The 144,179-nt window shown below is 33.4% G+C and overlaps 6 protein-coding genes, 1 long non-coding RNA gene, 9 other non-coding genes and 3 pseudogenes across 20 annotated transcripts; 3 read left to right on the forward strand and 16 right to left on the reverse strand.

The window, feature by feature from the left end:
* Positions 1-7,106: 7,106 nt before the first annotated feature.
* Positions 7,107-19,417, reverse strand: LOC116123465. 3 transcript variants are annotated; one of them, XM_031409244.1, is made up of 24 exons: positions 19,269-19,417; positions 18,543-18,612; positions 17,915-18,427; positions 16,360-16,589; positions 16,184-16,255; positions 15,872-16,009; positions 15,089-15,207; positions 14,920-14,987; positions 14,682-14,844; positions 14,135-14,222; positions 13,940-14,045; positions 13,734-13,847; positions 13,398-13,561; positions 13,183-13,297; positions 12,609-12,833; positions 12,336-12,526; positions 11,740-11,907; positions 11,546-11,651; positions 10,068-10,205; positions 9,553-9,714; positions 9,267-9,467; positions 8,162-8,356; positions 7,999-8,070; positions 7,107-7,564 (listed from the first exon to the last, which is right to left on the reverse strand). In XM_031409244.1, exons 2-24 carry the CDS (start codon positions 18,588-18,590, stop codon positions 7,412-7,414), a joined length of 3,549 nt encoding a protein of 1,182 aa, XP_031265104.1. In that variant the 5' UTR covers positions 18,591-18,612; positions 19,269-19,417; the 3' UTR covers positions 7,107-7,411. The 3 variants fall into 3 exon arrangements, with proteins under 3 accessions (XP_031265104.1, XP_031265103.1, XP_031265105.1); XM_031409243.1 differs by having other exon boundaries at positions 14,682-14,987; XM_031409245.1 differs by lacking the exon at positions 15,872-16,009 and having other exon boundaries at positions 14,682-14,987.
* A 2,586-nt stretch (positions 19,418-22,003) lies between these two features.
* On the forward strand, positions 22,004-23,024 carry LOC116123441. The gene is made up of 2 exons (XR_004127025.1): positions 22,004-22,536; positions 22,626-23,024. It is a non-coding gene; the product is annotated as an uncharacterized LOC116123441 (long non-coding RNA).
* A 715-nt stretch (positions 23,025-23,739) lies between these two features.
* LOC116123378 lies at positions 23,740-24,331 on the reverse strand (annotated as a pseudogene).
* A 28,835-nt stretch (positions 24,332-53,166) lies between these two features.
* LOC116123379 lies at positions 53,167-53,883 on the reverse strand (annotated as a pseudogene).
* A 17,945-nt stretch (positions 53,884-71,828) lies between these two features.
* On the reverse strand, positions 71,829-75,829 carry LOC116123435 (protein CURVATURE THYLAKOID 1D, chloroplastic). Its single transcript, XM_031409208.1, has 5 exons — positions 75,524-75,829; positions 74,782-75,008; positions 72,400-72,504; positions 72,211-72,282; positions 71,829-72,121 (listed from the first exon to the last, which is right to left on the reverse strand). The coding sequence occupies exons 1-5, from the start codon at positions 75,708-75,710 to the stop codon at positions 72,050-72,052; spliced, it is 663 nt and encodes a 220-aa protein (XP_031265068.1). The 5' UTR covers positions 75,711-75,829; the 3' UTR covers positions 71,829-72,049.
* LOC116123477 lies at positions 73,085-73,167 on the reverse strand. The gene has a single exon (XR_004127035.1). It is a non-coding gene; the product is annotated as a small nucleolar RNA snoR128 (small nucleolar RNA).
* LOC116123470 lies at positions 73,778-73,870 on the reverse strand. Its single transcript, XR_004127028.1, has one exon. It is a non-coding gene; the product is annotated as a small nucleolar RNA snoR128 (small nucleolar RNA).
* Positions 74,501-74,594, reverse strand: LOC116123472. The gene has a single exon (XR_004127030.1). It is a non-coding gene; the product is annotated as a small nucleolar RNA snoR128 (small nucleolar RNA).
* Positions 75,830-78,555: 2,726 nt separating the features above from the next.
* Positions 78,556-78,638, reverse strand: LOC116123471. The gene has a single exon (XR_004127029.1). It is a non-coding gene; the product is annotated as a small nucleolar RNA snoR128 (small nucleolar RNA).
* Positions 78,639-79,244: 606 nt separating this feature from the next.
* LOC116123476 lies at positions 79,245-79,334 on the reverse strand. Its single transcript, XR_004127034.1, has one exon. It is a non-coding gene; the product is annotated as a small nucleolar RNA snoR128 (small nucleolar RNA).
* A 620-nt stretch (positions 79,335-79,954) lies between these two features.
* Positions 79,955-80,046, reverse strand: LOC116123474. The gene has a single exon (XR_004127032.1). It is a non-coding gene; the product is annotated as a small nucleolar RNA snoR128 (small nucleolar RNA).
* A 2,726-nt stretch (positions 80,047-82,772) lies between these two features.
* On the reverse strand, positions 82,773-86,775 carry LOC116123434 (protein CURVATURE THYLAKOID 1D, chloroplastic-like). The gene is made up of 5 exons (XM_031409207.1): positions 86,468-86,775; positions 85,726-85,952; positions 83,344-83,448; positions 83,155-83,226; positions 82,773-83,065 (listed from the first exon to the last, which is right to left on the reverse strand). The coding sequence occupies exons 1-5, from the start codon at positions 86,652-86,654 to the stop codon at positions 82,994-82,996; spliced, it is 663 nt and encodes a 220-aa protein (XP_031265067.1). The 5' UTR covers positions 86,655-86,775; the 3' UTR covers positions 82,773-82,993.
* On the reverse strand, positions 84,029-84,111 carry LOC116123478. Its single transcript, XR_004127036.1, has one exon. It is a non-coding gene; the product is annotated as a small nucleolar RNA snoR128 (small nucleolar RNA).
* On the reverse strand, positions 84,722-84,814 carry LOC116123475. Its single transcript, XR_004127033.1, has one exon. It is a non-coding gene; the product is annotated as a small nucleolar RNA snoR128 (small nucleolar RNA).
* LOC116123473 lies at positions 85,445-85,538 on the reverse strand. Its single transcript, XR_004127031.1, has one exon. It is a non-coding gene; the product is annotated as a small nucleolar RNA snoR128 (small nucleolar RNA).
* A 952-nt stretch (positions 86,776-87,727) lies between the features above and the next one.
* On the forward strand, positions 87,728-89,384 carry LOC116123380 (14-3-3 protein homolog). Its single transcript, XM_031409156.1, has 3 exons — positions 87,728-88,006; positions 88,392-88,417; positions 89,228-89,384. Exons 1-3 carry the CDS (start codon positions 87,728-87,730, stop codon positions 89,382-89,384), a joined length of 462 nt encoding a protein of 153 aa, XP_031265016.1.
* Positions 89,385-113,824: 24,440 nt separating this feature from the next.
* Positions 113,825-116,656, forward strand: LOC116123415 (14-3-3-like protein GF14 kappa). 3 transcript variants are annotated; one of them, XM_031409186.1, is made up of 4 exons: positions 113,825-114,372; positions 114,621-114,743; positions 115,514-115,630; positions 116,412-116,656. In XM_031409186.1, the coding sequence occupies exons 1-4, from the start codon at positions 113,890-113,892 to the stop codon at positions 116,424-116,426; spliced, it is 738 nt and encodes a 245-aa protein (XP_031265046.1). In that variant the 5' UTR covers positions 113,825-113,889; the 3' UTR covers positions 116,427-116,656. The 3 variants fall into 3 exon arrangements, 2 of the variants coding, with proteins under 2 accessions (XP_031265046.1, XP_031265045.1); XM_031409185.1 differs by having other exon boundaries at positions 116,406-116,654; XR_004127024.1 differs by lacking the exon at positions 116,412-116,656 and having other exon boundaries at positions 114,494-114,743.
* Positions 116,657-124,349: 7,693 nt separating this feature from the next.
* LOC116123381 lies at positions 124,350-127,119 on the reverse strand (annotated as a pseudogene).
* A 9,752-nt stretch (positions 127,120-136,871) lies between these two features.
* LOC116123440 (trafficking protein particle complex subunit 3) lies at positions 136,872-139,825 on the reverse strand. Its single transcript, XM_031409214.1, has 6 exons — positions 139,746-139,825; positions 139,583-139,646; positions 139,390-139,487; positions 138,825-138,924; positions 137,892-138,074; positions 136,872-137,194 (listed from the first exon to the last, which is right to left on the reverse strand). Exons 2-6 carry the CDS (start codon positions 139,637-139,639, stop codon positions 137,072-137,074), a joined length of 561 nt encoding a protein of 186 aa, XP_031265074.1. The 5' UTR covers positions 139,640-139,646; positions 139,746-139,825; the 3' UTR covers positions 136,872-137,071.
* Between the last annotated feature and the right edge of the window lie 4,354 nt (positions 139,826-144,179).

The raw sequence follows: 144,179 nt of genomic DNA on the forward strand, positions 1-144,179 counted from the left end.
TGGTTTAGTATTTTGGATAGATTTTAGGGATAGTATTGGGTTATTGGATATGGGAGTATTACGAGGTAAATTTTAAAAATTTATAAAAAGCCCTTAGGTACTAATTTACATAAAGACCTAACTGTAAAATGACAAAAACACCCCCACCATCTGCAGTGTCAGATTCCGGCCACCACCGCCGGAACTGGCCGAAAAATTTCGTTACGGCACGACTTGTCGGATCTGTGCCGTACACCGTCGTTATGGCCTTTTCCGGCTAGATCCATGGTGGATCTGGCCGGAAAAGGCCAGATCTACCGTTTGTTTTGGCCGTCGACGGCCGGAAAATGCCAAACGACGGCCATCTTTGGCCGCAGCGACGGCCAAAGATGTGGCCGTCGTTTTCGGTCAACGACGGCCAAGATTTGGCCTCGTTGACCGTCAACGACGGCCATTTCTTTGGCCGTCGCTGACGCCAGATCTGGCCTTTTCCGGCCAGATCCGTGTTGGATCTGGCCGAAAAGGCCACAGCGGTGAACTTCCGGCCATTTCTGGTCGGAATTTGGCCGTTGACAGATTCGCTATCACCGACGGTGGTGGCCGGAATCTGACAAGTTGGGTTGATGGGGGTGTTTTTGTTAATTTTTAAAACTTTTTTTTAGGGGTATTTAGTGAAATAAACTTTATGGGGTTAAAATGTAATTAAAAAAAATAGGGTAATATTTTAGAATATGTACCAAACGCTATTGAAAAATAGGATCCAGAATAGGATAAAATTACACCAAACGCACCGATGTCTTTAACCTGAAAACTATTACGTGTCGAATACTAACCGTTATGATTAAATTGTTGTATAAATATATGTTTAATAACAGTCAAGCTACATTATAACTGGATTAATGCACATTCATGTATCTAATCCCAATACATAAAGTCAAGTGTGTTTATGTAACATTGACATCTAGCAAAAGTAAAAATTATTAAAAAGAATTTTTATTCATTAATTCAAATCACACTAGGTAAGAAAATGATACAATTCAACTATAAATGAATTGAATTAATTTAAACATTAAAGTCATTTAACCTTATTATTTATCTTAATCATATATATAGAATAAATAATGTGATATCCAAGACGTTGATGATGTTTCGAAGGTAATAGTGGTGGGCACATGAGATGTTTAAGGAGCGTGGGTTTGGAATTGGAACATTTAGAGACTTGACCACAGGCGTTTCTTCTATATATATATAATATTCCAATACCTCTATCATTTGTTTCTTTGTTTGGCAATGGGGGAGATTGCTCCGAGAAAGGTGGCTTTATTCTTATTTATTAAATTGGATGCGCATGTGGATGCCCATTTTCTATTAGTGTTACGATTGGACGGAAGAGGAAGATGACTATGAACCCTCTATTTTATTATCCATCCATCTCTTTTACTTTAAGGATCTGTTTATGAATTATTGAGATAATGTCATCTCATATTACTTTATTATGACGTTTAATTATCATGTAATATAAAATTCTAGTAATCTTTCAATACCAATAAGTTACTGTTGGTAATATATGAATTAATCTGATTATCTTAATTTCTTAAATATTATAAGTTATTTGGTAATCTTTTTTGTTAAGTTTTACTCTTTACTATTAATTTTTTTTTTGCAAATGCCCTTATTTTGAAATTAATTTACATAACTCTACCATTACAATTTTTACCCCTAATAATTAAGTTATGGACAGTAAGCCCATATTTCTAAAACAATTTATAAGCCACCAAGGGATTGCTACAGCCGGCCCACCCCCCACTAGTGGTTGCCACCGTTGGCCACGTCGCCGGAATGGTGCACGACTAGCCATTTGGCTGGTCTATGCCGACATGGCCTTTTCCGACCATATCGATGGCCGTAAACGTAATATGGTTGTGATCCGAGATTTTTTAGGTCGGCAGTCGTCAGTATAAGCCCGATTGGGCTGATTCCGGCATCATCGACACCCCAACATCTTACTCCTCTCGTTTCCCTCTCAAATCCACCAAACCCCATCACCAGACTGCCCCCAATTACCGGTGAAGCCTACTGTTTTTCCATAATTTCCCTTTTTCTTGATGCTTTTCCAGTCGCCTTTTCTACCGGAAATCATCCCCACTTGCACCGATCGGCTCCCTTTCACCTCCTCTTCAAAACCCATCAAAAAACATCTTTGTGCACTTCCCATTGACGCCTAGCGTGGTTCAGGCGGGCGGTAGTGGCTTGGGTGGGTGGGTGGGTGTTTTTGTTAAAATTAAATTCTCAGTATCATATCAATATAACATATCCACCAATTTATTCCTCCAGCCAAACATATCAATATAACATACCAACCAATTTATTCTATCCACCAAACATATTTCCTAAACATTCTCAATAATCTTCAAGGTAATCTATCTTTCCATTAATATAACATTCCATATAATACAATATTATCTAAATCAAATGCACCCTAAGATTCCAAGTGATTTACTACAACAATATAGAATATTACCATTTTTTTTAACCCATTGATTTATATTCTAAATCAATATATCTCATGTTTTTCATTGATATGTAAAGTTAGGATGGAGCTATAAACCACACAATAATACTCTTTGGAGAACTCATTTTTTCAGAATTGAGAGAGCAGAGAGACAACTGAAAGGTTGGAGTACCCTAAGAGATATCTTATATGATTTAATTGTATGGTATTGAATTATTTTGAATTGTGATATCACCTATTTATACAAAAGTTTAGCTATGTAATAAGGAAAAAAAATGTAATTACACTAAATCATGAATTGATTGATTGAGTGATTTTGGTGATGTCAATCACAATAATGTAATTACACTCATCAGGAATAATTGATTGAATGATTTTGGGTGATTGACGTAATCTTAGTAATTAGCCATACCATAACATTCATATTCCCAATTTTCCCACCTAAGGTTTGGCGAACCAACACTTTTCCACCCGTCAAGTTTCAAAACGAATTTTCCCACACACGTTATGTTTAGTTAGGAAAATTCATTCTCTAACATGGTATAAACTCTGTTTAAAACCTGACCCAGTCGGTTTAACTAATTGGACCAGTAGTCGAGCCTTCTCTAGCCGGGTTACCCATTTTAATTGTTCTTCAAAACCCTAAATTATGGACGTGATCGACGAGCAGATAGTAGCAGGGATATTGAGGCTTTTGGAGAAGAGGTGCTGTGGGTCGAAAGGTCAAGGGTGTTGATTTTCAGTGAGTGAAACGACCCAAAAAGGCAAAAAACGCGTGCAATTACAACAACGGCTGTGTCGATGATTAGCAGAGCAACGGGGATGGGTGAGATGAATTTTGCACAGGAGCTGAGGGAATGTTTTGGTGGTACGAGTATGATTATCGACGTCAGAAACATACCTACTTGGTTTGGGTTGGCAATCAGCGATGGTTTTTTGGGGGAAATTTGTGTGATTTCGGCTAGATCTTGGGCAGATTTTTCGGTGATGGCTCAAAGGATGAGTGGGACTACATTTAGTGTGTTTCCGTTGCCAACCAGTTGACGTTGATTTGCATTTGCCCGATCACAGGGTGCTTTTGTTAGATTTTAAACCTATAAGGATTGATAAGTATTTATCAAAGGTGTTTTTGTTAGATATCAAACATGTTGGATTAACGGTTAAACTGATAGTCAAACGGTCAACCTGGGACTCGTCGCGTTGCTTTTTCTCCCGGGCCAGTTATTAAAAACTGGGTATAAACAGTGTAAAGACAAAAATACCTTTCTCTTGTCTTCTTTCTCCTTCGCTGAAATTGCACCTGGCCAGCCTTCTCACTACAATCTTCTCACACTAATCAACATACCACATCATCAGCCTTACCAAATCAACACACATCATCCAATAAAATAAAATAAGAAAACTAAAAATATAGTTGGCCAAATCGCACCCAACTTTCCGACTGAATCGTACTTGGCCGAAATTGAAACAATACACCAGTTGGCATGAATTGATTGGCTAACCTAACAACCTCCACATAAACTAACTGTACTGAACCGCAATTTTGAAACATCAGCCACCTCCGAAACTCTAAACATTCAAACTCAAAGAGACAATATTAAAAGTACTATATAACCTCTATAGATTAATACTCGATAAATTACTAACATTTATTATATGATAATTTCTTACGGTTCCGACTTGGGTTAGTAGGTTAAATTAATTAATAATTTCAATAAATTAATAAAATAATACTTTTCTGGAAAACTTTACATAACTCTGTAGTCTCATTCATATCATAAATAAATAATTTGCTAATTGACTAATGATATTTTATTAAAATATGACTATTATTACTTGTTTTTTCTTGAAATTTAAGGCTCTGTTTGGTTGGTAGTATTCCCAAAAAAGTTAAACAGTAAAATGCCAAAAAACTCACAATATTATCCAATATTATTCACTTTTTTTAAACCCCCTAAATTTGTTAATTTAATTAAATACTCCTAAATATTTTTTTTCGAAATTGCAAAAACACCCCTAAACCCACATTATACCAAATTCCGGTTACCACTGCCAGAAGTTGGCCGGAATCTGATATAATGGCACACTACCGGTTGAATCTGGCCGGTAGTGTGCCGATCTAGCCTTTTTCGGCCAGATCCAAAGGCAAGATCTAAGGCCAAAGATCTGGTCGTTGACGGCTAGATCTTTGGCCGTAACCAGACGTCAACGACGGCCGTATCTTTGGCCGTCGTTGAAGAGCAAATACGGCCAGATTTGGCCGTCAATGGCTAGATCTAACCGTAGATCTGGCCGGCAAAGGCCATATCAGCGCACGACCGGCAAGATCCAGCCGGTCATGCGTCGATACAGTGACTCCGGCCACCCTCTAGTGGTGGTGGCCGGCTGTGATTATTCAATGGATGGGTTGGGGGTGTTTTTGTTAACTTTTAAAGTTTTATTATAGGGGTGTTTAGTAAATAAACAAACATATGGGGTATTTTTATTAATTTCTAAATCCTACATCGTAATACCCGCCCAATTCAATTTTTTTTAACTTTTTTTAAAAAATTTTCTAAAAAATACAAAAAAGTGAACCAAACGGAGCCTAAATCTTGTTGAATCTCATCTTTAATTTTTTCTCATTGCATCTAGAACTTCTAGGGTTGAATTCTCAAATTGCAATATAAAAATTATAAAATGTTGTTGAGGCTTTGAATTTTATTGGATCTCATCTCTAATTTAAGCATATATTGAATCATAAATACACTCTATAAATTAATAATTTATTGATTTATTGATTAATTAGTACCTCTTTTAATTAATAAAATTGATATGGTCTAAGGCTATTAATTTATACTGTACGCTCCAAAATAATTTGCTTCATCACTTGGCTCTTTTCTTTAATGGTAAACAACTTTTTTTTTTTTTTTTATTAAAAAAAAAAAAATCTCAAAACTCCCTTACTTCTTGCTCTTTAATTCTACCAAAGATTGTTATCTAAAAGAACTCTGGGTTTGAATTTGGTCGGATGTGCTTCAGATGGATGCAATTAAGCCAGAATCGCAAGCGGGCGCGAATCCAGCTGAATCGCACCAGGCCAATTGCGATTCTGGCCAATTGGTGGGGGTGGGGGATTTTGGAGCGATGGGGTTGGGAAGAAAGTGTTTGAATTCAAGGTTTTCTGAATTTATATATTGACAGATAAAATGACATAATTATCCTTTGACTGTTTTTTGAATTTATCATTTTATCATTCTTCAATTAAAATTAACGAACGGCAGGTGGGAAAGTGTCAGTTTTGCCAAACCTTGTTCTCCCGTACTCTTCACATTTATTTTCTTTAAGTATGAAACTTAAAAGAGACGAGAGAGCAGAGCACATGGGGCAAATGGGTCTGATTTTCTTATATACCAAAATTTGGATACCATGAACATAAAGTAATGAAGTGGTGGTACCCATAAATTTCTCACCGAACAATTATTCAATTGTTTGATTTGATTTGATTTGATGCTTTGTATAGTGAAAAACCTAACTTATTCAATTCTAGAGATATTTATTCTTTGTTACATCATTTGGCACTTTGTATTACAAAGAAAGAGAAACAAGAGAGAAATTTAGAACCCCACATTGTTCTGTAAAAGTAAGGTGTAAGAGCTGGTGTAACCAAACATTGCTGGATCTCTATCAAAAATTAATTTTGATGGCGATTGAGCTTTAGCTGCTGTCTCAACTTAACAAGATGAGTAGTATGGAATTGCTTCATTATTTTTCTGACCTATTGTCGGAAAACAAGAGAAAATTTTTAACATATCCAGAGCATTGTAAACTCAAATAAACTACAGTAAATTTTTTCTTGAAATGTCCTACTGGTATCAAAATTTAATTCAATTTTATTCTATGTTACAATTTTTACAATTAATGTTAGACATCATGTGTTAGATAATATCAACTGTAACATTGTAACTCATAGTCATACATGATACATCTACTATAATATCATTGGTTTAGAATTTGTTGAGCTAACATAATACACATTAGAATTTCTTGACTTGACATAACGAGTAATTACTCTTAATTTCACTTTTACAATTATTGGATTGCGACAGAATAAAATCTAAAAATTTGTAAGTCATAAATCTAATTTCACCATTATTAGATGGAATTTCAGGCATGGGAGGAAGAAAACTCCATGGTTATGGCATGGATGATCTACTCAATGGAACCTGAAATTGGCCCTATTTCTTATTATCAACTGCGAAAGAGATGTGGGATGTTGCTGAAACCTACTGAAACATGGCAAATTCAGCTCTGATATTCGAAATTAAAACACGCATCTGGGAGATGAACCAAGAGAGCGAAAGTGTGACAGCATATCATAGCATGTTAAATGGTTTATGGCAAGAACTAGACCAGTGTTATTACCTGTTAAAGACACTGCTCGGTACAACAAGATGTTTAAAAAAGAAAGGGCAAAAGGTTTCTATGAAGACAGATGATGGGAGCCAAGTTTTTCAAAAGAGAGGTAACAACCCAATAGTATTAATTTATGTCTAATAGATTTATATATGCACAACACTCAATATCCTAACTGAGAATAACTTAAGAAAGATAGCTTACTGGAATTGAATGTCATAACTTTGAGATACAAGGAGAATAAGTATTATAAAATTGTGATACTATATTTTTCTTCAAGTTCTACATTTTTCCAACAAAGAATTACTATAACCACCACAAAGGGCATGGTGGGTAACCTATACAAACTTGGCAAAAGCTAAAACAAAATTAATAGAACTTTACCTCCAGAAAATCAGCTATGCAAAACTTCTATACCCGTATACTCCGTTTGAATTTAGCTATTTGTCATCGCATCTTTCGATGTGATAATGTCAAAATTGGCACCTCTTCATTCATAATCATATACACTGACAGATATAAAATTTAACAGTAGTAGTTACTATCCTCGTAATTTACAGAATCTTTACAGAGCATGGAACGTACTTCCATTATCGATCTTGGTGGCTCCAAGTCTTTCTCTTGCAGCGCATTGCCAAGCAATCGCTGCATTTGTGATGCGAATATGTCATCCAAAACCTGCAAATTTGATGACATCAATATTTAAGAAATAAAACTAACTAGGTATTTTGATAACATTATATAAGTTTTCATCAGTTTTCTATGTTGCAGGGAGATTCTGTACTGGATATGTTCTTGTCAGTTACAACTGCTACACAAGACCCCACCAATCACCCGAAATATCTTGTAACCAGATACCCACTTGAATCCATCCAGGAAATTATAATTTTTCCCGAGTTGTGTTATTTGAAAGACATTGTAACTTATAAAGGTCAGTAATGTCAAATTTATTTTTCCTTTCTCTAGATAAGAAGATTTAGAAAGTTCTCAAGATCAAAAAGTGCTGAAATGTCATATTACATTGTAACTTAGGTTTTTGTTGACACTGAAATAACCGTAAAAGAAAGTAATCTAATTTCGATACAGAAGTTCTGAGGCTAAAGGCAACTTACAGAAATTGCAATTCTTGAGCTCTTATACCAGGAGCTGTGCTCTTTCTTATTTTCCAGAAAATGCAGCACATCCTGTAAGCAAAAAGGAAAAGAACAGGATGTATATTCAAGTTCTATAATCAAGGGAAACTTTTGTGAAGACATGCTTCAGATGTCAATATACCTTTCCCATATGGTCCCATAAAAGTCGGCAAATCATTGTGAACACATGTGGCTCAACGACTGTGTACAGATGATCCATTGTCTTAATCAAGAGATCTTTCAAAGGTTGCATTCTACATTTTACGTCTGATTCTGGACAAGCTTCCTTTGAGTCTTGAATTATCTTCTTTAATTTAGTCATACTTTGCATCCTTGTCTAACATAAAAAAAGGAAACAAAAAGCTAACCAATATTAGAATCTGAATGGCTACAGTCTGAAAATCGGTTCAAATGGCAGCAAAGACATTTGCTGTTTGGAACTAGATGCTATATCACTGGAAAATCCAATACAAAAATACTAGAAAAAATATAAGGGAACTAGATGCTATATTATCAGAAAATCTAATAGAAAACTACATATAGAAAAAATATAAGGAAATAAGATGCAGCATTATCCAAGGAAATGTCAGTTTAGACATCCAACAGCAACAGTTGACTGGAAAATATCACTGTTATTAACCAAATTACTGAAAGAAATGAATTCCAGAATGGCTATAAGCTTAGAGTAGAACAACAGAAGCAAGGACAAACAGTGACAGGGGTAGTCAGAGTGTCTAAAGCGGAGCAATAACCAGATCAAAGTTGGCTATGAAAAATAAATCTTGATGCCAAAACTTTAACCTCATTTCAAAAACCATGAATAGTCCTTCAGGTGATTGTGATTCTGTCACAAGACAGGCTTTTTGGTCCAGCACATAAATAGACTGGCCAAACATAACACCTAATAAACTATATGTGAACCAAGTTAACATCTATTATTGGTGATCACACATAAAAGTTTGTTGACATCTAAGATGGGAAGCTCTGAAACCTCATGGTTCAGTATATTCTTTGGTTATACATTCGTTGTACACATATTTCTCTCATGAATCAGACTAAATATTTTCTGCTGCATAAGCTATCATATACTATAACTAATACCGGACTTTCACTATGCATGGGTATCTTTTATCAGATTCTTATCCTAGAAAACCATGCAGTTTCTAGTCAATCAACATGTTACCATTATTAAATAAATCCTCCATGAAAAATCTAAATATAGTTATTAGATTGTAAAGGGTACTCACATTATCTGCAAGTTTCTCCACAATTGCTAGCAAAAAATTTCGGAATTTGGCTCTCATCATAACTGCTATTTCAGTGAGATGCTCTCCTGTAACTCCATCTCTACCCTCGGCAATAGAAGAAGACCACAACTTAAACTGGCTTTCTATTTTGGGCCACAGCACGTCCAAAATCCTTTTCATGGAATTTAGGAGAATCCCTAGCTGAAAATAGTGCTGAAGCTATAATTTCCATAGGGAATTTAAATACCAATTCTGTGAAACATGCAAACTATGAACAGAAGTTCACCTCATCAGGGACAAAGTAGGCATTTACAGTTCGGTTGGCAATTTTCTGAACATATTTGAGGCCAAATTTCTTGGGTGTGAGGCAATCCTTCAATGGCGATAAAACATCAGCATATTGCTTACCAAGAGCTTCAATGATTGCCCTTTCAACATCTGCAACAGCCTTTACACAGATACACATGCCAAGGACACATAAGTTCTCGAAAATTCAAGTATAATGTGAACCAGAATTGAGAGAGACGCATAACTGCGGTGAGCTAAAAATGCAGGTTAGAAAGAATATTCTATCTTAATTACCTAGAAACCCAAATGGTAAAGAAAGATCTAAAAGATCACATGCAGTTGATTGTTTATCAAGTTCACTTAAATAATTCAACACACACAGTTGATCTTAAAATTATCAGTGCATATAATCCATCCCTTGCTTATCAAAACTTAAGTAGGACCAAAAAGATTATGATGAAGATAATAGCATAAACCATTTGTTAAAAAAGGAAGAAGTATAATTGAACATACATTTTCCAACACAATAGCATATTCGGGCCAGCGGTAAATGATGATTTCATATTCATTCAGCATCTCTTTCAGTTGATTATACATATCATCAATGAAAGGAGTTGTTGAGTTTCGCGTTCTCACACCAGACCACTTTACCTGAAAGCAATCAATTTCATATGAAGTGTAATCAAAAGATATAAAACTTATCAAACAAAAATTAGGCCCTTTTGCCAAACTCCTTCAGGTTGATGCTCAATGTTACCAGAGTAAATAATGTGTGTAGTAAATATTAATTGAGTTATTTAACTACCAATATCATTCATTTGATAAGACCATTAGCTACCTGACTGGTGCACATTGCAGTTAATATTAGATGATATCAATAAACAACAGCAACAAGTTATGAATATGTAACCAGCAATAAAAGCGACTTGGTCTTTTTCACCCTAATCAGCCTTGAAAGAGAGTGGTGCTATTTGCCATCATTAACTTCCTCAACAGAAACCATTTAACAAATTTTTTAAATTACAATTTAAACCTCCATCAAAATTATTCAAATAGAACAAAGACCCAAAAAAAAAAAAAAAAAAAAAATTCAAAATCTTGTCTTGATTGGTATATAACAAAAATAAATTCAACTGAAGAATGGCACAAAACTTTTTGCAAAGTGAAGTTTTAGGGATGACTTATGCATCAAATTAAAAGAGTTTCCCAAACTGTCATTTTTGGCCCCGGATTCCAGATTTCAGTGATAATTATTTTCGAAAGAGTTAATTAAAAAAAAAAAAAAAGGCCATCTTCTTCATCCCTGAATTATGAACAAAATTAACTAAAAAAACTTTGCTTCAACAGTATCGAGCAAATATGAAGCCTACTCAGTAACCTTGACATTTAACCAGAATTACGGATTCCACTTATAATAGTTATAGGTTCTCCAAGAGTTACTATATTCATCCCAATTTTAGAGCCCCACAACCTATAGCACAAAGGTGAACTTGAAAAACTTAATTTGGCAGGACTAGTTACTTGGCTAGGCTAAGGGTGGTGCATCTTCTAGGCAAAAAAGGATATGAAAGCAACAGGTGCATTTTGTTTTACAATAAAGTGGTGGTCACTTTCTCACAGCTATGTTTGAATTTATATCGTTGCTCTCCTTGTCCAAATGATTCAGTTAAAAATAGTAATTTTAAATCCAAAAACATGATCTCAATAGAAGATATCCAGAAAGAAATTGAGAAGGAGAAGTCTAAGAAAGGGGATAAGGTAATTTTGGATTTTCTAAAATTTCTAAATGGGGCATGTTAGAAATAAGGTTTGTTCAGAAAATTTTTGAGTGTTAGCCTCAATCAAAAAGAAATCCAAAGGTTTTAAGGGCAAAATCTGAATCATGGCAGACACCAAATGAACAGGAGTTAAAATATTATTCTACATGTGGAAACAGTTTGAAATATCAAGTGATTATATTGCTAAACAAATCCTTCTTCAGGAATTTATACCTTATCTAGTTTGCATGAATCAAGTAAAGCATGATGCTTGTCATGAATCCAGCGAGTTATATACACATGGAACAACTCTTTTGCATCTACTCCACCTTTGACATGACTGAAAATATCATCAATCAAGTGAGATCACAAAGTAATAAAATAAACGAGTCTAATCAATATGGAGTAAAATAAGAAAAACTTATTACTCAATCTTCCAGCAAGAGAGATCCCTCTGAAAGTCAGCTGTTGCAATAACAAGTTCTGAAACAGGAGGTGAGAGTCCAGGAGGAGGACATGCAACAAGGAATGCTCGCAATCTATTGCAAAGCTCCACACTATATATGGAAGCTGAAAGGTTTGGAAGGTCTATAAAACTGCATTAAAGTAAAAACAGAGTCAAAATTATTACACAAAGTAGAATTATAATTCTCCTACAACTGATGCTTATCCTTAACATGCTTTAACCAGTTTTACAATAATTTTTGTTATAATAATCAACCCAGAATCCTTTTGTTTTTTAAGATTTGCATATAATCAATGACAAACAGAACAACAGAGGACAATCATTTAGCAGCAAATATCTTTACAAATTAAGTAACCAAGCTAGGCTTCCAGTAGGCCAAACAAGTGCCTCATATTGTTTGAGTAGCTTTGCAACAAGATGATCATCAAATCTGTAGTGATCCAATATGGAGAAATAGAAAAAGAATAAAGAATGCGCTTCTATAATGAGTACCCAGCAACACCATATCTATTCATTGAGAAACATAACAAAGTTTAAGGAGAACAGGAAGTACATTACCTGGGGAGTACATCCTGACTGTGGATCTCTATGTCAGTGCAAATTTCATTTCTAAAATTTAAAATTAGAGATTTCATCCTCTGATAAGTAGTTGAAAGAGCCATGTGATCATTTGACATGCCCTCATTGTTGCTCAAAACAAACTCATCTGTCACTTTCAAGTGCCTTCTTGATCTCTTCTTCACAGCAGCCTGTTTTGCCATTTGCACTTTGTAAGAATAATTGTAAAGACTGATTGAAACAATAAAGCATAAAGAAATCGGCTTCCAATACCTGAAAATATCTGGTTAACTTCAACTGTGCCTCAAAACCTAATATATCATTCAGAAGAATATAGAGCTTGACAGCAGGTTCCAATGCGGGGGCTGCATGTCCAGTGGCAGGACCAAAAATATCTGTAAACCCTGATGGCGATAAATCATCCAAACTCTTGTAGTTCTCAAATACTAAAGCTAGAATCTGCTGAACTTGATCCTCAATCTCCCCAAGGATACGATTCTGGATGACATTCATAAACCGCTATCAGATTTAAGTTTAAAAGGTACACCTAATTATCTTCAGTATATGATGACATGTTAAAAACTTACAAACTGAACTTTATCAAGTTTCTTTGAAAAACATAATGATTCAAAGTACTAGCCTAATCTTGCACCTATAAAAATAATATCATAATAGTGAAAATATGTCAAAATAAAAGATCATCAATTGTGAAAAAAGAGGCAAATTAAGTAGTTATTTCCCAATAGTCAGAACAGCCCCCATTTAAACTAAAAATGCATAGTGCAAAAAGCATTTTGAAACTGTTCCAAACTTTTAAATAAAAACATCTCTGAAATTCGACTCATACCTCTTGATGACTTAGCACACTCTTACTTTTTCCCTTCACAGGTAAAAGCAAATCGTATACTAATGTAAGACAGTCATGCGTGGGTGTGGCTACATCCATGACATAAGATAGGTATCTGCAAATAGTGTACATGATTGTAAAATGTAATAGTAATTCAGAGTCCCCATATAAATAATTATAAATATGAAAATCCCCATTCTACCTCACCACAATACCTTAACTTGGCGTATGTATCTGATACTCCATAGTACGATGCAAAGTTATCCAGTAACCACTTCCATGGGCCATTTAGCAACAAATTTCTTTGCTGAAAATTTTGAGTTTTCATCGAAACTTCTAACAACAAGTCATATGCCACAGTTTCTGCCACACAACCACACTACAGACAAGAAGTAAATGAAGTTAATTTTATGACTAAATAACATAATTCTCACTACTGCTTCAATAACTTTATTCAAGGAAGAGAGTTGCAAGCAGACTGGTCATAAGAGGTAGCAGACTCATCATAAGAGGTAAGTTTCCAAAAATATCGAGAATAAGATTGCATCTACCTTAGGATTGTTATCCCCAACTTGACTGGTCGAATAGTTTATGTGTAGTTGTATTCTGCCAACAAGCTCATGCTCTGGCTCATGATATATAGGCCACCAACGAATCTTTTCACTCTGCATTCAACCAACCTTTAGATCTTCAGAAAGAACTATTTACTTTCCTACCTTAAAGATGAAACATGAAAGGACAATCCTGAAAATCTTACTGGGTCATCAGCAATAGCAGCAACTTGAGCTAAGACACGGCCACAACATTCTCCCTTAGAACCTTGAACTTCAATGATCAAGTCATCACCAATACTATCTGGAAAGCTGTGTTGCAGTATGCCTTATAAGTTAATGACCACCAAGAACAGACAAAGAAACAAGAAGAGGGAAGCAACCTAAAGAAAGAATCATACAATACACGGGTTTCACTAGTTCCAGGTTGCATTCGGACCACATCCTCTTCCGACATACTTTTCAATCTCAGCATGCAAGAATATGTTTCTAATAACAATAAACCATACTTTAGGTTAGATAGAACAAAAAAGAAAGAAATATAACTTCTCGTAACTTCAAGACAGTTATAAATCGGCAAATAACTCCTCATTATGTGGCTATGTGATCAATCTAGACTTATGGAGTTTTTCTTCAAGCCCAAAAACTGAAAATTAAAGAAAGTGCCAATCAGATCCGACTGAAATCAAGCTATATCTGGATTTAGTTCCTAACAGATTAAATTTACGACTGACATCCCAACATTGTCACACCAAATTATTCTTGAAGCCTAATGCTGATAATTCAAGCTTATCCTTATCCAATCATCTGATAGATGACCCATCAAAGTCAAGATGAATTTGAAAGGTACATAACAACTCATACAAAATAATTAATGATACTGTTTGAATGCTTAATAAGTAAAACATAATAACAGTAAGTTCCATAATATACATAAAATTTGCTTACCTTGCACTACTTCATATGATGTTGAATTTTTGCTCAGAGTAGCAACTCCATTTCTCAAGAGCTTGGAAACCTCCTTTACATATTGGGAGCTTGCATGGACATATGCCAAACTTTTTTGCGCAAGTGAACCGCTTTCAGGAACACTAGGCGTCACACGTACTTTCTGCATTGCTCCCCACCCCGAGTTCAGCATTGAATTTAGATGGGAGAAATGCTGACGAAATGATTCTACTTTTACCATTGATGGCTTTAAAGATGAAAAATTGCAGCCAGGAGGGGCGTCTAAACCCATTTTCACTTTACGAACTATGAAATGACCGCAATGTTAGACGTTTTTAGAACCATTAAATATCAAAAAGAAAAAAGAAAAAGTTACAATGAAAATACTAAGGAGAACATAAAAGTACCTTCAACCTTCATCTTCCCATAAGTCTTCTTAGGTTTCATAGCAGCTGCCTCGCTGACTAACTCAGGAGATTGTTTTTCCAATAATTCTTCTTCTGATTGTAATAATACTTTCTGTAAACTATGATGTCAAGGGGTAAAGAATCATATGATTAAAAACAGGCACTTCAAGATTAAACAAAAATTCATATTCAACATAAAATAAAAATACCACTAAACAATACCAGCATTTGCATGCAACAAAACAATTCAATTCAAGTGCAAATGAAAAGAACTATAAAGAAACTATAATTTTGTTTTAGCATATGTTTAATTCCTGTCATCTTGTCTTAGTACCACCACCTCCCGTATGCAATAGAGTACATATATATATTGGTCAACATTACTGACTAAACCATATTTCTACCATTTTACGATCAATTAAACTGCTCTCTAAGCCTCCTCAAGTAAGGAAATTGTAATAAAGACACTACCCCTTCATCTCTCTGTCCATAATCGGCTGGAAGACAAAGAACTCCTAGAGGTCCTATAAGATGGATAGTATAAGTGTGCCATTACATTCATGGCTCTACTTCTATCAATTATGGTTGCAATTGCATAAAGCAATATGCATGAAAGCTCCAAAAATTTTCCACCAAGAAAGCAATGACATTTTTAGAAGTTGAAAAAACTGCTTATTTTATTCACATGCACCCTAGTTAATATTTCTAAAGTTATAAAACTGGTGTAATTCATCTTGTAAACAAAAAATATCAAAGATCAAAACAAGGTAGAAGAGCACTCACCCAAATGCTCTTCGCAACAGTGTACACTCATTATTCAAGAAGTAGGGAGCTTCTTGCTCACAACCCTTTGCCCATGAGTTAAGGCACAAACGAACACACGCATCATAAGAAATGACAGCACACCAAGGACCTAGTCCACTGAGAACAATTCATAAAAAAAAAAGAAGAAAAAAGTGTAAATTCAAAAAATGATCAGAGAATACGATGGTATTTACAGCAGATTTGACAGTATTTGAGTTAAAGCTTTATCAAATGCATTAAAAATCATGAGTCAACAAATTTGCCTCTTACTAGTTCAGTTATCTAACCTACCTTGCATGAAAAGTGGGGAAGCGAGCACGTAAGGAACTTGTGGATAAATCTACTCCTATGCCAGCAGCAGTCCTGCATGCATAGCAGTTTAATCACAGCATTCAAGAAATTCTCCAAAAGAAAATAACACAAGTACGTAAACACACAACTCAATAGATACGTCAAGAAGCTCATACCGAGTACTATCCTGTGAGGGGTTAGCAGCATGAGTACTTCTTGATGTTTTTGGATAAAATGTGGTTTCAGATTCACTTGAATTAGCAGAGCAAGGTCTACTCTGTGCTCTAGCAGTTAAATTGTGCTCACCAACTTGTTCTATTTCTGAACCAGTGTCAACAAAGGGAGGTGCACTGGGGATATCAGCATAAGAATGCTTCAAGTGCTGTAATTGTCTGCCACCTAACTCCTGCAAGCACATTTTCATCTGAGAGGAGTACAACAACACACCAAACTTTATAGCAACAGTATGACAATACTCACTCAACAACACTTCTATCTGATGTACCAGAAAACAATTGTATAGATTAGTAGTTTTGCCAACAGAAGACAGAAAGCAGATAACTACCATATGGATCCAATTAACTAAAAAGGAGAAATTATTTCATACACTAAAAGCATGTTGACATAAGTTTAACAAAGTCTTATAAAAGCAGTCTTTAAGCGATAAAATATAGCCAATTCAGAACATCTTCAGTCTACTAACCATTCGATGCAGAGCCAGAACCAAAAACTTATTATATATGCCAAAAATATTTTATTTGGCCATATTTCTTAATTAACTCACATTATTACTTATTTGGCCAAAATTTGCTTCTCTTAAATTTGATTTCTTTTTCTATTTATGTAGTGTTCACTATTCAGGTTATTTACTAAATGTAGAAATTAATTTCCTTTTCTGATCACAAATTGAGACTAAAAACAGGTTAATCTATCAACAATTTAATAGTTAACATAATTATCAGAAAGCATTTTCACCAGTTCTGGGGTTAAAAAAGGTTCAGTATGATAATGTTTTGCTTGTGAGCCTACCATCAATGTACCCCCTGATTTACCCCACAGTGTATTTTACGTGTACAAGAAGTTCCAATGGTCCTAAAACAAAAACACATCTCCTGAAAATTCTTATCTTTATATCACCGTTGGAAGAGTAAAAAATGCACTGATAAGAATGCTCAGCGTCCCCAAAGCATGTGCTACATATGGTGACAAGAAAATTATTTAAAACAAATTAATAAGATTTTTGCTATAAGCATGTAGAGCACTTCAAACAACTACCCAACATGTAGCTGGCTTATTAATATGGCAGGGCAATTTAATATTTATATCAATGGAAATAACTTCAATTCAGCTCAATCATGCCTAGTTTCTATATTCATTTACAAATAAGTAAATTCATTTTTTCAACATGAACTGTCAAGGTAATGTCCAACAATTTATATATAACTGCCAGTCCACACTTTCATATACATGCTTACCATTTTACCCACATCTGTAACAACAAAAACTAAATGTAGTTCACATGGGACACTCTGAGTGGCATAAACATATGAATAGTGACTAACAACAAAAGAAAAATAGCAAAGAGAAAGATAAAATGAAAATGTGCTGTAGCGCTAAATTAGGTTCAAACTCAACTAAGAAGAAATTTTCACCAGGAAGCTTGACACTGTTACCACTCACGCATGAACAGAAACACAAGTACAATTTGTATCATATTTAAGAACATAATACCTGTTTAATTGTTCTTTCAGGTTTCGACAATGAAGTAACACTGGAAGAATAACCATCTGTGTATGTTCCTCTCAGTGAAGCATCACATTCATTGCGGAACTGTGTAAAAGAGACTTCAGTACTAGAAGCCGAATCTGAAAATCCAACTTCTGCAGTCCCATGCCTCCCACCACCATTTCCTTGTTTCTGTTGATTTCTATCATTGCCATGATTCACTTGTTTGTGAAGTGGCTTCGCATATTTAGGAGCTACACCATTGCTAATCTTGTCATCTTGTGGAGAACACTTGACTGAGTTTTGCCCGCCAAAGACCTCATCATCAGAATCAGGCGATATGTCCATATCGGACCCTGAGCCACTATCATTGCCACTCAAATGTATTGTATGTACAGGAACCACACCCGATGAAAAAGACATCCCAGTGTCTTGTCTACCATTACTTAGATTAGTTATTCCATCAGGTTTTGGCCTCTGAATCGGAATAGAACTGAATATATCTTTCTTGGCACCACCCTTCTAGTACAAAGTATTACAAAAATTATATCAAATTCACCCGGAAACTAAAACTACTTTTGAAAATCCAAAGACTTGAAAAAAAAAAAAAAAAAAAAAATCAATAACGACTGACCTGTCGAACCCATTTAAGGGCATTACCATCAAGCCCTTCAGCAAACATGATCCCAAAGTTTCTTCTTCACCTAAATCAACAATTAAGAGTTTCAATACCCAAATCGAAACTGATCAAAACCAAACACTACACTTTGTTTAATTGATTACTGAGACTAGATACTGAACGAAGAAAACTAAAACCTTGAATCTCACATTACGCAATTTAAACATTAACACCATTAAAATCGAAAGCTTTACCCATTCCAACAATGTTCAGAGTGAAAATTAGTATCACGAAAAGTACTTCTCAAGTTAAAAGCAATAACTAAAAATCTGTGTATTTTGGTATTGAGTCATCTTAGTATGGTAATATATGTTGTGTTAAAAGTGGCTAAAAATCTAAACTTCACTTTTTTTTTTCTTTTCCAGTTTTCTCAGGAACCAAACAGAAAATAAAACATCTAAGATTTTAACTCAGTTAAAAATCAGTGATGAACAACTGAAGTGCATTGGCAAAAAAAAAAACGCAAATCTTGCATTGAAAAGAGAGAAACAAGAAGAAAGTAGAGAGAAAACAATTAAAAAAAAGTAAAATCTCTTGATACAACACAAAATTCACTTGGCTAAAATCAATACAAACCAAGAAAATGTGAGTTGTTAAACAGAATTACAGCGACTCAAAAAAAGAAGAAGAAGAAGAAGAGAAAAAAAAAGAATCACCGAATGTATCAGAAAGTTCACTTGCCTATAATAAAACACACATCAACTCAACATCAATTCTGAAAAAGATTATTAATTTAGAGAGGAAAAGATGAACTTGAACTGCTTCACTGAGAAGTGAGAATGGCAATGAGAAATCAAAGTAACAGAAAGAGAGAAACTGGAACTGTAAGTTAAAAGAAGATTTTTTTCTTGTTTATTTTGTTTTGCCCTTTCTACTGTTTAGCATTCCCTCTGCTTTATATTATTTCAAAATTATGTTTTTTATTTTTTAAATATTTAGCAAATGAAAGAGGTTTGCCATGGGCATGCCACGTCACCTTTTTTATAAAAAAAATATTTATTTAAAAACACAAAATTTATATTATTGATGACATAGTGTAATATTCATGCTTTTTTGTGTAACACTATTTACTTTTTTTCAAATTTTAATTAAAAAATATATAAAACGAGTACAAAGTGTATTGAGATATCTGTCGAGATTTTCTCCGTTAAAATAGAATGTATTTTCCGAATTTTAAATGGAGGATCACAGAGGATTTAGGGAACTAACGGAGACGTGTGATTAACGAAAAAGTGACGTGGCAAGTGAAGACGCGCCCTTTTGTAACGGTCGAACGAGTTCTTTGTTAATGATTGGTTACACTTACACATACCATCCAGGGCCGTAGGGGGTTCCGCTGCTCCTGAGTGCACACAGGATTGGTGGTGCCTTGAGAGTGAGAATAAAATAATTTTTGTTCTCTGAGTGTGTGCTGTATCCGGCGTAAACTTTAATAGAATTTATAAAAAAAAAAAAAAGAAGACCAAGTTGGATCCTTGGTGATTAAGAAAGCAAAAAGTGTGGGTAATGTTTAGTTTAAAGGGCTTTGGTAAAAATAATCACTTTAGAGGAGTTTTAATTAAAATTTATTGTAAATAACGCTTTACTGTTTGAGGTTATCAGCACTAATTACTCAAGTTTAAGAAACTGCTTTTGTGAAATATTTTACCATGAGTTTTGCCAACATATATATTAGGGAGTGATATTTGAGATTTTACGCGTGCAATGTATTTTTATGGACTTGGATGGGAGAGTGGGGGCTAGGGTAGGGGTGGGGTAGGATACAATTCCATGACTTGAGCAGAAGAACTCCTTTCTCACCAAAGTAGTAACTTAGCTGGTTGGCACTGGACTGGGCTAATTGGCACCAAATCGGTGAAAAAGTATCTAGGAGTCAAAAGCTCAGCTTTACACGCACATTTTGTGGTATATTAAATTATTGATAATTATTCCTCTTTTTTTGTGTCTGGATCTTTAGGTGATAAGATAATGGACATTTTATTAACAAAATTCAGTAAAAATTAAAGAAGTCCCAAAATATAAGGACAAAAGCAGCTAAGCTGGCAAATAAAGATAGTCCAAAGAACATATACATATATCTTTAAACTTTGTTAATCCTGTTAATTAAAGAACATAATCATTGTCACTCAATCACAAATCCCAATCAGGGGAAATGCTTCCTTACTGGGTGATGGGTGGGGTGGCCCTTGTTTTTTATTGTAAAAATTAGCCTTTGGGTTTAGATTTCTCCTGTTTTGTATGGGGATTATAGTAGTCAAATTGTGGCCATGTGAATCATTGAATTCGGTCCCTATTTTGCTTTCTTGTATTCACATTAGCTGTTTCTGGATTTTATTTTTTTATTAATGAAATTTGAGAGTTTGGAAGATCACCGAATTCTTTGTAAGTCGTGCATGTGATGTGGGGTTAACAATAAGCATGAAATCTCATCAACCAAACATTAAAAATTATATATATAGAAAATGAGTAATATCACATTTACAACCTAATCTGCACATTATGATGGATTCTACTTACAGATTACATTGAACCATAACTCTCAAATAACTACTATATAAGAGCATTTTCAATGATACTCTTTATTATGAAGAACATATTTTATATAAATAAAAAACATCTTCATTAATTTTTAAATATAAAGAACACAATTTTTATTCAAATCCAATAGACTATTTAAATTTAATGAAGATGTTTTTTTTTTTTTTTAGAGAAAGAACTTAATGAAGAGATAATTAATAAACAAAATACATAGAAACTTGTAGTTTATTATTAAAATTAGGATAGAGAGTGAAATTTGACTCTCTAAATTTGGAGAGTCAACCCTCTCTCTAATTTATATTTTAAAAGATAAAGATCTGTTGGATTCATATAAAAGTCATTTGGAGATGCTGTAACCAATAAAAACAAAAAGAAAATGTTGAAAGTTGATAAAAAAAAAAAAAAAAAAATCAATCTAAAATTTCAATTGATAATTATGACAATACCCTGTATTTATTTATCCTTAAGTTGATAATGAATTTCTATACATAATTTTTACCATATTAAGTTTTATAATTGCAAAATTTTATGACTAATTCACAATTGATAAAATGGATTAGTGAATTCCTATGATAGTAGAGCTGTATCATGAAAAAACGAAGCAATCTATCAATATTACTTTGTGAGCAATATATGTAAACGTCTTGTAATCAATCTATAGAAGAACAAAAAAAACTAAATGGGCTCAACTTGGATTGGGCCAAAATCGTGGTAGAGCTGGCCTGAAAAAATAACAGGTTAAAATCTGTCCAGTCCATTCCATATGATATCTTTTAATCACTCTTTATAATAAGACATAATATAGGATAAATAAACACAAAAAAATACGTGGATTTTATGATAAATATGAAACCCTGAATTAATGATATAAATATATCGTATGATATCACAGTAGCCGGCCCTAGAAGGCTAGAGCCACTCGGGCGTCCTGTATAAAACCATTCATCCTCAAAATGCTTCTCTAAGTCCAAACTCACAAAAATCATTCAAAAACCTCATTCTAATGGGTTAAAATCCCATATAATTGTAGAGCAAAAGAGCATATTTCTTAGCAAGTGCTCCGAAAAAATATTGAATGATGATATTGGAGGAGTGGGTTGGATATGCATCATTTAATCAAAGAAGTCAAGTGCTTGGTTGAGAGTGAAGTTACCTGATCTACTGATTTCTTTCAGGGATTTATCAGGTGGGGGCTCTTGGATTGTGAATTAACATAGGAGTTTTGTTTTGGGATCGAAGTTGAGGGATCTTTTGACTGAGTGATCAAAATATTAGAATTTTACCTATTTTTGGCAACCAAAAGAAGCCCCAAAAAGGGTTCGATTCCTTTGGAGTAACTTGCTGCTGATTTGCACAGTAAAAGCTGCAGGAAGAAGCCGAAGCTGTGGGTGATTAGAGATCCACAATATTGGTAAAGTTATTACTTTCTTCATATTATCTTTTATGTAACTGCGTAATTTATGAATGAAAGTCTGAAGTTTGGGTATATAACATGTGCAGATTTGTAACAACTCCGGGCAGAAAATGAAAGTGGAAACCCCAGCTGATAAATTGTTGAAAGGAAGGGTAGATTAGGTTACTTCCTCTCAATCAAGCGCTTAGTCTCTTTGATTAAATAATTCATGTACAGGCCACTCCTCCTTATATCATTATTCAATAGTTTATTTGGTGTTCTTGGTAAGAATTAGGCAGAAAACTTTGAAATGTTGTTTTGCTTTACAGTATCTTGTGGTGGTGTTTGTTGCCGGATTTGATGGCGTCAACATTTTAATAAAAAGGGTTTTGAGCTTGTAGCTGTTACACTATTTTCAGTTTCAAGTCCTTATTAACTTTTTATAGGTTTGTACGTCAATTGTCTATGTATTAAAATATGCTTATCTATGGAATAACTTTTTTTTTTTTTTGGTATTTTGCCATGTTTAATTTCTCTAATGACTGGTGGTGTAATTTGCACAAATCAAAAGATGTCTGTACTCTCCATCACTGTAACTAGGGTTTGATTCAATTTCAAAACCTCGGACGAAACTGTGTTATCTATGACTATGAATTAAGTTAACTGGGTTTAGTTCAAAATGCTTTATTTTGTTAGCATAAAATTTGAATCAAGTTAACCTGCGGGGTGGAGAGTTTAGATTTTGGATAACAATAAAGTCAAATGGGTTGCAATTCTAGTAAAAAATTAATAGATCAATGCTTGATTGAATATTACGCACAATAAAAACAAAAAACAAAAATGTTGAAAATTGATAAAAAGAAATCATGTCTAAATTTCAATTGCTAATTATAAAAACAATAATGTTACGGACATCGATTACTGACACTGAATTTTTGTATTGACGTAAGTGGCATTCGAGTTAGACGCGATCACGTTGGACACTAACACGTCTTCTGTGAATGAACAACCGTCCAACAATCATGGACGCTCATCCATATTTGATGGATAGTTATTCATTACAAATGGACTCTCATCCATCAATCTGGTACGAAAATAACAATTGACTCCCGTCCATATAATATGGACGGGAGTTCATTTTCTATGGACCATATAATATGGACGGGAGTTCATTTTCTATGGACGGGCGTCCACCTAGAATGGATGCTCATCCATAAATTTTTAAAAGACCAAGCAAATTCCTAACAACTTCACTCCATTCAAGTCTTCAACGCTTGCTTGGATGGCCATGTCGTGCACCATGTTGCTTTCATTGCTATCCCCCAACTAGAAAAACTCGGTGAAAATTAGCGTAGTTGTTCAACCAAGCTTCAGGGCCTTTACCATTGCAATGAGAGGACCCCAACTTAAGTGCAGCCCATGAATCTTCGTAAGCTACGGGGAGAAAGTGTTTTGAGGCTAATCTATAATCTACGGAGACGGCGATGGCATTAGCCTTGGCAGCTAGAGACGATGCATAGTTGCTATAAACGGAGCAAAAGGGTGTGCCCATGAAGAAACCTCTGTCGTGATAGTAAACCACGAGAGGAAGCTTTTGGCCTGGTTTAGTTGCGTCTGCTGGGATAAAAATACGTGCGGAGAGCCTAGTTTCTGAAACAATAACAACATCTTTGGAGTAGACACCATTCTGAGAACCATCAATCAATCAAAGAACTCTATCAGAGCCAAAGAATCTCTCCACGTGTCCATCTTTGTAGGCACGAAAATGTGGAAGATACTCATGCGCTACTTCTTCGTTTGTACTCAAATCCATTGTTGCAGGTAATTGCAATTACACATGAACTAATAATGAATGATCCTGAAGAGGATCCGAACAATTTAAAGATGGTATAAGCTGTAGTGCTAGGATTGATTATGTTATTGAGAAGATAAAATATTTCCCTCCATTCCACATGTTTAACAGAAGATTATGCTAAGTCTTTTCTATTGTTTGGTAATGGGCATTGGGGTCCCTGTGAGTTTCACAAGACCTTCTTCCTACTAGATGTTTGCGTGGAACTTTTGACCATGGAGCCAACAGTTCTCTAACTTTACCTTTTTATTTTCAAAAGAGAGGAGGTTAATTGGATCAATTAGAAAGTGAGACCTATAGACGGGCGTCCATGCTTGGTCTTTTAGTAATTTATGGATGGGTGTCCATTCTAGGTAGATGCTCGTCCATAGAAAATGGACTCACGTCCATATTATATGGACAAGAGTCCATTGTTATTTTCATACCAGATTGATGAACGAGAGTCCATTTGTAATGAATGGTCGTCCAGCAAATATGGATGAGTGTCCATGATTGTTGGACGGCTGTTCATTCACGAAAAACATGTTAGTGTCCACCGCGGCTGCCTTTAACTCGGATGTCACATACGTCGGTACAAAAATTTGGTGTTAGCAATCGATGTCCGTAGCATTATTGGTTGTAATAATAACCTTCTCTTATATTATCTCAATTTGATGATGATTTTATAATTGTAAAAAAAATGTCATATCATAGTAGCCAGCCCTAGAACCAACCATTGGCGATGATAAACCCAGACAAGCGGCCTCCATTCAAGTCATTCATCAAAACCCTCTTCCAAATGCTTCTCAAAAGTCAAAACCCACCAAATCACTCAAAAACCTTACTCACCTTTTCTACAGATTGCTATCTTCTGGTCCACCATCTCGTATATACTGTAATCAAGTTAGACTAGTTGGTTGGTACATGACTTGCGCTAGACTGGTTGCTATTGTTTCCCACTTTGGGTTACGGGTAGTCCGTGCTATCTTTGTTATAAAATAATCAATTATTATATTAGTAACCGCAAATAATAAATCTATTGAATATAAAAACAATAAAATTAAATGTCAATAAAATAAAATGACAATACAATAAAATTAACAATACCAACAACGTGATCATGTATAGGAAATCCTTCAAAATGACAAGAAGAGATCCGGAGAATACAACCTTAGGATGAATGTCGAAGCCTTGTGTAACACACAGTTTCCTTAAAACAGATTCACCTCCTTCACTCGGGTGCATAAAGATTTAAGCAGCGTCTATTTCTCAGGATACAACGACATATGAATAGCAAGAGAAGCATCACTCTTTTATTCTAACGAACTAAATTAAGTCTTAACTCCAACAAAATAAAATCTTAAAACCTAGAGAGAAAATGAGAGATTGAAATTTTTGGTGTGTTTGAAATGAGAGGAAGAACACCTTTTATACTACTCAAGGTGGGACAAAACATTGAATTCTATCATTATTTTCCACCTTTTCACTTTCCAATTTTTAAAACCTCCTCCATTAATCCACTGACCTTTCATCTTTCAAATTTTCAACTTACACCACCACTTTCATTCCATATATTTCATTCAATTTATTAAAATATTAGACATGAGGTCCGTACGTTACGCGGGTATGTTTATTCAATGTTTTTGAAATAAATTGTAAACAAATTTATTCTAACAAAATAAACTAATTAGATTAAGACATAATAATTGTTAAATTATACCAATTTTAAAGTAAATATAAATTTTATATATATACAAAGTTGTGTTAAGATAAAATTAATAATTATACCTGTATAATTATTAATATCAATTATAGGTAGATATCATTAAATCATTCATCCAACTTGAGAAGATCACTTGAATATTATATGGTCTAATTGTATTTTTAGGATCATCACCTTATACAATTGATATTATTTTTGCAGACATGTCTTTGACGTTCGATGTCAATATTTTGTAGTGAATTGTGTATGATATTTAAGATCACTTGAATATTATCAAGATCAACTATTTAAACTTAAAAATTTATACCGATCTTCCACAATTTCTGTAACTTATATTCATTTTTAAGTTGCGTTGCGTGGGTATGTTTATTATATATTTTTTTACATTATTATTGGTTTTTTTGTGTTTTAAATATATATTTTCTATATTGAAGTTCAATTTATATTAAATTGATAATTAAAAAATCAATAAATAAAATATCCACAAATTGAACTCAAAGTTTATATCATCATGGTTCTTCTCAAATATATCGCCATTTGAAATCCGCAACCAAAGTTTACAACTTTGTCAAGAAAAACAAAAAAAAAAAAAAATTGTAGAATAACCCACTAGGTATTATTGATAAGTCTATAAATCAATCAGAGGGAGAGAAACATTATTGAAAAATGTGAATTTTTAAGCAAAAGACTTGCAGAGCTAAAGGAAAAAACTGATTTTGATTGTTGAGAAGAGAAAATGAATTATTATTTTAGGAATTAAAAAAAAATTATAAATGTTGAGAAGACTAGAGGTGGAAAAGCAACCCACTTGGCCCGACCCGACCCGGCCCACGGCGGATTGCTATTAATGGCTGGTCGGTTCTGACCCGCCCGGTGGCATTGGCTAGCCCAACCCGGACTGCCAACCCTAACCCGCCGGGTTAGGCGCGGGTTGGGCCGGGTTAACCCGCTTTTTGAATTTTGTTTTTTTTGAATTTTGTTTTGTTTTATTTTGTTTAAGTTTAAATGTTTAATTAACTTTTCAAATGAATAATTAAAAATTTATAAATGTAATTGTTTTTAGTTAATTATTAATTTCTTTTCAAATATCAATAATTAAATTAAATTAATTTTTTTTTTTTTTGTTAACATTCCAAATATTAATTCAATTTTAATACATTAAAATTGTAATGTAAGAATAATTAAATTTATTCATTTATTAAAAAATAAAATAAGAAATTACAATAAAGTATTGCCCGTTAAAAACCTCACCAAGAAAAAATCAATAGGACAAAACTTGGTAAGGAAAAAAGAGTGATAATTGACAATTAATTTGTCAGTTACATTTACAAAACAACTAATTTTGGGTTCACTAGGACCTCCCCTATTCTATCATATATTACAAATTGAAATGATTCTATTAAAGTATCGTCGACAACCTCGTATTGACATTGATGGCGCAACTGTTCCCAATCTCGAAGACATGTGAGGACTTCACAATCATTGTGGTGAAAGTTTAGGCCTCCTTTCATTTAAATTCTTCCACTTGCACTAAATGTTTGTTCGGATGAGAAGGTTGAGACAAGAACAGCGAAAACATCCAAGTCTTGATAATACTAGAAAAATACATTTTTGGCTCTCCAATAGTCTAAGAGATCAATGTTGGCTCTCTGTTGTGGATTTCTAGTAACATTTCAGGGGTTGCCAAATATGTTGAAGCTCATTACTCTGCGACTGCATAAGAGTACAATAGTTGTTGTTGTTGGTGAAGCTTTGAAGAGGAGGTTGTGTTCGGATTCGGGTCCTCTTGGCCTATTTAGTGCACCCCAAAAGTAGAAGTCTTCAGTTTCTTCTGATACAGCTTCCTAGATGTTGGCCCTTTGCAGGTTCCTATACCTGTTTTCATACTGGAAAATACTTCGAAAAGTATATTTTTACCTCTCCTATTTGATTGGTATATGCTTCGGTTTGTAAATTTTCACATAAATTGTCAAAACCATTTCTAAACCTGCTAATTTAATTCTATGACAAAATAGACACCTAACAATAAGAAAAGGAATGGGTTCCCAATATTTAAAAAAAAAAATTTCCATTGCCTTTATTGGTGCATTTAAAATTACATTGTCTTTGTTTTTTATAAAATAACTCGGAAATTTTATAATTGTATGTTTACCAATGGACTAGTGGTAATACACACCAGAAAGTTATAAGTGGATTGGTAAAAGTTTTAAGAAAAGAATGAAATACCTTAGCTATTTGCCAATCATTTCTACCAAATAATGGGACCTCTATATTTGCTACAAAATAACTAATTATATTAGCATAAGGTCAATGAATCAAGCATTAAATAATACTATCCATCTAACAGGCATGCTAATGCAAAAGTACTAGGAGACATATTTGATTTATAAGCGTCTTGAAATTCAGCATTTCTTTTATACTACTAGTAATCCAAACAAACAATCTCTAATTCTAAATATTTCTTTAATTGTTTTCATACCACTTTTCACAATAAATTAATAACATGGCATGCACAACGTTGGTGAAAAAAACTTCAAATGTTATTATAAGGATAATTACTTTGAAAATAATCTATAGCTTTACTATTAGAACTTGCATTATCTAAAGTAAACTTTCACTTTACTAACAAGTCATAATCTTCTAAACTTCAACAATTTTATATAAATTTGTTACCACTATGATCAACATCCATTACTAAATCCTAAAAGATTTATTTAATACATTCATTATCAAAATAGTGATAGTCATACAAATATAACTGTTTAACTCTACCACTCCAAATATCAGCAGTTAGAGCCACACTAACATGACAAGTATGTATTTTATTTTTTAATTCTAATTTCATTTTTTAAACAATTTTATTAATCATTTCTAGTTGCAGTTTTAGAAAACTTTTAGATCCTGGAAAAAATGAATTTTGAACAAATCTTTCAAAATATTTATCTTCAGCCATATTAATAGGTTGATCAGTTACAACAATAATAAAGCTAACTGTTCCCTATATACATCAGAATTATAACGCCAATTAGTACCCATATTAGTTATTTGAGTTTGATTGCTTTCTCTATTTCCATGTTGATTAATATGTTTATTAGCATGCCTTTTTAAAGTACTAGTACCATTACCTGAATCAGCTTTATAAATATTTCCACAGTATTTGCATCTCGCTTTCTTGACTTGAACGACATTTTATATCTAGTAAAACTTGTAGAAATACGACCAAAAATATAATGTGTGTCTGTCTTCGCTTTCGACGGCAGTTGATGATCCCGCCTCAGCTTGAGATGAAGTTGGACGAGCACAACGATTACAAGGATGACTTCTAGAACCACCGAGAACTGTTAGAATCAGGGGCATATTTTGAGGTGTATCGGATTCTGAGAATGGGAAAGCGGGACTATTTGAATCTCCTCCTGCATTTATGTTAGTAAAATCAGCGGGACTAGGACTAGGATAGTAGTTTCCGTCATCATTGTAATTGATAAGAGAGAAATATCTATCCATTGTAGTTAAAAAAAAAAATTGATGTAGAAGAAATAAAAATTAAAGAAAGAGAATTGGAATTTGGAAAATTGGAAATACGAATTAAAAATTGCAAAAACTAATAAAAATTAAAATACGAGCAAATTAATAACAAAGAGATTAAGAGAATAAATGAATAATTGAGAGATTAGAGATTAGAGATTAGAGAATATGAGAGAATGGGAGAATTTGAGTTGTGAGAAAAATGTGAGAGTTTATGGCCAATTTATTGGAAAAAATGGGAAAGAAAAATGATAAAAAAGATCCCTTCAACGGCTATATTTCAAGGGTAAAGGGGTAATTTGAAAAATGAAATAATTTTTTTTTTTTTTTGGGCCAACCCATCGGGTTGCAACAGCCAACCCGGTGAGTTGGCAGGTCTCTTGCAAAAGAGACAAAATAGCAACCCACCGGGTTGCAAGTTGCCATTGTGCAACCCAGCCCGCCCGGGCATTGCTGCCGGGTTAGGGTCAGCCCGGACCGCCATCTTGGCAGTCTGGGTTTAACCCGCATTTTACAGGCCGGGTTAGGGTTGACCCGCCTAACCCGGCCCAAATGTTCCACCTTTAGAGAAGAGAACTCACATAGAAAACAACAATAACTCCAACAATATAATCTGAAGGTAACTTAATAGAAGAAACTATGAAGATAAAGGTTATGTGATACAAATCTATTTGCTACAATTAGAATTGACCACCACCTATAGCAAAAAAAAAACATTTGATGATAGCATCATAAAGAAAGACGATAATTGTAAAACCCACAAAACCCACAGATCAAATAACAAAATCAACAAAAAGAGATAGAACAAATACAATTAAAACTATATATCAATATTTGTTTTCTTTTGTCATCACTGAAATTGAATTTGTTTTATATGTATGATGATAAAATGAATGGTTCGGAAGTAGGTTTATAGTTATCCTAATTCATCATATAATATATCAAATTAAAGCTCTATCTCTCTAGTTTCCAAAGATTCAAACCCCTTATCAATTAGATTTTTATTAAGCAAGTTATGACTAATTTACTACTGACTGTTTAGTGGAAATCAAGAAACAGGAGAAACCAAAATGTATGTGATAATAAAAGGAATGGTTCGATAGTGGTGCTGCAGTTATCCAAATTAAGAGTATAATACATCAAATTAAAACACTATATGTCTAGTTTTTAACGATTCAAACCTCTCATCAATTGGATTTTTATTGAGCAAGTTATGGTTAATTTACTATTGACTATTCAGTGGAAACCGAAATGTGTGTGATGGTAACATGAATGGTTTAGAAGTGGGGCTACAGTTATCCAAATTAAGCATATATATATAAAATTAAACCCCTATTTGTCTAGTTTCTAAAGATTCAAGCCTCTTATCAATTGGATTTTTATTGAGAAAGTTATGGTCAATTTACTATTGACTATTTAGTGGAAACTGAAATGTGTATGATGATAAAAGGAATTATCCGATAGTGGCGCTAAAGTTATCAGAATTAGTCATATAATATATCAAATTAAAGCCCTGTCTGTCTAGTTTTTAAATATTCAAACCTCTCATCAATTGTAGTTTTATTGAGCAAGTTATGATCAATTTACTACTGATTGTTCAGTGAAAACCTAAATGTGTGTGATGATAAAATAAATGGTTTACTAAAGCTACATGGTTCAGCATCAAACATCAGTTGATATTTGTTAAATAAATGAAATTAGTTATATTTAGAAACAACCTCTTTTCATGATAAATGTATGTAACATAAAAAGATATCAACAAAAAGAAATAGAAAAATTACAATTAAAACTACATATCAATATTTGTTTTCCTTTAAGGATACTAATAATGGTTCGGCATATTATAAATGGTTTACTAAAGCTACATGGTTCGACAACAAACATAAGATGATATTTATGATACAAATAAAATTTGTTATATTCAGCAACAACCTGTTTTCGATATATGTATGTAACATAAAATAATATCAATAGAAAGAGATAGAACAAATACAATTAAAATTATATATCAATATTTGTTTTCCTTTATCATCACTAAAATTAAATTGGTTTTTATGTGTGTGATGATAAAATGAATGGTTTGGTCGCAGATCTATAGTTATCCAAATTTATCATATAATATATCAAATTAAAGCTCTATCTTTCTAGCTTCCAAAGATTTAAACCGCTCATCAATTGGATTTTTATTGAGTAAGTTATGACCAATTTACTACTGATTGTTCAGTAGAAATCGAGAAACAGGGGCAACCAAAATGTGTATGATGATAAAAGGAATGGTTCAGAAGTAGGGCTAAATTTATCCAAATTAAGCATATAATATATCAAATCAAAGACCTATCTATCTAGTTTCTAAATATTCAAACCTCTCATCAATTGGAGTTTTATTGAGCAAGTTATGGTCATTTTACTACTGACTGTTAAGTGGAAACTGAAATGTATGATGATAAAAGGAATGGCTCGACAGTGGGGCTTCAGTTATCCAAATTAATTGTATAATATACCAAATTAAAGCCCTGTATGTATAGTTTCTAAAGATTCAAACCTCTCATCAATTGGAGTTGTATTGAGCAAGTTATGATCAATTTACTACTAACTGTTCAGTGGAAACCAAAATGTGTGTGATGATAAAATGAATGGTTTGGCAGTAGGGCTACATTTATCCAAATTAAGCATATAATATACCAAATTAAAGCCCTGTCGATCTAGCTTCTAGAGATTCAAACCTCTCATAAACTGAAGTTTTATTGAGCAAGTTATAGTCAATTTACTACTGAATGTTTAGTAGAAACCAAAATACGTGTCATGATAAAAGGAATGGTTCGGAAGTGTGGCTAAAGTTATCCAAATTAAATGTATAATATTCAAATTAAAACCTTATCTGTCTAGTTTCTAAAAACCTAAATCTCTCATCAATTGGATTTTTATTGAGCAAGTTATGGACAATTTACTATTGATTGTTCAGTGGAAGTTGAAATGTGTGTGATGATGAAAGAAATGGTTCGGCAGTATGGCTATAGTTATCCAAATTAAGCGTATAATATATCAGATTAAAGCACTATCTATCTAGTTTTTAAATATTTAATCCTCTCATTAATTGGATTTTTATTGAGAAAGTTATGGTCAATCTACTACTTATTGTTCAGTGGAAACTGAAATGCGTGTGTTAAATAAATGAAATTAGTTATATTCAACAACAATTTCTTTTCATGATATATGTATGTAACATAAAAAGATATCAACAAAAAGATATAAAACAATTACAATTAAAACTACATATTAATATTTATTTTCCTTTAATGATAATAATAATGGTTCGGCATATTATAAATTGTTTACTAAAGTTACATGGTTCGGCAACAAACATCAGATGATATTTGTGATACAAATAAAATTTGTTATATCCAACAACAACCTGTTTTCGATATATGTATATAACATAAAAAAATATCAACAAAAAGCAATAGAGCAAATACAATTAAAACTGCATATTAATATTTGTTTTTCTTTGTCATCACTAAAATTGAATTGATTTTATATGTGTGATGATAAAATAAATGGTCCGGCCATAGGTCTATAGTTATTCAAATTCATCATATAATATATAAAATTAAAGCTCTATCTTTCTAGTTTCCAAAGATTCAAACCGCTCATCAATTGGATTTTTATTGGGCAAGTTATGACCAATTTACTCCTGATTGTTCAGTGAAAATCGAGAAGCAAGAGAAACCAAAATGTGTGTGATAACAAAACTAATGGTTTGGCAGTGGGGCTATATTTATCCAAATTAAGTGTATAATACACTAAATTAAAGCCCTCTATGTATAGTTTCTAAAGATTCAACCCTCTCATCAATTGGAGTTTTATTAGGCAAGTTATGGTCAATTTACTATTGACTATTAAGTGGAAACCAAAATGTGTATGATGATAAAATGAATGGTTTTTCAATGGGGCTACAATTATCCAATTTAAGCATATAATATATCAAATTAAATCCCTATCTGTCTAGTTTCTAAATATGCAAACCTCTCATCAATTGGAGTTTTATTGAGAAAATTATGGCAATTTACGACTGACTGTTTAGTGGAAGCCAAAATGTGTAATAATAAAAGGAATGGTTCGGCAGTAGGGCTACAATTATCCAAATTAATCATATAATATATGAATTTAAAGCCTTGTCTGTCTAGTTTCTAAATATATAAACCGCCCATCAATTGGATTTTTATTGAGCAAATTATGGTCAATTTGCTACTAACTGTTCAGTAGAAGACGAAATGTGTGTAATGATGAAATAAATGGTTCAGTAGTGGGGCTACAGTTATCCAAATTAAGCGTATATATATCAAACTAAATAACTGTATGTCTAGTTTCTAAAGATTCAATCCTTCCATCAATTGATTTTTTATTAAGTAAGTTATGGTTAATTTACTACTGATTGTTTAGTGGAAACTGAAATGCGTGTGATGATAAAATAAATGGTGTACTTGACCCAAATTTAAGGGATTATCATATTAGGACTGATAAGAAATATTTCAACACCTATTAATTGGAAAACATAATCAACTAAAATTACTTTATTTAACATATATGCTCGCACATCAGTAGGACAAATAATTAATCATTCATATAACAAATTAAAATACACTAATGTTTTTACAAAAAACATATTCAACACAAATGAACTGTTTCTACTAATATAGATATGACACATACTCACAGTTCAGCTGATAATAAGATTCTCCTCAATTTGATTTTAGTAAAGTACATGAACATTTCTTTGAAAACAAACATAACAAAATTTAATCGATCTTTATGTTAAGATTGTTAAGGAACAATTATTCATTCATATAACAATTGTTACCTGAAAACGAAATCAACAAAAGTTAATTAATCTTCATATTAAAATTGTTAAGGAATACACTTACCGTTTGGTATGACTAACATAATTAATCATTCAAATAGATTGACTGAACAAAAACAATCATTCAACCAAATAATAACCATTAAAATAGTTAGGAGATATACTTACAATTTCGTATTAAAATAGTTAGAAGATATACTTACGGTTCAAAAGAACGAATCAAAATAACAACTCATTTGACAATGTCAATCAGACATCCTTTATTCCATGTCAATTCATGAATCTTTGACCTGTAAACAACAACAAAAACATAAATAAATAAAAAATTATCGATTAACAAAATCATAAAGAACAAATGTATTATTGACACAAATTAACATGACCTATAAATAATTAACAAAAGACCAAACGTATTGTTGACACCAATTAACATATTGCAATAATGCACAACTGAACATATGCCCCTTTTATAACCCCTTATTTAAACATTTCGAATGTCAACACAATTAAATACAAATTGAATACGAAGAAATGTTTGCAATGTCAATACAATGTATCTATATAATTATTAATAAATAGGTATGCTTTTACTACCAATGCAATGCACCTATGTAATCTAACCTTTATGTCTATTTATTTAGACTTTGAAATATCAATGCAACAATTAATATTGTTTATATCATCACCAATAAAATTCAACCACATGACAATCACAAATCCAAGGTGTCACTATGGTTAGACATTTAAAATGTCAATGCAATGCACTTATATAATTAGTATTATCATTAATTATTAATACAACCAATGTAATGCACCTATGTAATCCAATCTTTATATCTATTTATTTAGACTTTGGAATATCAATGCAACAATTAATATTGTCTACATCATTATCAATAAAATTCAACCACATAACAATCACAAATCCAATATGTCATTATGGTTAGACCTTTAGAATGCTAATGCGATGCACCTGTATTATTATTATTATTATTATTATTATTATTATTATTATTATTATTATTATTATTATATATCCTTTTTTTAATTAATTAATAATTATAGATGAAACAATAAATATCAATATGACGTATTAAGATAGGGCGATTTGATTGGCTTATGAATTTAATGTATCAAAATAGAGCAATTCTAGAGTTTCTAAAATGTGTCATGTGCTGATCAACTTATATGGGTATTCAGTTATATATATATATTTCAGTAGTCTTCACCGTCGGCCCGTCTTGGATTTCTCTACTAGAGTCACGACGGACTGAGCCAATTTCTTGATCTTTGTGGTAGCTGGGGTAGAACTGGGAAGGACGCAGCCTGGGCCAGCCTTCCTTCACTAGATAGTGTGGTGGGATTGGATCTCTTGTTTGATAAGAGGGGTTGGCACTCAAAAAGAGCATATTTCTTACCAAGTGCTCCGACAAAATACTGATTCACTGAATAATGATATTGGAACAGTAGGTTGGATATATATCATGTAATCAAACAAGTCAAGTCATTGAGAGTGAAGACTGTGAAGCTACCTGATTTACTGTTTTCTTTCAGGAAATTATCAAGAGGGGTATCGGATGTTGGGATTGTGAATTAATATGGGAGTTTATTTATTTATTTATTTTTTGAAACCCTCGGATCTTCTCATATCCGAAGAAGAATGAGTGATTAAATCATTAAAATATTAGCCCCATGTGGCTGTTTGGTATGCGTTTCAAACTATATCCTATCTTATTATCTTATCCAATTCAGTGAAATATATATTTGTTTTAATATTGACCATTAAATTCAAAATCCAATCCTATTAACTCAAAACATTTAACAATTATTTTTCTCAATAAAAATTTATAAATTAACAAAAACACCCATATCCATCCAACTAATTGTCGGTAGTCGGTCACCACTGTCCAACAGTGATTGAAAGTCGTTGGAATGACACACGACCTATTGGAGTTGACTAGTTATGCATCGATCTGGTCATAAACGGCCAAATCTAGCCGGTTGTAAGCCATTACGACGACTTCCAGCCACCGTATGGTGGTGGTGGCCGGATGTCGATAATTAGTTGGGTGGATGATAGTATTTTTGTTAATTTATAAACTTTTATTGTGGGGGTGTTTTAAAAAATAATCTGAATTTTTTCAGAAAATGTTTTCAAAAATTGTATCAAATACATTATCAGAATCATATTATATTTGATTAAATCTTATTCAGAATAGAATTGATGAGCGTTTTGGATGCACAAAAAATGGATAGATTTTTTGGACTAATTTGCCGTTGACATGCACAGTAAAAGCTGCACAAAGAAGAGATACACTGTTTTGGTAAGTTACTTTCATCTAATTATCCTTTATGTAATTTATGATTTCTTCTTTAATTTATTATTTAAGAAACAATAGAAGTCTGAAGTTTGGATATATTGCAGGTGCGGATTTCACAGGCAAATAAAAGTGGGAGACCTCAGCTAATAAATTGCTGAAAGGGAGGGTATATTGGGTTACTTCCTCTCGATCAAGCCCTTAGATTCTTTGATTATTAGATGATTTATATAGAGGCCACTCCTCGTTTCATCATTCAATAGTTTGTTTGGTGTACTTGGTATAGGCACAAAGCCTTGTAATGTAGTTTTGCTTTACAATATCTTTCTAAGATTTTATTTTATAAATAAAAGACTACTTACAAAGGGGTTTACAATCAAATTAACATAGGAGTTTTGTTTTGGGTCGAAGTTGAGGGATCTTTTGACTGAGTGATCAAATATTAGAATTTTACCTATTTTTGGCAACCAAAGAAGCCCCAAAAAGGGTTCGATTCCTTTGGAGTAACTTGCTGCTGATTTGCACAGTAAAGCTGCAGGAAGAAGCCGAAGCTGTGGGTGATTAGAGATCCACAATATTGGTAAAGTTATTACTTTCTTCATATTATCTTTTATGTAACTGCGTAATTTATGAATGAAAGTCTGAAGTTTGGGTATATAACATGTGCAGATTTGTAACACCCCGCAGAAATGAAAGTGGAAACCCCAGCTGATAAATTGTTGAAGAAGGGTAGATTAGGTTACTTCCTCTCAATCAAGCGCTTAGTCTCTTGATTAATAATTCATGTACAGGCCACTCCTCCTTATATCATTATTCAATAGTTTATTTGGTGTTCTTGGTAAATTAGGCAGAAAACTTTGAAATGTTGTTTTGCTTTACAGTATCTTGTGTGGTGTTTTTTGCCGGATTTGATGGCGTCAACATTTAATAAAAAGGGTTTGAGCTTGTAGCTGTTCACACTATTTCAGTTTCAAGTCCTATTAACTTTTTATAGTTTGTACGTCAATTGTCTATGTATTAAAATTGCTTATCTATGGATAACTTTTTTTTTTTTTTTGGTATTTTGCCATGTTTAATTTCTCTAATGACTGGTGGTGTAATTTGCACAAATCAAAAGATGTCTGTACTCTCCATCACTGTAACTAGGGTTTGATTCATTTCAAACCTCGCGAAACTGTGTTATCTATGACATTGATTAAGTTAACTGGGTTTAGTTCAAATGCTTTATTTTTAGCATAAATTTGAATCAAGTTAACCTGCGGGTGGGAGTTTTAGATTTTGGATAACAATAAAGTCAAATGGGTTGCAATTCTAGTAAAAAATTAATAGATCAATGCTTGATTGTATTACGCACATAAAAACAAAAACAAAAATGTTGAAAATTGATAAAAGAAATCATGTCTAAATTTCAATTGCTAATTATAAAAACAATAATGTTACGGACATCGATTACTGACACTGAATTTTTGTTTGACGTAAGTGGCATTCGAGTTAGACGCGATCACGTTGGACACAACACGTCTTCTGTGAATAACAACCGTCCAACAATCATGGACGCTCATCCATATTTGATGGATAGTTATTCATTACAAATGGACTCTCATCCATCAATCTGGTACGAAAATAACAATTGACTCCCGTCCATATAATTGGACGGGAGTTCATTTTCTATGGACCATATAATATGGCGGGAGTTCTTTTCTTGGACGGGCGTCCACCTAGAATGGATGCTCATCCATATTTTTAAAAGACCAAGCAAATTCCTAACAACTTCACTCCATTCAAGTCTTCAACGCTTGCTTGGATGGCCATGTCGTGCACCATGTTGCTTTCATTGCTATCCCCCAACTAGAAAACTCGTGAAAATTAGCGTAGTTGTTCAACCAAGCTTCAGGGCCTTTACCATTGCAATGAGAGGACCCCAACTTAAGTGCAGCCCATAATCTTCGTAAGCTACGGGGAGAAAGTGTTTTGAGGCTAATCTATAATCTACGGAGACGGCGATGGCATTAGCCTTGGCAGCTAGAGACGATGCATAGTTGCTATAACGGAGCAAAAGGGTGTGCCCATGAAGAAACCTCTGTCGATAGTAAACCACGAGAGGAAGCTTTTGGCCTGGTTTAGTTGCGTCTGCTGGGATAAAATACGTGCGGAGAGCCTAGTTTCTGAAACAATAACAACATCTTTGGAGTAGACACCCATTCTGAGAACCATCAATCAATCAAAGAACTCTATCAGAGCCAAAGAATCTCTCCACGTGTCCATCTTGTGAGGCACGAAAATGTGGAAGATACTCATGCGCTACTTCTTCGTTTGTACTCAAATCCATTGTTGCAGGTAATTGCATTACACATGAACAATAATGAATGATCCTGAAGAGGATCCGAACAATTTAAAGATGGTATAAGCTGTAGTGCTAGGATTGATTATGTTATGAGAAGATAAAATATTTCCCTCCATTCCACATGTTTAACGAAGATTATGCTAAGTCTTTTCTATGTGTTTGGTATATGGGCATTGGGTCCCTGTGAGTTTCACAAGACCTTCTTCCTACTAGATGTTTGCGTGGAACTTTTGACCATGGAGCCAACAGTTCTCTAACTTTACCTTTTTATTTCAAAGAGAGGAGGTTAATTGGATCAATTAGAAAGTGAGACCTATAGACGGCGTCCATGCTTGGTCTTTTAGTAATTTTGGATGGGTGTCCATTCTAGGTAGATGCTCGTCCATAGAAAATGGACTCACGTCCATATTATATGGCACAGAGTCCATTGTTATTTTCATACCAGATTGATGACGAGAGTCCATTTGTAATGAATGGTCGTCCAGCAAATATGGATGAGTGTCCATGATTGTTGGACGGCTGTTCATTCACGAAAAACATGTTAGTGCCACCGGGCTGCCTTAAACTCGGATGTCACATACGTCGGTACAAAATTTGGTTTAGCAATCGATGTCCGTACATTATTGGTTGTAATAATACCTTCTCTTATATTATCTCAATTTGATGATGATTTTATAATTGTAAAAAAATGTCATATCATAGTACCACCCTAGAACCAACCATTGGCGATGATAAACCCAGACAAGCGCCTCCATTCAAGTCATTCATCAAAACCCTCTTCCAAATGCTTCTCAAAGTCAAAACCCACCAAACTCAAAACCTTACTCACCTTTTCTACAGATTGCTATCTTCTGGTCCACCATCTCGTATATACTGTAATCAAGTTAGACTAGTGGTTGGTACATGACTTCGCTAGACTGGTTGCTATTGTTTCCCACTTTGGGTTACGGGTAGTCCGTGCTATCTTTGTTATAAATAATCAATTATTATATTAGTAACCGCAAATAAAATCTATTGAATATAAAACAATAAAATTAAATGTCAATAAATAAAATGACAATACAATAAAATTAACAATACCAACAACGTGTCATGTATAGGAAATCCTTCAAATGACAAGAAGAGATCCGGAGAATACAACCTTAGATGAATGTGAAGCCTTGTGTAACACACAGTTTCCTTAAAACAGATTCACCTCCTTCACTCGGGTGCATAAAGATTTAAGCAGCGTCTATTCTCAGGATCACACGACATATGAATAGCAAGAGAAGCATCACTCTTTTATTCTAACGAACTAAATTAAGTCTTAACTCCAACAAAATAAATCTTAAAACCTAGAGAGAAAATGAAGATTGAAATTTTTGGTGTTTTTGAAATGAGAGGAAGAACACCTTTTTATTACTCAGGTGGGACAAAACATTGAATTCTATCATTATTTTCCACCTTTTCACTTTCCAATTTTTAAAACCTCCTCCATTAATCCACTGACCTTTCATCTTTCAAATTTTCAACTTACACCACCACTTTCATTCCATATATTTCATTCAATTTATTAAAATATTAGACATGAGGTCCGTACGTTACGCGGGTATGTTTATTCAATGTTTTTGAAATAAATTGTAAACAATTTATTCTAACAAAATAAACTATTAATTAAACATAATAATTGTTAAATTATACCAATTTTAAAGTAAATATATTTTATATATATACAAAGTTGTGTTAAGATAAAATTAATAATTATACCTGTATAATTATTAATATCAATTAGGTAGATATCATTAATCTTCATCAACTTGAGAAGATCACTTGAATATTATATGGTCTAATTGTATTTTTAGGATCATCACCTTATACAATTGATATTATTTTGCAGACATGTCTTTGACGTTCGATGTCAATATTTTGTAGTGAATTGTGTATGATATTTAAGATCACTTGAATATTATCAAGATCAACTATTTAAACTTAAAAATTTATACCATCTTCCACAATTTCTGTAACTTATATTCATTTTTAAGTTGCGTTGCGTGGGTATGTTTATTATATATTTTTTTACATTATTATTGGTTTTTTTTGTTTTAAATATATATTTTCTATATTGAAGTTCAATTTATATTAAATTATAAAAAATCAATAAAAAAATATCCACAAATTGAACTCAAAGTTTATATCATCATGGTTCTTCTCAAATATATCGCCATTTGAAATCCGCAACCAAATTTACAACTTTGTCAAGAAAACAAAAAAAAAAAAAAATTGTAGAATAACCCACTAGGTATTATTGATAAGTCTATAAATCATCAGAGGAGAAGAACATTATGAAAAATGTGATTTTTTAAGCAAAGACTTGCAGAGCTAAAGGAAAAACCTGATTTTGATTGTTGAGAAGAGAAAATGAAATTATTTAGGAATTAAAAAAAAATTATAATGTTGGAGAAGACTAGAGGTGAAAAAGCAACCCACTTGGCCCGACCCGACCCGGCCACGGCGGATTGCTATTAATGGCTGGTCGGTTCTTGACCCGCCCGGTGGCATTGGCTAGCCCACACCCGACTGCCAACCCTAACCCGCCGGGTTGGCGCGGGTTGGGCCGGGTTAACCCGCTTTTTGAATTTTGTTTTTTTTGAATTTTGTTTTGTTTTATTTTGTTTAATTTTAAATGTTTAATTAACTTTTCAATGATAATTAAAAATTTATAATGTAATTGTTTTTAGTTAATTATTAATTTCTTTTCAAATATCAATAATTAATTAAATTAATTTTTTTTTTTTTGTTAACATTCCAAATTAATTCAATTTTAATACATTAATTGTAATGTAAATAATTAAATTTATTCATTTATTAAAAATAAAATAAGAAATTACAATAATTATTGCCTCGTTAAAAACCTCACCAAGAAAACTCAATAGGACAAAAACTTGGTAAGGAAAAAGAGTGCAATAATTGACAATTATTGTCAGTTACAATTTACAAACACACTAATTTTGGGTTCACTAGGACCTCCCCTATTCGTATCATCTATATTACAAAATTGAAATGATTCTATAAAGTATCGTCGACAACCTCGTATTGACATTGATGGCGCAACTGTTCCCAATCTCGAAGACATGTAGGACTTCACAATCATTTGTGGTGAAAGTTTAGTCCTCCTTTCATTTAAAATTCTTCCACTTGCACTAAATGTTTGTTCGGATGAGACGGTTGAGACAAGAACAGCGAAAACATCCAAGGCAGTCTTGATAATACTAGAAAAATACATTTTTGGCTCTCCAATAGTCTAAGAGATCAATGTTGGCTCTCTTTTGTGGATCTTCTAGTAACATTTCAGGGTTGCCAAATATTGTTGAAGCTCATTACTCGGCTTGCAAAAAGATAGTACATTATTTTGTTGTTGTTGGTGAAGCTTTTGAAGAGAGGTTTGCTTCGGATTCGGTCCTCTTCGGCCTATTTAGTGCACCCCAAAAGTAGAAGTCTTCATTTGTTTCTTCTGATACAGCTTCCCTAGATGTTTGGCCTCTTTGCAGGTTCCTATACCTGTTTTCATACTGGAAATATACTTCGAAAAGTATATTTTTACCTCTCCTATTTGATTGGTATATGCTTCGTTTGTAAATTTTCACATAATTGTCAAAACCATTTTCTAAACCTGCTAATTTAATTCTATGATCAAATATGCACCTAAACAATAAAGAAAGGAATGGGTTCCCAATATTTAAAAAAAAAATTTCCATTGCCTTTATTGGTGCATTTAAAATTACATTGTCTTTGTTTTTTTATAAATAACTCGGAAATTTCATAATTGTATGTATTACCAATGGACTAGTGGATAATACACACACAAATTTATAAAGTGGATTGGTAAAAAGTTTTAAGAAAAGAATGAAATACCTTAGCTATTTGCCAATCATTTTCTACCAAATATGAGGACCTCTATTATTTGCTACAAATAACTATTATTTAGCATAAGGTAACATGAATCAAGCATTAATAAGTACTATTCCTCTAACGGCATGTCTAATGCAAAAGTACTAGGAGACATATTTGATTTTATATAAGCGTCTTGAAATTCAGCATTCTTTTATTACTACTAGTAATCCAAACTAAACAATCTCTAATTCTATTAATATTTTCTTAATTGTTTTCATACCACTTTTCACAATTAATTAATAACATGGCATGCACAACGTTGGTGAAAAAAACTTCAAATTGTTATATAAAGATAATTACTTTGAAAATAATCTATAGCTTTACTATTAGACTTGCATTATCTAAAGTTAAACTTATCACTTTACTAACAACGTCATAATCTTCTAAAACTTCAACAATTTTTTATAAATTTGTTTACCACTATGATCAACATCCATTAATCTAACTATAAGATTTATTTATTTACATTCATTATCAAAATAGTGACTAGTCATACAATATAATCTTGTTTAACTCTACCCTCCAAATATCAGCAGTTAGAGCCACACTAACATGACAAGTATGTATTTTTTTTTAATTCTAATTTCATTTTTTTAAACATTTTATTAAATCATTTCTAGTTGCAGTTTTAGAATAACTTTTAGATCCTGAAAAAAATGAATTTTGAACAAATCTTTCAAAATTTTATCTTCAGCCATATTAATAGGTTGATCAGTTACAACAATATATAAAGCTACTTTCCCTATATCATCAGAATTATAACGCAATTAGTACCCATATTATTTATTTGAGTTTGATTGCTTTCTCTATTTCCATGTTGATTAATAGTTTATTAGCATGCCTTTTTAAAGTACTAGTACCATTACCTGAATCAGCTTTATAAATATTTCCACAGTATTTGCATCTCGCTTTCTTGACTTGAACGTCATTTTCTGTCTCGTAAACTTGTCGAATGCGCCCAAATGTCTGATTGTGTCTGTCTTCGCTTTCGACGGCAGTTGATGATCCGCCTCAGCTTGAGATGAAGTTGGACGAGCACAACGATTACAAGGATGACTTCTAGAACCACCGAGAACTGTTAGAATCAGGGCATATTTTGAGGTGTATCGGATTCTGAGAATGGGAAAGCGGGACTATTTGAATCTCCTCCTGCATTTATGTTAGTAAAATCAGCGGGACTAGGACTAGGATAGTAGTTTCCGTCATCATTGTAATTGATAAGAGAGAATATCTATCCCTTTGTAGTTAAAAAAAAAATTGATGTAGAAGAAATAAAATTAAAGAAGAGAATTGGAATTTGGAAAATTGGAAATACGAATTAAAATTGCAAAAACTAATAAAATTAAAATACGAGCAAATTAATAACAAGAGATTAAGAGAATAAATAATAATGAAGAGATTAGAGATTAAGAATTGATAGAATGGGAGAATTTGAGTTGTGAGAAAATGTGAGAGTTTATGGCCAATTTATTGGAAAAAATGGAAATGATAAAAGATCCCTTCAACGGCTATATTTCAAGGGTAAAGGGTATTTGAAAATGAAATAATTTTTTTTTTTTTTTTGGGCCAACCCATCGGTTGCAACAGCCAACCCGGTGAGTTGGCAGTCTCTTGCAAAAGAGACAAAATAGCAACCCACCGGGTTGCAAGTTGCCATTGTGCAACCCAGCCCGCCCGGGCATTGCTGCCGGGTTAGGGTCAGCCCGACCGCCATCTTGGCAGTCTGGGTTTAACCCGCATTTTACAGGCCGGGTTAGGGTTGACCGCCTAACCCGGCCCAAATGTTCCACCTTTAGAGAAGAGAACTCACATAGAAACAACATAACTCCAACAATATAATCTGAAGGTAACTTAATAGAAGAAACTATGAAGATAAAGGTTATGTGATACAATCTTTTTGCTACAATTAGAATTGACCACCACCTATAGCAAAAAAAAACATTTGATGATAGCATCATAAAGAAAGACGATATGTAAAACCCACAAAACCCACAGATCAAATAACAAATCACAAAAAGAGATAGAACAAATACAATTAAAACTATATATCAATATTTGTTTTCTTTTGTCATCACTGATTGAATTTGTTTATATGTATGATGATAAAATGAATGGTTCGGAAGAGGTTATAGTTATCCTAATTCATCATAATATATCAAATTAAAGCTCTATCTCTCTAGTTTCCAAAGATTCAAACCCTTTACAATTATTTTTATTAGCGTGTTATGACTAATTTACTACTGACTGTTTAGTGGAAATCAAGAAACAGGAACCAAATGTATGTGATAATAAAAGGAATGGTTCGATAGTGGTGCTGCAGTTACCAATTAAGATGTATAATACATCAAATTAAAACCTATATGTCTAGTTTTTACGATTCAAACCTCTCATCAATTGGATTTATTGAGCAAGTTGTTAATTTTATTGACTATCAGTGGAAACCGAAATGTGTGTGATGGTAACATGAATGGTTTAGAAGTGGGGCTACAGTTATCCAAATTAGCATATATATATAAATTAAACCCCTATTTGTCTAGTTTCTAAAGTTCAAGCCTCTTATCAATGGATTTTTATTGGAAAGTTATGGTCAATTTACTATTGACTATTTAGTGGAAACTGAATGTGTATGATGATAAAGGAATTATCCGATAGTGGCGCTAAAGTTATCAGAATTAGTCATATAATATATCAAATTAGCCTGTCTGTCTAGTTTTTTAAATATTCAAACCCTCATCAATTGTAGTTTTATTGAGCAAGTTATGATCAATTTACTACTGATTGTTCAGTGAAAACCTAAATGTGTGTGATGTAAAATAAATGGTTTACTAAAGCTACATGGTTCACTCAAACATCAGTTGATATTTGTAAATAAATGAAATTAGTTATATTTAGAAACAACCTCTTTTCATAAATGTATGTAACTAAAAAGATATCAACAAAAGAGAAAAAAAATTACAATTAAAACTACATATCAATTTTTTTTTCCTTTAAGGATACTAATAATGGTTCGGCATATTATAAATGTTTACTAAACTACATGGTTCGACACAAACATAATGATATTTATGATAACAATAAAATTTGTTATATTCAGCAACAACCTGTTTTCGTATATGTATGTAACATAATAATATCAATAGAAAGAGATAGAACAAATACAATTAAAATTATATATCAATATTTGTTTTCCTTTATCATCACTAAAATTAAATTGGTTTTTAGTGTGTGATGATAAAATGAATGGTTTGGTCGCAGATCTATAGTTATCCAATTTATCATATATATATCAAATTAAAGCCTATCTTTCTAGCTTCCAAATTTAACCGCTCATCAATTGGATTTTTATTGAGTAAGTTATGACCAATTTACTACTGATTGTTCAGTAGAAATCGAGAAACAGGGGCAACCAAAATGTGTATGATGATAAGGAATGGTTCAGAAGTAGGGCTAAATTTATCCAAATTAAGCATATAATATATCAAATCAAAGACCTATCTATTATTTTCTAATATTCAAACCTCTCATCAATTGGAGTTTTTATTGAGCAAGTTATGGTCATTTTACTACTGACTGTTAAGTGGAAACTGAAATGTATGATGATAAAATGGCTCGACAGTGGGGCTTCAGTTATCCAAATTAATTGTATAATATACCAAATTAAAGCCCTGTATGTAAGTTTCAAAGATTCAAACCTCTCATCAATTGGAGTGTATTGAGCAGTTATGATCAATTTACTACTACTGTTCATGGAAACCAAAATGTGTGTGATGATAAAATGAATGGTTTGGCGTAGGGCTACATTTATCAAAATTAAGCATATAATATACCAAATTAAAGCCCTGTCGATCTAGCTTCTAGAGATTCAAACCTCTCATAAACTGAATTTTTATTGAGCAAGTTATAGTCAATTTACTACTGAATTTTAGTAGAAACCAATACTTGTCATGATAAAAGGAATGGTTCGGAAGTGTGGCTAAAGTTATCCAAATTAATGTATAATATTCAAATTAAAACCTTATCTGTCTAGTTTCTAAAAACCTAAACTCTCATCAATTGGATTTTATTGAGCAAGTTATGGACAATTTACTATTGATTGTTCAGTGGAAGTTGAAATGTGTGTGAGATGAAAGAATGGTTCGGCAGTAGGGCTATAGTTATCCAAATTAAGCGTATATATATCAGATTAAAGCACTATCTATCTAGTTTAAATATTAATCCTCTCATTAATTGGATTTTATTGAGAAGTTATGGTCAATCTACTACTTATTGTTCGTGGAAACTGAAATGCGTGTGTTAAATAAATGAATTAGTTATATTCAACACAATTTCTTTTCATGATATATGTATGTAACATAAAAGATATCACAAAAAGATATAAAACAATTACAATTAAAACTACTATTATATTTATTTTCCTTTATGATAATAATAATGGTTCTATTATAAATTGTTTACTAAAGTTACATGGTTCGGCAACAAACATCAGATGATATTTGTGATACAAATAAATTTGTTATATCCAACAACAACCTGTTTTCGTTAGTATAAAACATAAAAAAATACAACAAAAGCAATAGAGCAAATACAATTAAAATCGCTATTAATATTTGTTTTTCTTTGTCATCACTAAAATTAATTGATTTTATATGTGTGATGATAAAATATGGTCCGGCCATAGGTCTATAGTTATTCAAATTCTCATATAATATATAAATTAAAGCTCTATCTTTCTAGTTTCCAAATTCAAACCGCCATCAATTGGATTTTTATTGGGCAGTTATGACCAATTACTCCTGATTGTTCAGTGAAAATCGAGAAGCAAGAAAACCAAAATGTGTGTGATAACAAAACAATGTTTGGCAGTGGCTGATATTTATCCAAATAAGTGTATAATACACTAATTAAGCCCTCTATGTAATTTTCTAAGATTCAACCCTCCATCAATTGGAGTTTTATTAGGCAAGTTATGTCAATTTACTATTGACTATTAAGTGGAAACCAAAATGTGTAGATGAATAAATGATGGTTTTCAATGGGGCTACAATTATCCAATTTAAGCATATAATATATCAAATTAATCCTATCTGTCTAGTTTATAATATGCAAACCTCTCATCAATGGGAGTTTTATTGAGAAAATTATGGCAATTTACGACTGACTGTTAGTGGAAGCCAAAATGTGTAATAATAAAGGAATGGTTCGGCAGTAGGGCTACAATTATCCAAATTAATCATATAATATAATTTAAAGCCTTGTCTGTCTAGTTTCTAATATATAAACCGCCCATCAATTGATTTTATTGAGCAATTATGGTCAATTGCTACTAACTGTCAGTAGAAGACGAATGTGTGTAATGATGAAATAAATGGTTCATTAGTGGGGCTACAGTTATCCAAATTAAGCGTATATATCAACTAAAAACTGTATGTCTAGTTTCTAAAGATTCAATCCTTCCATCAATTGATTTTTTATTAAGTAAGTATGGTTAATTTACTACGATTGTTTAGTGGAAACTGAAATGCGTGTGATATAAATAAAGGGTGTACTTGACCAAATTTAAGGGATTATCATATTAGGACTGATAAGAATATTTCAACACTATTAATTGGAAAACATAACAACTAAAATTACTTTATTTAACATATATGCTCGCACATCAGTAGGACAAATATTAATCATTCATATAACAAATTAAAATACACTAATGTTTTTACAAAAAACATATTCAACACAAATGAACTGTTTCTACTAATATAGATATGACACATACTCACAGTTCAGCTGATAATAGATTCTCCTCAATTTGATTTTAGTAAAGTACATGAACATTTCTTTGAAAACAAACATACAAATTTAATCGATCTTTGTTAAGATTGTTAAGACAATTATTCATTCATATAACAATTGTTACCTGAAAACGAAATCAACAAAAGTTAATTAATCTTCATATAAAATTGTTAAGGAATACACTTACCGTTTGGTATGACTAACATAATTAATCATTCAAATAGATTGACTGAACAAAACAATCATTCACCAAATAATAACCTTAAAATATTTAGGAGTATACTTACAATTTCGTATTAAAATAGTTAGAAGATATAAAAAAAAGAAGACCAAGTTGGATCCTTGGTGATTAAGAAAGCAAAAAGTGTGGGTAATGTTTAGTTTAAAGGGCTTTGGTAAAAATAATCACTTTAGAGGAGTTTTAATTAAAATTTATTGTAAATAACGCTTCGCTGTTTGAGGTTATCAGCACTAATTACTCAAGTTTAAGAAACTGCTTTGCGAAATAGTTTACCATCAGTTTTGCCAACATATATATTGGGAAGTGATATTTGAGATTTTACGCGTGCAATGTATTTTTATGGACTTGGATGGGAGAGTGGGGGCTAGGGTAGGGGTGGGGTAGGATACAATTCCATGACTTGAGCAGAAGAACTCCTTTCTCACCAAAGTAGTAACTTAGCTGGTTGGCACTGGACTGGGCTAATTGGCACCAAATCGGTGAAAAAGTATCTAGGAGTCAAAAGCTCAGCTTTACACGCACATTTTGTGGTATATTAAATTATTGATAATTATTCCTCTTTTTTTGTGTCTGGATCTTTAGGTGATAAGATAATGGACATTTTATTAACAAAATTCAGTGAAAATTAAAGAAGTCCCAAAATATAAGGACAAAAGCAGCTAAGCTGGCAAATAAAGATAGTCCAAAGAACATATACATATATCTTTAAACTTTGTTAATCCTGTTAATTAAAGAACATAATCATTGTCACTCAATCACAAATCCCAATCAGGGGAAATGCTTCCTTACTGGGTGATGGGTGGGGTGGCCCTTGTTTTTTATTGTAAAAATTAGACTTTGGGTTTAGATTTCTCCTGTTTTGTATGGGGATTATAGTAGTCAAATTGTGGCCATGTGAATCATTGAATTCGGTCCCTATTTTGCTTTCTTGTATTCACATTAGCTGTTTCTGGATTTTATTTTTTTATTAATGAAATTTGAGAGTTTGGAAGATCACCGAATTCTTTGTAAGTCGTGCATGTGATGTGGGGTTAACAATAAGCATGAAATCTCATCAACCAAACATTAAAAATTATATATATATATATATATATATAATAGAAAATGAGTAATATTACATTTACAATCTAATCTCACAAATTTTCTTTTACAATTTTGACGTAATAGTTCGTCGTTGGTTTCTGATGAATTTTTCCGTTTAACTAATTACAAGCTATGACATCGAGATTGTAAGAGAAAATTTGTAAGTCTATTTTTATTGATAGAAAATTGGATAACATTATGATGGGTTCTACTCACAGATTACATTGAACCATAACTCTCAAATAACTACTATATAAGAGCATCTCCAATATGCTATTTATTATGAAGAACATATTTTTATATAAATAAAGAGTATCTTCATTAATTTTTAAATATAAAGAACACATTTTTTATTCAAATCCAATAGACTATTTAAATTTAATGAAGATGTTTTTTATTTTTAAGAAAGAGACTTAATGGGAGAGAGAATTAATAAATAAAATGCATAGAAACTTGTAGTTTATTAATTAAAATTAGGATAGAGAGTGAAATTTGACTCTCTAAATGTGGAGAGTCAAACTCTCTCTAATTTATATTTTAAAGATAAAGAGTTGATTGAATTCTTGTTTTTATGGATAGACTCTTTATAATAAAGAGTTTGGATCATATAAAGAGTCATTTGGAGATGCTCTAACACAATAAAAACAAAAAAAAAAAAATATTGAAAGTTGATAAAAAAAAAAAATTAAAAAAAAAATCTAAAATTTCAATTGATAATTATGACAATACCCTGTATTTATATTATCTTAGTTTGATAATGAATTTCTATACATAATTTTTACCATATTAAGTTTTATAATTGCAAAATTTTATGACTAATTCACAATTGATAAAATGGATTAGTGAATTCCTATGATAGTAGAGCTGTATCATGAAAAAACGAAGCAATCTATCAATATTACTTTGTGAGCAATATATGTAAACGTCTTGTAATCAATCTATAGAAGAACAAAAAAAACTAAATGGGCTCAACTTGGATTGGGCCAAAATCGTGGTAGAGCTGCCATGAAAAATAACAGGTTAAAATCTGTCCAGCCCATTCCATATGATATCTTTTAATTATAGTAGTTTTTCTTTATAATAAGACATAATATAGGATAAACACAAAAAAATACGTGGATTTTATGATAAATATGAAACCCTGAATTAATGATATAAATATATCATATGATATCACAGTAGCCGGCCCTAGAAGTCTAGAACCACTCGGGCGTCCTGTATAAAACCGTTCATCCTCAAAATGCTTCTCCAAGTCCAAACTCACAAAAATCATTCAAAAACCCCACTCTAATGGGTTAAAATCCCATATAATTGTAGAGCAAAAGAGCATATTTCTTAGCAAGTGCTCCGAAAAAATATTGAATGATGATATTGGAGGAGTGGGTTGGATATGCATCATTTAATCAAAGAAGTCAAGTGCTTGGTTGAGAGTGAAGTTACCTGATCTACTGATTTCTTTCAGGGATTTATCAGGTGGGGGCTCTTGGATTGTGAATTAACATAGGAGTTTTGTTTTGGGATCGAAGATGAGGGATCTTTTGACTGAGTGGTCAAAATATTAGAATTTTACCTATTTTTGGCAACCAAAAGAAGCCCCAAAAAGGGTTCGAATCTTTTGGAGTAATTTGCTACTGATTTGCACAGTAAAAGCTGCAGGAAGAAGCCGAAGCTGTGGGTGATTAGAGATCCACAATATTGGTAAAGTTATTACTTTCTTCATATTGTCTTTTATGTAACTGCGTAATTTATGAATGAAAGTCTGAAGTTTGGGTATATAACATGTGCAGATTTGTAACAACTTCGGGCAGAAAATGAAAGTGGAAACCCCAGCTGATAAATTGTTGAAAGGAAGGGTAGATCAGGTTACTTTCTCTCAATCAAGCGCTTAGTCTCTTTGATTAAATAATTCATGTACAGGCCACTCCTCCTTGTATCATTATTCAATAGTTTATTTGGTGTTCTTGGTAAGAATCTGGCAGAAAGCTTTGAAATGTTGTTTTGCTTTACAGCATCTTGTAGTGGTGTTTGTTGCCAGATTTGATGGCGTCAACATTTTAATAAAAAGGGTTATGAACCTGTACCTGTTACACTATTTTCAGTTTCAAAGTCCTTATTTTTTTTAAATGCTATCCTTGTAAAGACCTATACACAGAGAGGGTTACAAAGTAACATTATCCAGAAAAAAAACAAAAAAAAGAGAGAGAAATTATGAAAATGAGGATTGTCTTTGTATGTCTTTTTTTATTTGTTTTGTAAAACTAACATTGTTGTAACTTTTTATAGGTTTGTACGTAATTGTCTATGTATTAAAATATGCTTATCTATGGAAGAACTTTTTTTTTTTTATTTTTTTTTGGTTATTTTGCCATGTTTAATTTCTCTAATAGCTGGTGGTGTAATTTGCACAAATTAAAAGATGTCTGTACTCTCTATCACTGTAACTAGGGTTTGATTCAATTTCATAACCTCGGACGAAACTGTGTTATCTATGACTGTGAATTAAGTTAACTGGGTTTAGTTCAAAATGCTTTATTTTGTTAGCATAAAATTTGAATCAAGTTAACCTGCGGGGTGGAGAGTTTAGATTTTGGATAACAATAAAGTCAAATGGGTTGCAATTCTAGTAAAAAATTAATAGATTAATGCTTGATTGAATATTACGCACAATAAAAACAAAAAACAAAAATGTTGAAAATTGATTAAAAGAAATCATGTCTACATTTCAATTGCTAATTATATAAACAATAATGTTACGGACACCAATTAAACATTGAATTTTTGTACTGACATAAGTGGCATTCGAGTCAGACGCGACAATGTAGGACACTAACATATCTTCCATGAATGAACAACTGTCCAACAATCATGGACGCTTGTCCATATTTGATGGACAATTGCTCATTACAAATGGACTCTCGTCCATCAATCTGGTACGAAAATAATAATGGACGGGAGTTTATTTTCTATGGACAGGCGTCCACCTAGAATGGATGCTCATCCATAAATTTTTAAAAGACCAAGCAAATTCCTAACAACTTCACTCCATTCAAGTCTTCAATGCTTGCTTGGATGGCCATGTTGTGCACCATGTTGCCTTCAGTGCTATCCCCCAGCTAGAAAAACTCAGTGAAAATCAACGTAGTTGTTCAACCAAGCTTCAGGGCCTTTACCATTGCAATGAGAAGCCACCAACTTAAGTGTAGCCCATGAATCTTCGTAAGCTACAGGGACAAAGTGTTTTGAGGCTAATCTGTAATCTACGGAGACTGCGATGACATTAGCCCTTGCGACTAGAGACAATACAGAGTTGTTATAAACGGAGCAAAAGGGTGTGCCCATGAAGAAACCTCTATTGTGATAGTAAACCACGAGAGGAAGCTTTTGGCCTGGTTTAGTTGCGCCTGCTGGGATAAAAATACGTGCGGAGAGCCTAGTTTCTAAAGCAATAACAACATCTTTGGAGAAGGCATAAACAGGAGTTCCTATGTAGTCAAAATAATTGATAGGTACTCCAGTACCATGCGCAACCGGTGAAGAGATGCAAAGAGGAGTGCTGATAGAGAAAGATGAAGGGAAACAAGATGGAGCATCTTGTGGGGGAGTTTCCCATCAATCAATGCAAGAACTCTATCAGAGCCAAAGAATCTCTCCATGAGTCCATCTTTGTGGGCACGAAAATGTGGAAGATACTCATGCGCCACTTCTTAGTTTGTACTCAAATCCATTGTTGTAGGTAATTGCAATTACATATGAACTAATAATGAATGATCCTGAAGAGGATCCAAACAATTTAAAGATGGTATAAGCTGTAGTGCTAGGATTGATCATGTTATTGAGAAGATAAAATATTTCCCTCAATTCCACATGTTTAACAGAAGATTATGCTAAGTCTTTTCTAATGTTTGGTAATGGGCATTGGGGTCCTTGTGAGTTTCACGAGACCTTCTTCCTACTAGATGTTGCGTGGAACTTTTGAACTTTTGACAATGGAGCCAACAGTTCTCTAACTTTACCTTTTTCTTTTCAAAAGAGAGGAGGTTAATTGGATCAATTGGAAAGTGAGACCTATAGATAGGCGTCCATGCTTGGTCTTTTAGTAATTTATGGATGGGCATCCATTCTAAGTGGATGCTTGTCCATAGAAAATGGACTCACGTCTATATTATATAGATAGGAGTCCATTGTTATTTTCATATCAGATTGATGGACGAGAGTCCATTTATAATGAACGGTCGTCCATCAAATATGGATGAGCGTCCATGATTGTTGGAGGCCGTTCATTCACGGAAAACATGTTAGTGTCCATCGTGGCTGCCTTTAACTCGGATGTCATATACGTCGGTACAAAAATTCGGTGTCAGCAATCGGTGTCCGTAACATTAGTGGTTGTAATAATAACCTTCTCTTATATTATCTCAATTTGATGATGATTTTATTATTGTAAAAAAAATGTCATATCGTAGTAGCCAGCCCTAGAACCAACCATTGGCGACGATAAACCCACACAAGCAGCCTCCATTCAAGTCATTCATCAAAACCCTCTTCAAAAAGCTTCTCAAAAGTCAAAACCCACCAAATCACTCAAAAACCTTACTCACTTTTTCTACAGATTGCTATCTTTCGGTCCACCATCTCGTATATACTGTAATCAAGTTAGACTAGTTAGTTGGTACATGACTCGCGCTAGACTAGTTGCTATTGTTTCCCACTTTGGGTTATGGGTGAGTCTGTGCTATCTTTGTTATAAAATAATCAATTATTATATTAGTAACCGCAAATAATAAATCTATTGAACATAGAAACAATAGAATTAAATGTCAATAAAATAAAATGACAATACAATAAAATTAATAATACCAACAATGTGATCACGTATAGGAAATCCTTCAAAATGACAGAAAGAGATCCGGAGAATACAACCTTAGGATGAATGTCGAAGCCTATGTAACACACAGTTTCCTTAAAACAGATTCACCTCCTTCACTTGAGTGCACAAAGATTTAAGCAGCGTCTGCTTCTCAGGATACAACAACAGATGAATAGCAAGAGAAGCATCACTCTTTTATTCTGACGAACTGAATTAAGCCTTAACTCCAACAAAGGAAAACCTTAAAACCTAGAGAGAAAATGAGAATTTGAAATTTTTGGTGTGTTTGAAATGAGAGGAAGAACACCTTTTTATACTACTCAAAGTGGGACAAAACATTGAATTCCACCATTATTTTCCACATTTTCACTTTCCAATTCTTAAAACCTCATCCATTAATCCACCAATCTTTCATCTTTCAAATTTTCAACTTACACCACTACTTTCATTCCATATATTTCATTCAGTTTATTAAAATACTAGACATGGGGTCCGTGCGTTACGCGGGTATGTTTATTCAATGTTTTTGAAATAAATTGTAAACAAATTTATTCTAACAAAATAAACTAATTAGATTAAGACATAATAATTGTTAAATTATACAAATTTTAAAGTAAATATAAATTTTATATATATACAAAGTTGTGTTAAAATAAAATTAATAATTATATCTGTATAATTATTAATATCAATTATAGGTGGATATCATTAAATCATTCATTCAACTTGAGAAGATCACCTGAATATTATATGGTCTAATTGTATTTTTAGGATCATCACCTTGTACAATTGATATTATTTTTGTAGATATATCTTTGACATTCGATGTCAATATTTTGTAGTGAATCGTGTATGATATTTAAAATCACCTAAATATTATCAAGATTAACTATTTAAACTTAAAAATTTATACTGATCTTCCACAATTTTTGTAACTTATATTCATTTTTAAGTTACGTTGCGTGGGTATGTTTATTATATATATTTTTACATTATTATTGGTTTTTGTGTGTTTTAAATATATATTTTCTATATTGAAGTTCATTTTATATTAAATTGATAATTAAAAAAAAATCAATAAATAATATATCCACAAATTGAACTCAAAGTCTATATCATCATAGTTTTTCTCAAATATGTCACCATTTGAAATCTACAACCAAAGTTTACAACTTTGTCAAAAAAGACAAAAAAAATTGCAAGATAACCCATTGGGTATTATTGATAAGTCTATAAATCAATCAGAGAAAGAAAAACATTGTTGAAAAATGTAAATTTTTAAGCAAGATACTTGCAGAGCCAAAGGAAAAAGCTAATTTTGATTGTTGAGAAGAGAAAGTGAATTTTTTTATTATTATTATTTTAGGAATTAAAAAAAAAATAAGAATGTTGAGAAGATAACTCACATAGAAAGCAACAACAACTCCAATAATATAATCTGAAGGCAACTTAATTGAAGAAGCTATGAAGATAAAGGTTATGTGATACAAATCTATTTGCTGAAATTAGAATTGACCACCACTTATAGCAAAAAAAGCATTTGATGATAGTATCCTAAAGAAAGACGATAATTGTAAAACCCACAAAACCCACAAATCAAACAACAAAATCAACAAAAAGAGATAGAACAAATACAATTAAAACTATATATCAATATTTGTTTTCTTTTGTCATCACTAAAATTGAATTTGTTTTATATATATGATAATAAAATGAATGGTTCGGAAGCAGGTCTATAGTTATCCTAATTCATCATATAATATATCAAATTAAAGCTCTATCTCTCTAGTTTCCAAAGATACAAACCCCTTATCAATTGGATTTTTATTGAGCAAGTTATGGCTAATTTACTATTAACTATTTAGTGGAAATCAAGAAACAGGAGAAACCGAAATGTGTGTGATAATAAAACAAATGGTTCGATAGTGGCACTACAGTTATCCAAATTAAGTGTATAATATATCAAATTAAAGCACTATCTGTCTAGTTTTTAACGATTCAAACGTCTCATCAATTGGATTTTTATTGAGCAGGCTATGATCAATTTACTACTGACTTTTCAGTGGAAACCGAAATGTGTGTGATGATAAAATGAATGGTTTGGAAATGGGGCTACAGTTATCCAAATTAAGCGTATAATATATAAAATTAAACCCCTATCTGTCTAGTTTCTAAAGATTCAAGCCTCTCATCAATTGGATTTTTATTGAGAAAGTTATGGTCAATTTATTATTGACTGTTCAGTGGAAATTGAAATGTGTATGATGATAAAAGGAATTGTTCAACAATGGCACTAAAGTTATCCGAATTAAGCATATAATATATCAAATTAAAGCCTTGTCTGACTAGTTTTTAAATATTCAAACCTCTCATCAATTGGACTTTTATTGAGCAAATTATGGTCAATTTACTATTGATTGTTTAGTGAAAACCTAAATGTGTGTGATGATAAAATGAATGGTTTACTAAAGCTACATGGTTCAGCATCAAACATCAGTTGATATTTGTTAAATAAATGAAATTAGTTATATTTAGCAACAACTTCTTTTCATGATAAATGTATGTAACATAAAAAGATATCAACAAAAAGAGATAAAAAAATTACAATTAAAACTACATATCAATATTTGCTTTCCTTTAAGGATAATAATAATGGTTCGGCATATTATAAATGGTTTACTAAAGCTACATGGTTTGGCAACAAACATTAGATGATATTTATGATACAAATAAAATTTGTTATATTCAGCAACAACCTGTTTTCGATATATGTATGTAACATAAAATAATATCAATAAAAAGAGATAGAACAAATACAATTAAAACTGCATATCAATATTTATTTTCCTTTGTCATCACTAAAATTAAATTGGTTTTATGTGTGTGATGATAAAATGAATGGTTTGGCCGCAGATCTATAGTTATCCAAATTTATCATATAATATATCAAATTAAAGATCTATCTTTCTAGCTTCCAAAGATTCAAACCGCTTATCAATTGGATTTTATTGAGTAAGTTATGACCAATTTATTACTAATTGTTCAGTGAAAATTAAGAAACAGGGGAAACCAAAATGTGTGTGATGATAAAAGGAATTGTTCAGAAGTGGGGCTAAATTAATCCAAATTAAGAATATAATATATCAAATCAAAGACCTATCTATCTAGTTTCTAAATATTCAAACCTCTCATCAATTGGAGTTTTATTGAGCAAGTTATGGTCATTTTACTATTGACTATTCAATGGAAACTGAAATGTGTGATGATAAAAAGAATGGTTCGACAGTGGGGCTAAAGTTATCCAAATTAAGTGTATAATATACCAAATTAAAGCCCTATATGTATAGTTTCTAAAGATTCAAACCTCTCATCAATTTGAGTTTTATTGAGCAAGTTATGGTCAATTTACTACTGACTGTTTAGTGGAAACCAAAATGTGTGTGATGATAAAATGAATGATTTTGTGGTAGGGCTATAGTTATCCAAATTAAGCATATAATATACCAAATTAAAGTCCTGTCTGTCTAGCTTCTAAAGATTCAAACCTCTCATAAACTGAAGTTTTATTGAGCAAGTTATGGTCAATTTACTATTGAATGTTTAGTAAAAACCGAAATATGTGTCATGATAAAAGGAATGGTTCGGAAGTGCAGCTAAAGTTATCCAAATTAAGCGTATAATATATCAAATTAAAACCTTATCTGTCTAGTTTCTAAAAACTCAAACCTCTCATCAATTGGATTTTTATTGAGCAAGTTATGGACAATTTACTACTGACTGTTCTGTGGAAGTTGAAATGTGTGTGATGATGAAAGAAATGGTTTAGCAGTGGGGCTATAGTTACCCAAATTAAGCGTATATATATATATATATCAAATTAAAGCATTATCTGTCTAGTTTCTAAAGATTCAATCCCCTCATTAATTGGATTTATATTGAGAAAGTTATAGTCAATTTATTACTGATTATTTAGTGGAAACCGAAATGCGTGTGTTAAATAAATGAAATTAGTTATATTCAACAACAATTTCTTTTCATGATATATGTATATAACATAAAAAGATATCAACAAAAAGAGATAAAACAATTACAGTTAAAACTACATATCAATATTTGTTTTCCTTTAATGATAATAATAATGGTTTGACATATTATAAATTGTTTACTAAAGCTACATGGTTCGGCAACAAACATCAGATGATATTTGTGATACAAATAAAATTTGTTATATCCAACAACAACATGTTTTTGATATATGTATGTAACATAAAAAAATATCAACAAAAAGCAATAGAACAAATACAATTAAAACTGCATATTAATATTTGTTTTCCTTTGTCATCACTAAAATTGAATTGATTTTATATGTGTGATAATAAAATGAATGATCTGGTAGTAGGTCTATAGTTATTCAAATTCATCATATAATATATAAATTAAAGCTCTATCTTTCTAGTTTCCAAATATTCAAACCGCTCATCAATTGGATTTTTATTGGGTAAGTTATGGCCAATTTACTACTGATTGTTCAGTGAAAATCGAGAAACAGGGGAAACCAAAATGTGTGTGATGATAAAAAGAATGGTTTGACAGTGGGGCTATAGTTATCCAAATTAAGCGTATAATATACTAAATTAAAGCCATATCTGTATAGTTTCTAAAGATTCAAACCTCTCATCAATTGGAGTTTTATTGGGCAAGTTATAGTCAATTTATTACTGACTATTAAGTGGAAACCAAAATGTGTATGATGATAAAATGAATGGTTTGTCAATGGGGCTACAATTATCCAATTTAAGCATATAATATATCAAATTTCCTATCTATCTAGTTTCTAAATATTCAAACCTCTCATCAATTGAAGTTTTATTGAGAAAGTTATAGTCAATTTACGACTGACTGTTAGTGGAAACCGAAATGTGTAATGGTAAAAGGAATGGTCCGGTAGTAGGGCTACAATTATCCAAATTAAGCATATATTATATAAATTTAAAGCCTTGTCTGTTTAGTTTCTAAATATGTAAACCTCCCATCAATTGGATTTTTATTGAGCAAGTTATGATCAATTTACTACTGACTGTTCAGTGGAAGCTGAAATGTGTGTAATGATGAAAGAAATAGTTCGTTAGTGGGGCTACAGTTATCCAAATTAAGCATATATATATCAAACTAAAGAACTGTCTGTCTAGTTTCTAAAGATTCAATCCTTCCATCAATTGAATTTTTATTAAGCAAGTTATGGTCAATTTACTACTGATTGTTTAGTGGAAACTGAAATGCGTGCGTGATAAAATGAATGGTTTACTTGATCCAAATTTAAGGGATTATCATATTAGGATTGATAAGAAATATTTCAACACCTATTAATTGGAAAACATAATCAGCCAAAATTAATTTATTTAACATATATACTCGCACATCAGCAGGACATAAACAATTAATCATTCATATAACAAATTAAAATATACAAATGTTTTTACAGAAAACATATTCAACACAAATAAACTGTTTCAACTAATATAGATATGATACATACTGTAACGCCCCACTTGAGGTATGTAGCTAATGTTTCTTATTTCGCTCCTATTTGAGTCGGTTTTTATGAATATTGGTTGGTCGGCCTTTGGTTGTATTGATATGTTGAGTATTTGCCTTGAAATGAGTCAAAATTAGAAGGTTTTTGTTGTTACAGGGTTCGCCGGGGCGAAGAATAATCTTCGTCGTGGCAAAGAGGTCTTGAAGCCACGGGGAAGTTGCTGGACAGTTTCGCCGCGGCGAAGGAAGCTTCTTCGCCGCGGCGACGTGCCGGTTGAAAAGTTTATTGAGTTTTAGATATTTTTTTCCCTTAGGAGCTATTTGACCATTTTACCCCTAATTAGCAGGAAAAGTGGGGAGTAAAATGTAAGGAAATTTCATGGAGAATATGTTAGTATGGGGGTGTCTTTGTAAGGAATTAAAGGATATGGATGGAATTTTCAAGAAAGAGCAAGGGCATAATGGGAAGAATGAGTTTGTTAGGAGATATTTAGGGGGGTTTAGTCTTTGAGAACTTTTCATTTCCCATTCCACCGCCTCCTCCATTCTCCAAATTCTCCAAATTCTCTCAAATTCCTTCAATCTTCCAAGGATTTCCAAGAGCTTTTTGAGTAACTTTTTAGTAGGGTTTTAATCTAAAGCATCCTAAGGTAAGGATTCTTGCTTTAGATGAGAGTTTTATTATGTTTTGATTAGAGTCTCATGTTGTTGTTGTTGTTGTTGGTTAAAGTTGTAAAGAGAAGGCAAGCTCCCAAAGGAAAGGAGAAGTGTTAAAGAAGCTATTTCCTCATAAAGTAAGTAAATTCAACCCAAGTTGAGAATTTAAGAACTCTTTTGAGTAGAGAGTTATATATAAATGTGTATTCATTATGTTTGTTGAAATGAGATGAATGAGATTAGTAGTTATTAATGAGTAATACACATAAATTGAGTTATGAGAAGTGTTTTATTTGCTTGATGTTGGGTTGAGTTTGATTGAAGTTGGAGGAAGTTTTGAGCAAGCTTATGGAAGTGTTTTTCTTTTTGACAGGAAATTTAGAGTTTGTGAGGGAGTTTCCTCCCATTTGGATGATTAAAGAAAAGAGAAAAGTTAGAGTTAGAGTAGAGTTTTATATGCACATGAGTTGTATGATGAAATGCTCAAGAGAAGCATAAGTAAGAGTAGAAAGCCTTAATTTTTGCTACATGGCATAATTGCATTTCATAAATGCATTAATGAGTATGAGTCATTTATGTGCATTAACTATGCATTATTTATGCACTAGAGAAGAGAGTAGAGAAAGAGTAGAGACTTTTGAGTTTAAGCTACTCTAAGAGTAAAGAGAAAGAGAGAATAAGCACTATAGAGTAAAAGCTAGAGTAGTGCTAAACAAGAGAATAGAGTGGGTTGTGCGATGGGGAACCTGTGAGTACGGGTAGAGTATTCCCACATGTACGCCGCATTGAGAGAGCGGCATGAGTATCAGAGAGAGAAGTGGTGTAGCCCGTAGAGTACATGCGGATGAGGGCTATACCCGAGTTTACCCGACAGATTCTATGCACTCACATGGCCAAAGGTTCCGAATCCATGCATAACCAAGTTCGATCGGCTAGAATGAGTAGAAGTCATAGGGAGTGGGAGCGAGTCCCAGCCGTGCCTCCGGTCATATGGGGGCCGTGACTTACTAGAAAGAGAGTTAGTAGAAAAGAGTTATGAGAAAGAGAAAACAGAGAGTTGTATAAGAGAAAGAGTTAATAAAAATTCTAGGGAAAGAATTAGAGAGAGAGTTGCGGGGATAGTTGAGTAGAGGATTTACTTACTGAGCATTGTTTTGTGCTCATCCCGTTGTTTCCTATGTTTTTACAGGTTCTAGATGAGGACACGGTCGGATGGGCATCGGCACACGAAGAGAATTGGCTACACTGTCCACCCTATTTTGATAGTTTTGCATATGATACAAATCTTGTATATATTTGTATAAAGAATACATGTGTTTAATAAAAGAAAATTTTGGGCCCAATTTTTTATGTTATCTTACATGTACTTTTACTATGCATATTTTTATGAGAATGGAGTCGTTACACATACTCACAGTTCAGCTGACAATAAGATCCTCCTCAAGTTGATCTTAGTAAAGTACATGAACATTTCCTTGAAAACAAACATACCAAAATTTAATCGATCTTTATGTTAAGATTGTTAAGGAACAATTATTCATTCGTATAACAAATGTTACCTGAAAACGAAATTAACAAAAGTTAATTAATCCTCATATTAAAATTGTTAAGGAATACACTTACCGTTCGGTAGGACTAACACAATTAATCATTCAAATAGATTGACAGAACAAAAACAATCATTCAACCAAATAATAACCGTTAAAATAGTTAGGAGATATACTTACAATTTTGTATTAAAATAGTTAGCAGATATACTTACGATTCAGAAGAATGAATCAAAATAACAACTCATTTGACAATGTCAATCGGACATCCTTCATTTATTCCATGTCAATTCATGAATCTTTGACCTGTAAACAACAACAAAAACATAAATAAATAAAAAATCACCGATTAACAAAATCATAAAGAACAAATGTATTATTGACACAAACTAACATGACCTATAAATAATTAACAAAAGACCAGACGTATTGTTGACACGAACTAACATATTGCGATAATGCACAACTGAACATATGCCCATTTTATAACCCCTTATTTAAACCTTTCGAATGTCAATACAATAAAATACGAATTGAATACGAAGAAAGGTTTGCAATGTCAATACAATTCACCTATATAATTATTAATAAACAAGTATGCTTTTACTACCAATGCATGCATCTATGTAATCCAACATTTATGTCTATTTATTTAGACTTGGAATACCAATGCAACAATTAATATTGTTTACATCATCACCAATAAAATTCAACCACATGACAATCACAAATCCAAGGTGTCACTATGGTTAGACATTTAAAATGTCAATGCAATACACTTATATAATTAGTATTATTATTAATTATTAACACAACCAATGCAATGCACCTATATAATCAAATCTTTATATCTATTTATTTAGACTTTGGAATACCAATGCAGCAATTAATATTGTCTATATCATCACTAATAAAATTCAACCACATGACAATCACAAATCCAATGTGTCATTATGGTTAGACCTTTAGAATGCTAATGTAATGCACCTGTATTATTATTATTATTAATTATTAATACATATCCCTTTTTTTAATTAATTAATAATTATAGATGGAGTAATAAATACCAATCTGACATGTCAAGATAGAGCGATTTGATTGGCTTGTAAATCTAATGTGTCAAAATAGAGCAATTCTTGAGCTTCAAAAATGTGTCACGTGTCGATCAACCCATATAGGTATTCAGCGTTATCTAGATAATCTATATATATATATCTATATTATATATATATATATATATATATATATATATATATATATATATATATATATATATATATAATATATATATATTCCAGTAGTCTTCCCCATCGACCCATCTTGGATTCTCACTCGAGTCATGATGGACTAAGCCAATTTCTTGATCTTTGTGGTAGCTGGGGTAGAACTGGGAAGGACGCAACCTGGGCAGCCTTCTTCACTAGATAATGTGGTGGGATTGGATCTCCTATCTGATACGAGGGGTTGGCTAGAATTGTAAAGCAAAAAGAGCATATTTCTTACCAAGTGGCTCCGACAAAGTATTGAATAATGATATTGGAATGTAGGTTGGATATATACATGTTGTTGATGCTTGATTTTGAACCAACTAATCGCACGTGGGAAATGCTGAGCTGACTTAGAACACACGTGTATATGGGATATTGGGTTGAATAAGAGATGAAGAACAATGTTTAAGGGGTTCGGTACTTAATAAGTGAATCCTATGTCCACTGATATTGTATTAATATATGAGATCATGTCGCGTTCAGCGAGCTGACTTATAACTTAGAGAATACAAGTGAATACACAAGAGAGAGAGAGAGAGAGAGAGAGAGAGAATGTGTGCTATTTCAGAGAAAAATTAGCTAATCCCACAAACGGAAGAGGAGCCCTCTATTTATAGTGGGATGAATTGGGGTAATGATTACTAAATCTGTGAGTGGGTCAGATTGCCATGCAAATCCTTCTTTATGTCCCCGTTGCTTACCTGCTCGAGTGATTTCCTCGACTTGTGTAGGGATTGGACACGTGGAACGTTTCCAGCCTTTTGCCACTCTGATGCATACCCACTACACTGGCAGGAGCATGCCGCTCACATCAGCATGCGACGTGGCTTCGTCTGAATGGCCGCAGAACCCACATAAGCTCTGACCGCCCACACTAACAAGGCTTCGCGTCAGCCCTACTTTTTTAGGCATAACACATGTAATCAAACAAGTCAAGTCATTGAGAGTGAAGACTATGAAGCTACCTGATTTACTGTTTTCTTTCAGGAAATTATCAAAAGGGGTATCGGATGTTGGGATTGTGAATTAATATGGGAGTTTATTTATTTATTTATTTTTTGAAACCCTCGGGTCTTCTCATATCCGAAGAAGAATGAGTGATTAAATCATTAAAATATTAGCCCCATGTGGCTGTTTGGTACACTTTTCAAACTATATCCTATCCTATTATCTTATCCAATTTAGTGAAATACATATTTGTTTTAATATTGACCATTCAATTCAAAATCCAATCCTATTAACGCAAAACATTTAACAATTACTTTTCTCAATAAAAGTTTATAAATTAACAAAAACACTCCTATCCACCCAACTAATTGTTGGTAGTCGACCACCACTGTCGGATGGTGGTCGAAAGTCGCTGGAATGGCGCACAACCTGCTGGAGCTGGCTAGTTATGCGTCGATCTGGCCAGAAACGACCAAATCCAACTGGTTGTGCGCCATTACAGTGACTTCCGACCACCGTACAGTGGTGGTGGCCAGATGTCAATAATTAGTTAGGTGGGTGGGGGTGTTTTTGTTAATTTATAAACTTTTATTGTAGGGGGTGTTTAGTTAAATTAACAAATAGAGAGAGTTAAAAAATAATCTCAATGTTTTCAGAAAATGTTTTCAAAAATTGTACCAAATATATTATTAGAATCCTATCATATTTGATTAAATCTTATTCAGAATATAATAGAGGAACTTTTTGGAAGCACAAAAAAGGGCTAGATTTTTTGGACTAATTTGCCGTTGACATGCACAGTAAAGCTGCACAAAGAAGAGATACACTGTTTTGGTAAGTTACTTTCATCTAATTATCCTTTATGTAATTTATGATTTCTTCTTTAATTTATTATTTAAGAAACAATAGAAGTCTGAAGTTTGGATATATTGCAGGTGCGGATTTCACAGGCAAATAAAAGTGGGAGACCTCAGCTAATAAATTGCTGAAAGGGAGGGTATATTGGGTTACTTCCTCTCGATCAAGCCCTTAGATTCTTTGATTATTAGATGATTTATATACAGGCTACTCCTTGTTTCATCATTCAATAGTTTGTTTGGTGTACTTGGTATAGGCACAAAGCCTTGTAGTGTAGTTTTGCTTTACAATATCTTTCTAAGATTTTATTTTATAAATAAAAGACTACTTACAAAGGGGTTTACAAACAGCCTATACAAAGTGATATGATAGATGATATGACAATGTCATATCACATATAGAGTTGGTAGTGGATCATGTCATGTCATGCCTAAAAATTTAAGTTCTGTCGTGTTGTGGGCCGTGCTGTGCTAAGGTCCGTAGAAATTCATTCCTTGTTGTGTCGTGTTGGCTCGCTAAACTTGAAGGCCCATGGCACGGCCCGCTATACAGCGTGCCGTGCCGTGAGCCTAGCACGCGGGCTGACCTATAATTTTTTTAATATTTAATATTTATAAATTATGGTAATTTGATTTTTTATTAATAATTATTATAAAGATATTTTATATGTTATATTCAATGACATTTTGTATTTGTATTAATTAAAAAAAAATATAATCACTATGAAATATAATAAAATAATGAGATGTTGAAATATTAATTGAATTTCAATCATTTTTATAAATTATAATTATAAAATACAAATACAAACTTAGAAATTATGTTTAAGAATTAATATTAACAATTAAATCTCTATTAGAAATACAAGTATACAAATACAATACAATTATCTCAACGTTGATTCTAGTTTACAAATATTCAAAGTAAATGATTGATAAAAAAAATATTATACATCTTCATTTTCATTAATTTTTTTTTAAATTTGACTAAAAATTAAAATAAATTCGACGAAAAAAATAAATTGAGAATTTGAGAGAGATTATGAGAGCTTGAGAGTTGAGAGAGAAAGGAGAATGAAGATTGAAATTGGAGTGTGAAAAAATAAGAGAAATAATGGGGTATTTATAGGAAAAAATTTTAAAATTAAAAAAAAAAAAGTGAAATAGCCATTACCCCCCTGTGCCGGGGGGTGACGGCTATTTTTTTTTTAATTTTTTAGTGGGTCATGTTGTGCCAACTCGCGTGCCTTTTTTAAGGCTTACGGCATGACCCGCATGATCATGGACCTTGTCGTGTCGTGCTTTTTTTTAAGCACGTGCCAGCACAATCCACCATCAGCTTTAAATTCACATGTCACATTATCGTTTGTCAAATCAGCTGTTTGTAAAGCATTTAATAATTAATTAATTAAAATATTTTAGTTCATCTAAATTCAAAAAAAAAAAATATGGATTTTAAAATATTTCTCAACACCACTATATTAGAAATTCCCAATTCTCTTTCAAATAACAAACCCTAACCACCACCACCAATCTCAATGGCACCACCGCTGTCTATCCTCTTCCACCACCACTCACAACTGTATCGCCACTCTCAACTCATCTCAATCTTCTTAATTTCACTAAGCTTTGCCCAATTACACACAACAAGCAACCAAGAGCTTATACACAACCGATTATTTCAATCGTTATGATTTAATCAATTGTCCAATACAAACAAATAAATTCTCAATCTCAACATCATTTGAACACCTTTCCAATTCACAAATATTAAACACTTTCATCCATCATCTTCAACTCTATAAAATCATAAATTTATAATAAAAACTTAGAAAAATTAAAAGAAAAAAATCTAGATTCAAATAGGTGAGAGGTCGCCATAGATTTGGCAACCTTCAGGCAACCAGACACGGCTAGGCTGATTCTAGTAGCTAGACGTGGTCAAGCCGCCGAATATTACAACAGAGTAGATGGAGATCTAACGCAACCAACAAATTGATAATTTAAATTGAGCTAAGGAAGGGTAGAGGGCGACAGTGTTGTGGCGTTGCTCGTAGTGAAGGTAGAGCATGTGACGTCGTTCACTACAAGGGGAGAGGACAACGACATCGCTCACAGCGAGGGAAGAGAATGATAGCGTCACTCATAGTGAAAGGGAGTGGACAATGGCATCATTTGCTACGAAGGAAGGGGATGGTGGTGCGATTGATTGGGAAGGGAGGGGACAGCGGCGGTTGAGAGTGATGGTGCGATTGAGAGTGGTTTTATCCTCTTCCTTCGCATTTTGCTGTGAGGGAAATGGGGATTTCGACTGAGAGTGGTGGTGGAAGAGGAAGAAGATAGACGACGGTTGAGAGTGGCAATGGGGTTGTGAGTGGTGGTGGAAGACGATAGACAATGGTGGTGCAATTGAGATTGGTGGTGGTTATATTTTGTTATTTGAAAGGGAATTGGGGATTTCGATTTAGTGGTGGTGAGACGTATTTTAGAATCCTTTTTTTTTTTTTTTTTTTTTTTTTGGGATTTGGGTTAACTAAAATATTTTAATTAATATAATTAATTAATTATTAAATGTTTTACAAAAGAGTGAGTTGGCAAGTGGTGATGTGGCATTGCTGCATCACTTTATATGAGACTCTTTGTAAACCCCATTGTAAATATAGTCTTTCTGTTTTACAAAAGGTGTTTTGAACTTGTTGCTGTTATTGGTATTATGAGTTTCAAGTCATTTTTAGTTTTGTTAAGTTGTACATCAAATGTTTACGGTGTATTGTTGAGACAATCTATGGAATAAATTTTGTCTTTTTGGATATTTTGCCATATTTTAATTTCTTTAATAACTAGTTATTATTTGCACAAATCAGAAGATGTCTACTCTCTATTTAGTGAGTGAAACTGTGAAAGTGTTGAGAAGTCAGCATTTGTGTATAAGAAATTGTGACACTAGCTTAATTTTAACTTCAAAACCTCGGAATAAAAAGCAGGGTTTGATTCAATTTTATGACCTCTCACAAAACTTAGTCCAGTAACTTTATTTTGTTGGCATAAATTTGAAATTTGATTCCGGTTGAACCAACTAGAATACTGGATGGAGGTGGTGGGTAGAGTTTTGTGCTGCATTTTGAATAACAAATTTAACCTAAATGTGGTCGCATATTGATAAGAATATCCTTTAACAATCATCTAATCATTGTTGAATCATGAATGAGAGCTAATTACTAAACCTCCCCTGAGGTTTCAACTTCTTATTAGGTTAACAGAAACACTCCACTCTAACTTTCATTCGGGTTATTTTAATTAAACCCCATCTAACATAAAAAAAAAAACCTGACAATTACCCTTATAATTAGTCACTTACACCTTTTGACGTCCATTTTTGGGGTTAAAGTTAATTGAGAGAAGGGTAAAAAAGACCTTTTATGTTAAAATACTAAATTATATATTAAATATTTCAAAATAATAATAAAATATTGAGAAAAAGTTTTTTAAATATACTTTAAGATTTGATATTATTTAAAAAGAATTTACTTTTTATTTAGAAAAAAAAAGGTGTAAAACTATCATAGATCTCAATAACCACCATTTTTAAATCATCAAAATAGATGATCTTTTTTCTTTTTAAAAAAGTATTAGAATTTTCAATTTACAAAATATATATTTAATTTTTTTTTCAGTTTTATATTTTTACTTTGCAAATATTTTAATTTTCAACTTTGTGCCTTTTCTCAATTAATTTATACCAAAACTTGATGGTAAGAGGTGTAAGTGCCTAAGTGGCTAATTGGAGGGTGCAATTGTTTATGTTTATGGGTACGTTTGGTTCAGGAATATTGTATTACGGGGATATTATATTACTGGAAAATAGATTACCAGAGAATCTTTAGAGAAATGTGTTTGGTTGGTTTGAATAAATTAGTGGGGATGTTATAATAATATGTTTATTTTGAAGGATAAAGAGTGAAATGTTATAAGATTACTAAATTGCCTCTTTTTAAATAATAATATAATATTTTTTATATATTTCTTTTAACCCCTATATTTGAAATTTTGCTAAAAGACCACAGCCATATAAAACATTAATTATAACAAATCAACACCCACCCCAAGCCACTGCCGCCCGCCAGCCACCACCGCGACAGCTCGTAATGGTGCACGACGGCGGATCTGGTTGGTGTGCACCGATAAGGCCAATCGGCCATGGATTTCTGGTCATGAATATGGTCGTTTCACAGCCAAAGACTGGCATTCACGGCCAGATCTATGGCATTTTAGGCCACATCTTTGGCCGTGAAACGGCTAGACTGGTCGTTCTGTCCATGGTTTGTGATCCATAACTGGAAACGTCTTTAGTAGCACACGACAGCAAGATCCCGTCGGTCTTACCCCGATATGATGACTTTCGTGGCGGGCCAGCGGTGGTTTTGTGTGGTTGGGGTATTTTGTTAACTTTTAAACTTTTTTGGTGGGGTGTTTTAGCTATATTTCAAATGTAGGGGGTTTGGGGTAATTGTTATTTGGTAGACATATGAGGGCAAATGTGTCTGAAATGATCAAAGATTAAGAGCAAAATATGGTCAAAATTAAGATTACCTTGATAATCTTATATAACATCCATTGGAAGGTAATTGATTACCTCAATATTACCAACAGTAAACACATTTTATAATAAAGATTACGTAATATTTTATTACTGATCACAAACGAGGAAATCTTGAAAATTAAACAAAGATTACAAGATTAATCTTATATCACCCGAACCAAACACAACAAGTGTAATGAAGATAACCCTAACAAAGAGTGGGGTGATTGTGTTAACCTAATAATCTTTTCCATGTGCGTGGAAAATTGAAATGCTTTTTTAAAACTTGGGGATGTCTCTTTATAAACTCTGAAATATAAAGTTACTTCGTGACACACGAACATTAAGCATGAGTTAGTTTATGTGTTACAATTGATTGAGTTTGATTGTACAAATAAACTTGTAAGCCTGAATTAGTTTTCAAATAATATTACATATAGTTATTTCCGAGCATTGAGTTATATTATATGGAAAGAGTGATGACTTTCAAAAAACAAGTAATGTCAATCCAATAACTACAAAAACATTCATCTATCTACCCATTACATACAAATTTTCCTTGATGTGAACCAACTATTGGGCCATTAAAGCAATGAGAAAACACAATTCGCAGTCCATCTCCAGGCATTTCAACAATTATGGCTCTGGGCATGATATACAGAGCATAGATGTCCATGCTTGATTGATCTACATTTTTTTTTTTTTTTTAATTTGGCTAAGGTTCTCCCATTAGCCCCGTATCCCGTAGCAACGCTGAATCAATCAAATTCCACAGCACATGCAAAACCAATGTTCCAAAAACCAGACTATAACCATTCAAGGGTTTGGGTTGAATCAATCGATTGGACCGTATCCTATAAAATTATTCTAGTCTCTAAATGTTAAAATTCATCTAAAACACCCCTATAATACTCCTAAGGTTTTGAATGTGTCTAAAACATCTGATCGCACGAAGAAACTGGTGAATGGTGACGGCAGCGACGATCGACAAACAATCAAAGTTTAGAATCATGGGACTTTGATGTATAGGTTCCGAAGAATCGATGGTGGTAGGGAGTTCCATCGACGTCGAAAATTGTCGGAATCAAAAAGAAGTTGACAGTCGCGCACTTTAGTTGTCAGCGAGCAACGAAGGCTGAACAAATAGCCACTAAAAATGGATGGGTTTTGTCGTGAAGATGCCGTCAAGTCGAATGGTGGTATTTCTCCCTCGAACGATGCCAGAATCCGACAGGATTGAGTTGCAATTGGACTGCGACTCGACACTATTCCTACAGTCCAACCGCGGCTCAATCCGATTAATGAAAATACAGGTTTTTATAAAATACCGGACGGAGATACCGCCAGCTCCCGGTCGAACCGATCCGAACGGACGGTCTGGTGGTTTTTCAGAATACTGTGCAAAACTAGAGTATTGAAAGGAAATAACTTTAGCAATAAACAATTCTTTCATACAGATAAAAATAAAAAAATAAAGAAGAAAACATATATTTGCCTTTAACTAGTCCAGTGATAAACTGATTGTATAAATAACTGCCTATATATCTAACTTATGAACATGTTTGCTCTACACTCAGCTTCTGGAGCTGCACATAACTTTGAAAAATTATATAATTCCTACCCGCATCAAATTTCACTCATCATTTGTGCCCAGAACCTGCTGCTTAAGCTCTTTAATTTTTGCCGTCAACTCCTCTCTATTTTTCTGTAAAGTAGAAGTGCATTTCCAATTAGCACTCTCCAGTCTCATTGCTATCACAAATATAAAGTCTAAACTGTTTATCAAATGGGTACCTTGAACAACAGATAGCGGGTGCTGAACCAGATTGTGTAGCCAAGACCCACAACTTCCAGCAACTTAGGAAGCTGAATTCATAAGATGAAACATCATTAAAAATATCAAATGAAAATGACCATAAATAAGTAGCTTTCATAATTTTAGGCAACTCCAGATTCACAGATAGAATGAGAATGCATACGCACCAAAGGAATAGAATCAACGGCACTAACAATTGCTGATGCCAACCACACAGCAAGTAATGCACCACTTCCATATAAAATAACCGAATATGCATCTTCCGAGTCAAACTGCAAAGTATTTAATAAATCATCAATATAAGTATTTAACAAGTCATAAATTTGTCAAAGAATATGACAAACTAAAAACATTGTTCAACTAGGTAGTATTCTTTAAAAAATGTTTTCTCAAATCATAAATACCGACTGCACCAGAACATTGTTGTACGTTAAAGTTGTTCTGTTAACATGTTTTTTACATTAAAACACATTTCATTGTCTAAGAAATTCATAAAAAAGACAAACCCAAAAATTATAATATCCTAGAGTTGATAGACCCAGATGCATTCTTAATCATTATTCCACTGATTACTACACATAAAGAAGGAACAACTTAATACCATACTGATTTATAAGGAGTAAAGAATTGAGAAAAGCATGCAACTGCCAAGATCCCAAGAACTTCATAAAAAGTACAGACAAATCTATTGAAGGACAAAGCGGAAGAAAAAAGAGTATAGATAAAAAGGCATCTCTCACTAAACTTAACAGGAAGAAGCAAACTAACAAACAAATCATTAAGAGATTCCAACAAAATGGCTTAACTGAAGGAGCCGCTGCAATTTGTTTTCCCAAAAAAGAATCTTTTCAGTTGCTCAGGTAACCGCTCAGGATTAAAATTTCATAAAACAATTACATAGGAGCTTTCAAACATTCTAGAAATCATCATAGCAAGCAATTTGCAACAATAATAATAGATTTCAGAAGATCTATGATTAAAGATCATACATAGAAGTTGGCCAAAATTAGAACAGATCATAGGCAAGAATAGCATCAAGGTCGACTCAGATTTTTATGTCCTCAGCATGGCAATAATGCCATTATGAATTGTAAGTATCTTTATTGTCCATTAACATATAAAATGTAGTCTACGATTAGAAACATATCTGTTTATTTAAAAAGAACATCCATAAAACTCAGCAGATATAAGAACAGATCATAGGCAAGAATAGCATCAAGGTGGACTCAGATTTTTATATCCTCAGCAAGGCAAGAATGCCATTATGATGAGCAAACTAAATTATAGGTAACCTTCATCGTCCATTACTATTTAAAATGTTTGTCAATTAGAAAGAGAGAGAAGTAGAACCAGTTAAAAAATAAGGGGGAGAAAACTAAGCTCAGTAAAAACAGTCACAGAGTTTACCAATTTGCATTAAATTTTGGGAGTACAAACACTGGTAGTCACTACCTTACATAAGAGAAAACAAGAGAGAACTAATGAAGAAAGAAATGACTCTAATATGGTTGTCAAAGGAGAAAAAGAAAACAAATGAAAATAATGTTGCTCAGGTAACCGCTCAGATCAACATAATAGTCGACGTTTCATCAAGAATTTACAAAGACTTTCAATAAATTCTAGTAATCATCACAGCAACTAATTTCCATTTCAATTGGAGATCTGCCCCATATAGCAAGCGATGGACATCAATTAATGGTCTAAAACCAAAAGTCTCAGATTATCACTCTCAGACACTTGAAAACCAAAAAGATAACAGATAATCTGAAAAAAAGAAAGGTAAAAATTGAAACAATCTTAAGCCGTTAAAAATGGATTGAGAAAAAAAATTTGTATAACAAATAGCAAGGAAGAGCATACAGGGAACCAGGAGCCCATTGATCAACATTTTAAAATTTTGATGTTGCTCAGTTAATCATTCAGAGTGGCACAATTACCAAAGTCGCAACAAGAATTACATGAATAGTTTCAACCAGTCACAAGTCTTGTCATAGAAACAACTTTTGCATTTTTCTCCAATAATTTCCCATCAATTAATATAAAAAATAATGATCTGAGGAATACGTTGCATACATAGACAAGCACATAAAATATAGTGCATACGTAGGTAAAGTAAATATAAGTTAGAATCTACAAGCTTATCTTTGCTTTTAGTTATATAAAGACAACATAAGTAAATTAACAAGAAGTGAACGAACAACAGATAAACATACATGGCAGCACAAGGGGACCCTGGAAAAATTAAATGAACATTTTAAGAAGCTGTTGTTGCTCAGGTAACCGCTCAGATCGACACAATGGTCAAAGTTTCATCAAACATTCAAAGAATAGTTTCAACCAGTAAAAAGCATCATCATAGCAACAACTTTTGGTTTGATAAAAAAATAAAAGAATTATAATATTGCAAGTTTAAAAAGCTCTATTCACACACTTTCCCTTTTGATCAAAAGGGAAAGAATGATACAGATAACTACCCACCATCACAAGCACAAAAGCACTTACTAATCTTTCCAACGGCCATAAACTAACTCAGTGGATTTGAAACAAACCTTTATATTAAGATTATCCAGAAGTTCATTTGTTTGCTCATCCACAGGTGATTCTTCTTTAGGTACTTCTGTAGTTACACTTTCAGTGTATACACGCTTTTCAACTGGTTGAACATCTTCGACAGTGGCTACAACATCACGTTTATCACTGAAATACTGATTTGAACCACTCGAAGTTTCTTCAGAGTTTATTGCTCTTGGCGATGGGTTAGTGTAATACAGCGTTCCTGTAAAATATGTTATAACCCAAGGCATTAGGGACACATGTTATTCGTTAGCCATTTCTCCGCTTTCAAAAGAGACTAGCGACAGAGACCTAAACAATCATCATCAAACAGCAAACTAAAATGTTGCTGTTTTAAACGTACAAAACATATCCAATATCAATATTTTCAACCTACAAGAAGATCACAAACTAATAACTAAACTAACCTAAGCTAAGAATTAAAAAACCCCATAACAATACGGAAAATATAAACAAAATGGGCACACAAAATAATTAAAAGAAAAAAGGTCACGTAACAAAACATATAAAAAGGAAAAATGAAGCAGGTGAGCTTAAAATCAGAACCTCAACTCCTGACTATTCATTATCAGCTTATATCTAAACACTAAAACCCCATACCAAACCGACGGTACGGCTAGGGTTTGAAACCAAATACAACATTAACAAAATACACCCAGATAAGTGATAAAAAGAGCAAAAAATAAAATAAAATAGACCAAGGGTTTCATTTCGTACTGGAGCGTAGGCCATAACCGGAACGACAGACGGTGGTTTGCTTGAGAAAGAAAGAGGTTTTTGTGCGGCCTAGATTAGAGTATGCGGTGGCGAGTGAACGATGGTGATGGTGATGGTGATGGTGATGGTGATGGTGATGATTGTAAATGGGGAGATTGGAGACGGCTTGTGTTGTACAAAGCTCCATTTTTTCAGAAGGAGAGAGAAAGAGAGAGTGAAGTGTTTAAGGCGCTCGTTGCTGTGGCTGCTGCCTGCTCAGGTTAAAGCTAAGCTAAGCTTGAAGCTTGACGCTCTTGAATATGAAATGCTTTTACCCTTTTTATAATGTAATGCAATGCGCTTACACTCTAGGGTTACCTTTTTTTTTTTTTTTTATTTAATTTTTAAAATTAATTGTGGTTATCTATCTCCGATTCTCAGATTCTCCGCCGGTAATAATCTCCCATTTTTTTATATATATATATATATTTTTATTTAAATTAATATTTTTGAAAAAATTAAGTTAGATTGTTTTAAAAATTAACAAAACACCCTTGAATTTAGCTAAATATCATTTATAATAAAATATTAAAAATTAACAAAAACATCCTTATCTATCCATTAAATATCGACAACCGACTATCACTATCAGAGGGTGGCTGTAATTCGCTGTAATTAAGATATTTTTATTAATTTATAAACTTTTTTTTGTTTGAGTGTTTAGTTAAATTAACAAATTTAAAGGGTTTAAAAATAATTAAATAGAATAGAATTAGATTTTAAAAATAGGAAAACAATTATAAATATAATATGATTCGAATAATAAAACAAACAGATTTTTTAAAATTAAAATAATGATCACTTTAAATGGGCATTTGGTTGGGGGTTATATGAGATTATTGGGGTAATGTCATCTTATATTACTTGATTACCATATTTGGTGTCAAGTAATATAAGATATCGGTAATCTTCAAATATCAATAGTGGTTACTATTGGTAATATTGGAGGTAATCTGATTACTTCCATTTTCTTATGTATTATGAGATTACCAATATTATCTTTTTTTGTTACAATTTTATCCCTTATTAACAAAAATTTTGGACAATAATACCCCTCTTTTAAAACAAATTTACAGTAATATCCTATTTCAATTTTACCCTTATTTAATTAAAATTTTGGACAATAATGCCCTTATATTTAAAATAATTTATAGACCATCACTGCCACCTAGCCACCACCACCACTGCCACCCAGCCACCACCGCCGACAATGGGCCAACCGCCGAAAAATCACCGGATTCTCTAAAAAAGAACGAGACTCGGTGGGAGACTCCGGGAGTCTTCAATATGGCCGTTTCCAGCAATATTGATGGCCGAAAACGGCCATATGGCCGCTAACGGCCAGATCCGTGGCCATTATCTAGAATAGATCTGGCCACTAACGGCCAGATCTCGTCTAGATCTATTCTGGATAATGGCCAAGGATCTGGCCGTTAACGACCAGATCTAGCCTGATATGATCGTTTTCGGCCATCAATATGGTCGGAAACGGCCATATCGAAGCCTCTTGGTCACGTTCAGCTGCTGATGGGGACTTTCAGAGACTTTTGGCGGTGGTCTGCGGTGGCGGTAAGTGGTGGGGGTGATTTCATAATAAATTAAAGTTTTATATAAGCGGAGGTGTTTTAACTAAATTTGAAATATTGGGGGTTAAAAGAAATTATTCAAAAATTAATAATAAAAATAATATTATATTAATATTTGAAAAGGGGACAATTTGATAATTTAAAAGGTTTTTCGAATACTGTGCAAAACTAGAGTATTGAAAGGAAATAACTTTAGCAATAAACAATTTTTCATACAGATAAAAATAAAAAATAAAGAAGAAAACATATATTTGCCTTTAAAATCCAGTGATAAACTGATTGTATAAAACTGCCTATATATCTAACTTTGAACATGTTGCTCTACACTCAGCTTCTGGAGCTGCACATAACTTTGAAAAAATTATATATTCCTACCCGATCAAATTTCACTCATCATTTGTGCCCAGAACTGCTGCTTAAGCTCTTCATTTTTGCCGTCAACATCCTCTCTATTTTCTGTAAAGTAGAAGTGCATTTCCAATTAGCACTCTCCAGTCTCACTGCTATCACAAAATAAAGTCTAAACTGTTTATCAAATGGGTACCTTGAACAACAGATAGCGGGTGCTGAACCAGATTGTGTAGCCAAGACCCACAAATTCCAGCAACTTAGGAAGCTGAATTCATAAGATGAAACATCATTAAAAATATCAAATAAAAATGACATAAATAAGTAGCTTTCATAATTTTAGGCAACTCCAGATTCACAGATAGAATGAGAATGCATACGCACCAAAGGAATAGAATCAACGGCACTAACAATTGCTGATGCCAACCACACAGCAAGTAATGCACCACTTCCATATAAAATAACCGAATATGCATCTTCCGAGTCAAACTGCAAAGTATTAATAAATCATCAATATAAGTATTTAACAAGTCATAAATTTGTCAAAGAATATGACAAACTAAAAACATTGTTCAACTAGGTAGTATTCTTTAAAAAATGTTTTCTCAAATCATAAATACCGACTGCACCAGAACAATGTTGTACGTTAAAGTTGTTCTGTTAACATGTTTTTACATTAAAACACATTTCATTGTCTAAGAAATTCATAAAAAGACAAACCCAAAATATAATATCCTAGAGTTGATAGACCCAGATGCATTCTTAATCATATTCCACTGATTACTACACTAAAGAAGGAACAACTTAATACCATAATGATTTATAAGGAGTAAAGAATGAGGAAAAGCATGCAACTGCCAAGATCCCAAGAACTTCATAAAAAGTACAGACAAATCTATTGAAGGACAAAGCGGAAGAAAAAAGAGTATAGATAAAAGGCATCTCTCACTAAACTAACAGGAAGAAGCAAACTAACAAACAAATCATTAAGAGATTCCAACAAAATGGCTTAACTGAAGGAGCCGCTGCAATTTGTTTTCCAAAAAAGAATCTTTTCAGTTGCTCAGGTAAACGCTCAGGATTAAAATTTCATAAAACAATTACATAGGAGCTTTCAAACATTCTAGAAATCATCATAGCAAGCAATTTGCAACAATAATAAAGATTCAGAAGATCTATGATTAAAGATCATACATAGAAGTTGGCCAAAATTAGAACAGATCATAGGCAAGAATAGCATCAAGGTCGACTCAGATTTTTATGTCCTCAGCATGGCAATAATGCCATTACGAGTGAACAATGTAAGTATCTTTATTGTCCTACCTATAAAATGTAGTCTACAATTAGAAACATATCTGTTTATTAAAAAAGAACATGCATAAAACTAGGCAGATATAAGAACAGATCATAGGCAAGAATAGCATCTAGGTGGACTCAGATTTTATATCCTCAGCAAGGCAAGAATGCCATTATGATGAGCAAACTAATTATAGGTAACCTTCATCGTCCATTACTATTTAAAATGTTTATCAATTAGAAAGAGAGAGAAGTAGAACCAGTTAAAAATAAGGGGGAGAAAACTAAGCTCAGTAAAAACGTCACAGAGTTTACCAATTTGCATTAAATTTTGGGAGTACAAACACTGGTTGTCACTACCTACATAAGAGAAAACAAGAGAGAAATAATGAAGAAAAAAAGACTCTAATATGGTTGTCAAAGGAGAAAAAGAGAAACAAATGAAAATAATGTTGCTCAGGTAACGCTCAGATCGACATGATAGTCGACGTTTCATCAAGAATTTACAAAGACTTTCAATAATTTAGTAATCATCACAGCAACTAATTTCCATTTCAATTGGAGATCTGCCCCATATAGCAAGCGATGGACATCAATAATGGTCTAAAACCAAAAGTCTCAGATTATCACTCTCAGACACTTGAAAAACCAAATGATAACAGATAATCTGAAAAAAAAGAAGGTAAAAATGAAAAAATCTTAAGCCGTTAAAAATGGATTGAGAAAAACAATGTATAACAAATAGCAAGGAAGAGCATACAGGGAACCAGGAGCCCATTGATCAACATTTTAAAAATTTGTGTTGCTCAGTTAATCATTCAGAGGGCACAATTACCAAAGTCGCAACAAGAATTACATGAATAGTTTCAACCAGTCACAAGTCTTGTCATAGAAACAACTTTTGCATTTTTCTCCAATAATTTCCCATCAATTAATAAAAAAATAATGATCTGAGGAATACGTTGCATACTAGACAAGAACATAAAATATAGTGCATACGTAGGTAAAGTAAATAAGTTAGAATCTACAAGCTTATCTTTGCTTTTTTCTATATAAAGACAACATAAGTAAATTAACAAGAAGTGAACGAACAATAGATGAACATACATGGCAGCACAAGGGGACCCTGGAAAAATTAAATGAACATTTTAAGAAGCTGTTGTTGCAGGTAACCGCTCAGATCGACACAATGGTCAAAGTTTCATCAAACATTCAAAGAATAGTTTCAACCAGTAAAAAGCATCATCATAGCAACAACTTTTGGTTTGATAAAAAAATAAAAGAATTATAATATTGCAAGTTTAAAAAGTCTATTCACACACTTTCCCTTTTGATCAAAAGGGAAAGAATGATACAGATAACTACCACCATCACAAGCACAAAAGCACTTACTAATCTTTCCAACGGCCATAAACTAACTCAGTGGATTTGAAACAAACCTTTATATTAAGATTATACTATCATAGATCTCAATAACCACCATTTTTAAATCATCAAAATAGATGATCTTTTTTCTTTTTAAAAAAGTTATTATTGAATTTTCAATTTACAAAAATATATATTTTAATTTTTTTTTTCAGTTTTATATTTTTACTTTGCAAATATTTTAATTTTCAACTTTGTGCCTTTTTCTCAATTAATTTAATACCAAAACTTGATGGTAAGAGGTGTAAGTGCCTAAGTGGCTAATTGGAGGGTGCAATTTGTTAATGTTTTATGGGTACGTTTGGTTCAGGGAATATTGTATTACGGGAGAATATTATATTACTGGAAAATAGATTACCAGAGAATCTTTAGAGAAATGTGTTTGGTTGGTTTGAATAAATTAGTGGGTATGTTATAATAATATGTTTATTTTGAAGGATAAATGAGTGAATATGTTATATAGATTACTAAATTGCCCTCTTTTTTAAATAATAATATAATATTATTTTTATTATTATTTCTTTTAACCCCCTATATTTGAAATTTTGCTAAAAGACCACAGCCATATAAAACATTAATTTATAACAAAATCACCCCCACCCACCCCAAGCCACTGCCGCCAGCCAGCCACCACCGCCGACAGCTGTCGTAATGGTGCACGACCGGCCGGATCTGGTTGGTTGTGCACCGATAAGGCCTAATCCGGCCATGGATCTTCTGGTCATGAATATGGTCGTTTCACAGCCAAAGATCTGGCATTTTCACGGCCAGATCTATGGCATTTTATGGCCACATCTTTGGCCGTGAAACGGCTAGATCTGGTCGTTTCTGTCCATGGATTTGTGATCCATAACTGGAAACGTCTTTAGTAGCACACGACCAGCAAGATCCCGTCGGTCTTACCCCGATATGATGACTTTCGCTGGCGGCCAGCGGTGGTTTTGGGTGGTTGGGGGTATTTTGTTAACTTTTAAACTTTTTTGTGACTGGGGTGTTTTAGCTATATTTTCAAATGTAGGGGGTTTGGGTAATTGTTATTTGGTAGACATATGAGGGCAAATGTGTCTGAAATGATCAAAGATTAAGAGCAAAATATGGTCAAAATTAAGATTACCTTGATAATCTTATATTAACATCCATTGGGAAGGTAATCTGATTACCCTCAATATTACCAACAGTAAACACTATTTATAATAAAAGATTACGTAATATTTTATTACTTGATAACCAAACGAGGAAATCTTGAAAATTAAACAAAGATTACAAGATTAATCTTATATCACCCCGAACCAAACACAACCTATGTGTAATGAAGATAACCCTAACAAAGAGTGGGGTGATTGTGTTAACCTAATAATCTTTTCCATGTGCTGTGAAAATTGAAATGCTTTTTTAAAACTTTGGGGATGTCTCTTTATAAACTCTGAATAATATAAAATGTTACTTCGTGACACACGAACATTAAGCATGAGTTAGTTTATCGTGTTATCAATTTGATTGAGTTTGATTGTACAAATAATACTTGTAAGCCTGAATTAGTTTTTCAAATAATATTTACATATAGTTATTTCCGAGCATTGAGTTATATTATATGGAAAGATGTTTGAATTTCAAAAAACAAGTAATGTCAATCCAATAACTACAAAAACATTCATCTATCTACCCATTACATACAAATTTTCCTTGATGTGAACCAACTATTGGGCCATTAAAAGCAATGAGAAAACACAATTCGCAGTCCATCTCCAGGTCATTTCAACAATTATGGCTCTTGGGCATGATATACAGAGCATAGATGTCCATGCTTGATTTGATCTACATTTTTTTTTTTTTTTTAATTTGGCTAAGTTTCTCCCATTAGCCCCGTATCCCGTAGCAACGCTGAACTCAATCAAATTCCACAGCACATGCAAAACCAATGTTCCAAAAACCAGACTATAACCCATTCAAGGGTTTGGGTTGAATCAATCGATTGGACCGTATCCTATAAAATTATTCTTAGTCTCTAAATGTTTAAAATTCATCTAAAACACCCCTATAATACTCCCTTAAGGTTTGAAATGTGTCTAAAACATCTCTATCGCACGAAGAAACTGGTGAATGGTGACGGCAGCGACGATCGACAACCAATCAAAGTTTAGAATCATGGGACTTTTGATGTATAGGTTCCGAAGAATCTGATGGTGTTAGGGAGTTCCATCGACGTCGAAAATTGTCGGAATCAAAAAGAAAGTCTGACAGTCGCGCACTTTAGTTGTCAGCGAGCAACGAAGGCTGAACAATAGCCACTAAAAATGGATGGGTTTTGTCGTGAAGATGCCGTCAAGTCGAATGGTGGTATTTTCTCCCTCGAACGATGCCAGAATCCGACAGGATTGAGTTGCAATTGGACTGCGACTCGACACTATTCCTACAGTCCAACCGCGGCTCAATCCGATTTAACTGAAAATACAGGTTTTTATAAAATACCGGACCGGAGATACCGCCAGCTCCCGGTCGAACCGATCCGACCGGACGGTCTGGTCCGGTTTTCAGAATACTGTGCAAAACTAGAGTATTGAAAGGAAATAACTTTAGCAATAAACAATTCTTTCATACAGATAAAAATAAAAAAATAAAGAAGAAAACATATATTTGCCTTTAACTAGTCCAGTGATAAACTGATTGTATAAATAACTGCCTATATATCTAACTTATGAACATGTTTGCTCTACACTCAGCTTCTGGAGCTGCACATAACTTTGAAAAATTATATAATTCCTACCCGCATCAAATTTCACTCATCATTTGTGCCCAGAACCTGCTGCTTAAGCTCTTTAATTTTTGCCGTCAACTCCTCTCTATTTTTCTGTAAAGTAGAAGTGCATTTCCAATTAGCACTCTCCAGTCTCATTGCTATCACAAATATAAAGTCTAAACTGTTTATCAAATGGGTACCTTGAACAACAGATAGCGGGTGCTGAACCAGATTGTGTAGCCAAGACCCACAACTTCCAGCAACTTAGGAAGCTGAATTCATAAGATGAAACATCATTAAAAATATCAAATGAAAATGACCATAAATAAGTAGCTTTCATAATTTTAGGCAACTCCAGATTCACAGATAGAATGAGAATGCATACGCACCAAAGGAATAGAATCAACGGCACTAACAATTGCTGATGCCAACCACACAGCAAGTAATGCACCACTTCCATATAAAATAACCGAATATGCATCTTCCGAGTCAAACTGCAAAGTATTTAATAAATCATCAATATAAGTATTTAACAAGTCATAAATTTGTCAAAGAATATGACAAACTAAAAACATTGTTCAACTAGGTAGTATTCTTTAAAAAATGTTTTCTCAAATCATAAATACCGACTGCACCAGAACATTGTTGTACGTTAAAGTTGTTCTGTTAACATGTTTTTTACATTAAAACACATTTCATTGTCTAAGAAATTCATAAAAAAGACAAACCCAAAAATTATAATATCCTAGAGTTGATAGACCCAGATGCATTCTTAATCATTATTCCACTGATTACTACACATAAAGAAGGAACAACTTAATACCATACTGATTTATAAGGAGTAAAGAATTGAGAAAAGCATGCAACTGCCAAGATCCCAAGAACTTCATAAAAAGTACAGACAAATCTATTGAAGGACAAAGCGGAAGAAAAAAGAGTATAGATAAAAAGGCATCTCTCACTAAACTTAACAGGAAGAAGCAAACTAACAAACAAATCATTAAGAGATTCCAACAAAATGGCTTAACTGAAGGAGCCGCTGCAATTTGTTTTCCCAAAAAAGAATCTTTTCAGTTGCTCAGGTAACCGCTCAGGATTAAAATTTCATAAAACAATTACATAGGAGCTTTCAAACATTCTAGAAATCATCATAGCAAGCAATTTGCAACAATAATAATAGATTTCAGAAGATCTATGATTAAAGATCATACATAGAAGTTGGCCAAAATTAGAACAGATCATAGGCAAGAATAGCATCAAGGTCGACTCAGATTTTTATGTCCTCAGCATGGCAATAATGCCATTATGAATTGTAAGTATCTTTATTGTCCATTAACATATAAAATGTAGTCTACGATTAGAAACATATCTGTTTATTTAAAAAGAACATCCATAAAACTCAGCAGATATAAGAACAGATCATAGGCAAGAATAGCATCAAGGTGGACTCAGATTTTTATATCCTCAGCAAGGCAAGAATGCCATTATGATGAGCAAACTAAATTATAGGTAACCTTCATCGTCCATTACTATTTAAAATGTTTGTCAATTAGAAAGAGAGAGAAGTAGAACCAGTTAAAAAATAAGGGGGAGAAAACTAAGCTCAGTAAAAACAGTCACAGAGTTTACCAATTTGCATTAAATTTTGGGAGTACAAACACTGGTAGTCACTACCTTACATAAGAGAAAACAAGAGAGAACTAATGAAGAAAGAAATGACTCTAATATGGTTGTCAAAGGAGAAAAAGAAAACAAATGAAAATAATGTTGCTCAGGTAACCGCTCAGATCAACATAATAGTCGACGTTTCATCAAGAATTTACAAAGACTTTCAATAAATTCTAGTAATCATCACAGCAACTAATTTCCATTTCAATTGGAGATCTGCCCCATATAGCAAGCGATGGACATCAATTAATGGTCTAAAACCAAAAGTCTCAGATTATCACTCTCAGACACTTGAAAACCAAAAAGATAACAGATAATCTGAAAAAAAGAAAGGTAAAAATTGAAACAATCTTAAGCCGTTAAAAATGGATTGAGAAAAAAAATTTGTATAACAAATAGCAAGGAAGAGCATACAGGGAACCAGGAGCCCATTGATCAACATTTTAAAATTTTGATGTTGCTCAGTTAATCATTCAGAGTGGCACAATTACCAAAGTCGCAACAAGAATTACATGAATAGTTTCAACCAGTCACAAGTCTTGTCATAGAAACAACTTTTGCATTTTTCTCCAATAATTTCCCATCAATTAATATAAAAAATAATGATCTGAGGAATACGTTGCATACATAGACAAGCACATAAAATATAGTGCATACGTAGGTAAAGTAAATATAAGTTAGAATCTACAAGCTTATCTTTGCTTTTAGTTATATAAAGACAACATAAGTAAATTAACAAGAAGTGAACGAACAACAGATAAACATACATGGCAGCACAAGGGGACCCTGGAAAAATTAAATGAACATTTTAAGAAGCTGTTGTTGCTCAGGTAACCGCTCAGATCGACACAATGGTCAAAGTTTCATCAAACATTCAAAGAATAGTTTCAACCAGTAAAAAGCATCATCATAGCAACAACTTTTGGTTTGATAAAAAAATAAAAGAATTATAATATTGCAAGTTTAAAAAGCTCTATTCACACACTTTCCCTTTTGATCAAAAGGGAAAGAATGATACAGATAACTACCCACCATCACAAGCACAAAAGCACTTACTAATCTTTCCAACGGCCATAAACTAACTCAGTGGATTTGAAACAAACCTTTATATTAAGATTATCCAGAAGTTCATTTGTTTGCTCATCCACAGGTGATTCTTCTTTAGGTACTTCTGTAGTTACACTTTCAGTGTATACACGCTTTTCAACTGGTTGAACATCTTCGACAGTGGCTACAACATCACGTTTATCACTGAAATACTGATTTGAACCACTCGAAGTTTCTTCAGAGTTTATTGCTCTTGGCGATGGGTTAGTGTAATACAGCGTTCCTGTAAAATATGTTATAACCCAAGGCATTAGGGACACAAGTTATTCGTTAGCCATTTCTCCGCTTTCAAAAGAGACTAGCGACAGAGACCTAAACAATCATCATCAAACAGCAAACTAAAATGTTGCTGTTTTAAACGTACAAAACATATCCAATATCAATATTTTCAACCTACAAGAAGATCACAAACTAATAACTAAACTAACCTAAGCTAAGAATTAAAAAACCCCATAACAATACGGAAAATATAAACAAAATGGGCACACAAAATAATTAAAAGAAAAAAGGTCACGTAACAAAACATATAAAAAGGAAAAATGAAGCAGGTGAGCTTAAAATCAGAACCTCAACTCCTGACTATTCATTATCAGCTTATATCTAAACACTAAAACCCCATACCAAACCGACGGTACGGCTAGGGTTTGAAACCAAATACAACATTAACAAAATACACCCAGATAAGTGATAAAAAGAGCAAAAAATAAAATAAAATAGACCAAGGGTTTCATTTCGTACTGGAGCGTAGGCCATAACCGGAACGACAGACGGTGGTTTGCTTGAGAAAGAAAGAGGTTTTTGTGCGGCCTAGATTAGAGTATGCGGTGGCGAGTGAACGATGGTGATGGTGATGGTGATGGTGATGGTGATGGTGATGATTGTAAATGGGGAGATTGGAGACGGCTTGTGTTGTACAAAGCTCCATTTTTTCAGAAGGAGAGAGAAAGAGAGAGTGAAGTGTTTAAGGCGCTCGTTGCTGTGGCTGCTGCCTGCTCAGGTTAAAGCTAAGCTAAGCTTGAAGCTTGACGCTCTTGAATATGAAATGCTTTTACATTATAAATGCAATGCGCTTACGCTCTAGGGTTACCTCCCTTTTTTTTTTTTTTTTTTTTGAGGTTTTTTATTTAATTTTTAAAATTAGTTGTGGTTATCTATCCTGATTTATTTTCAATTTTTTTCTTTAAAATTATCTCTCCCTATCTCCGATTCTCAGATTCTCCGCCAGGTAATAATCTCCCTTATTATTTTTTTTTTATTTAAAGTAATATTTTTGAAAAAATTAAGTTAGATTGATTTAAAAATTAACAAGAGTAATACTACATTTTCATCACACTTTTACACAATTTTCATTACATAATGATGTGACATATATTACAATCATACAAATTTTTAATTATTTTTAATTTTTAATATTATAATAAAATTTGTGTGGTTGTAACTTATACAAAATGGTGTAAAAAATAGTATAAATATGACATTACTCAATTAACAAAACACCTTTTAAGATTTTAAATTTAACTAAATATCTTTTATAATAAAACATTAAAAATTAACAAAAATATTCTTACTTATCTATTAAATATCGACAAGCCACCATCATCACCAAAGTGTGGTTGAAAGTTGATGTAAGAAAGATACTTTTATTAATTTATAAATTTTTTTTGTTAGAGTGTTTAATTAAATTAATAAATTTAAAGGGTTTAAAAATAATTAAATAGAATAGAATTAGATTTTGAAAATAAGAAAACAATTATATATTTTAAATAGAATATGATAAAAATAATAAAACAAACAGAAATTAAAATCATGATCACTTTAAGGGTATGCAATGTCCATTTTATCCCTATATCAAACCATTTTAACCTTAAAATATTTATTAAATTCCTCTTAATGTAGGCCACTCTCAATCACTTCAAATTCAAAAAATTTAAAAAAAAAAAAAAAAAAAAATCTCCCTTTCTCTCCGAGCTCTCTTCACTGTTAACTTCCAAATTTGCAATGGGAACCCTGACCAGAGACCAATATGTTTACATGGCGAAACTCAGCGAGCAAGCCGAGCGCTATGAGGAGACGGTCAACTTCATTGAAAGTCTCGTGAGTCGTGACTTCCTCTGCTTCAGCAATCACCTCTCCGTTGCTTACAAGAACGTGATCGGCTCTCATCGCGCCGCGTGGCAGATCATCTCGTCGATTGATCTGAATGAGGAGAGCCACAGAACGATGACCACGTGGCGCTGGTTAAAGAGTATAGGTCGAAGTTGGAGAATGAGTTATCCGGTGTGTGTGGGACCATATTGAAATTGCTGGACTCGCACCTGGTGCCGTCGGCTACTTTGAGTGAATCAAAAGTGTTTTAATTGAAGATGAAGGTATTCAGTTTTGTTTGTTAGTTTTTAACAACCTTCTCTTTAAGTTTTGTAAAATTTATCCGAGCAGGGGTTATGCCAAATGGGTTTGTCTCTAAATAAGCCAAACTGCAGAATTTTACATTGTATTTTATTTTATTTTGATTTTTGTTTGTGTAGTTTGGATCTGCAATTTTGGTTTATTTATTTGAGTTTGAAGGAAATCGCGATGGCTGAGCTACCACCCATACATCCGATAAAGTTGGGGCTGGCACTCAATTTCTCTGTGTTTTACTATGAGATTCTGAATTCATCAGAGAAAGCTTGTAACATGGGAAAACAGGTTTGTCCCGTTGTGCCATTTTAAGTAAAAGTTTATGCCCTTTTTTTCTTGCGGTGTTGCAGTTTTTAAATAGGGATCTGTTTGAAAGAGAGTAGGCTTGTTTCATGCCTGTAGTATAAAAATTATACATAATAGGATGATGTACGTATTATTACTCAAATTCATATCTGAACATATTAATTACTTTTTTATGTGGTACAAAGTAGAGGGTCCAGGCTTATTTATTAATTTAGGTTATGGATGCATATCCTTGACATAGTTTTCTTAAAGTCTCTTTACTCTTTTAGAATCGGTTGGAACTGTATGTGGACATGGCTGCTTTGTTGAACTTGTTTTAATGGGAATTAAAAAGTTGAGAACAATGAATATCTTATATCTAGTTCATCATTTTGGTTTTGTATACCACTGCGGTTTTTCATTTCTTGATTGCTGTATTGACAATGAAATTATGGTACCATGCATATTGGGTGCAATTATTACATGATTCAGGTGAAGTTGCTTTTGTAAGAAGAGAAATTGAAACTGCCTTGTGTACCATTGTCATAGAATTGCCAACATGTGTCCTAGGAACTGGTTTTGGTTTGTTGCTTGGTTTATCATATTTGATGAAATTTTATCTTACAGGAAAATAAATCTATAATCATGTTACATATGCAAAAGTCAATGTTATAACTAGTGTAATTCCCTTTGTTAATGTTGGATTTAAGTTAAGGAAATGGGTGAAAGTGGATTTTAAATAATCATTAAGGCGTTTAAAAAGCTTATTATTTGCATGTCTTGGTTTCTAATCTTGAAATGTTGCATCTTTAGGGGTTCTTACTTGGTATCTCAACATGCTGACATTTTACCTGCTTATGCATTCATATCACGTGATGAGCTCTTAGCTGGTTCGTTTCACCTTAGTGAAAGTGTGGATTTTGACAGTTCTAATTATGGCATGGCCTGTTATAGGCTGTGTTGTAGTTAGGAGTTTGTTCCATTAGTTAGGATAGTCGGACTATGAACATAGCTGATCTTTATTTAAATGTTGATATGGAATCAGAATGCTAAGATTGGTGAGAAAATATATCCAAGTGGTGTACTAGTAATTCCAAGGGCATCTTTGAGGTGAAGTTAAGACTTATGGATCATATAATAACAAAGGAGCTGACCCTCTAACAACAAAGTCCCTTCATCTAAGGGCTAATGCTAAACTTCCTAGTCATCCGCTCTCATCAAGTTGATAGAGCCTTGCACATATTTTCAGAATGATAAGCCATATGTAGTATTAATAAACGTACAAAGAAAGATGTAAACTATAAATTATGTTGTGCATTTGATACAACTTATTTATTGACCTAAAGAGTTTTTTAATGTTTAAGGCTCCGTTTGGCTCACTCTTGGGAATATTATTATTAGTATTCCCAATAAAGTTAAACAGTAAAATTACAAAAACTCACAATATTATTCAACTTTTTTTAAACCCCCTAAATTTGTTAATTTAATTAAATACCCTTAAATATTTTTTTTAGAAATTGCAAAATCATCCCAACAACCCCCATTTACCAGATTCCGGCCACCACCGTCGGAAGATGGCTGGAAAAGGCTAGATCTAAGGCCAAAGATCTGGTCGTCGTCAATGACGACTAACATATGGTCATCGTTGACTATCAACGACGGTCAGATCTTTGGCTGTTGTTGACGAGCAAATACGGCAAGATCTGGTTGTCAATGGCCAGATCTAGTCGTAGATCTAGCCTTTGTCGGCCAGATCCATCATAAAACTCGTCCAATTCAACTTTTTTTAACTTTTTTCAAAAAACTTTTTTAAAAAGTGTAAAAAAGTAAACCAAACGGAGCCTAAAGCACTCTCTAATTTTTTAATTGGAAATTGAATTTTTTAATTTTTTTAATTTTTTTTTATGAATGATTAATAAACTATTTTATGCCTATCAGAGAAGTTAAGATGTTCCGCTTCTTTGGTTAAGCTTTTTTTAACAATTTTGAATTGTGAAAGATGCTCTTAATTTATTAGAAATTTCACCTTCCGATTGAAAATAACTGTCTTAATTGACAACCAAACAACGAACAACTTTTTAACGAAGCTCTAATTTTATAAGATATACCCAATCAACCCTTAGTTTGGCGTCAAAATATGGTGGGGATTATTTTATAGTCATAGTGAATATATTTAACTAGTTTTATAGAGAAATTTCATAAAAGTTTCAATAGGGGTAAAATGGTCATTTCACACAGAATCATGTGCTCAAGTGAAAAGTGAGTATGATAAATATAATATATCAAGTGTGCTAGCCGTGAGAATAGAGTGGTAGAAAGATTATGGAAAATGCACGTGGTGTGATGCCGAAATAAATACGTGTTTGTAAAGTAATANATTTTTTTTAGAAATTGCAAAATCATCCCAACAACCCCCATTTACCAGATTCCGGCCACCACCGTCGGAAGATGGCTGGAAAAGGCTAGATCTAAGGCCAAAGATCTGGTCGTCGTCAATGACGACTAACATATGGTCATCGTTGACTATCAACGACGGTCAGATCTTTGGCTGTTGTTGACGAGCAAATACGGCAAGATCTGGTTGTCAATGGCCAGATCTAGTCGTAGATCTAGCCTTTGTCGGCCAGATCCATCATAAAACTCGTCCAATTCAACTTTTTTTAACTTTTTTCAAAAAACTTTTTTAAAAAGTGTAAAAAAGTAAACCAAACGGAGCCTAAAGCACTCTCTAATTTTTTAATTGGAAATTGAATTTTTTAATTTTTTTAATTTTTTTTTATGAATGATTAATAAACTATTTTATGCCTATCAGAGAAGTTAAGATGTTCCGCTTCTTTGGTTAAGCTTTTTTTAACAATTTTGAATTGTGAAAGATGCTCTTAATTTATTAGAAATTTCACCTTCCGATTGAAAATAACTGTCTTAATTGACAACCAAACAACGAACAACTTTTTAACGAAGCTCTAATTTTATAAGATATACCCAATCAACCCTTAGTTTGGCGTCAAAATATGGTGGGGATTATTTTATAGTAATAGTGAATATATTTAACTAGTTTTATAGAGAAATTTCATAAAAGTTTCAATAGGGGTAAAATGGTCATTTCACACAGAATCATGTGCTCAAGTGAAAAGTGAGTATGATAAATATAATATATCAAGTGTGCTAGCCGTGAGAATAGAGTGGTAGAAAGATTATGGAAAATGCACGTGGTGTGATGCCGAAATAAATACGTGTTTGTAAAGTAATAGAAAGAAATTAAAGAATAAGGGTAAAATGGTTTTTTCACTCACAACTAGATGAAAAAGTGGAGAGTGAAAATGACCAAGAACATGTGTTAAATCCATTGAAAGTGAAGGTATATCGGTAAATGCACATATGACATAATTGAAATTATCATAAAAGTGCAAGGACAAAATGTGAATATATATATATATATCCACTAAATAACTTTTGTAAACATATATACATAGAGGTATATAATGGTAAAATTCGAAAATTCTAATTTTAATTCATATAAACATATATACAAAATAGCTGATATACTTTAATAAGTACAAGGTAGTCTTGGACAGTGTCGCCAAGCTCCTTCGCTTCTTGACGTCCCACCTGATTGTAAATAATCAAATACCTGCAAAACAGTAGAATAACTGAGTGAGTACTAATTGCTCAGTAAGTAAACCAAACTGCATTACTGTTTTTCCTCCGTTACTCATATTCTGACTTTCTTTTTCTCATTTTATTATTTGCTAATATTTTTCATTCTTTTTTGATATTCTGCATTCTTTCTTGATATTTTGATTTGCTACTTACCAATGTGCAAAGACAATTAATTAAACTGTATATTGTCGAGCACATAAGAAATAATAAATCATGTAAGTAGCATAATATATACGCAGAATAATAAGGCTCTGTTTGGTTCACTTTTTTACACTTTTTAGAAAAGTTTTTGGAAAAAAGTTGAATTGGGCGGGTGTTACATAGGATTTTGAAATAAATAAAAATACCCCTTATGTTTGTTTATTTACTAAACACCCCTCTATATTTGTTTATTTACTAAACACCCCTATAATAAAACATTAAAAGTTAACAAAAACACCCCCAATCCACCCATTAAATATGGACAGCCGGCCACCACTATCGGAGGGTGGCCGGAGTCGTCGTATCGGCGCATGATCGGTTGGATCTTGCCGGTCGTGCACAGATATGGCTTTTTACTGTGGATCTGGCCGGCAAAGGCCAGATCTACGGCTAGATCTTGCCGTATTTTCTCGTCAACGACGGCCAAAGATACGGCCGTTGTTGATGGTCAACAACGACCATGTGTTGGCCGTCGTTGATGACTAGTTACGACCAAAGATCTGGCGAAAAAGGCTAGATCAGCGCACTACTGGCCAGATTCAGCCAGTAGTGTGCCATTATACCAGATTCTGGCCATTTTTCGGCAGTGGTGGTCGGAATCTGGTAAATATGGGTTTTTGGGGTTTTTTTGCAATTTATAAAAAAAAATTAGGGGTATTTAATTAAATTAACAAATTTAGGGGGTTTAAAAAAAGTTGAATAATATTGAATAATTTTTTAAGTTTTTGCAATTTTACTGTTTAACTTTATTGGGAATACTAATAGTAGTATTCTCAAAAGGGAGCCTAAATTTTTCTGAGAAAAGAACTTTCTTTTCTTTTCTGTTTTTGTTTCTTATGTTGTATCTCTTTCTTTTCTTTTCTTTTCTTTTCTATTTTGGTTTGCTGATCGGACTAGGTTGAGGCATGGATTTGGAACCCTGGCCATGTGAGTGTGTACTGGGTACAATCCTCATCTACATGCACTGCTGACGGACTGTACAAATGTTGTATCTCTCTGTTGAGGTCATTCACTGATGGCGGTGTGCATGTAGGTATTCTCTGCTGGGTACAGTCCTCATCTACATACACTGCTGACAGACTATACAAATACTGTATCTCTCTGCTGAGGCCGCTCACTGATGGCAGTGTGCATGTGGGTATTTCTGTCACTTACAGGTTCTCCATCGCAACAATATTATATCATAGCATGTTGTGGAAAGAGAATAGAAAGAGATACTATACACATTTCTAAATAAATTTCCAAGCTATGAAAATTCAACATTTGCATTCTTTAGTAAATGAGAAAAATACATATTTACATGTGAACTTAAAAGAAAACTACAAGCTATTTTCTTTTCTTTCTTTTTCTCATTTTTTGCTAACATATTATTTACTATTCTCATTTACTAAATCAATGCTATATGTAAATCATATGCACCATATATGCATGATCAAGCTCATTCTTTGATGTTCTTTTCAAGTTTACATACACAACCTTGAAAATTCATTATAGCATAATGGTATGTCATAACATACTCTACCATTCTCTACTATCTCAAATGTCATATCAAAGTAACACTTTAACATGCAATTCTTTTCTAACACTTTCATGTGCTATTGAAGAAGTAGTAAATGTTCAAGTAACTAGAATCAAGCACCAATGGTCATTTCCCTCATGAAACTAATATGACCAAGTGATATTTTAAATTTTGGCATAATAATATGCACTTTTAAATACTAACATTTATACTTGTTTAAGTCCAACATAATCTTTTTACTTCAATTCTTGTCTTTCTCTAACATTTTCTTCAATAGGGTTTAACCAACTCTTGTATGCATTTTCTTTTTGGATTTTCATTAAACACTCCATATGCACATGCAACTACTATGTTGGCTACACTTCTACATTTCTCTAAATCCACCAAAATTTGAGCCAAAAACTCATTAACTATACCATCAAACCTGGCCGATTTCAACAAATCTCAACACTTCAAAATTTCAACACTAATTCTTTTATAACTTTACCAAATCACCACATACTCATACACTACTTCTTATGGCTGCAAATTATATATCATTCAATATAAAAAACAGCTAACAATTCTCATATACAATCACATAAAAACATGCAAGAATCATTCTACACAAGTCTTGCTCAAATCAAGGTTAAAATTAGGTTTATTTATCTTGAATGTGTGATATCATCTCATTTTGCTAAAAGTTTTTTCCGCTTGGATCTAGATCATATAAAAACCATAAGAATTTAAAACTTTAAAGGTTAATCAGACTTCTTATGCTAATATATTACATTTGAATGCTGTAGGATTGAAAATCTATAAAAATTTAAGCCAAATTTTATGATTTCCCTTTAAAATTTAGTGAAGAAAATTGAGAGAAAAAGAGGTGAAGGGTGGCATGAACAAGGGTTAAAATGGTTAGGGTTTAGGTTATTGCAACCTTATAACTAAATAAGTATATATATTCCCATTTTACGCTTGCACTTTCTATGAAATCTCATCTCTATCCTTTAGTCAATTACCAAAATATCCTCATTTTTATTATCTTCTTCACATTATTTTGTTTCCTTTCACTTCCCACTTTTTCATTTAATTAAGAGTGAAAAGACCTTTTTACCCCTAATAAGGTTGTAAGGAATTTTCTTCACATTTGTCTAAGGTAACTTCAAAGAAATCCAACTAAAGGTATTAGAGCATAAATAAAATCACGTACCTTAATGTGGGTGTTATAATTCTCCTCCCCCCCTCCCTTAAAAGAATTTCGTTCGCGAAATTCAAATGAACAACTCAGGATAGCGGTTTCTTACATCTTGTTCTACTTCCCATGTAGCTTTTTCTACTGTATGATTCCTTCATAGAACTTTTACTAATGAAATACTCTTATTTCGAAGCTCTTTAACTTTTCTGTCCAGTATCTGAACTAGGCGCTGTTCATAAACAAGATTCTCATCTAATTCCACTTTTTCTACTTTCAATATATGTGAGGGATCGCTGACATACCTTCAAAGCATTGATACATGGAAAACATTGTGCATTCTACATGAAAATATTTGGTGGTAGCGCCAACTGGTACGCTACTTTTCCTACTTCTTGCAATACTTCAAAGGGGCCAATGTATCTAGGGGCAAGTTTTCTTTTACCACCAAACCATATTACCCGCTTGTAGAGGAAAATCTTAATAAACACTTTATCACCCACTTCAAATTCTACATCATTTCTCTTTAAATTTGCATAGCTCTTTTGTCTGTCTTGAGCTTGCTTCATTCTATTTTTTATCAACTTAGTGTCTTCTATCATTTTCTGAGTTATCTCCGGTCCAAGAGTTGCATTCAAAGCATCTTTCTCTCCTACTTTATTCCAATGTAGTGGGGATCTACATCGTCTACCATATAGAGCTTCATAAGAAGCTATCTTAATTGTAGACTAATAACTGTTATTATAAGCAAACTCTATCAATGGTAGCGTCTGATGTCAGGTTATTTTATAATCCATACAACACGCTCTCAACATGTCCTCCAACACCTGATTGGTTCTCTCAGTTTGGCCATCTGTCTGTGGGTTGTAAGTTGTACTAAATGCTAACCTGGTACCCAAGTTTCTCTGTAGACTAGTCTAGAAAGCTGAAACAAATCTGGAATCTCTATCTGATACTATTGTTTTGGGCACCCCATGCAATCTAACTATCTCTTTGATGTAGGTCTGGGTCAACTGATCAAAGGGGATATTGTCTTTTACCCAAAAAAAATGCGCTGATTTGGTTAATCTGTCTGTTATCACCCATAGTGCATTATAACTCTCTTGAACTCTTGGAATGCATGTAATGAAATTTGTTGATATATTTTCCTATCATCATTCAAGAATACTGAGTGGCTGAAACAGTCCTGATGGTCTCTGGTGCTCTGCTTTAACCTGTTGACAAACTAAACATTTTGCTACATACTCTCTGATATCTTTCTTCATACCTGGCCACCAATACCTTTTATTTAAATTTTGATACATCTTGGTTCTTATAGGATGTGCATTATATGGTATGTCATGAGCCTCCATAAGAATATTCTTTCTCAGTTCAAGCATCCTAGGGAATGCATATACGACTCCTAAAACTAAGGACATCAGCTGAAATCTGATACTTTGATATCTTGTTTCAAACACTTGTCGACTCATTTTCTGACACCATTCGTCGACAACTTTCTTTTCTTTAATTTCTTCTAGTAAAATAGATTGAATTTCTAGCTTGACAATTCTTCCTGATACCATCTCTATTTGTTCCTTAAGAAATTCTTCCAATAGTTTTTTTTGTATTGTGAGTTGAGGCAAAAAAGACTTTTCTACTCAAGGCATCAACTACCACGTTGGTTTTTCCAAGTTGATACTTAATTTCACAATCATAATCTTTTACTAGCTCCAACCATTTTCTTTGTCTCATATTCAGGTCCCTTTGGGTGAAGAAATACTTCAAATTTTTATGATCGGTATAAATATTACTCTTTGCCCATACAAGTAATGTCTCTATATCTTCAATGCAAAAACTACAGCTACTAACTCTAAATTATGCGTAGGGTATCTTGTTTCATACTCTTTCAACTGTCGGGAAGCATAAGCTATTAACCTACCCAACTGTATCAACACAACACCAAGTCCCTGAAGTGAGGTATCTATATAAATATCATAGTCCACACCTTCCTGTGGTAACACCAGAATAGGAGCTGTGGTGAGTCTTTCTTTTAACTCTTGTAAACTCTTTTCACATGCATCTGACCATATGAAAGGAGTTTCCTGTTTGGTAAGAGCAGTAAGCGGCTTAGCCAATTGGGCAAATCCTGCTATAAATCGCCTGTAGTAACCTGCAAGCCCTAAGAAACTTCTTACTTCTTTCACTGTCTTTGGCCTTTACTACTCTATGATTGTCTTTACCTTACTGGGATCTATTGACACACCTTCTTTTGAGACAATGTGACTCAAGAAGATAACTTAATCCAGCCAGAATTCACATTTAGAAAATTTGGCATACAATTTCTTATTTCTCAATCGTTGTAGCACAAATCTCAGATGCTCTTCTTGCTCTTCTCTTGTCTTAGAATAAACTAGGATGTCATCAATAAACACCACTATAAATTGATCAAGACAGTCATGAAACACCTGATTCATTAAATCCATAAAGACTACTAGGGCATTGGTTAACCTAAAAGGCATCACCACAAACTCATAATGCTCATATTTGGTTTGAAATGCAGTCTTGGCTATATCTTGCTTTGCAATTCTTACTTGATGTGGGTATGTAATTTTATTTATGTCCTAATATCCTTAGTTTGATTTCTTTGAAGTTACCTTAGACAAATGTGAAGAAAATTCTTTAAAACTTCATTAGGGGTAAAATGATATTTTCACTCATAACTAGATGAAAAAGTGGAGAGTGAAAGAAAGCAAAATAATGTGGAGAAGATAAGAAAAATGAGGGTATTTTGGTAATTGATTAAAGGATATAGATGAGATTTCATTAAAAGTGCAAGAGCAAAATGGAAATACATGCATATATTATTAGATATAAGGTTTCATTAGAAGAAACCCTAACATATATTCAGCCCTTGTACATGCCACTCTCACCCATTTTTTTCTCAATTTTCTTCATTAAATTTCAAAGGGAACTCATAGGATTTGGCTTGGATTTTTATAGATTTTCAATTCTAAAGCATTCAAAGGTAAGATTCTAGCATAAGGAGTGTAATTAAACTTTAAAGTTTTAAATTCTTATGGTTTTTATATGATCTAGGTCTAAGAGGAAAAGACTTTTAGGAAAAGGAGGTGATATCACACATTCAAGGTAAGTAAACCTAATTTTAGTCTTGATTTGAGCAAGACTTGTGTAGAATGATTCTTACATGTTTTTATGTGATTGTATTTGAGAATTGTTAGCTATTTTTGATGTTGAATAATGTGTAATTTCCAGCCATGAGAAGTAGTAAATGAGTATGTGTTGAATTGGTGAAGTTATGGAAGAGTTAGTGTTGAAATCAACTAGGTTTGATGCTATAGTTAGTGAGTTTTTGGCTCAAATTTTGGTGGATTTAGAGAGATGTGGAAGTGTAGTCAACATGGTAGTTGCATGTGCATATGAAGTGTTTGATAAAAATCCAAAGAGAAAATGCATGCATGAGTTGGTTAAACCCTATTGAAGAAATGGTTAGAGAAAGACAAGAATTGAAGTAGAAAGATTATGTTGGGTTTAACCAAGTGTAAATGTTAGTATTCAAGAGTGCATATTGTTATGCCAAAATTTAAAATATCACTTGTTCATGTAGTTCCAGGAGGGAAATGACCCTTAGTGTTTTGTTCTAGTTACTTGAACATTTACTACTTTTTGAATAACACATAAAAGTGTTAAAAATGAATTGTATGTTAAAGTGTTCATTTGATATGACATTATTGATAAAAATGGTAGAATATGTTATGACATACCATTGTGCCCTAATGAATTTTCAAGGTTCTGTATGTGAACTTGGAAAGAACATCAAAGAATGGGTTTGATCATGTATATATTGTGCATATGATTTATATATAGCCTTGATTTGGTAAATGAGAACAGTAAAGAATATGTTAACAAAGAATGAGAAAAAGAAAGAAAAGAAAATGGCTTGTGGTTTTCTTTTAAGCTAACATACAAATATGTTTATTTTCTCATTTACTAAAGAATGCAAGTGTAAATTTCCATAGCTTGGAAATTTATTTGGAAATGTGTATAATATCTTTTTCTATTCTCTTTCTACAGCATGTTATGATATAAGATTGTTGCGATGGGAAACCCGTGAGTGATAGAGATGCCCACATGCACGCCGCCATCAGTGAGCGGCCTCTGCAGAGAGATACAATATTTGTACAGTCCGTCAGTAGTGTATGTGGATGAGGACTGTGCCCAGTAGAAAATACCTACATGCACGCCGCCATCAGTGAGCGGCCTTAGATTAGCAGAACATAATTAGTACAGTCTGTTAACAGTGTATGTATATGAGGACTGTACCCAGTATGCCCTTACATGGCCATGGTTCTAAATCCATGCTTCAACCTAGTATGATCGACAAACCAGAATAGAGAAGAAACAGAAACAGAAACATAATAAGAAATAGAAAAGAAAAGAAATAGATACAACATAAGAGACAGTGTGCCTCGAGTAGAAAAGTTTTTTTGTCTTAGCTCTCAGTGCAGAAAAAACTATTGGAAGAATTTCTCAAGGAACAGATAGAGATGGTACCAGAAAGAATTGTCAGGTTAGATATTCAATCTACTTTACTGGAGGAAATTAAAGAAAAGCAAGCTGTCGACGAGTGGTGTCAAAAAATGAGTCGACAAGTGTTAGAAGGCAAGATATCAGATTATCAGATTTCAGCTGGTGTTCTTAGTTTTAGAAGTCGTATATGCATTCTCCAAGATGTTGAGCTGAGAAAGAAGATTCTTGCGGAGGCTCATAACACACCATATACTGCACATCCTAGAGAAACCAATATGTATCAAGATTTAAAGAAGAGTTATTGGTGGCCAGGTATAAAGAAAGATATCGAAGAGTATGTAGCAAAATGTCTGGTTTGTCAACAGGTTAAAGCAGAGCACCAGAGACCATCAGGACTGCTTCAGCCGCTTAACATTCTTGAATGGAAATGAGAAAATGTATCAATAGTTTTCATTACAGGCCTTCCAAGAGTTCAAAAGGGTTATAATGCACTATGGGTGATAGGAGACAAATTAGCCAAATTAGCGCATTTTGTTCCAGTAAAAGACAATACCACCTTTGATCAGTTGGCCTAAATCTGCATCAGAGAGATAGTTAGATTGCATGGTGTGCCCAAAACAATAGTATCAGATAGAGATTCCAGATTTGTTTCAGCTTTCTGGACTAGTCTACAATGAAACTTGGGTACCAGGTTAGCATTTAGTACAGTTTACCACCCACAGACAGATGGCTAAACTGAGAGAACCAATCAGGTGTTGGAGAACATGCTGAGAGCGTGTTGTATGAATTATAAAATAACCTAGCATGAGACGCTACCATTGATAGAGTTTACTTATAATAACAGTTATTAACCTACAATTAAGATGACTCCTTATGAAGCTCTATATGGTAGACGATGTAGATCCCCACTACATTGGAATGAAGTAGGAGAGAAAAATGCTTTGAATGTAGCTCTTGGACCGGAGATAACTCAGAAAATGATAGAAGACACTAAGTTGATAAGAAATAGATGAAGCAAGCTCAATACAGACAAAAGAGCTATGCGGATTTAAAGAGAAAGGATGTAGAATTTGAAGTGGGTGATAAAGTGTTTATTAAGATTTCCCCCTACAAGCAGTTAATACGGTTTGGTGGTAAAAGAAAACTTGCCCCTATATACATTGACTCCTTTGAAGTATTGCAAGGAGTAGGAAAAGTAGCGTACCAGTTAGTGCTACCACCAAATATGGACAAAGTGCACAATGTTTTCCATGTATCAATTCTTCGAAGGTATGTCAGCGATCCCTTCCATATATTGGACAGAAAAGTTAAGGAGCTCCGAAATAAGAGTATTCCATTAGTAAAAGTTCTATGGAGGAATCATACAGTAGAAGAAGCTACATGGGAAGTGAAGCAAGATGTACGTAACCGCTATCCTGAGTTGTTCATTTGAATTTCGCGNACTAGTCTATAGAGAAATTTGGGTACCAGATTAGCATTTAGTACGGCATACCATCCTCAGACAGATGGCCAGACTGAGAGAACAAATCAGATACTTGAGGATATGTTAAGAGCATACTGTATGGATTATAAAATGACTTGGCATGAGATGTTACCTTTGGTGGAGTTTGCCTATAATAACAGCTATCAGTCTACAATTAAGATGGCTCCTTATAAAGCCTTGTATGGTAGGCGATGTAGATCTCCATTGCATTGGGATGAGGTATGAGAGAAAGATGTGTTGAATACAGCTCTTGGGTTGGAGATAACTCAGAAAATGATAGAGGATATCAAGTTGATCAGAAGTAGAATGAAGCAAGCCCAACACAGACAGAAAGGCTATGCATATTTGAAGAGAAAAGATGTTGAGTTCAAAGTGGGTGATAAAGTGTTTCTAAAAGTTTCCCCCTACAAGCGAGTAATGCGTTTTGGTGACCAAGGAAAGTTAGCACCGAGATACATTGGTCCATTTTGAAGTGTTACAACGAGTGGGAAAGGTAGCTTATAAGTAGGCACTACCACCTAGTATGGACAGGGTGCATAATGTGTTTCATATCTCGATGCTTCGAAAGTATGTCAGTGACCCTTCCCATATACTGAAAGTAGAGGAAGTGGACTTAGAAGAGAATCTCGTTTATGAGGAGCGCCAAGTGCAGATATTGGACAGAAAGATTAAAGAGCTCTGAAACAAAAGTATTCCACTCGTAAAAGTCCTATGGAGGAATCATAAGGTAGAAGAAGCAACATGGGAGGTAGAACAAGATATGCAAAAAATCGCCATCCCGAGTTGTTTGTTTGAATTTCGGGAACGAAATTCTTATAAGGGGGGGGGGGGGGGGGGGGGGGGGAATTTTAACACCCATATCAAGGTACGTAATTTTATTTATGTCCTAATACCTTTAGTTAGATGTCTTTGATGTTACCTTAGACAAATGTGAAGAAAATTTTTTAAAACTTTATTAGGGGTAAAATGGTCTTTTCACTCCTAAATAGATGAAAAAGTAGGGAGTGAAAGGAAGCAAAACAAAGTGAAGAAGATAATAAAAATGAGGGTATTTTAGTAATTGACTAAAGGATATAGATGGGATTTCATAGGAAGTGCAAGGGCAAAATAGGAATATATATATATATAAGGTTGCAATAACCCAAACCCTAGCCATTCTAACCCTTGTTCATGCCACCCTTCACTTCTTTTTTTCTCAATTTTCTTCACTAAATTTCAAAGGGAAATCTTAGGATTTGGCTTGGATTTTTATAGATTTTCAATCCTAAAGCATCCAAAGGTAAGATTTTAGCACAAGAGGTGCGATTAAACTTTAAAGTTTTAAATTCTTATGGTTTTTATATGATCTAGGTCTAAGAGGAAGAGACTTTTAGCAAAAGGAGGTTATATCACACATTCAAGGTAAGTAAACCTAATTTTAGCCTTGATTTGAGCAAGACTTATGTAAAATGATTCTTGCATGTTTTTATGTGATTGTATGTGAGAATTGTTGGCTGTTTTTTATGTTGAATGATGCATAATTTCCAGCCATGAGAAGTAGTGTATGAGTATGTGATGAATTAATGGAATTATAGAAGAATTAGTGATGGAATTTTTGAAGTGTTGGAAATTGTTGAAAACAGCCAGGTTTGATGTTATAATTAGTGAGTTTTTGGCTCAAATTTTGGTTGATTTAAAGAGATGTGAAAGTGTAGCCAACATGGTAGTTGCATGTGCATATGAAGTGTTTGATGAAAATCCAAAGAGAAAATGCATGCATGAGTTGGTTAAATCCTATTGAAAAAAGAGTTAGAGAAAGACAAGAATTGAAGTAGAAAGATTCTATTGGGTCTAACCAAGTGTAAATGTTAGTATTCAATGGTGCTTATTGTTATGCCAAAATTGAGAATATCACTTGGTCATGTTAGTTCTATGGGAGAAATGACCCTTAGTGCTTGGTTCTAGTTACTTGAATATTTACTACTTCTTGAATAACACATGAAAGTGTTAGAGAAGAATTGCATATTAAAGTGTTACTTTGATATAACATTTGAGATAGTAGAGAATGGTAGAATATGTTATGACATATCATTATGCCATAATGAATTTTCAAGGCTGTGTATGTAAATTTGGAAAGAATATCAAAGAATGGGCTTGATCATGCATATATGGTGCATATGATTTATATATAGCCTTGATTTGGTAAATGAGAATAGTAAAGAATATGTTGGCAAAGAAGAAAATGGCTTGTAGTTTTCTTTTAAGCTAACATGCAAATATGTATTTTTCTCATTTACTAAAGAATGCAAGTGTAAATTTCCATAGCTTGGACATTTTATTAGTTATAAGGCTTCAATTGACAAAACCCTAGCCATTCTCATCCCTTGAGTACGCTACCTTCTTCCCCCATTTCTCTTCCATTTCTTCAAAGTCTTCCAAGAGAATTACATGAGAATTCATGTCTAAGTGAATATATGTTCATTTTGTGGCTTTCTAAGGTAAAAATTTTAGCAAAAGTTTGTGTTTTGTGTTTTATAAGTATGAGTTCTCATGAATTTATGTGTTTTAGTATGAATTAATGGAGAAAGTGAGCAAAGGAAGCAAAGAAAATGATTCTTGCAAGAAAAAGGTAACTAAATTCAATCTAAGTTTTAATTTGAGTAGTATATGTGTAAGTTGATTCTTGAGTGTTTGTATATGATGTATGACAAGAAGTATTGGCTGTTTAGATGCTTGTTTGATGGAGAATAATGTGTAGAAGTTCAGCCAAGATGAGTAGTTTTGTCGATATGATGTTTTGGTTGAACTTTGGATGAAATTTTGATGAGTTGGTGTTGGAACTTGGAAGTGTTGAATCCGACCATATTTGAAGTTAAGTTTGATGAGTTTTTGCTCTAATTTTGATGGATTTAGAGAGATGTGGAAATGTGGTCAACCAAGTATTTGCATGTGCATGTGCATGTGAATTGTTTGATGAAAATTTAAAGAGAAATGCATGCATGAGTTTGTTAAATCTTATTGAAGAAATTGTTTGAGAAAGGAAAGAATTGGAGTTGAAAGGTTATGTTAGGCTTAACCAAGTGTAAGTTTTAGTATTTAAAAGTGCATTTCGTTATGTCAAAATTTAGAATAACACCTGGTTATGCTAGTACAATGAAATGAATGGCCTTTAGTGCATGGTTCAAGTTGCTTGAACTTTTAGCATTAGTTTGAATGACATATTGTATTTTGTTATTGAATTATGAGTTTTGAAATTAGAAAAATGATGGCAAGAATTGCATATTAAATTGTTGTAATAGTGTAGTATTGATGATAATAAAAGATGAGTGATTATATTATAATATTACAATATGCCACAATAAATTGTCAAGCTTCTATACTTGAAATTAGAAAAATCATTCAAAGAATGGCTTGGCCGAATGAGTATATTGTTGTTTCTTATTTTGGGATTAGTTATAAACAATATGTAAGAAGTAATTTTATTGTATAAAGAATAGAAAAACTTTCCCAAGTATAAATATCAAAGAAACATCAAAGAAATAGAAGTTTAGTTTATGTATTAAATACATGACCATTTTAGAAATTGATTGGTATGAGTATAGTTTTTATGCTTTATTATATATTATAAGTTATAGAATTGTGCTAGAAGATTTTGAGAATATGTTGTATTGGTTAAAAGTTTAGATAAGAATGTTAGAAAGAAATTAGAATTTAACCAAAGTATATAGGTTGTGCCATATGTTAGATTGAATTTACAATAATTAATATGACAATATATATTAATGTATAAAATGTAGCCAAAAGAAAAGAAGAAAGAAGGGCATGTATAACAATGTTGATGGTCATGTTAAGAGAATGAAAATTTGTTGTATTAAGATTTGTATTTAGAAAGTTGTACAAGACATGTTTGTTACATTAGAAAATATTAGAGAGTAAATTTGTAAGAGATAATGTAATTGTGTACATGTACATTTTACATAGCACAATAGAATTGAAGAATTACAGAATTATGTAGAAATTATAGAATCGCGTACATATACACGATGCATAGAATTCATAAATAAAGAATAGAATAGAAAATGTTTAATTTAAGCATGTTACTAGAATAGAACTTTGGGCTTTCTAGAAAAGTGTAGAAATAAAAGCCTTAAAATTAATAGAATACATGCCAGAGTTAGACACGTATTTTGGGATCATGCATAGACAGCATATAAATACATGACATAGCATAGTATATATTTCAGAAATTTTAAAATTATTAGAAAATATCTAACTAGTTATTTTGCAGATTTAAAGAGCATGTTTTCAGAGAGCTGTTGCGATGGGGAACCTGTGAGCATTTGCTGCGTTAGCTAGTGGCGATAGAGATGTAGAAGTTTTCCACATGCACGCCACCATCAGTGAGCGACCTCAGAATAGAAAACAGAATTGTACAGTCCACTAGAAGTGCATGTGGATGAGGACTGTACCCAGAAAGAATTTTAGAATACATTCACACGGTCAAGGTTCCAAATCCATGCCTCAGCCTAATCCGATCGGCCAACCAGAATAGAAAATAGAAAAAAGTTTCAGAAAGAAAGAAAAATATAATAAGACATAGAAAACAGAAAGAATTTTAGAAAGAAAAAAAAATAGAATAAGAAATAAAAAACATAAAGAATTTCAGAAAGAAAGAAAAATAGAATAAGAAATAGAAAACAGAAAGAAAGGAAAATAATTTAAGAAAGAATTAGAAAAGAATTTTCAGAAAGAATACAAACATGATCATTTGCATATGCATTAGACATTTTATGTGCATTGCATCTTATGCATTTATGCATAGATTAAATAGTTTATTTTATTATTACGTGTCTGACTAGCCAAGAAAAGAAAATAGAAGCCCGTGAGAATAGAGAAGAAAAGAAAATAGAAGCCTGTGAGAATAGAGAAGAAAAAAAAAATAGAAACCCATGAGAACAGAGAATAAAAGAAAATAGAAACTCATGAGATTTTGTAACTGTAAACTAATACAATGCATGCATAATAACAATAGAAAATGGGCCCAAAACTTTTCTTTTTATTATAAGTAATACGTCTTTTATACACAAAGAGTATCATTTACAAAAAGCCATTTTAAAAGACAAAAACAGGGGAAACAGTGTAGCTATTGCTCCTCGCTTGCCGACGCCCCTCTGACTGCATCATCATCTAGATCCTGCATCCACAAAGGAAAATAACGGGGTGAGCACAAAATAATGCTCAGTAAGTAAAACCCTCTATCTGTTTATCCCCGTAAGTATTTCTCTTAATTCTTTCCTCACATTTTCTGTTGTTTCTTATTAAACGTCATGGCCTCATCTTACCGGGGGCACGGCTGGATGGCTTTCACACAGCACTATCTCACTCTTCATGACTGTCGGGTGGAGTTCACACAGCACCAATCCGTTCTTAGTGACTACCGAGTGTGGATCACGAAGCACCTACCCGATTTTCGTAATTATCGAGTGGAGATCACGAAGCACCTACCCGTTCCTTATGACTTTCGGGTGACGATCACAAAGCACTAACCCGTTCCGAATCATTGTCGGGTGATGATCACAAAGCATCAACCCACTTCTAATAAATGTCAGGTGATGATCACAAAGCATCAACCCCTTTCTAATAACTAACCGGGTGATGATCACAAAACATCCACCCGTTTTTACTACCTATCGGGTGATGATCACAAAGCATCAACCCATTTCTAATGGCTAGTCGAGTGATGATCACAAAGCATCAACCCGATTCTCATAACTGTCGGGTGATGATCACAAAGCATCAACCCCTTTTTAATACTTTTCTCATTTACTCTACTCTAGCACTTCTCATTCTCTCTACCCTTAGAGTAGTTACATCCACAAGGTTCTCTACTCAAAGAGCAAGTGCATACACAAAGTTTCCTACTCTTTCTTAGGTCACTTCTCAATGCACAATTAATGCCTATGGATGGTTCATCTCCACTAATGCACTTATGAAATGCCAACATGCAATGTTACAAGAATTAAGGTTCACCACTCATACTCAAACCTCTATTAGGCATTTTATCAAACAACTCAAATGCATAATAAAACTCTACTATAGCAATAATTCTAAGTCTTTCTCTAACCATCCAAAATGGGGAGAAACCTCCTCACATAGCCATAAATCCTATCAAAGAAAGACACTTCCAAAAAGGATTCCTCAATATCTTTCAATTCCATCTCAAACTACCTTTCCAACCCACATCTCACTTCTTATATTTGAAATGTATAAACAATCACAAAACACTAGAAATCTCCATTTAAGACTCAATAACATGGCATATAACATGTATACAACATACATACATAATTGCTATCAAAACCTTAATCAAGAAAATTCTCAAATCTCAACTTGGGTTGGGATTTACTTACCTTGTTATGGAGAGATTTCACTAGCTTTTCCTTTCACTTGGTTTGCTTGACTTTTTCTCTACTCTTAAACAAATGAACAAAAACCCTCAATAATCAAATATATTCAAAAACTCACAAAGCTTCACAACCAAAGCAAGAATCCTTACCTTAGGATGCCTTAGGTTGATTTTCTACCCCAAATCACTCCAAAAGCCTTTCAAAACTCCTTGATCAAAAGAAAGAGAAATTGAGAGGAAGCAAGAGAGGAGAGTGGCGATGAAGAAGAAGAATAAAGGGTTTGCAATGACTTAATTCCTTTTAATGAAATTTATACACAAGCATTCCCAGTTTGCCCTTACTCTTCTTTGGGAATGCTATCCATATCCTTTGATTAATTACAAACACACCCCCATAACAACATATTCTCCATGAAAATTCCTTACATTTTACTCCCCATTTTTCCTGCTAATTAGGGGTAGATTGGTGAAATTGCCTTAGGAAAGAAAATATCTAAAACTTAACAAACATTTTGGTTGGCACGTCGCCGCGGCGAGTAATCCTCTGTCGCCGTGACGAAACTGTCCAGCAGCTTCCCCGTGGCTACAACACCTCTTCGCCACTGCGAAGATTATCCTTCGCCCCGGCGAAGCCTGAAACACTAAACTTCTTCTATTTTCAACCAATATCAAGGCAAGTGTTTAACATATCACTCAAAGGCCAACCAAACAATAATGAATCAACTCAAAAAGAGCAAAAGAAGAAGCATTAACTACGTACCTCAAGTGGGGCGTTACATATCTCATTAGGCAAGTATTTACTAAGTGTCTTATAGAGAGAATCTAGAGAATTAATAGCTTAAAAAAGGGTGTTCGTCTAAAATTTTTGTCCTTAATCCAGTTATAACATACTATTACACAAATATTATTTTTTACATATATAAATCCACATTAAATTTTTTCACTAAGACAGTGTGTGTAATCCTCTCGCCAGCTTGATGTTTCTCGATCACTACAATCTAATACCTGCAAAAATAAGGAAAGCAACGGGGTGAGCTATAAATGCTTGGTAAGTAAACCAAATCTAACTATGCTCTTACTCCGCTGTCCTCATTTTCTTTGTACTGCTTCTAAATTTATGCTTGCTTTCTCTCTTTATTCTCAAGCGTACTATTTAGTAGTCTTCTATTTTTCTCAAATCTTTCTAAATCCTTCTAGTGTTGTGCTATTCTTTATCATTTTATTTCTCTTCTCTACTAAATTATAACTTTCTGTTTCTTTCTCTACTCAACAAATCGGTAAGTTTCCTTGCTATTTGTCATGTTTCTAATTTCTGTTCTTTTCTAGCATGTATCTAATTTCTGTTCTTTTCTTGAATATCTCTAATTTCTTTTCTATTCTCGTAGGCTTCTATTTTCTTTTCTTCTCTATTCTCATGGGTTTCTATTTTCGTTTCTTAGCTAGTCAGACACGCAATAATAAAATAAACTCTTTAATCTATGCATAAATGCATAAGATGCAATGGACATAAAATGTCTAATGCATATGCAAATAATCATATTTGTATTCTTCTTGAAAATTCTTTTCTAATTCTTTCTGAAATTCTTTTCCTTTCGTTCTGAAATTGTTTCTGTTTTCTATTTTTTATTCTGTTTTTCTTTATTTCTGAAACTCTTTCTGTTTATTGTTCTGGTTTGCCGATCGGACTAGGCTGAGGCATGGATTTGGAGCCCTGGCCGTGTGAGTGTATTCTGAAATTTTTTCTAGGTACAATCATCATTCACATGCACTTCTAGCGGACTGTACAATTCTGTTTTCTATTCTGTGGCTGCTCACTGATGGTGGCGTGCATGTGGAAAACTTTTGCATCTCTGTCGCCACTAGCTAATGCAACGAATACTCACAGGTTTCCCATCGTAACAACCCTATGAAAACATACTCTGTAAATTTGCAATATAACTAGTTAAACATTTTCTAATAATTTTAAAATTTCTGAAATATATGCTATGCTATGTCATGCATTTATATGCTGTCTATGCATGATCTCAAAATATGTGTCTGATTCTGGCATATATTCTATTAATTCTAAGGCTTTTATTTCTATGCTTTTCTGGAAAGCCCAAAGTTATATTCTAGTAACACGCTTAACTTAAACATTTTCTATTTTATTCTTTATTTCTGAATTCTGTGCATTGTGTGTACGTATGCGATTCTATAATTTCTATATAATTCTGTAATTCTTCAATTCTATAATGTTTTGTAAAATGTACACGTACACAATTATATTATCTCTCACAAATTCTACTATTCTATAATTCTATTAGTAAGATATTAAAATGACACAATTCAACTAGGGAATGAATTCTACATTTTGGACAATCTAATTTCATTTATAAAAATCTATGCCACACACATAATATATATATATATCACATAACCATGTCATTAAACTACTCTCTAATATTTTCTAATGTTACAAACATGTCTTATACAACTTTCTAAATACAAATTTTAATGCCATCAATTTGCATTCTCTTAACATGACCATCAACATTGTTATACATGCTCTTCTTTCTTCTTTTCTTTTGGCTACATTCTATACATTAATATATATTGTCATATTAATCATTGTAAATACAATCTAACATATAGCACAGCATATATAGTTTGGCTAAATTCTAATTTTTTTCTAACATTCTTAACTAAACTTTTGGGCAATACAACATATTATTAAGATCTTCTAGCACAATTCTATAGTTTGTAAAATATAATAAGACATGAAAACTATACTCATACTAATCAATTTCTAAAATGGTAATGTATTTAATACATAAATTAAACTTCTATTTCTTTGATGTTTTTTTGATATTTATACTTGGGAAAGCTTTTCTATTCTTTATATAATAAAATCACTTATTACATATTGTTTATAGCTAATCTCAAACAAGAAACAACAATATACTCATTTGGCCAAGCCATTCTTTGAACGATCTTCTAATTTCAAGCATACAAGCTTGACAATTTATGGTGGTATATTATAATATTATAATGTAATCACCCATCTTTTACTATCATCAATACTACACTATTGCAACAATTTAATATGCAATTATTGCCATCATTTTTCTAATTTCAAAACTCATAATTCAATGACTAAATAAATACAATATGTCATTCAAACTAGTGCTAAAAGTTCAAGCAACTTGAATCATGCACTAAAAACCATTCATTTAATTGAATTAACATAATCAAGTGTTATTCTAAATTTTGGCATAACAAAATATATTCTTGAATACTAAGGCTCTGTTTGGTTCATTATTGGGTAATTTTTAGAATAATCTTTTGAAAAAAGTTAAATTGGGTGGGTATTACGATGTAGCATTTTAAAAATTAACATAAATACCCTCATATTTATTTATTTATTAAACAGCCTCAAACATAATATTCAAAATTAACAAAACACCCCCAATCCACTCATAAATAAGGACAACCAGCCACCACCGCCGGAGAGTGGCCAGAGTTGCTGTATCGGCATATGACCGGCTCGATATGGCTGGTCGTGCGTCGGTATGGCCTTTTTCGGCCAGATCCACCATGGATCTGGCCGGAAAAGGCCAGATCTGCGGCTAGATTTGGCCATTGATGGCCAGATCTGATCGCATTTGGTCGTCAACGACGGCCAAAGATACGGCCTTCGTTGATGGTCAATGACGACCATATCTTGGCCGTCGTTGACGATTGTCTAAGACCAAAGATCTAGCCGTTGTTGACGATTGTCTACGGCCAAAGATCGACCGTAGATCTGGCCGAATAATGTTAGATCGGCGCACTACCAGCAAGATTCAGCTGATAGTGCGCCATTACACCAGATTCCGACCAGCTTTCGACAGTGGTGGTCGGAATCTGGTAAATTTGGGTTGCTGAGATGTTTTTGTCAATTTTTTTTTAAAAAATTGGGGGTTGTTTAGTTAAATTAATAAATTTAGGGGGATTAAGGGAATTGAATAATTTAGAAAACTATTTTCAAAATAGGTGAAATAAAGTTAACTTTTTTGGGAAAACTAGAAAAGTTTTCCCAATATGTGAACCAAACAGAGCCTAAAACCTTACACTTGGTTAAGTCTAACATAACCTTTCAACTCCAATTCTTTCCTTTCTCAAACAATTTCTTCAACAAGATTTAACAAACTCATGCATGCATTTCTTTTTGAATTTTCATCAAACAATTCACATGCACATGCAAATATTTGGTTGACCACACTTCCACATCTCTCCAAATCCACTAAAATTGGAGCAAAAACTCACCAAACTTAACTTCCAACACTTCCAAATTCCAACATCAAGTCATCCAAAGTTCAACCAAAACATCACATCTACATAACTACTCATCTTGGCTGAATTTGTACACATTATTTTCCATCAAACAAACATCTGAACAGCCAATACTTCTTATCATACACAAACACTCAAGAATCAACTTACACATATACTACTCAAATTAAAGCTTAGATTGGGTTTACTTACCTTGCAATAATCATTTTCTTTGCTTCCTTTGCTCACTTTCTTCATTGATTCATGCTTAAAAAGCCACAAAATGAACATATATTCATTTAGGCATGAATTCTCATGTAATTCCCTTGGAAGACTTTGAAGAAATGGAAGAGAAATGGGAGAAGAAGGTGGCGTGCTCAAGGGATGAGAATGACTAGGGTTTGTCAGTTGAAACCTTATAACTATATATATATTCAGTTTGCCCTTACACTTTTATGATAATTCCAATTATGTCATAGGTATATTTATCGATATGCTCTCACTTTCAATGGATTTAACACATGTCCTTGGTCATTTTCAATCTCCACTCTTTTATCTAGTTGTGAGTTAAAAGACTATTTTACCCTTATTCTTTAATTTCTTTCTATTACTTTACAAACACGTATTTATCTCGGCATCACACCACGTGTATTTTCCATAATTTTTCTACCACTCTATTCTCATGGCTAGCACACTTAATACATAATATTTATCATGCTCACTTTTCACTTGAGCATGTGGTTCTGTATGAAATGACCATTTTGCCCCTATTGAAACTTTTATGGAATTCCTCTATAAAACTAGTTAAGTATATTCATTATGACTATAAAATAATCCCTACTATATTTTTTAATGTGGGTATTACATTCTCCCCCCCCCTCATAAGAATTTCGTCCCTAAAATTCTAGCACTTATCTTGGGAACATATTCTTTCATCTCTTGCTTTATCCATCACGTAACCTTCTCTACTTTGTGATTCCTTCAGAGGACTCTCATTAGTGGAATATTCTGATCTCAGACTTTTATTATCTTTTTGTCCAGCATCTGAACTGGTTGTTCTGCATACACTAGATTCTCTTCTAATTTCTACTTCATTGTCCTCGATACATACGAAGGTTCACTCACTAACTTGCCAAGCTACATGACATGGGATAGATGAAGTATCATATTTGTACTACAATAAATCTATAGGTTCCCTTGTCCATTCTTTGCGATATCTCAATTGGGCTTAAATTTCTTAGAATGATTTTCTTATCTATGCTGAATCATAAGACATTTATGGGGGCAATTCTTAACAAAAACTCTGTTACCCACTTTGAATTCCACATTTTTTTTTTTTTAAGTCTGCGAAGTCTTCTATCTTTCTAGGGCTCAATGTACTATTTCCTTGGGTATGTCGGATATCCTGACTATCCTTTTGGCATATATTCGGGCTAACCATTCTCATCTACTTTTATGGTCACTCATAGAGTAATATATCTCTTTTACACTCGCCAACTTATTATCTAGTGTTGGTTACTCATAGGCCTTTTTCGGTCATAGATCACAGATTCATGGTCAGAAACGACGAGATCTGGCCATTTCACGACCAGATCTCGCCGTGAAACAGTCCAGATTTGTGGCACTACTAGTGGCTGCAGGCGGTGGTGGTTGGCTGTCGGCAGTGGCTTGGGGTGGGTATATGTGTTTTTGTTAAGTTTAAAACGTTTTTGGTTGCTAAGGTATTTTTGCTAAATCTGAAAAGTAAGGGGTTCAAAAAAATTATTCAAAAAATAATAATAAAATGTACTATTATATTAATATTTAAAAAAACGGACAATTTGGTAATTTATGTAACATATTCACCTATTTATCATCTCAACCAAACATATTATTCATCAATTTATTTGAACCAACCAAACATATTTTCTAATTATTTTTAGTAATCTTCAAGGTAATATTTCTTTTTATTAATATAATATTTTTTATAATAAAACATTCTATAATCTAATCACCCTTATAAGATTTCCAAATTTATATTTATTCACCTTTCCCAAAAAAGGTCGCGAGTAGTCAATATCTGTCACACTTGGCGCGTGACAAGAGCCTTCACTCTCACACTCATTTGGAGCCAACCAATTCCTCGTAATATAAGCCACTCTCAATCATTTCAAATTCAAATAATTAAAAAAAAAAAAAAAAAAATCGATCCTCCTTTTCTCTTCGAGCTCTCTTCACTGTTAACTTCCAAATTTGAATGGAAACCCTAACCAGAGACCAATATGTTTACATGGCAAAACTCGCCGAGCAAGCCGAGCGCTATGACGAGATGGTCAACTTCATGGAAAGTCTCGTGACTTCCTCTGCTCCAGTAACCGAACTCTCCGTTGAGGAGCGCAACCTCCTCTCCGTGGCTTACAAGAACGTGATCGGTTCTCGTCGTGCCGCGTGGCGGATCATCTCATCGATTGAGCTGAAAGAGGAGAGCCGCAAGAACGATGACCACGTGGCGATGGTTAAAGAGTATAAGTCGAAGTTGGAGAATGAGTTATCCGGTGTGTGTGGGACCATACTGAAGTTGCTGGACTCGCACCTGGTGCCGTCGGCTACTTTGAGTGAATCGAAAGTGTTTTTTTTGAAGATGAAGGGAGACTATAATCGGTACTTGGCTGAGTTTAAGGTTAATGACGAGAAGAAAGCCGCAGCTGAGGAAACAATGTTAGCTTATAAGGCAGCTCAGGTGTTCAATTTTATTTGTTAGTGTTTTATTTTTATTTTCAGATTAGTTTATTACAGTAGATCTCACTAGTTTAGAAATTATAACAAACTTATCTTTAGTTTAGTGTATTTTATCCGCGCAGGGGTCATGCCAAATGGATTTGTCTCTAAATAAGCCAAACCGGAGAGTTTTTCATTGTATTTTATTTTATTTTTTAAGTTTGTGTGGTCGTGGATGTGTAATTTTGGTTTATTTACTTGAGTTTGAAGGAAATCGCACTGGCTGAGCTATCACCCACACATCCGATAAGGTTGGGGCTGGCACTCAATTTCTCTGTGTTTTACTATGAAATTCTGAATTCATCGGAGAAAGCTTGTAGCCTTGCAAAACAGGTTTGCAGCATTGTCATTTTTAGTAGATAAGAAGCTTTTTATTATTATTATTCTTGTTATTACTTTTGTGGCGTTGGAGTTTTTAATTTTGGATCTATTTGAAAGAGAGTAGGCTTGTATTATGGCCTGTAGTATCGGTAATGATAGATAAAGGAATGATGTATGTATTGTTACTCAAATTCATATCTGAACATATTACTTTGTGTATGGTACTAAGTAGTGGGTGCTACTAAAGCTTGCTTATGCATTAATTTAGGTTATGAATGTGTATCCTTGACACAGTTTTCATTGAAGTCTCTCTATTCTGTTAGAATCAATTGGAACTATATATGGACATGGCTGCTTTCTGGGAGGAAAATGAACATTTTATATCTAGTTCATCATAATGGTTTGGTATAGAATCCAGAACTTTCAAACGCTTTAGTTATTTAAATTTGTAGACATTAAAGGCAGAACACGGTTGATATTGTATTGCAGATTAAGAAGCAGAGATATGATGGTTCCAAGCTGTTGATGCCTAGATGTTTAAATGATCTTTAATTACTATCATGCTACATATATGTGTGTATAACCTGATAGCAATTAAAGATCATTTAATCATCTAGGTAAAGAGCATGATATTTTACCATGCTTAATTTTGGAAGAGCTATTGCTCGATCCTTTTATTGGTGTGTATAATAAACCTATTTGTTTACTTGGGAGTTGATGTAACATTAGATCACTTCAGTCCAAGTGGAATTTGCAATCTAATTATCTTTGCTTTTCTTTAGGCCTTTGAGGAAGCCATTGCTGAGCTGGACACTTTGGGTGAAGAGTCCTACAAGGATAGCACTCTCATCATGCAATTGCTGAGAGACAACCTCACTCTTTGGACTTCAGACATGCAGGTCTGTGCTACTTTTATTAAGGGGGCATTCATTAATCTTGCGTTTGTATATAGGGGTTGTTTTATGAGATTAGGATAATATCATATACAGTAAGTTGAGACTATTGGATCAGGATAATTCATCTTTATCCTTTTCCTATAGTCTCTACAAAGACCCTGTACCACCTGAATGATAGAATCTTCAATAGATATAGGGGTTGAGATCTTTCGACTTAAAGTCTGACTTAAATTGAAATGAATTTCTTAAGACTTTAGATTTCAATTCAGTTAAGATCTAAAGTCAAAAGGTAATATTTGAAATTAACAACTCAACTTTAAACATCTTGGGCTTAAGATATATGAATTTGACAATTCGTTTCTTGTTTTAGGGCAAAATATTTTGTTCCTATAAAGACACATGCACACATAATGGAACAATGAAAGCACTTCATTTTTCTTAGCCTTTTAAAGGTGAAATTGAATTTTTGGATTTGTTAGAGAAAAAAAATAGTAAAACAGTGTGTCAATAGCATGAATTAAGATGACCTTATCTTGCAATAGGAAACATTTGGTGTTTGCTCCAAACCGAATGAAAATCAAAACAACGCTAATGTATGATAGAAAATCCACTATACTATAATGTTTGCAAGCATTTAATTTTATTATATTGGTTTGTAATAATACGATACAAGTTAGTGTTATTAGATAATAGTAGAAATTTGTGTTGTGATGCCAGTTATGCTCTTTTTGCTGCATTTTACTTATATGCAAGTATTGCTTGATGCTTATTGGTGCAGGAGCAGATGGATGAGGCTTAAGGTTGATGGAATTTTTTGCTCCTATGGGGAGGTGGGCTTGAATGTCATGGTATGTAAAGCAAAATATGACTTTTATTTGACTAAGTATGACTTGAGAACTTGTGTTTGTTATCCTTGTGGATTTCATTGTATTATATCTAATGTCTGATGCAAGTAGTTGGGTATATGACATGTATTGAGTAAGGGGAATGCTTTGTATTTGACAATATGAACTGTTTGGCTATGAGTGCACCTCGCACAATTTCATGACTGGGGGAAACGTTGTATTACTGATTTCCTTAATCATTGCAAAAAATGATTTTCTTGTTAGCCCATCACCCCAAGCATATCTTAATGGCATTGTCGCAAGCATTCCCCAGCTCTTGCTATTAATGATGTGATTTTGCTTATGGGCGGGCCACGTAAGTATCTGTTTTAAAGAGTTCTAGGGATGACATATGGGTAATTGGGGTGGGCTAAAAGTCAACCCATAGAAGCTTGACCCAAATCCACGCTAACTCATTGTTTAAAATTTAGACAGGGAGTTTAAATAACTTACCTCTTTTGAAGTATTCGAAATTGACAATCAGGTCTAAAACTATGACATATTACACAAACAACTCTCCTATAGTCAGTTTTGGCTTTTAAAAGTAACGGTTTGTTGGGTAAAAATGTAATTTAATTTTAAACTAATGATTTTATAAAAAAGAAAAAAAAAAGAGTTGTTTGGAAGATGTTTTATAATCATACACTCAGTATATGCTTATTATATTCAATTATTGACAAGAATTTATATATCAAAAAGTATATTTTATTAATCATATAAATTTTTTTTTGTAATTTCACTAAATTTTAATTTTTTTCTTATATTCTTATCTCTATAAGATTTTATCATATTTTCAACATCTCTTTTAAGAATTTAAAATCATAATTAAAGAAATAAAAAATAAGATAAATAAGAGGGTTTTTGATAAGATAAAATGCATTTATAAATAAAAATAAATAAAAAATGAGACTAAACTAAAATTATATCTAAGAGTTTGTTAAAATCATGATATAAATGTTGGATATTTGTCTTAGGTTTTACAAATAGTTTAATAAAAGAAATTATTCGAAAAAAAAAAAACAATATTTTTTTAATTGTAAATAGAGACTAGGATAAGGATTTTAATGTAAAATTCATTTTTAAAATAAATAAATATGAATTAAAACTTATAAAACCTCCAACAGAACACATGCAAGTGAGTGCATTGTCTTAAAACCTGATCCATTTGGAAACCTGGTATATTATTCGGGTCTTGAGTTGATCGGTCCAACTGGTTGGATCAGTGACATCATCATGATGACATCAACAATATAAAAAAGAAATGTAAAACCTGAAATTAAAAAAAAAACTGAACAACACCATTCAATAACAATCCCAACACAATGTTGTATTAATCTGATTACAAATTAAATTATAAAATTAAAAAAGATAGTCACATAATAATTAATAATCAAATCATTTGGTGCAAGTGTTTTTTCTTTGTCCACTTTCCAAGTTGATTGAGCTTCACACACTAGCATCAAACTATTCATCGTTGTCGTCATCATCATCATCTACATAAATATAAGTAAAAACTAGAAATCATAAGTTTAAACTTCTGATTTTAAACTAATTTAATTTAAAATAGTTACCAAGTCCCTTACATATTTGAAAACAACCTTGTGAAACATATGTTGAATCATAATAAGAAGGGTGATCACCAACACCAACATGAATAGATCATTCTCCGTATAACATTTGTTCCAATTCCTCATAATTAAGTTCATCGACCTTCTCTTCATCGTCAACTATCCTAGATTCAGTTTTATCGATACTTTCCTAATCAATAGGATTGAAACTCATTTTCTTGTAACACCTCCTAAAATACTATAATAAAATATTAAAAGCATGACAAATAAAAATATCAAGGAAAATAATAGATAATAAGAATAAAAGTCATGCATAATTGCCAATGTCTTATACCTATTTTGTAAACGCAAGTTATAGTGAACAAAAACAAGATCAGTCAACCATTGATGCTCCAATCTATTTCCTCTTTTTAGTATATATGCGAAAACACTCCAATTTTGTTCATATCCTGAAGAGCTTGGAGTTTGGCTAAAAAATTTTATTGCAAACTTTTACAAATTTGGAGCACTGTACCCAAATGATCTCTACCATTCATCTAATTGAAAATTAAACATAATAAATAAAAACAATTTCATAACTCATAAATCAGACTTAAAAACTAAAACTCATAAATTTAATAACTATTACATACAAGGACTTGTGGTTTTGGAGGTTTGAAGAGCAAGCTTATGAGAAAAGCTTTCCTCCCAGTCTCGAAATAATCTACTCTCCTCTATTAACATTGTCTTGCTCAAGTTGAACGCACTTGCTTTATTGTCAATGACTTTTGGTTTGGTACAAAAAGATGTATCATCATATTTAAAGGCTGGATTCAAATAATACGCTGCAAACATGAATATCACAGCACAACGTCCTATCCCAGCGTAGCTTAATTATTCTTGTATTAGGCTTGTACAATCTCTTTTTATTTTTAAACAACTTCTTGATCACAGATTTTGCTCTATACATGCCATCATACACATATCCTATTGTAGGCATCTCATCTGAGTCAACAATCCGCAGCAAGCGTATCAATGGACTTACAACTTTCGACACCTTACCCATATCATCCCAAAAATTGTTATTTAGAATTATGCCAATAACATCTTTGCCTTATTACTTTTTGCATATCGAGAATCCACAAAAAAAATTATTTGCCACCATGGCTTGTAAGTCGTGTTTGTGCTCATGCAGGTTTCTCAATACAATGAAAGTTGTAGCAAAATGGGTTGCGCTCGGACAGACAATTTCTTTTCAACCTTGTTCAATTGATAGATAATAGATGTTAGTAAATTATATAAAAAAATGTATATTATGTTATGACTTGACAAGAACATGAGCTAAAAGTATATTACGTGTCTTTTCCTTAACCAAGCTATCAAGAATGTATGATTATATACAAACTTTGTCACATCAGATGCATGTATCGCAAGATAAATTATGTGATCCATCTCAACTATGTCTTTTAACACTAAATTTATGCAATGTGCTGCACAGGGCGACCAAATAATACTCGGATATTTCTTAGACAACATTCTTCTAACAGCTTTATAATTGGATCCATTGTTTGAGACAAAATGGACAATACTACTTGGTCCAATCCATAAAGTTATCTCCTCAAACAACTTCAACAATGTTCCAACATTTGAAGCAGCCATTGATTTCACAAAGCAAACTCCTTTAGGACAACACACCTAAAGCCGGCGGTGGGCCGTGTCGTACCTAAAATTTAAGGCCCATTGTGCCATGGTCGTGGCGTGCCAAGACCTGCAAAAATTCATGCCCTGTTGTGTCGTGTCGACCCACCAAATTTGAAGGCCCACAACACGGGCCACTATTATCGTGCCATGGGCCGGCCAGCTTGCTTTGTAAAAATATTTAATTTTAATATTCATAAATTATGGTAATTTTGATTTATTATTAATAATTATTATAAAAATATTTTAAACTTAAAATAGTTGTTACCCCCATGTGCAGGTAATTATAAACACATATAGATTACACAAAGGATTTCCTGAGCATTAACAAAATGGAGAATTAATTACACAAAACAAGCAAAAGACTGATTGGGAAATGAAAGTTGTTCAACATTAAACAAAACAAGCAAATACTAATAATCAAAATGTGCTTACAAGTTTTTACGGTCATTCAACTGCAATCTTTTTTACCTTGACAAGATTAAATATTCTGGAGTGAAAGGGTACTACATTTTCTTTTGCTCGAAATATATGAACTTGCATTGCAGTTTCTTGTGTGATCTAAAAAACGAGTGTGTCACCTATTGCTATATTTTAAACTTAAAATGGTTGTTATTAACGGCTATTTTATTTTATTTTTAAAATTTTTTTTTGTGCCATGTCGTGTCAGCCCACATGCCTTTTTTAAAGCCCACGACACGGCCTGCATAATCGTGGGTCATGTTGTGTTGTGCTTTTTTTTTTTTTTGTCGTGNCACGAACCATATTTTTTTTCTTTTTTTTTTTTTGCTTTTAACTGAGTGCAGCAATATATAATGCACTCCTTGCCCCCAGAACACCTTTTTCCAATTTTCTTCGATCTTCATAAAATGACCGAAACAACTCTCTTTGAATCGGTCTAAACCATTCCTCAGTTCCCGTAAAATCTCTATTATTCTCGTAAAAACTTGTCAAACTCTTATCGGGAAGTATGATACCTTATCGCTTACAACCTCCAACCCATAGTCTTTATAGTTTACGCTTCGAAAAATCCACACATTCGATATAAACTAAATATCAGCGAAAAAAAGAAACCAAAACAACTAATAGGCTGCCAACATATTTTGTAAACAAAGAAAAAGTATCATACAATGAACTTTTCAACTAATCTTTTCAAGTGTATGACAAAAAAAAAAAAAGGCTTTTTGTGGTTTCATTGGTTCTGTTTGAGTTAGAAATTATGGTATAAAGTTTAGTGGTGATGGTGAGCCAACCTAAAAGTAGTGACCTTCTTCTAATAATAAGCCGCATAATCGTATAATGAGATTTAATATTTGTCCTTCAATCATCTAATGTTTTGACATTCAATCAAAATATAACAAAGAAAGTAATTTGTCGGTTATATAATAAAGCAATGAAAAATCTAATGCATCATAGCCAACCCAGCAATTTAACACTTCTAACACAACAATCATAGCCAGCCTGCAAACAATCATGTAACCCCTATAGCCCTACAGTAGGGCTTGCGTGATTGTTTGGTACAATCATAGCCAACAATCATGCAAGTCCATATTGGCAAGGTTGGCCTCGCACAATGTGCGCAGCGCTATGCGTGGCTAGCCTTGCCAATATGCAAGGCAGCCCACTAAATTTGGCCACCTCTTGCCATCCCCAGCCCACCAAACTCCCTGAAACAACCTCCTTACTGCCTCCCTTGCCTTCCCCCATCCTCTAGAACCCAAACAAAGTCACTCCACCAATGCCCGCCAACTGCTCGACAAAACGCCACAACCACATCTCCCCCAAATTCGCACAAATCAATCAATTTTCTCATCCAATTCAAAAAAATAAGTAAAAATACGTACCATTTCTTCACTGGCGTCCTCCTCCTCACCTGAATTCTAGTCGGCGTCCTCCTCTTTAAAACCGTTTTTTAGATTCTTCTATTTGTTCTTGTGCCGCTGTCGTCTCCTTTGCCTGTGGACCACCTTCACTCATCAGATGATCCACCGGAACGTCGTCTTTAACAACCTTTGAACTGCTGGCATCGTCGGAGTCTAGGATTCGAAGTGAAGTTGGGTTTTCCTCCTCTTTGTGAATGTCAGCCATCGTTTTGTGTAAGGAAGCTTTATGATTGAAACTTTGCCAGAATTTAGGCACTGTAGTCTCCAGAAATCGCAAAGAAAGGAATAGTCTTTGTCGCTCGTTTTTTTGGTAACACCTTTGATTAAGCAATTTTGAAGGGTGGGGGCTCATTTTCAAATTTCAAAATTTAAACAACTTTTGTTAATTATGATTTTACCCACATATGTTTAAATCTTTTCAATTTAACCCATTTTACATGTTTAATGAATCCTAAGTATGCCACGTTAGCTTTTCTAAATTTAAAAAAAAAAATCAAAAAGATTTTCAGGGTCATGTTGTTAAATGCAAACTTGAGATGTCCGGGGAGTTAAATTTCCTCCAAAGGTTTTGCTTTTCTATTGATTCATTTTAAGCCTGGGAAAATTAATATATCTTTGAATCAATCTTTCTTATATCCCCTTCTTAAGCATAAGAAATAGACGTATAATATATATCTTATACTTACACAAAATGCATGCGTAAATATAAACGAAATAATGCCTTATAAAAAGAATAAGAAAAACAATTATTGTTGAGAGAGCATATAGACAAATTTGAGAGTGAGGAAAAGTAAGAAGTTTATCTAGAGTCTGTTCATGTCTCCACAAAGGTTGGAATTTGGAAGACAGGTGTTAAGATTAATGGGGTTTAAAACGTGAATGGAGCATCATGCACATATAATCATAATATCGAGGTTGTTGTTCTTTCCTTTCAAGTTTTCGTGTTTGTTTCTGATTGAGTGGCCACTTCAAAGTAATTAAGACTTTGTCTTGCAACAGATCCAGTCGGCAACAAATGGACAAAGAAAAAAACTGAAATCCAACTTTAAAGCCATGGAACCTGTACAATTAGAAGGCAAAACACATTTGCAAGCCACAATAATTTCAAAGTACGAACTCTTTTTGCATGGCTAAATTCTCTGTATCTTCATTGTTTCTTTTTCTTTCTTCTTTGCTTTTGTACTAGTCTACTTTTAACATGGTGAAGTGTCGTTTTTCCGTCACATTTTAGGTTCAATATATATGAACGTCCCAATAACTCTCCAAAGTTGCAAGCTAAGTTTATGAATAATTGAACGATGGGGTACACACATATATACACGATCGAATAAGGTAATCTGAAAGAGGTTATACTCATGAATAATTTAACAAAGCATCTGGTTCAAATAAATTCGTCCCTTTGATACTTGTTTCTAAGATAAAAATATTCACGTGAATGATCTCAAGAGTAGGGTAAGATGTTTGGGAGTTGGGTGGTAAGGTAATAAGATCCGTGCATGGCATTTACGGTAATGATATGACTCTGGATAAGGTTCAATTTCAATTAGAAGAAGTTCCAATTTTTTAGCAATATAGGCAAAGCTTTCAATTCTAGTATCAAGTACCTTTTTGTGTCCCATTATTTCACAATATTTGAATATTGGTGATATGCATACATTCTATGTTCAATGTTTTATATATTACAAAAATCCTTTGATTTCACCCTAAAAAATTATTAGTTAATGAAGAGACCAAGAGCCTACTTCAAAAATGCAAGCATTTATGTGTCATTTCTTCATCTTCAATTCAATCTTCAGTTCTTCATCTTCACTCTTTCAAATCTTCTAATCTTTGATTGTGATTGTAGTCTGCTTTGCCCCACGTCGCTCCGTGTGGTCCCTCCTCCATCCATTCAACCTTCATCTCCTCTTCGTGATGGCTCCCTTGTTGTTGGTGGGTTTTATTGTGGCAGATGGTGGTGTTCTGTGGTGGCCTGGTGGTTTGTCCATGTTAGGTTGATCTAGGGTGGACTGCAGTTGCGGTAGCTAGGGTTTCTTGGCCCTATTGAAGGGGTGTTTTGCTGGATTCAAACTTGTAGGGATGTGTGTAATTATTTCTCAGGGGTAATATGTTAGTGTTCATACTATGGCTTTATGTTGAGTCACTGGTCCGACTCCATCGGTTAGACTGTCCAACCTAGGGACTCGACCCTGACTAGGTTAGGCCTAGTCTGAATATAAAAACATTGCTTGAATCTTCCACGTATATATCAACCTCCACCGTTCACAGTGTTGTATTTCTCATAGCCCCCATTATCACATCATAATCATCTAATGTTGCCTTTGATGTTTTCATCTCAAGTTTGTTTTTACTCTTTGTCCTTTATCTATCCCTTTAGCTAAATTGATTAATTTCAAGGTTAAACTTATCTTTGAACAGAAACATAAGTGTATTTGTACATTGATCGACAATACATATTTTTGTGTATATTATAAAGAAAGGATTTTTTTTTTTACTTAAATTGAGACTTAATTTTCAGTCAGAATATTTTTCAATTAAATAGATTTAAAAATGAATTAAATCTATGGCTGAAAATTGTGTAAAACATTTTAAGTTAAAATTTTAAATTAAAGATCTCATACATATATTATACACTTGCTTTAAGAACATTATGTTCTTAATTATTTCTTTCAAATTTTTATAACTAATTAAGCTGAAAACTTAATTCGTCTTATAAGAGAAACCTAGAGAGACCTATTTTGTCACCTGTAGCTCGAACATCCTTTTGGACTTGCTGTCTATACTCTTGAAACTAACTTTCTAACACTGCTGGCTTGCTGAAGCTCTCAATCACTGCTTCATGAGATGGACAATAGAAATATGCAGCTGAGAATCTTTCGACTTGTGAATGAGCAACCACTCGATGTTCATGCTCTTGTACACTCCATTGCTCAATGCCGCTCACATTTGACATATGTATATATACCCAACTTATATATATACTCAAGGACTGTTTGAAAGATAATGCTATCGAGTAATACTGTAATGTTAAGTATCAACAATTATCTGTCAAACTACCAATTACCATTGACTTCCTTACCTGAAATAAGTCACCAATGTTGAAATTAGAACTTCAGGATTAGGTGTTAACACTAAGCCATTTTCCATTTTCCTTCTGAGCTGCAACCCTCCAACCTGGTCTTGATATAATATAGTGAGAAAATCACTATCAGTGTGAGGCATGAGGCCATAAACATCAAAGATAAAGGACATGGAGGGTATCTGTTCATCGAAGATAACTTGGAGCTTGGAAGGCAATTGTCTCGAAAATAAGACGATTTGGCCCCCAAATTATGCCCTAACACTCGGCAACCTTTGAGCCAACTCGCAGCTTTTGTTGCAAACAACCCAATACTTGATCTGATTTAGAGTAGCAAAATATAAATAAGCAATTAATTTAACAACACTTGATTGTATGGATACAAGCTTGTTCATTAACTTATTATATAATTAAGTCTGATAACGAATCGATTGATATAAAATCTAATAAGAATACGAATATGAGACATGACTTTTTGAATATGAATATGAAATGACATCTTATCCATCTTTATTTTAAGGATTAAGATCACCACAAGAATTTCTCATCCAATAGAGAACGAGTAGGGAATGCAATTGTTGGAAGTATGTGGTGACATAGCATCAATTAATGCGCATGGTCATCTCTCGTACATGATATACTAGGATAAGGTTTGAAAATTATAAGCATATATATGATTCTAAAGCTCTGAACGTCAACCTAATGTTTACCATGTACTTGTCCCTCTCTAAATTTAAGTTTGATGTCCCGTTTGGAATGATATATGTGTGTGCTTTTGTGAAGAAGCCCTATAGTTTTGGCCAATCCATAAGTAGACTAGTGACTCTCTCCACGTGATACCTAGCTAGAGTCAAAAGAACATTAACACACTTCATTTCAAGCCAAAGGGATGGCAAACAGTCTGGCAATAAAGGCAAAATAAAAGTAGGGTTGCCACTATTCCATTTGTGTGATTTGTCCTCTAAGAGAAGTTTGTAATTAAACTTTCTAAGTTTTGGTTCATAATGGAACGATGAGTGTGTATTCTAGCCAGGAAAAAGAAGAAGGAAATAGAAAAGACTAAGTGTACATGCGATTATGATAAAATACTTTTCGGTGGTCATTATAGTTGGGATGAATGATGAATAAACTTTATTGTACTATTTATATGTGTGTTTGATTCATAAAATAGTGTTAGAAGTTATCTTTGTCCTGTATCATCAAGTTGGTAGATTGCTATGGTATATTATTAATATATTGAATTCTCTGTTCTCTCAATTAGTTTTGGGATTAAGTTAATTGCAGAAGACAAATTTAAATGAAGAAGTATGGTTGCTTGCATCGCAAGCGTCCCAGTTTAAAGATCTCAAGGTAAGAAATCCAGCGGGGAAGGCAAATTAAATGAAGAAGTTGGGGCTTGCTCGCAAGAGGTCCCATTTAACAAATCTTAAGATAAAAATCTAGAGTCCCAGGTTCAAGTAAGGCATTAATTTATTTTCAGAAGGATTAATATTCGGTGTGGTATGTCATATTAATCTTACATCATCATGCATCCATGACATATGCATACATATAAATTACATCTCACAGTAAATATATTAATGTGTCTGGATTATATACATTTCTCGATAAGTGATAATAATATTGTGTTTTAAGAGCTAAAAAATCACATGGTCAAATATACTGTAAAACAAATTTGCCTATTATCTTTCCTTTTTGGAACCTAACAATATATATGCAGCTTGAAGTTGAAATCAGCTAAATGCAATGGGACCATCTACATGTATTATGATGGTATCTAGAGAGAAAAGAAAATTAATACCATAATTTATTCATATAAGCATTTAAATTATCTTTTCCATGTTTTGGTGAATCTTCCCTTGTTAACTTTTTTGTGATAATTAATAACCTACACATATATTAGTATAGATGAAATTAAATGCAAGTACCTGGTTCTGTTGCATTCATCCAATCTTGAAATATCTGTATGAGTATGTGAAAAGCTTCTGACCATGAAAACTGTCCCAAACAGTAGCCGTAGGGTTCCCCCAACGGTAGCTTTAGCTGATATTCATGAAGCTTTCTTCAGCCTTCTTGCAGAAGGGCTGATGGAACAATTTCTTCGCTCATATTTCATGTTCTTTATAACTTTCTGAGGGATCCCATGATTCACAACTTGAAAGAATCCCCTTTTCACATCGCAGCTCCCCCATCTCCTTTCTGCACTTGTCAAAGTCCTCAGAATTCGAACCATCCTCGTCATTTTCCAGTTCCAGAAATGCAAACGGGAAAGATCAATCTGTGGCAGTTCACAATATTCCCACATCATCCATTCCAAACCGCTTTCATCTGCTGCTTTCTCAGAAAAGTTCTCGAAGAGGGTAGGGTAAGTTCTTGAAATGGGGTTCAATAAGTCATCCATGGTGTCAAAGGAGAGAGAGATGGCTCGGACAGTCTTCTCAAACCTTGGATTATGATCGGACCTGAAAATGATTTAAGTGATATATGACAAGAGCTATCATAAATTCACCTAGGCAAAGTGAAATTCATTTTCTAGAATTTTATGTTTGTCATCTTTCAGTACACATAGATGCTTGTAGTTACTACTCATCCAATGAACTTTCAAGCTCTTAATTTTATACACACATCTTGAATCTTGTCAGTCAGCCACATAATTAAAGAACACCTTTCTTTTACAATTATGTCTCAAACCCCGCACCCGAATTCTCTATATATACATGCTTTTTGAATTAGTTATTATCAGGTCCATCTTTGCTGCAATTGGAAAATATATGATGCAACACCTAATTGATTGAATTTATTATTAAACAACCTCCTTCAGTGATATAGTTAATGGTTACAATCAAGTGCTGCTTTTTGAGAAGTAGTAGACTGAAATATGGAATCTTTGGTCGTAGTGCTTGCTTATAATTAGGGTCTTCTTGTAATCATAACAAGATTGATTGCCTTAATTCGGATTGATTCCTTTAATTAAGGTCTACACTATGTTAATTGCCTCTTTGACAGTGAGGCAACTACACTAAAGAATTGAAAACTTTCATTCTCACAGAGTTGGTTTTGAAATTTCCTCATGCCAACTAAAATATATACCAAATAAACTGAAGATATCTGTATTCCAAGATTTCAGCATATCATACAAGTAATGGTGCTGTCTTATGCTTTAGAGGCCATGAAATCAAATTGTGTTTGGGAACACAGAGAGACGGAAGTAGTTGAATAATTCTAACAAAAAGTTTCGAATTTCCTACCTGGGCATCCATGTGTATTTGTCATGTCGGCCTGGAGCAAATCTTATAGCAGTATGTTTTGGACATGAACAATATCAATTAGTACCACAGACCACATATTCCGTATCTGCGATAATTTCTAAATCAATAAATTAACTCTATCATTGGAGAGAACTTAAAAACTACATTTTAAGCAAAGATTTTGGCATATTATGGAAAGAAAGAGACTACAGATACAAAAATAAACATGAATACTGCATGTAACTTCTCATGGTAATTAAGGTGAGTTTAGAAATCACCTCAAAAATATTTTCAATAAATAGAACTGTTCTCCTTTCTTCTAGCTATTATAATATTTGATTGAGATAGGCAAACCATTAAAAACTAGAAAAATACTGGGAGGATGTTTTGAAAATAAAGCATGTGGTCAAATTCTCTTACAAAATCATTTTCCTAACAGCTTTTTAGTGATTTTAGCTGTATTGGTAGATATCTTTCTTATCATGACCTTATTGCGCAAAAATTCCAGGCCATGATTAAATATGCAATATTGTAGGCCTTTAGCTGGCTGGTATTTGAAGATTTACACGTACGTACGTAACACAATTTGGGATTTGCTGCATACAAACAAGTACAAACATATATGAAAGTGAAACATTTATGCACATACATATGTATATATATTTATACACACACACACACACATATATATTATATATATAGATATATATTATATATATATATATATATTATTATATTATTATATTTATAACACACACACACACATATATATATATATAAGAGAGAGAGAGAGGAGAGAGAGTTATCACAGTGGCTCAGATGATCCTGCAAATTTCTTTTAAAATGACAGTTGCTTCAGCTCTGTCATTCCATGGCACGGTTTTGCATAAACAATCACTGAACAAGCAGAAGCAACGACAAACCCTTTTGTAGAAGCTCCTAGTTAGGTTGCTGTATATACAGAAGAAGAATATATGTGAATGAAATTAAGCTGAGAGAATATATATATTGGTTAGCCAAAATCAAGCAACTCTTGATCGATCAAGCTTTGCTTGATTTGGCTAACACATATAAAGCATAAACTTCAAAACATAACTTCATTTGTATATTAAAGAAAAAGGCATTAAGAAGAAGAAGCTATGTAACTTACATAAGCTACAAGAGGGTTTGTGCTTGCGCACTCTATGAAGCTAGGGTTTGGGCAGTTCATGGGAATTTATAGAGTGCGAAAGCAAGACCTGCAGATTATTGAGAACTTATGGCTGAAACAACAGAACACGCGTCTAAAGAATCATCAAAGAAAAGAGTGAGATGTATGGTGAAAGAGGCTTGAAAAGGCCTATGATTTTTGTTCAATTTGAAAAAAACTTAAAAAAGGTCTCTCTCATCGGCAATTCCATTTGAATCTATTCACCAATTAAGTCTCAATCATCTTTTTAATTATTATTCACTCTCTTAAAAGTCTCATAACAATGCATTATGAGTTGACAATAAATAGTACACAAAAATGATTTGCACCAATAATTTTATTTAGAATATAAATTAATTAATACATCATCAACTTTGCCACACCAAAAATCTGCATTACCACTATTAGGCATGCATCTCCTCACATTAATAATCATTATTCTTTTGAAGATCGGCTTCTAATTCTTGGTGCTAAAATTTGACACCGTAGATACAAGGGTCCACTATCTTCTATTCAGACCCAATTAAAAATGATATTAATCATCTCAAGTACTTGAGGCTAGGGCTATATCATTTGGATATTTTGGAATTTAAACCATACATATCTTTGCCAAGTAATTTCATATATTGAGAGATAAAAACATCTCTTTTTTTCTCTCATTTTCTTGTAACTTGTATAAAAAGTACGCACAATGTTGAGCGTGCTAGTTTGCGCGCATCTGCAATGGGGGCAAATCAAGTGGTTTTTTTTTTTCCGGTTCTTTAACCACTTTTTGGTCATTTATGATTTTTTGAATATTCATCCACCCACACACACACACACTAGTCGCACGCGTCCACAACGGGGGTATGTCGTGGGTTTTTTTCCCGTTCTTTGACCGCTTTTTTGGTCATTTATGATTTTTTGAATATTCCTCCAACCCAGGCATAATATATATAGATAGGAAAAAAACCACTTGATATACCCGTACTAGTCTACACGCGTCCACAACAGGGTATATCAAGTGGTTTTTTTTTCCAGTTCTTTGACGCGCTTTTTTGGTCATTTATGATTTTTTGAATATTCCTCCAACCCAAGGCATATATATATAAATACTAGTCTTCACGCGTCCACAACGGGGGTATATCAAGTGGCTTTTCTTTTCCGGTTCTTTGACCACTTTTTGGCCATTTATGATTTTTTGAATATCTCCAACATATATATATGTGTGTGTGAGTGTGGTTGTGTGTGTGTGGGCACGCATCCACAAGGGGGCATATCAAGTGGTTTCTTTTTCCCAGTTCTTTGGCCACTTTTTGGTCATTGTGATTTTTGAATATTCCTCCTACCTAAGGCATAATGTGTGTGTGTGTGTGTGTTGGCGTTTGTGGGTGGAGTCTTTGCCATTTTCGGTTCGAAGAAGGTGGCTTTTTTGTTTTGTCGCCTTTTGGGCAATGTCTTCTAGCTTTCTTGGTTTTGCTCCTAACCCGGAGCATTATCCCGAGGTAGGAAGAGATTTTTTGGTTAATACATAGTCCTATATAGACTAGTTTTTGGATAATAACCCAAGGGTGTTTGTTGAGGTAGGTGGCAACATTTTATAGGACTTTTGTACATTCTTTTTCTCTTTTCTAATGAAAGCTTACTTACCCAAAAAATATATTAAAAAAGTGTAGTTTTTTTTCTTGCATTCTCTTCGTAACTTGTATAAAAGTACTATAAAGTGTATTATGAGCATGTGCTTAATATATACAAGGAATGAGAACAATTGAAATTAGAGACTGTGAATGTACATGGATTGTATAATTGTGTTGGGCTAGCTTTCTATTATTATAAAGTAGCAGCTCCCTCATGATATCCAACATTTGATATTTGTAATAAAGCCATAACCCACAAGATGAGGCAATTAAAATTTAAATTGTCATGTCGCCAAATCACCCTATATTTGTGTATACTATAATGTATGTATGCTGGTGATGGGATCTTAATTAATCAAAGTAATTTTCCAAGAAGATAATGTCCGTATTGGGTACATTTGAAGTACTAGTTTTGTACAAATTAGTATGAATCTCTTTAACATACTATACTGAGTTGATTGATCTTCTATAGTGCTTGGTTGCTGATGGTTGTAGGGTTATGTAGTGTTTGTTTGCCTGAGATAGATGAGTATTGTGCTAAAGAAGCAAAGTAAATGAGTATTTTTATGATAACCCACAAAACCCTAACAAAGACAAACATCATCGATAAATACAAGAACAGAAGGTAGAACATTGCAATTGCTTGCTGCCGACCTCCTCATTTAATGAATAATTAAAAGGATCACTGATATAATCATTAGTAATGTTGGAAACCAAAAGAAGATCCCCATGGATAGTCGATGAATCTAGTCCCATCTCGTTGGTAGAAATTGTTTCATCTCTCTACTGTAAAATAAAGTTGAAAATATTAATTTACATAAATATTTGTGAAAAATGAAATCTTACCCAATTAGAGCTTGAAGATTGAAAATGTTAGTAGTAGTTAAATTTTGTAACTTGAATCACAAAAATGAATGTTCAAAACTGATAAAATGGATTATTATTTGAAGTTTGATGTTAATTTTGTGACTATTAATAACATATGGTAGTGGAACTAAATTGCATCATTAGGCCGATGCATCATATATCTTATAGAAAAACAAAAGACTAGCCGACACATTTTGGTGAAGCACATAACTTTAGCTAGGTTTGAAAGTTCATATGTGACGTTTTGGAACCTTCAGTTGGCTCAAAGTAAATAGCTACCGACAGGGACCCATGACTATGACTTCACTCATTTGTCAAAGCACCAATGAGGTGCTATACTTCACAGCTGATATTCGACCTCACCTAAATTGATTTGGGCTGCTACAATGAATCTGATTAGGGTTGCTATAAATTTGTTTATGATGTAGTCCATGGTAGGCAATCCCAACATTTTACCTTGATAGTCTCTTTCTCTTCTACAATGAGTAAAAGACATGTTTTGACCCAAAGATTAGCGAAATGGCAAGTTTTACTACTGGTTTCATATACTCCAGATTTTCACACTTAAAGTACACCGTTAGTAACTGTGGTCCCTTGCTTTTCTACGATGAGCAAATACATGTTCCTGCCTAAAGATTAGCGAAATGGCAAGTTTCACTGCCAGTTTCATATATTCTAGATTTTCACACTTAAAGTAACACCGTAGTAACTGTGGAATTCGGACATAGATTAGAGGATGATATTACCAGTTTGTCCTCATATCTTCTTCTTTTTCATCTCCACACCCAACCATTACCATTGCCACTGCCACCTAGCCCTTGAATCACCCCATTGCAAACCACTATCACAACTGTCCAAACCACCACCATAGCCCATTCCAACCACCACCATAGTCAACCAAACCCACCCCCCACCCAACATGGAACTTGAATCACATCAACATGATCCCTCCCCCAAACCCCACCCCTATGCCACCACCACTACTACCACTCCTACTGCACCAATGCATTTCTAACCTAGAAATCAAAATCATTCTCTAAGTCTCTCAAGATATCAAAATCATAACTTTTCACCAAAGAAAAAAAATAATAATAAGAAAACCTTGGCTAAAATCGCACCATTTCATAGCAACAAAAACAAAACAAACAAAAACAAAACAAAAACAAAACAAAACAAAACAAAACAAAAACAAAAAACAAATACAAATACAAAAAAAACAAAACAAAAACAAAAACAAAAAACAAAAAACAAAACAAAACAAAAACGAATATAAAAATCAGCACGCCCCCCCCCCCCCCCCCCTTTTCTCGTCAAATTGCCCCAATAAAACATAGCCAACACCAATCGCACCCAAGCTGCTCCCTTTTGTGCACACAAGCCTGCCCAGTGCATAACCCCCACGCCCAAACCAGCATGCGCCTCACCTCCCAACACGACCAACCACAAAGCAACCTTCCCCACAAAAGGTAATGAGCAATTGATAAGAACTTGAAAATACATATTTATTTAGTGGTTTATGGGGATTGTTTGTGAGAAATTAGGCTTAATTTGGTAAAGTTGCTCAATATTTTCATAATTGTCTTTTATGGGATCACAGGTGTGTTTGAGTGTTTTTCAGGTTAATGGTGCTAAATGTTATGCTCGAATAAAGAATCATGTCAACAACGGAATGAGTGACGAGTAGAAACAAACGGATCGAGAATCAGAGTTGAATTGAAGAAGTTATGGAGCTTTGAAGTATATTAGAGTCCTACACCGACTAGACATACTCAAGCTTTCTAGTTTATAAGAGGGGGTAATCCTCCCATTCAACAAGGCCTTATTGGGTGAGGAGTCAAACCCACCTTAAATTCTATCATGGTATTAGAGCCTAGGTTCAATTAAGCTGAGTGTTTGACCAGCGAGCAGGGAGTTAAAGCCAGCAACTACCTCTACTAAAACAAGTATGATCCAACATATGGGTTTGATCGTGAGGGGGAGTGTTGGAGTCCCACACCAACTAGGCATGCTCAAGCCTTCTTGTTTATAAGAGGGGGTAATCTTCCTATTCAACAAGGCCTTATTGGGTGAGAAGTCAGACCTACCTCAAATTCTATTAGTAAAGAGGAGATTGTAGATTACATTCCAGTTTGAGCATGTCTCAGTATTTTAACAATAACTTGAGTTGTAGACCTTGGATTAATACGATTCTTTAACTGTTGAAAAGCTAATTCAAAAAGCTACATTTCATTTATTTACACTTCTCCAGATTCCATCGTTATCATGCTAAAAAATCATCATCTATGAAGTGTTGAGGAATGATGCGAGATTTGAATTGAAGAAGAGGAATTTATCACCATGTTGTAGCACGCTTAGTTTAGAATCAACCATGCCGCAGCATAGTGCTGGGGCATAGTCATGATAGCTAAAAATCTTTACTTCCTTTTTTACTAGGAAAATAAGGTTTAAGAGTCCTAAACTAAATAGAATTAAGGAATACAAAACCCGAACCTTGTGGGATATAAATAGAAGTCTTTTAGCATTATTTTGGGTATTCTTTGGAGAGAAGAAGAGAAGAAAAACCTGTAGAGAAGAAAAGTGACAGAATTTCTAGAGCTTTGATTCGCAATATAGAGAAGTTCTTCTAGTTTCTTTCTTATAAACTCATGTTGATTGTTTTAATAAAGATGATTGTTTCTTTCATATTTATTATAAACTAACTTTATTTTCTAGGGCTAAGATATAGCCCAATCTCTTGATTATGTGTTGATTTAGTTATGTTTATTTTTATTAAGAATTCTTCCTAAGTTTTACTATTATGCATAATGCTTTTGATTCTTAAGAGCTCAAGAATTGAATGCTTAATGGGCTAGGTTGAGATCGAGAGATGATATCTAGTTGGTCCACGGTAGTAAAACCATAAGTTGAGCGAATGCTAGAGATAGGTTACTGCGATTTGTGAGGTTCTGGTAAACTCCATAAAGCGTAATGACCTCCAATTGCTTAAATCTATTAGAGATAATTCAGGTTAGTAATTAATTAGAGGTTAATTTGATAATTGTTCGAGAGAAAATTATTAGAAATTTAGGGAGTTTGATCTTTAGGAAGAGTTTAATGGGATTAACATAAGTTATCAATACATATGAATAAGAGTTGGTGTGAAATCTATGCCATAGGTCTAGTCATCTTGTATTAAAACCAAAGATTTTTTTAGTTGTTTTCTTTTCAGTTTTCTTTTAATTTCAATTGTTTATTTTTTTATTTAGTTTTTTCTTAATAAAATTTGGATTAATGAAATAGTAATAGGATAGTTTAATTTGGTAATTGATAATAGTAATTCCCTTGAGTTTGATATCCATATTTATACAATTTATTACTTGCACGATTTCATACACTTGCGAAAATCACATCAGTAATGATTCCATAGTGAGCAACGGTCGGTGATTTGGCAATGTAGAGGGGTATAGATGATAGGGTTTTTTATGAGGGAGGTGAGAGGATGTGTTTGATGGTGTCACGACATTCCAACAACACCAGAAGCAGGTCAATTTGGTCGGCAATCGTGCGGTGGAGGAGGTTAAGGGTGGTGGTGCAAATCTGGTGCCATTGGGCTAAATTTTGGTCAAATGGGGGTTGGGGGAGTGATTCTTGCTAGGTTTGGAGGGTTTTCCAACGAGGAAGCAGCTGAAGTGGTCAAGAATGATGTGAATGTTGAAGAAGAGGATAGAGGTAGAGAGTAGAGACGAAGAGGAGGTGGAGAGAAATTTGAGATGTAAATTTTTTTTGACGTTTTAATTTCAAATTATAGTAAATGACCATTTTAAACTTTAATTGTTAAAAGAAACGAAACAGTGTCAATTTAAGGGTGAGAATCTGGAATATATAAAACCAGGGTTGAAAACTTGTCGTTTCCCTAATCTTTGGGTGGAAACGGCTATTTTAAAACTTGACCCGTTGGGAAACCCGATCTGCTACCTGAATTCCAGGTTGGCCAATCCAACCAGTTGAACTAGTGACGTCAACAATTAAAAAAATGTAAAACCTGAAATCTTAAAAAAATTCAACAACACCATTCAATAACAATCCCAACATGACATTATGTTGTGTTCATATGATTATAAATTAAATTACAAAATTCAAAAAGATAGTCACATAATAATTAATAACAAAATCATTTGGTGCAAGTGTTTTTTCTTTGTCCAGTCTCCATGTTTATTGAGCTTCACACACTAGCATAGACTATTAGTGCTATACTATTTCAAATACCATTAGCATAGAACACTGCATGAAAACCAAGAAAAATTCCAGTGTTAAGAGGAAAATGATGCCTCCGAAACTAAAGGCAGGATTGGTTCTAAATGAGAACCCAAAAAAATCCAACTACAAAACCACTCCAAAAAATGTTCGAAACTCTTAGTTAAAATATTTGTTTTTCATGTTTCGGTAAAGTTTTAGAGACATGGATTTGGAATAAACATGAGTTGTGATTTTGTTTTAGATGTTTAATTGTGAATCTTGGTTTTGCGGATTTCAAAGGGGATGTTGAACAATTTCATGGTTTATAAGTAATAGATGTTTGGTCTCTATATAGGAAGAATGACTCAATGCTTCTGTATAAAGACAGACAAACCTGTAACCGATTTCAAAGTCTTTATTTCAATAATCAAAAGCAAAATGTGTTATTTCATGAAAACTTTTATATTGTGACATGGACTAAAACTTTGCTATGTTACTAATGATGAAATCCAATTGAAAAGGCACAAGCTGCTCGTAAGGGATGGGCATTGCTTAGTTACTTAATGCTTATCAATCTTATACATCAATTACTACGAAGACAAAAACTATTTTATTTCAAAACCTATATATGTAAAACAGTCTCAAGTGAAGCCCAGAGTCAAGCCCAAGTCTTAGTCAAACCGGCCAATCCGATCCGATCTAGGTTTGCACTGCACCACCAATCCGAGGCGGTTCTTTAGTTATTACCGGTTTTAATATTAACCCGGACCAAAGTCAAGCCCAAGTCCCAGTCGGACTGGCCGATCCGATCCGGTCTAGGTTTTAAAACGATGGTGGGAATATGTTTGCTCTTCTACGATTGTATAACTGGTGTAGAGGAAATAAATCTAATTATGCAAAGATCAAATAACCCTCACACCAATCTTGGAAGATATCATAAAATTTGTGTTTTGTGTGTGAAGAAGAATAGGGTGGGGCGTGTGGTAAGTTAAGAAAAAAGAAAAAAAAAAGGGGATTATTTAGTACTTTGCTGACTTGATCATGAATCTAATGAAACAAGAGTAAAGTAGCGTCTATGGCAAAGCAAAATCTATTCAGAGTTTCTGAGAACTGCATTTGTAAGACGAGAAGCTGTTAAATTGCTATATTTTAGCGTAAGAAGTATAGGAATAAACTCAGTATATATCACATCATGTGCAAAGAGCCGATGACAACATGTTATTCATCATCCTTGTAAGGGTACTCTTCTGGAAGTTGCTTCACAAGTTTAACCTGCAGCTCGTATGCATCATCCCCTCGAAGCACATCCCGGATCCAAGTGACTTCAGTCTTCATTGACACCTGGAAAGGTGAAAATTCAGACCACAATAAGTTGAACAAATATGGACCATTCCTCTATTCAATTCAACACAATTAAGCCTCATTCCCTTTATCAAAAGGACTCGATTATTTCATAGGATCTATATTTTGTTAAAGCAAAATATATTCAGACACAGAAAAAGATCCTAAGCTAGAAACTTCAGAAATAAAAGATAATTTTAAAGTAAAAGGTCATTACAGTAACAAACACATATACTGTTTCTTCATCTCAAATTTAACATACAGGGCAGGATCAAGGAAAGAGATGCCTCTACCACAGAAAACAAAGTAATATCACAGGTTAAGAAGTTACCAACATTCACTACCACGATAAAGAAAAGTTTTAAACAAAATCGTTTGAAAACAGAGGACCTTGTGTTTCCAAATAAGTCATAGTCAGGAATGTTGGATTCACCCACTAGCAACATCTTGCTTAGCATATAACAGAAAATATTAATAATTGCAAATGCTTAGCTGTGCGATTAACTTTATATGATAAGCTCCACCAGTGAACTAACTCTTTCAGGGAACAGTAAAGTCTTAACTCTTACAAGGGTAGGGGGCATGTAAGAGACAAAAAGACTACATATTACAGTGCACCAATAGAAAATAAAGCAATCAAAGAAATCCCGTAAAAAGGAAGGCGTGAAAGGATGTGCAAGAGAAAGGTGGCACTCACCATCTCCAGGGCTCCTCTAATGACCCCACTCAAGATGTTGCAATAGTAAAGACCTTGACAGGTATCAGGGAGCTCAACAAAATCCACCAGGGGATTATCTTCTAAAATTATACTGCAACATGTCCCATCAACATCCCAGTTGGTCACTGATGCAGTAACCCCTAAGAACATTTTGAAACCCACCTGTACAGAAGCATTATCAGGTCTAAAAGAGAGCCTAATTTATGCTAAGAAGAGGTAATTGAGAAAGTACATCAACTGCAACCATACAAACATGACTCAGCAAATATAATAGAGTGGAACCAGTCAAATAGGCTTCAACAATATTTTAGAGATTGCGTAACTGTTTAATATATCATACGGAGATGCATCCTTAATCTTAAGATATACTCGCTAGCAGTAACAACTTTTGCTACAGCAGCCCAAAGTTCTGGGTTCTAAATGTGTCTACAGTTGCTGAGTGCTTACAAGAAAAGTGCAGAATAAACGAGTTAACTTTAAACTTATGTCAGCAACCATCCAGCATCTAACAGAGCACAACAAAATTGAAGCCACCCTAAATTTTAAAAGAATAAACCTCTGTTGTAATTACAAAGATCATATTTAACTAAGTTAAAGTGAAGCTCAACAACAGAAGTTTATGTCAGTCCATTATGAATCAATTAAGAATAATTATGCATGCAACAAGACAGACAGAGATCAGTACACATAATTCACTCTCCACAAACAGACTTTGTGTATCCACCCTTAATTAGTTTGGAGACGGTATATACTGTTAGAAGTATATAATAATTAATATGAAACGGAAAGGAAAAAGAGAAGGATATTAAAACACTGATGTCTATGAGCAATATCTGTAAGGACATTGACAAATTCTGGAAGATATAGTACGACCAATTTTGAATTTATATCAAATCTAGTTATTACAGTAACCTTTGCAATCACTTCCGCAGTCTCTTTGAAGTCAACACATCTAGAGACATTAGATTTTGCTAGAAACTCGTCAATCAATCGAATTCCCATATTGTAGCCCCTGAAATGAAATCAAATTCAAATGAACATGGGCTGAAACTCAGTATCCTAGAACTTCCATCAGACACTACAACATAAGCACTTACACCAGTCAGTAGTATAAGATGATTTAGCTTAATTCAGATTTGAACTTAAGATAAAAATATACTGAAGTCCCCACCTATTAAAACAAATCATTTAAAACATTTACCTACCAGTATTATTTTAATCAATTTTTACTTTCTGCTCAAATGCTATAGCATGTACATAACAAATTCCGACCAAACCACAAAATTCTTATTATTTTACAAAATTTAACTTCAACATTCAATGCTTAATTTAGCTACCCAGTATGTGCATCAGCATAGTTTAATTACATTATATTTTATATTTCATAAATGAACAATCTCTTCAAAACCTTCAACATCAATACCTCACTTAAATTTCAAAAAACAATGGGAAAATCAAAGTAAATCAAGAAGCGTACATTTGATCAAGCTGTTTGTTAACTTCCTCAACCTCTTCCAGATCCGTCAGTAACTGACGCACAGTCGCGCCGTAAGTTAACGTAAAAAGCTCAGCATTCTACAGAAAACGAATTCGGAAGACGAACAATTCAACAAACGCGATTTCACGAATCAAATTTTAGAAGCTTCAGAGTAATTAAATCGAACGGTTACCACGCGTTCCACGTTGGCGAAGATCGCATCACCGGATCTAGGACCGACAGGCGCCATGTCGGATCTAAAGAGAAAACAGAATTTCCTTATTTCGCTATATGCTTTAAAAATTAAAGTAAAATGAAATAAAAGAAACAAAAACAAGTGAAGCCAAAAAGTGTACCAACAGTGGAGCTTAAACGACTTGTCTTTGCTTGCTTTCTTCTCCTTCTTCTTCGGCTAGTTTGGATTGAAATCAACTGACTGAATTGATTCCCTTGTTTTCTTAATTTCTTCAGCTCTTTTTCAGTTCATATCAATTTTAACGCGTTTACCTTTTTTTTTTTTTTTTTTTTTTTTTTTTTCGGGTTTAATAAGATGGATTTAACAGACGTTAGTGAAAGTGGGCAACAGTAAGGGAGTTTTCAGTGTAAGGACCAAAATAACCATGCTTTCCCCTCCAGAACACCGATTTCAACACCCTTTTCCGCAACACCACTATCAATTCTTCAATTCCACCGCCTAAATATGAACTGACACGAGAGTATTCTATAATCATCTAGGCTATGGCTCTTCTTTAGTTCGTCGATTGGTGGGTGGGAAAACACTATGGAGATGCATACAGCAGAGTGAACACTGTGGACTTAACATCGTCATATCACAATGGCAGCAAGGATGGATAGTTGAGACGGGAGCGGAGTGCAGGCCGACAGTGAGGTGGGAGTGACGGCGAGGGGGTGCTGGCGTCTGGTGGGGGCCAACGGTGACCGAATAAGGTGGGGTAGTTGAACTACGGTGAGATGTCGAGGCTGGGGTTTCATTTCCTTTTGTTTAGGTGCATTTCCCCTTCTGCCCTTTATCATCTATTCCTGGCTAACGTGTGTTAAAATCTGAGCGTTAATGACTCCATGCTGTCAGAATTGTTACTGCAGGATCTTGATTACTAAACCGAAAGCCCACGGGTAAATGCAATTATCTATTTCAAAATGGGCCGGTTTTTTTTTTTTTTAAATTTTCAAAAGCGATTTATAAGTTTTACTCTAAATTTAAATTGTTAGAGTTGTTCGATTCCTTCAATCTTGACGAAACAATTATTTTTCTAATAAGAAATATAGACTTCTTTATTCAAATAATTAAAGTAAAAATCTATATATTTCTATAAGCCACACATTTATTGAGTCTTTTTTTTTTTTTTTTACATATGAATATAGACAAACTAAAAATAAAAATATTAAGGGATTAAAATATTATTTCTTATTTTTAATATTTTTAAATAAAAAGTTTGTTGAGTGAAGCTTAAACGGTGTCGTATTGCGTCTGATTAATACGCTGTCGTTTTGGTGATAGCTCAAGTGACAAACCTCAGCCATTGGATTCAACCTGATCTGACGACTCTAACCAGCCCAGCAAGTCAAAGTATAAAAAGGCAGCAAATCTGAGAAATAAACAGTAACTGAAATCTTTTCTTCTCTCGTGTTTTAGCAACACAATTAGGGTTCTTATTTTTACTCTTATCGAATATTGTAATCAAGTCTTAGGTTCTTGAGAATCTTGTTAGCAGAAGTTTGAGGTTGATCTTCTGGTGTAGGCATTCAATTTCTAGTTTGCTTATTGTGATTACAGGGAGGTTTGAGTGGTTGTTGTAATGGTGTGAGAGTTGAGTGATTTGGGTTGTGATTTGAGTTATACTTGTAATACTTTGATCCTTATAGTGCTGTGAGTCCCAATTTGCTTGGAACTCAACGTGGATGCCATTGGAATAAGCGAACCATGGTAAAAATCTACTGAGTTCTTGATTGTGTTCTTGATAGATTAAGTCTTGTGATTGTGTTTGTGAGTGGTAATTGTTAGGTTTGAATTCTGTTTAATCTTAACAGTGGTATCATAGCAAGATTAGGGTTTTTTTCAATCTGATTTGAGTGATTCGTGAAAGCTAGGGTTTATACAAATTGGGGGTTTCTTTACAATCAGTCAAATTGGTGTCTTAGGGCTTGGAAAACCTTAGAATATCCGATCAACTTCGTGAAATTAAGTCGAATTCAATCCTAACCACGATTAGGGTTTCTGTGTCAATCCTAAATCCAAATAGTAACCCATCACTATGACTACTAAAACAGTTGAAATCACCCAATTCGATGGGAAAATTAATTTCAATAGTTGGAAGAAGAAAATGAAGGCATTGTTATCTCATAACAAGGTAGCTATCGCACTGGAAAAGGATGTAACCAAATGGTCAGAGAAGAAACTGAAAAAGAAAGCAGAGCTGGAGGAGGAGGCGTACAACCTGATCATTATGACAACCTGATCATTATGAACCTCTCCGATGGGGTCCTGCAAAAGGTAGACGGTTTTGAAACTTCGATAGTGGTATGGGGTAAACTTGAATCCCTTTATGCTTTACAGTCTGCTCCAAATCTAGCTTACTTAAAAGGTGTTTTATTTGCAATAAAATGGATAGCTCTAAGACCATTGATGAAAATCTTGATGAGTTCTTGAAACTGACCCAAGTGTTGAAGGGTACAGATCAAGAACTTGGAAACTCTAGTTTAGCTATGATTCTGTTGAACTCATTAACTGAAGATTACCAAGTTTTAAAAAATGCCCTACAATACATTGGTACTGTCCCAAGCGTGGACTTAATAGTTTCAGGATTAAAAGCTAGAGAGTTAGAGATTAAAGTACAGAGAAGAACTGGTAGTAACCTATTTGTTAAGGGAAAGGGTGATTTTAACCAGATAAGCAATTATGTCCAGTCTGATAGTGGCCCTAGGAATAAGAAAAAGGGAAAACAAAACCGTAAGGCCAAAGGAGAAACCCGAAAGTGTTTCTTCTCTAATAAGGCTGGCCATTTGAAAAAAAAAAAAAAAATTTGTTATGCCTGGCTTAAAAAACAGAAACAAGGGAACACTGAAAGCAACCTAGCAATCTCTAAGTCCAGTTTAGAAGAATCTGAAGTTCTAACTGTTTCTAAAACAAAAAAAAAATAAATGATTAGGTGATGGATTCTAGGTGCTCATTTCATATGAGTCCCAATAAAGATTGGTTTTAGGACTATGAGGAGAATAGGTTAGAAACTGTGTATATGGGGAATAATAATGCCTGTAAAGTTGAAGGAATAGGCAGCATAACCTTAAAACTAAACAATGGTAAAACTGTCAAGTTGACTAAAGTGAGGTATATTCTAGAATTAAAAAGAAACCTAATTTCATTAGGTATTTTAGATGAATCTGGTTGTAGTTATAAAGCTGAAAATGGTTGCCTCTATGTCTATGAAAATAACAGTGTTTTGCTTGAAGGGATAAAAAGGAATGGCTTGTATATTCTGTCTGGATCCTATTATTCTGACTGTTTAAATTCTGCGTTGGTTTCTACTAACTTGAATGCTACTAAAAAATGGCACTTAAGACTAGGTCATATGAGCCAAAAGGGCCCGGACATCCTCCATAAGCAGGGCCTGTTTGGTAAGGACCCAATTGAACCTCTTGAATTTTGTGAGACCTGCATCATGGGCAAGCAACACAGGTTGAGTTTCCAAAAGGGAACTCACCTGGCTACCAACTACTTAGAATATTTGTATGCTGACTTCTGGGGACCTGAAAGGGTCAAATCACATGGGGGAAGTAGTTATTTTCTATCTATAGTAGATGATTTCAGTAGGAAGGTGTGGGTGTTTTTACTTACGACTAAGGATGAGGCCTTGAGTAAATTTAAGAGTTGGAAAGTCCTAGTAGAAAACCAAATTGACAAAAAGGTTAAAACTCTTAGGACGGACAATGGCTTAGAGTTCTGTAACCTGGAATTTGACTCTTATTGCTCTGAACAGGGCATTCTAAGGTATAGAACAGTTAGGAAAATACCCCAACAGAATGGGATTGTTGAACGCATGAATATGACCCTTTTAGAAAAGGTTATGTGTCTTCTCTTCACCTCCAGCCTACCAAAATCCTTTTGGGGAGAAGCCTTCAACACTGCAGCCCCTTTGATTAATAGGAGCCCCTCAAGTGCAATCTCTTTTATGTGCCTTGAAGAAAGATGGAGGAATAGGAAACCTAACCTAGGATATTTGAGGACCTTTGGGTGTGCTGCCTATGTGCACACCAATGAAGGGAAGTTAGAACCTAGGTTTCTTAGGTGTGTGTTCCTAGGCTACCAAGAGGGAACAAAAGGGTATATACTTTGGGAGAGGAGTGCCCCTAGGGTTAGGATAATTATCAGTAGGGATGTAATCTTTAATTAACAACCATTTCCTTGCAAAATCACTAACCCTGATGCAGGATCAGCAAGCTGTCATCCTATTAATCAAGATCAGCAAGCTGTCATCCTATTAATCAGGATCAACCCGAGAGAGTCCAAATTGAGGTGGAACCTGCTGCACCTTAACCTGATTTGGAGCAACTGGAAGTTGATGTTGATGGATCAGACCTAGATCTTGAGTTGGAACAAGAACAAGCTGTAGAACCTGATGATCACCAGGTTGACCCCTTAGCACAATACCAGCTAACCAGAGACAGAAGTAGAAGAGAGATCAATCCACCAACTAGATATTCCTATGCTGACCTGATCTGCACAGCCCTAGTGGCAGGGGCCCAAGTTCAAAGGACAGAACCAGACTGCTATG

The sequence above is a fragment of the Pistacia vera genome, unplaced genomic scaffold, assembly GCF_008641045.1.
Source record: "Pistacia vera cultivar Batoury unplaced genomic scaffold, PisVer_v2 Contig142, whole genome shotgun sequence".
NCBI classification, from domain to species: Eukaryota; Viridiplantae; Streptophyta; class Magnoliopsida; order Sapindales; family Anacardiaceae; genus Pistacia; species Pistacia vera.

Coding starts and splice junctions, on each gene's coding strand:
- LOC116123380 (XM_031409156.1), top strand. CDS start 87,728: ATGGGAACCCTGACCAGAGACCAATATGTTTACATGGCGAAACTCAGC. Junction 88,007..88,391: donor GTTGGAGAATGAGTTATCCG/GTGTGTGTGGGA, acceptor TGAATTCATCAG/AGAAAGCTTGTAACATGGGA. Junction 88,418..89,227: donor CTTGTAACATGGGAAAACAG/GTTTGTCCCGTT, acceptor TTGCATCTTTAG/GGGTTCTTACTTGGTATCTC.
- LOC116123434 (XM_031409207.1), bottom strand. CDS start 86,654: ATGGAGCTTTGTACAACACAAGCCGTCTCCAATCTCCCCATTTACAAT. Junction 85,953..86,467: donor CGGTTATGGCCTACGCTCCA/GTACGAAATGAA, acceptor CATATTTTACAG/GAACGCTGTATTACACTAAC. Junction 83,227..83,343: donor CCGTTGATTCTATTCCTTTG/GTGCGTATGCAT, acceptor TTATGAATTCAG/CTTCCTAAGTTGCTGGAAGT.
- LOC116123435 (XM_031409208.1), bottom strand. CDS start 75,710: ATGGAGCTTTGTACAACACAAGCCGTCTCCAATCTCCCCATTTACAAT. Junction 72,283..72,399: donor CCGTTGATTCTATTCCTTTG/GTGCGTATGCAT, acceptor TTATGAATTCAG/CTTCCTAAGTTGCTGGAAGT. Junction 72,122..72,210: donor CCCGCTATCTGTTGTTCAAG/GTACCCATTTGA, acceptor TCTACTTTACAG/AAAAATAGAGAGGAGTTGAC.
- LOC116123465 (XM_031409243.1), bottom strand. CDS start 18,590: ATGTTTGCTGAAGGGCTTGATGGTAATGCCCTTAAATGGGTTCGACAG. Junction 14,988..15,088: donor TGGGAAGATGAAGGTTGAAG/GTACTTTTATGT, acceptor GTCATTTCATAG/TTCGTAAAGTGAAAATGGGT. Junction 8,357..9,266: donor TGGAGAAACTTGCAGATAAT/GTGAGTACCCTT, acceptor TTTTTATGTTAG/ACAAGGATGCAAAGTATGAC.
- LOC116123440 (XM_031409214.1), bottom strand. CDS start 139,639: ATGGCGCCTGTCGGTCCTAGATCCGGTGATGCGATCTTCGCCAACGTG. Junction 138,925..139,389: donor AACAAACAGCTTGATCAAAT/GTACGCTTCTTG, acceptor ATTTCATTTCAG/GGGCTACAATATGGGAATTC. Junction 137,195..137,891: donor TTAGAGGAGCCCTGGAGATG/GTGAGTGCCACC, acceptor TCACCTTTCCAG/GTGTCAATGAAGACTGAAGT.
- LOC116123415 (XM_031409185.1), top strand. CDS start 113,890: ATGGAAACCCTAACCAGAGACCAATATGTTTACATGGCAAAACTCGCC. Junction 114,744..115,513: donor CTTGTAGCCTTGCAAAACAG/GTTTGCAGCATT, acceptor GCTTTTCTTTAG/GCCTTTGAGGAAGCCATTGC. Junction 115,631..116,405: donor TTTGGACTTCAGACATGCAG/GTCTGTGCTACT, acceptor TTATTGGTGCAG/GAGCAGATGGATGAGGCTTA.